General features: G+C 42.8%; 2 protein-coding genes across 3 annotated transcripts; one reads left to right on the top strand and one right to left on the bottom strand.

The window, feature by feature from the left end:
- The first annotated feature begins 18,935 nt into the window (after positions 1–18,935).
- Positions 18,936–46,184, top strand: SBSPON (somatomedin B and thrombospondin type 1 domain containing). The gene is made up of 5 exons (XM_062189546.1): positions 18,936–19,230; positions 33,045–33,239; positions 41,968–42,058; positions 44,304–44,480; positions 45,802–46,184. The coding sequence occupies exons 1-5, from the start codon at positions 19,017–19,019 to the stop codon at positions 45,917–45,919; spliced, it is 795 nt and encodes a 264-aa protein (XP_062045530.1). The 5' UTR covers positions 18,936–19,016; the 3' UTR covers positions 45,920–46,184.
- A 17,174-nt stretch (positions 46,185–63,358) lies between these two features.
- TERF1 (telomeric repeat binding factor 1) lies at positions 63,359–105,560 on the bottom strand. Of its 2 annotated transcripts, XM_062188363.1 has the most exons (10): positions 105,227–105,560; positions 101,345–101,440; positions 98,743–98,864; positions 96,774–96,860; positions 93,883–94,032; positions 92,333–92,445; positions 88,461–88,520; positions 86,491–86,579; positions 71,686–71,792; positions 63,359–65,807 (listed from the first exon to the last, which is right to left on the bottom strand). In XM_062188363.1, the coding sequence occupies exons 1-10, from the start codon at positions 105,534–105,536 to the stop codon at positions 65,631–65,633; spliced, it is 1,311 nt and encodes a 436-aa protein (XP_062044347.1). In that variant the 5' UTR covers positions 105,537–105,560; the 3' UTR covers positions 63,359–65,630. The 2 variants fall into 2 exon arrangements, with proteins under 2 accessions (XP_062044347.1, XP_062044348.1); XM_062188364.1 differs by lacking the exon at positions 88,461–88,520 and having other exon boundaries at positions 64,016–65,807.
- Between the last annotated feature and the right edge of the window lie 38,619 nt (positions 105,561–144,179).

A 144,179-nucleotide genomic window follows, 5' to 3' on the forward strand; every position in this document is an offset into this window, starting at 1 on the left:
GCTGATTGTCCAGCTTTTATTGAGCTGCTATAGCCCAAATACTCCGGTGCTGACTAAATCTTCTTTTCTTTATTATATGTCCAGCTCATGAAACCCAATTGCACTGAGTCTGGCTTTGATGCCAGTTGGCTGGCTTCTTTCCAGGTGTTAATTATTGAATAACTTGTCTTATTATTTGATAATAATTATTATGTGTGGGCATCAGTGGGAAAAAAGTGGTCCAAGAATGGAATGCAGCCTTAGAAACAGGTCCAAATCCTGAATATCCTGCCCACGGACAATGTGCACAGAGCTTGTTAGCCCCAGGAGAAATGAGGCAATGCTGGTGCTTGCCTTTAGAAGACTTAAGGCATTGATACATTATAAAGAAAAATGGGAAGAGCAAAAAGAGAAAGATTGAGGAGAGTGAATGGGTGGGAAGGACATAGGAAGGCAAAGGGGATAAAAAGGCAGCGAGTCTTGGAGCACCATACCTAAACACCGTTGGTGTTAATAAAGGCCAAGGATGGTGTCTTTTCTTGTATTTGCATGGTTAAGACATGGTCTTGGGAGTCACAGCAAAGTGGATCTTAGTTTAAGTTCTACAGTTACACAGGCTATCCTCAGGCAAGTTCTTTCCCTGCCTACAACCCTAGTTTTCTCCTCTGTAAAATGAGAGTGAAATTGACTATGGAATATCTTTGTCATTAGGAGAATCTTACTTTCACACCTTGCTTTTCACACCTGTCTCTTCCATTTCACGAAAGAAAGATACCACCCATCTCTAATCTTTCATACTGCATCAGCCTTAATGTATGTAAGGTTCTCCCCACATAGTAAGTACTCAGTAGCTGGTAAACATTACTGTAATTATTGTAGTAGCTGTTGTTTTTGGAGCTTTTACTTCGTCCTCACCTTTTCCTATCCCGCTCCCTCAACGAATACCATGGGGACTCTCAAACAGGAATCCCTACTGGAATCCCTTTCTACTGGAATACCGAGGGGCCTCTCCATATTGGATTCGGAGAAGCATGTGCAGTCCTCCCCTCCCCTTTCCTGGGAGCATGCAGACTGATGGGGGGCTACCGCGATTTACAGGCAGCCCACAGCAGTTCTCTTTAGCTCATGCACACCACTTAGCTGAAGTAATTGAAGAAGTTTGGTGATTTTGGAAGAAAGATGTTGTATGAGTGGTTTATTGAATGGTCAGAAGTAGTTGATCACAAACACAAAGCAGTTCAATGTTTTATCCACTCGTTGCCTTTAAAAGTATTCTGAACCTCCCCGTCGCCTCTGCCATCCCATGGTTTTCTGATCACTTGTAGTTTTACATAAAGTGTGTTCAGTGTAATCTAAAATGAAGTCTTCAATGAATATCCAGTTTGGTGATTTCCCTGTGTTAGGCCCTTCACAATCTCTATCTCCTATAACTTTATTTTGAAATGCACCATTTACTGTTCTTCTAACCCTCAGACGAGACCATACAGGTTGTCTAACTCACTGGTCATCAAAATATTTGTTGATGCTCTCCCTCACAGAATGTCAAAAAACTTGGTACCCCTCACACTTAAAAAAATTGCCATTAAGTTTTTTTTTTTAAAATGTTTGATGTCATCTGATGCAAAGGATGCAATTTCTATTGTGTTATAATCATTGGCACTTAATACTAATGTTATTGAGGTAGGCGTTTGACCTAGCTGAGATGCTGATTAAAATGCCTGCATCCCAAATCAGTGCTTAGGTTTGATATCCGCCTCTGGCTCCAGATTCCAGCTTCCTGCGAATGCAGATCTTGGAAGGAAGCACTGATGGCTCAAGTAGTTGGGATCCTGTCAAACACATGGGAGGACTGGATTGAGTTCCTGGCTCCCAGTTATGAGTTATGACTTCAGCTGGAGATTGAGAGCTAGCGCTCTCTCTCTCTCTCGCTCTCTCTCTCTCTCTCCCTCAAGTAAATAAGTAATTAAATAAAAACACTGCTATATTACCCTTTCAAGTGTATCCACAGAACCGTAATAGTGTACACGTTTTGTAACCATTGTCATCCACACATAGTCCATGGGAAAGCTCTTCTCTAAAGGTGGGAAAGTTTGCAATGCTGTTTTTCCTTCTTCGACTTGCATTTCCATTTCACTTGTCCCATGGATTTTATCCTTTTATCTTGATTGTCTTGAAAGTTTCTACCAACAATCTTATAATTTTCTACAATAAAAATATTCATGAAAATGTCTTGATTTCCTTTGTGTCTAAGTCTATAGCTATTAAAAATTATTCTGGAATGAGTTATCAAATGTTTTTAAGAGTTGATTAGTCAAAATGACATATGCATTAAAATTTCTAATGAATAATTATTCAACCTAAAAAAATGTATTGGAAATTTATTCCAGGAATCCTACATCTTCTCCCCCAGTGGCAGCCTAACCTTGGTGTGTGGTGGTAGGGCAGGGAGGCAAATTCCAGGCAAAGGACTTCTTTCTCTTTGGGACTGGAGCTGCCTTGTGGTGGGTATGGGAGAAAATCCCAGACTTGGACCAAACAGCTGCCTCTGTTCTTTCCCAGCTAACACCTTTTTCCACAGGCAACATGACTTCCCCCATCTCTGTTTCCCATACTTGCCCCGTTGCCTTCATGGAGTTCTAGAGAGGTTCACCTAAGATTATATAAAAATGCCCTGTACGCACTTGCTAATTACTGTTTTTAGTAGACAAAGGAAATGCCCTTTATGAAATTTGGCCTCTGAGGCCCAAAATTTAAATTGCAGCATGGTAATTATAATGCTACTTTAATCTGACCTGTTTGGTATCACTTCAGGCTTACCCACATCTAAAATATTAAAATAAATGAATTTTTCTTCTCAAGAAAAACATGAAGGCCCTTAGGGATCCTTGAAATAATCTTAAAAATAAAGCTAAAAGGATTCTTATTGAACCTAAATGATTCTGTGATCACTCTACTGAGAAGCTGGCTCTGGGTCTGCCCTTAGCCAGGGACCAGAACCCAAGAGACACCAAGTGTGCGACAACAATGAACGAGGGACTCAGCATCACAGCCCTGTGTCCTCACAGCCAGGCAGCTCCCGATTTTAGGAGCTTTGCATTCTAGGTTCTGGGAAAGAAGAGGGACAGGAAGGGAAGTGGGGGGGGAAGTGGGCTGGAGGATTTCTCTACAGGGTAAACAGATAGAAGAAACTAAACAAGGGATGGAAGAGGAGGAAAGAGAAAAGCAAAGGGCAGTGTTTGAAGTCTGCTCATCTTGAGTCCATCACTCACATCCCCTGGAGACCAGTGTGAGTTGGGCCTGTTTGTAGTCCTAGCCCTGGGTGGGTCCCAGTGAGGAGGTGGAGGTGGAGGTGTGGCAGGCTCTCCCCTGACAAAGCCTACATCCCAGCTTGGCTTTGAAGTTGACCTAAACGATGCTTTCATCGGGTTTGCAATATTGCTGTGACTATAATTGAAACTTGAAACGGAAACAAAGGGCTTGTACTGTTGAGTAAATCCTCTGGTAGAGGAGATTCTCTGTGTCCAGATGGTTTCCCTTTGTTCTTCTCTTCTTGGGGATGCTCCTGGCCTCCGCATCTCACACACAAAGCCTGGAAACCCATCATGCTCTACAGCAGGTTAGCAAAATGCGCACCAGGATGGACTGCGGGGTCTAAACCAACACAGCGCCATTCCCAAGTGTGTGCGTCTTCCTCCTCCCTCCCTCCCTCCCTGCCTTCTTCCTTCCTTCCTTTCTTTTTCTTTTGTCTTAGAAAAAAATTCTTACAATACTAATGTGATAGTATTGTGAATGTTCATTACAAAACATCCAGAAAAATGCAGATAAACAAAACTAAAATTAAAACAAAAACACGTGAATCTGTTCTTCCAAAGTTAATCTCAATTAACATTCTGGTGATACAAAATTTCAATCTACCTCTCTCTCTCTGTGCCTCCCATTCTTTCTCTCTCAGTTTGTATATTTGCACATCAATAATTTATCTACTAGCAATAAAGTTTATTTCTTTAAAAATCTGTTTGTTTGAAAGGCAGAGGATAGGGAGAGAAAGAAAGAGAGCATCCATCTGCTTCTTCACTCCCCAAATGTACACAACAGCTGGCGCTAGGCAAGGCCAATGCTGGGAACTCAATCCAGGTCTCCCACATGGGTGGCTAGAACTCCATTGCCTGACTCATCATTGCTCTCTGCTGGTCTGCATTTGCAGGAAGCTGGTGTCAGGAACCAAACCCAGGTGCTCTGATGTGAGATATGGGTCTCTTAACCATGTGTCCCACATGGGTGCAGGGACCCAAGGACTTGGGCCATCCTCTACCGCCTTCCCAGGCCACAGCAGAGAGCTGGAAAGCAATATTTCCTTCCTTCCTTCCTTCCTTCCTTCCTTCCTTCCTTCCTTCCTTCCTTCCTTCCTTCCTTTCTTGAAAGGCAGAGTTAGACAGTGAGAGAGAGACAGAGAGAAAGGTCTTCCTTCCGTTGGTTCACCAACCAAATGGTTCACCAACCAGATGGTGCCACTGCACCGATCTGAAGCCAAGAGCCAGGCACCTCCTCCTGGTCTCCCATGCGGGTGCAGGGCCCAAGCACTTGGGCCATCCTCCACTACCTTCCCGGGCCACAGCAGAGAGCTGGACTGGAAGAGGAGCAACCGGGACAGAATCTGGCACCCCAACCAGGACTAGAACCCTGGATGCCGGCGCCACAGGCGGAGGATTAGCCTAGTGAGCCGTGGCGCCGGCCTAGAAGCAATATTTTCTAATCACTCACTTGGAATGTAACTCCAAATGGTCCCATGTCTTAGTGTTATAACACCCCTGGTCCAGTACCCATCACAGCTGAGAATTCTTTCCAAACCACTTTAATTCAAATTTGCTAGAGCAGTGGTTCCCAAGACTGGCTTGTCATTGGAATCACTCCAGGCATTAAAAAAATAAAAGAATACAGATTCCTAGGGTTCAATCCTTGATCACTCATTCAGAGTAACTGAGGTGTCGGGGAGAGATCTTCCATCCACTGGTTCATGTCCCAAATGGCTGCTATGGCCAAGAATGGGCCAGGGCTCAGCCAGGCTGAAGCCAGGAGGAAGGAGCTTCTTCAGGTCTCCCACACAGATGCAGGGGCCCAAATAGTTGGGTCATCCTCTGCTGCTTTCCCAGGGAGCTGGATTGGAAGTGGAGAAGCCAGGACTCAAACCGGCATTGCAGGTGGAGGCTTAACATTCTGTGCCGCAGCACTGGCCCTCACCAGGGAGTTTTAAAATGCATATTTAAATCAGATCATAATTACTCCAACTTATAATCCTTCAGTTGATCCTCTCTCTTGTTAGATAGGGTTCAAAATCTTTGACATGACTCACATGGAGAGAGAAGTAAGGATGGGGACAGAGAAAAAAATAGGAATTTCTAGGGACCTGGGTTCTGGTTTGGATTCTGCATATTCTTATCAATTTGTAACTTCTCTGGCCTCAATCTCTTCACCATAAAAGTGCCTGCAGGGGGAGCTGGTTCCGTGGCTGACTTAGTTAATCCTCTGCCTGCGGTGCCAGCATCCCATATGGGCACCGGGTTCTGGTCCCTGTTGCTCCTCTTCCAGTCTAGCTTTCTACTGTGGCCCGAGAGGGCAGTGGAGGATGGCCCAAGTGCTTGGGCCCTGCACCCTCATGGGAGACCGGGAGGAGGCGCCTGGCTCCTGGCTTTGGATCGGTGCGGTGCTGGCCATGGCGGCCATTTTGGGGGGTGAACCAACGGAGGGAAGACCTTTCTCTCTGTCTCTCTCTCTATCTGTAACTCTGCCTGCCAACTAAATAATAAAAAAGAAAAAAGAAGTGCCTGCAGGGGATAACATGATCACAAATTCTCTCAGTTTTAACATTCTGACATTTCTTCATTCTGCACCAAAGCTTTGGGAGTAAAATCCATTCCAGGACAAGGAATAGGATTTGGCTGGAGCAGCCTAAGTCATGAACACATTCACCCGCTGTTAACTGATGAGAAATAAAAGTGAAAAATCAATGGTAACAGGATGTGAACCACGTCAGTGTGCAAGAGCTGAACAAATCTTGGTGTTATGGACAACACACAGACACACTCCTGGCTTTTGATGACACATTCAAATGGTTCAAGGGGAAATTGGGATGCTGAGAGCTTTTCTTGCAAAAGAACAATTTGGAAGTCTGCTGATGAATGCATCTAGGCTTCAGCTTGGTGAATATATGGAAAATGCTGAAATAATCCAGTCCCAAGTGCAAGCGGAAATGATGTGAAACTAACTACCAAGAGAAAATGAAAAGTTTCTGTGGATGACTGGCCATGGTGCAGCTCCTAATAATGGTCTGGAGCGTAGATGAAATAGTGTGTCAACAATTGCCTTGCTTGGGCGATTACAAGGACTCTTGTAAGTTGATAAGGAGCTTGAATTGCAGTTTTTAAAGCAGGTTCAGAAACGCTTCATTCATTTCCACCGAGCCATGTGCATGTCCCTGAGGTCACAGGTGGCATCCATCACTTTAACATACCAACGACTTCAACACATTTCAACTAATCCGCTGTAGTAGACAGAATGGTCGGAAGCAAGGCTGCTCAGAAGTCCTCTCATGCGGTGTTTCACTTGCAAGCCCCTTCTGCTTCCCAGCTCAACCTTAATGTGCTGGGACGCCCTTTCCTTCTGCAGGCCAGCCATTCTCTCTGATCAGTCAACTAAGAAATCTTACCTTTCCCAAGAAAGCCGGGCTCTGTCAGATGCATTGGGGTTGATAACTTCTGGTTCCTGAAGTTTAATTAATCACTCCATCTTCTGTGCTACCGTATCATCTCACAAGTATTACTCTGTTAAGATTAAGAGACTTAGATATCTCTATCCCGCTAGCTCTGAGTGCCTCTTTCTAGCAGACATCATGACTCCCTTACGTTTGTGTCTCCCATATTCACCGCAGTGTTCAGCACATAATTGGCCCCCAATAAATACTTACAGAAAGAATTGCAGTGATGACTATGAGGGTGGAAGGTGGAAGTGGGGGGAGGAGGGATAGTTACCATCTCACAAAGAGTTTTATTTCAATGTTTTATAACAGTTATACAAAAGCACACATTGGCAATGGGAGTGTAACAGAACACAGTACAATTTGAATCCTTGTGTTAAATGTTGACCTTGAACGATGGTGTTTGAAGAGAAGACAGCTGGTTGAAAGAGAGGAGAGTCAGGTGGGACATTCTGGAGGGACTCTCACCTCCTGAGTGCCTGCAGAGGTTGCTCCAGCCAGGTCCAGGTCAATCCTGGATATGACCATTCCTATATGTGCCCCTCCCCTGGGGGATAATTTCCAGGCTGATAAGTGAGGCCGAGGAGGAGTGAGAGAAGGAAGGAGAGTAAAAGGCTGCCTGGAGGGATGTGAGCACGCTGGAAGAAGGAGGAAGAAGGGGAGCTGGTATGGGCTGGATTTCGTGTTCCCTTCAAATTCATAGATGGAAGAACTGACTCCCAGGGTCTCAGAATGTGACTTTCTTTGGAAATCAGGTTGCAGATGTAATTAGTTAAATTAAAATGAATTCAGCTGGGAGGGTCCACCTCCAATCGGACTGTTGTCTTCATAAAAAGGGAAAATCTGGACACAGAGGCGCACACAGGAAGCATGCCATGTGAATACCAAGATGGCCATTGAGGAGCCATGGTGAGGAGCACAGGACAGACCCTGCCCTCACAGCCCTCAAGAGGAAGCATCTGGACTGCAGGCTCCCAGCCTCTAGAACCGTGAGGCACTGCACTCCTGGTCATACCACCCAGTCTGTGGTGTTTTGTCAGGGCAGCCCTAGCACACTAACCTGGGAATGAAAGAGAACCTGTGTGTATGTGTGCAAGAGAGAAGGACAGCTGTGAGGAAGAAGGAAGGTGAAAGGCGGTGGTTCAGTTCCTGGGCGGGGTGGGGGAAGCATTAGAACAGGGGTGGGTCTTTTCAGTGTGTCAGACACTTGTAAGTGGGGTAGCCATGGAGCCAGCGTGTGGTCACAGATTATCGCCATGCTGTGGGCCAGCAGCCCCTGCCGTTCTTGGGAGGCTGTGAAAGCCGGCACTTGTGGGAACTGTTTCTGGTGGTTCCAATCCAGGCGGGAGTGCACATGTACAGTATGGTACGTGGCATGGAACTTAACTTGTGCCACATCCAACTGCATTGCAAACTCTGAGGAGGTTTGTGATTGTGGCTGTTTTGCCCTCTTTGCATAGTATCTTACACAAAGTGAGAAAATGGTTTTTCTTTAGGATGATAATTTTATCCAAAAGCTTACCAAAAGAAGACATCCATTTTTTTAAAGAGTTATTTATTTGTTTGAAAGGCAGAGTTACGGAGAGGCAGAGGCAGAGAGAGAGAGAGAGAGAGAGAGAGAGGTCTTCCATCTGCTGGTTCGTTCCCTAGATGGCTGCAACGCTCGGAGTTGGACCGACCCGAAGGCAGAAGCCAGGAGCTTCTTCTGGGTCTCCCATGAGAGTGCAGAGGCCTAGAGACTTGGGCCATCTTCTACTGCTTTCCCAGGCCATAGCAGAGAGCTGGATTGGAAGTGGAGCAGCCAGGACTAGAACTGGTGCCCATATGGGATGCTGGCACTGCAGGCAGTGGCTTTACCTGCTGTGGCACAGCACTGGCCCCCAAAACATCCATTTGTTAAAATTACATTTGTAAGCCAATAGTATGTACCCAGTTTGCATTTATGTCTACTTAAATCTTTGAAGTATCCATCTGTTTACTTCTTAAATAGTAACATTTGATTAAAAAAAAGAATTTGATAAAAAAAAGAATCCAGTGGTGATCAAGAAATATAATTAAGTGCTTACAAGCACTTTCCTATAAACTGTTTTACTTGATACTTGCAATATATCTGAGGTATGTTCAAGGCAGATTTTACTGTCCCATTTTACAGATGAGGAAAATTGAGGTTCATAGAGCTTAAGCAATAACAAAAACAAAACTTGATTCTTTCAACCTCCAAATCACTATATCATTAATTTAAAAATCTGAGAAACTGTTACTAGAAAATAATACCATTTAATGTCTTCAATTTCTTTTAAAGATTTATTTATTTATTTGAAAGGCACAGTTACAGAGCGGCAGAGGCAGAGTGGGAGGGAGAGATCTTCCATCCGCTGGTTCACTCACCAAATGGCTGCAATGACTGGAGCTGAGCCAATCCAAAGCCAGGAGCCAGGAGCTTCTTCCTGCTTTCCCACATGGGTGTGGGGGCCCAAAGACTTGAGTCATCTTCTGGTGCTTTGCCAGGCCATGGCAGAGAGCTGGATTGGAAGTGGAGCAGCCGGGACTCAAACCAGCACCCATATGGGATGCCAGCACTGCAGGTGGTGGCTTTATCTGCTACGTCACAGCGCCAGCCCCTTCTATCCTCCATTTTTTAATAGCCTAACTACCCTATTTGTCTAGACATCAGTCACTAAAAGTTCAAAAAATTGTCATGGAAACCTAGTTGTTACTTAAATTTAGTCAGCCTCCCTATTGCCAGGTTCTGCATCCAAGAATTTGACCAACTATGGATAGAAAATATTTGGGAAGAGGCCGGCTTTGAGACATAGGGGGTTAAAGTGCTCCTTGTAATGCCAACCTCCTATTTTGGAGCAGTGCTTTGAAATTAGTCACTCTGCTTCATGCTGATGCATCTGGGAAGGCAGTGGATGGCAGCCTGGGTTCCTGCCACCCAAGTGGGAGATAAGGATGGAATTCTGTGCTCCTGACTTTGGCTTGGTCCAGCCTGGGCTGTTGTGGCCATTTGAGGAGTGAACCAGCAGATGGAAGATCTCTCCCTCTCTCTCTGTTGCTCTTTCAAATAAATAAATATTTTTTAAAAATAAAACTGGCAAAAAATTGCATATGGACTTACATGTACAGACATTTCCCCCTCTTTGTCATTATTCCTTAAGCAATACAGTGTAACAACTATTTATGTAGTATTAGGTAGGGTAAATAATCCAGAGATGATTTAAAGTATATGGGAGCCATGTGTAGGTTATAGATGTCATTTTCTCTAAGAGATTTGAGCGTCTGCAGATCTGGGTGTCCACAGTGGTGCTGGCATGGACACCGTCGGAGGACTGGAATTAGTTTTCTGAGTAGAAAAAAGTCTGGACTCCTGGAATTGTGCAAAACTGGTTTGAATGTCTCTTGCCTGGCCAAATTATTTAAGATCATCAAACATCAATTTACTGACCTGTGAACAATAAATAATAACACCTGCCTTCTAAGCGTCACTGAGATGAGATTTGTTTAAGTGTTTATTAAGGCCAAATAGCCCAATGAATAAGAGAGGATTAGCATGCAAAGAGCATATTTTCTCTCAAGCAAATGTCTAAGATCAAGGTCAAAGTCATAATATGCAGCCATGACTGCATTCACACCCACGCAGGGCTGCGGGCTGGTCAGGGAGTGCCCTCCCTTCCCACTTACTTGTCAGAACTAAATGGAGTAGGAACATTCCTCACCCTCGCCCTCGAAGGCGCACATTTCTCTCCGGCTTGTCGGGCGGCTTCTCTCAGGGCTTCGTGCCGTCACTGGCACAGTCAGAGCTTTCTGTGTAGGAAGAAAAAACAACTTGCTGTAAAGATCCCTGCTGTGGACCAGAGAAGGCTGGAGACTGTAAAAGGAGCTCAATGACGACTTATGTAATGTCATCCAGATGATTTTCTCGTTCCTATTTTTTAAGCTTAGCTTATAATTCCATGTTGCCTTGCAGCGTGAGATTGATCCTGGCACCGTTCACCACCTCAGAGAGCGTTTGCTGGGCTTGTTGGTTCTGGAGGTGCTTTTCTAATTTCAGAGTTCTCTTTTATATGAACCCCTCACATGCTCATGTGGATGAATGCTACGTGGTTTACAAAGTGTTTAAGGTATCGGATTAGTTCACAGAAGTTTAGACCATTGACTAGGGAGTCAGCGGACTTTCTGTAAAGGCCCAGGCAGTAAATATTTTATGCTTTGGGGGTCATTCTGTTTCAATGTACAGCAAATGCTCAAGTCTGCCCTGTGGCACGAAGCAGCCTTAGGTAATATGTCAGCAAATGGATGGAGTTGCATTCCTATATAACTATGGAACTCTTTATGGATGCTGAAATTTGATTTTAATTTAATTTTCACATGACATAAGGTAATAGTCTCCTTTTGATTTCTTTACCATTTAACAAATGTTAAAAAAAAAAGTGTTCTTAGCTCACCGACCAGGCAAAAATAAGCATACTTCACCTAGCTCTGAGCTAGAGGACTTTATGGGGATTTTCATAGAATCAGTGTTGGATTTGCCGGAGACTCTGAAGAGCTTTTCAAGGTCCTCCATTCTATAGTTGAGCTTCTGAGCACAAAGAAATTTCATATTTTTGGAGACAAAACTGTAACACTGAAATCAGAATTTCTAAAGCTATGCCATTGCTTCAATAAGCACCAAGGCTTACACACACCTGTGCCAGCATCGAAGAACAGCCTGCTCTCTGGACATAAACATCTGTCTCCAGATTAGATCTTCGACCTCCACCTGGAGAGCCTTAAGCTTTGCAAACTCACTTCTCAGCTGCGATTCTTATGGCTCACCATGAGGGAGAGAAGAAGGTATTTTGAGACCTCACACATATGCCTTATGTTGCTACTTAAATTGACTATTATTCATTTTGAGCTAAAAGGATCCTTAAGAGATTTTCTTGGTTTTACACCATGGAATGGGGGAGACAGAGGCGAAAGAGCCTAAACAAGCTTTGTAAGATCCCGCGCTGGCAGAATCAAAGTTGTGTCTTTGGACTCCCACTACAGGGCTCCTTCAATTGCACCATAGAGTCTGACACAATAGTTTATGGGAAAGAAATTACTCCTAATTAAAGCATACCTTTTGTGTCGAAGTCCAGGGCACAGATATAATAACTACTATTAATTACCAACTCATTGCTGCATAGCAGGAACCATACCAGACATGCATAAATTATGTAATTTGATCCTTATTTATCTCCATTTACAGGTGAGGAGACGGAGGCCCACAGTGGAGTCCCAGTTCAAATCTACTTTTCTCATTGAAACCTGAAATCTTTTCACTTCCATATCTTCTCTAGGGGGTCCATTTGCTTCAAGATGCTGAAATTGCAACTGAGACAGCATCTACCACAGGAAGGATTTATGGGGAAGGGATCTAAGAAGGGGCAGTGTGATTTCAAGGGTCCTTCAGTTGAACCCCGTGATGCCCTAGCTCTGTCTTCCCTGGGCTGTTGCTCAGATCTCAGGCTGGCTTCAAGGGACACCTGCATCCTCATTCACCCCAGTAAGGGCCAAGGTGAAACCAGGACATCAGTCAAACAAGCATCCCGATCCATCACTGAGGGATCCATGGACCAAGAATGAAATTAATCCTCAAAGTCCATCCCTAGAGCTGGCATGCTAAGAAGGGAGAAAAGGGTGCTTTCTTTGGGAAGGAAAATCTAACAGCTGTTAGGAAACAAAGGGAAGAATGTGGTTTATTCCTCCCTTTCAGACCAAAGGGAAAGAAAGTTTTAAAGTGAGAATATAATTTTCCTCATGGGCATTGTCTACCTTAGAAAAACTACTACAGAACATGCCTGTGACTATAGACTTGTAGTTCAGGCCACCGAAGATTAAAGATGGGACACGGGCACTCCCTTGACTTGCATCCTCTGGTCTGCTTTAACACAAACCAGGAGGAAAAGAAAGCTAGGCATCAGAAGCAATGGGTGGCAGGCCTATTAATGGCTGATCTGTGCAGTGATCTGCCCTCAAGGAGACCCAACAGGCCAGTCCACTGCAGTGGCTTTCAATGTGGTAAGTCTGGGCTTCAGCAGAAGTCAGCTTGTGAAGAGCCCTGGCAGCTCTGCCAAGAGTTGGATCACTGGAAATGGACCTGCCCTGGAATCGAAGGATGCCCAGGTCAGAGCCACAGATCTTATTGGCTCTAAGCTGAAAAGCCCTTCACTCAGCCCAACTTCCAAAGTGACCACTGCAGCTGAGGGGATGGTCAAGTAGGGTCAGCAACATTGCAGGCAGAACTGTAAATTTCTTGTTAGAGATGCCACCTGCCTTTACCTGGCCAGCTCTCCTCCCAGGCCAGCCAAGTAATGAAAGTCAACAGAGTGCCTTCCCCTAGGAGGTTCACACCTCCCTTAGGATATACCCCATGTGAAGAGATAGATAGGTCTGGACCTCTTAACTTACAAGGCCTAAAACCCACCAGATTATTATCAAGCCCCTTCTATCAGGTTCTATTTGCCTCTCAATCAGAAAACTTAATTGTAGCTTAGACAACACCTTTCTTAGCTCCTCTAATAATGACTCTGTCCTTTGTTCTAGACCCTGTCTAGTGCACTTGAGCCTCATTCCTTTGTAATCATAACCTCTACTCTACCACCAATGGCTCTACTCCCAACCTGTGTGTACTGATGGTCCTCTTCCCCACTTAATGCTGTATAATTGTTCAGACCTGGTAAATGCCACTCTTAGGATCATTGGTTACTATCCTCACCCTGTCTTTTATGACCTTGTCTAAATATGATCAGAGTCGGGGAACTTGGAAGGCTTCCATAGCCTTGGCAACTCATGACGACAGCCTAGGGTGGTTACTGGCGCCATAAACTAGAGTGTCAATTTGTTGGGTCAACAACAGGAGCCACTGTGCGCTTGCTCCTGATGTGGGATCTCTGTCCTTGATGTACTGTACATTTGGATTTAATGCTATAACTAGTACTCAAACAGTATGTTTTACTTTGTGTTTCTATGTGGGTGCAAACTGTTGAAGTATTTTATACTAAATTGATCTTCTGTATATAAATAGAATTGAAAATGAATCTTGATGTGAATGGAAGGGGAGAGGGAGCGGGAGAGGGGAGGGTTGCGGGTAGGAGGGAATTTATGGGAAGGGGAAGCCATTGTAATCTATAAGCTGTATACTGGAAATTTATATTCATTAAATAAAAGTCAAATTATCCAATAAAAAAAAAAAGGAGATGAAGCAAAAAAAAAATAAATAAAAAAAAAAAAAAAAAAAAGAATGTGGTTTATTCCCCCATCTACTTGAAAGGCAAAGTGATAGAGATCTTCCATCTGCTGGTTCACTCTCCAAGTGCCCAAAACAGCCAGGGCTGGACCAGGTCAAAGCCAGGAGCCAGGAACTCCATTTGGGTTTTCCATGTGGGAAGGAGGGTCCCAAACATGTGAACTATCACCTACTGCCTCCCAGGATACAGGAAGCTGGGCTGGAAGTGGAGAAGCAGGGACCCAAACCAGCACTCCAATATGGGATACAGGTATCCCAAGTGGTAGCTTAACCACTGTGCCATAGCACCCACGTTTTACACGTGACCAATGAACTGACTTTATCATCTGTATATCTACTTCATATTTACTTAATCAACATGATCAGAGAGAGAACTGGCAGCCTAACCTTGGTAGTGATATTCTTGCCCACCAGCTCTACCACGACAGGGGAAGAATCACTCAAGTGCAGCAGGCACACCCACCTGACACAAACATCTCTGGACACCTGTCTGCACGGTTTGGCATTATTAAGTGAGTAGGTACGAGCTTGTCAAGGCAGGACCTTCCCAAAAGTTATTGGAGCTTTTCTTGGTGTCTGAATCAGCGCTTTCCAGGGAGAAGCTAAAGGAGCGAGTACTAACCAAGTCCAGATCTTTATAACTTGTACTCAAAACTCCTCCTTGTCTGCCCAGCCTCAGGGTCAGTATCTCAACATGTTCTCGTACCTTTAGTCACTCGTCATTAACGTCTGGCTCCTGTGTTAGATCCTAGTCTCCTGAAGGGAGCATTTGTTTTACTATCTGACCTTCACTTGGTTTGACCTTCAGGCAGGAGCAGCATCTCACTTCAGGAGGACCGATGCCCGTGACCAAATGATCAGCACCAGCTCTGACAAGTGGGCAGGACTCGAGCCACAGGACACTGCCTGGATCCTTTTCTTCATCCTAATTTCCCCTTTGACAAAATGGACAGGTTAACAGTAAGTGCATACATAAAATACCGCAGTGGCACATTTTACAGTCAAAGGTGTCTGATATTCAGTGAAGTATGATACGGACAGCCATGTAGAATTCTCTGACAAATGCCCCCAAATCGTGGTGTCAACTGCTCAGTTTGTCAACCTCAAGAGATTTTGTTGTCCTCATAACCTCCAGGATCCCTTTAATAACTCACCATCTGTCTTACACAGACGAAAATATAAAACTAGGGGAGGACGTTTGGCCTGGTGGTTAGGACAGCCCTGTCCCATGTCGAAGTGCCTGGGTTCGATACCCAGCTCCACTCCTGACTCCAGCAGCCTCTGGGAAGCAATAGGTGATGGTTCAAGTAGTTCAGTCCCTATCGGCCATGCTGGGGATTTGAATTGAGTTCCAGAATCCTGGCATTTGGGATGTGAACCAAAAGTTGGGAATTCTTTATCTGTCTGTCTATCTCCTCTCTTTGCCTCTCAATAAATAAATACTTTTTAAAAATACAAAATGTGTGTTTTAAGTGTATTCCAAATCTTTGGAAGGAATTCTTTGTATTTTGATGGCCTGTTACACTTGTTACAGTATTGAATGCAATGCTTAATCTCATCTTTACTTCCCATTTCCATCTCCCCCTTCCTCCAGCTTTAAATGATGGGGAGAACATTGCAGCCTTTTGGAAAGAATACAGTAATTTCAGTTCTAGCCCCATTTTGTCAGTAATTAGTACATGCCTCGTGTCCCTGTCATGTGCTAATATTTCCCTCATAGTGATGTAGGGTCGGATGAAGTCGTGTGTGTATGCCCTTGAAAATGATGACATTCTGTAGTCTGATGAACAGGTAGGCCTCTGTTCCCCTCTGCAATTTTAACCAATCTTGGCCCATTTCCAAAGACAACACTTCAGAAGAAAGGGTGTCTTTTAAGGGGCATTTGATTACTTCCTAAATTCATCCACCGATGGCTGGGATGATTTCGGTTCTCCAGACATCTATAAGGCATGGAAAACAAGGCGACCCATTGTTACATTTGACTGCATCCGGCTTCCAGCAAGGAGGCGAGCTCCCTGGCTTTAGCCGACGGCTGGCTGTCAGCGTCCTCTAGGCGGCCCGGCTCTGCAGGAATGGCTGCCTTTGCTGTGGCCGCTGGGGCAGGCTTATCTGGATGTTTTCAAGGCCATACAAGCTTTAACTTGAGATTGTGAGTTTCTTACCATGCCACTGACCATAGGTATTAAAGTAGTGATCACTTATTTGTGGTTTTCTTCCTCTGTATTCTGTAAGGTTGTTCCTGCCTCTCTTTGTACATTAGGAGCTGTGCCTGTGTCTTTTGCTTGGTTTTAGGGGTAAATTATGGATTGGGAGTGGGTGGACAGTGAGACCCCAACAGGTCCTCAGTGCCCATGCGTGCTTGATTTGAGCAGTGTCTGGGGCCCTCAGGGAAGTTCTGGCTTTCCATGTGGGAGCTGGGGACACAGAGACGTTTGTCAGAGATCAGAGACTCAGAGCGGAACCCAGTTTCTGATGCCAGGATAGGAACCTCCTGAGCACAGATCCCCCCACTTTTGGTTTTTGAGTTTTGGCTCTGGTTCTCTAGTAAGGAAAAAAAGGGGTGGGACGAATGGTGCCTGAGCAGGCATTTGATGTTATGTCTTTAATTGGTTTAAGCCAGAGCTGTCTTCTCTTGTCAGTTACCACTTCATGGTGTTTTTTTTTTTTCTTTCCTGAAAGTGAACTTGTTAGTGGATTATTTTCCTTCACATCTTTCTGGCACAGTTCCAGATTCTTATGGCATTACAGAGCGTTTGCCTAAAGGCCTTCTAGGGAGCAGACAGCACATGAGAGGTGTGGGGGATAAATTACACGGAGGAGTTAGGACAATACTGGTCATGAAACCTGCAACACAGGGAAAAGGCAGGGCATATCATTTGCCCACTAAATTACTTGGGACCAATGACCAAAAACGAAAATTATATAGAAAACAAAGAAGTCTATATTATTTATTTAAACTGAAAAAGAAGAGAGACTGACCTAAAATGGAAAATAATTTTCCAACGCTGAGAATTATTTGTGTAAACTCACAGAGAAAGAATTTCTTTTTTACTTTAGCATGCATTTTTGTTGGAGAACAGAGTAATATTGGTCAACTTTTATTTGTGATTAGAGTTTATAAGATACAATTCTTATAATGTGTCCAACCTTTATAAAACATTTTTATTTGTTCTCATTTTATTTGAAAGGCAGACAGGCAAAGAGGGAGAGAGAAAGACAGCAGAGGGGGATGGGAAATGAATATCCCATCTGCTGGTTCACTCCCCAGATGCCCACAATAGTCAAGGCTGGGCCAGGCCCAGGAGACTGGAATTCAATCTGTGTCTGCCACTTGGGATCAGGGACCAGGGAGTTGAGCCCTCACCTGCTGTCTCCCAGGAAGCAGGATAGGAAGTGAGCCAATACATTAACTCAGGCACTAGGATATGGGATGCTGGTGGCCAATAGTTGTCTGAACCCCTGTTTTAAGTGCCCGCCCCATAATACATTAGATCTTTTTCATTTCGCAGCATGTTTTTGTGTGTGTGTGTATGTGTTTGATCACTTTATTATTTTACTATTTTTTTAGTAAGGCAGTATTTTTTGATTTTTTTCTTTTGTTACTTTTCTCTCTGATGAATAAGGGAAATTCCTCGAGAAGTCCTTGTAGGAGAAAACAAGAAAATTAGTCTCTGAAATGGATTTGATATGTTAAGTTTATAGATGCAGAAAACATATTCCTGGTTTCTCACTAAAACTATATTAGTTCAAATGATTTAAGGACATAAAAATAAATACTTGAAAATCCAGGATAAATTTCAGCAAACAAAAGGAACGAAGTGCAGGAAAATGGGATACATTTTGATAGAAAGGGGAAGGAGACATGTTTATACTTTAGGCAAGAGCCTCTTTCAAGTGGAAGTTATAGGACCAGCACTGTGGCTTAGTGGGTAAAACCTCCGCCTGCAGTGCCGGCATCCCATCTGAGCAGCAGTTCGAGTCTCAGCTCCTCCACTTCCCTTCCAGCTCTCTGCTATGGCCTGGAAAAGTACAAGATGGCCCAAGTGCTTGGACCCCTGCACCCACATGGGAGACCGGGAAGAAGCTCCTGGCTCCTGGCTTCGGATCAGTACAACTCCAGCCGTTGCAACCATCTGGGAAGTGAACCAGCGGATGGAAGACCTCTCTCTCTCTGCCTCTGCCTCTCTGTAACTCTGCCTTTCAAATACATAAATAAATAAAATAAAATATTTAAAAAAATAAAATGGAAGTTATTTCTAAAATATCGCTGAACAGGATTTCTTTTGGGGAATCGGCCTTAACAGAAAGCAGAGTCATTTGTATTTTATTTATCTTTTCCCCCAGTTCATTAATTGCCTGTTAAATGAAGTAAAGTAGCAATTTCCTGGGGGCAGAAAAGTCCCATTGCAGCATAAAGATAGCTCGAGTCTTTGGCCTTAACTGCTCGATTCTCTATGCCTAGGGGGCACTCCGAGGGCTGGGGAGCTGCTGCCCTGGAAAAGACACAGCCGCCGGGGCTCTCCCGGGCAACGCCCGGGAGTCCGGGAGTCCGCGCGCACGGTGCTGCTCATACCCCTTGGGCGTACACCAAGCGCTGGTTCACGGCATAGAGTCAAAACACCGGCTCGCTAGCGTGTCCCCAGACGTCAGGAAGCAGAGTTTGGGACCAGGAAATGTGGCCGCCTTGGCCAGGCTCCAGGATGGGCGCTCCCACCCCGGAGCACCTGCTTTGCTGCTCTTCCGGGGGCGATCTCCGGGCTGGGCCGGGGGCGCGGGCCGGCGCCCCAAGTGCGCGTCCTGGGCAGGGGCAGTCGCAGCCTCCCGCCCGGAGCCCCGACGGGCGCGCAGCCAGGGCTGGGGAGGGGCCGCGCGAGGGCGGGGGCCGGGCGCGGGGCAGGGCCGGGCTGCGCCTCGCTGGGCTCCCGGGCAGCTCCGGGGCCGCGGCTCTCCGAAGAGCAGACACTTGCCCCCGGGGGTCCGCGGTGTCGCAGGCGCCCAGCAGCCCTGGCCATGAGGACCCTGTGGATGGTGCTGTGCGCGTTGGCGCGGCTGTGGCCTGGGGCCCTGGGCGGCTGCGCCGAGGCCGGGCGTTGCTGCCCCGGCCGGGACCCTGCCTGCTTCGTCCGTGGCTGGAGGCTGGACAGGGTCTATGGGACCTGCTTCTGCGACCAAGCCTGCCGCCTCACCGGCGACTGCTGCTTCGACTACGCCAGGGCGTGCCCAGGTGGGTGGCTGGGCCCAGGGTGGGGCGCCAGCTGTTTGCCCTCAGCCAATCTGCGCAGGGTAGGGTGCTGCGCCAAGCACCCCCCCCCTTCCATCCCTGCGTGTCCAGCCCCTGCATCGCAGCCCGTTCCAACGCAGCCCTCCCACCACAGCTGGCTGGAAGGGCCTGCAGGGTCCTTCTCCCCCGGATCAGGGCAGGACTGCTGGCGGAGTGTGGGGCCACTCTTGGTTGAATTCTGGGACCCAGGAACCCCTGCTGGATAGGGCCTCCACCATCTGCAGGGCAGGTCTCAGGGGCATGCCCCTGGCCGGGCTCCACCTCTCACCTGTTGACTCTGAGGGGTCTATGGAGCTCAGCGACAGGTGAGGAGGGCAGGAAGGTGTCATTATCTCGCCTTGTGCCAAGAGTTTGCTTTGGGAGGCTCCTTTCTTCTGGACAGCAAGTTTTTGGAGGACTAGGGTTGTCCTCACCTCTGGACCCGCTGTACCACAAACGGCAGCCCCTACGGTCAGTCTTTTTCATCTTCAGAGTTTCCATAGTGTCTCACTGGTCCCTTGCTCTGGTGAAGGGTCAATAAAAGATGGCTTAATTGAATTAAAAGGTGAGGGAAGAAATGAAGAACACGGTGATGTGAGAGAAGCCAGGTCTGGAAACAAAAGTAGTCCTACTTTCTGTCAATCACATTGCCTCCAAAACCACATCTGGGTTAGGGTTCAAGGTCAAGGACCCATGTGTGGGCTTCTCAGCATCTTCCAGGGAGAGGAACCCAAGGGCTGTGTCATAGCCCTGGAATAGGGTGCCTCTTTGCTTTTTTTTTATTATTATTATTTTAAAGTTTTTATTTAATGAATACAATTTTCATAGGTACAACTTTAGGAATATAGTGGTTTTTCCCCTCATACCTACCCTCCCACCCCGACTCCCGTCCCACTTCCTACTTCCTTTCCCATCCCATTCTTCATTAAGAGTCATTTTAATTAACTTTATATACAGAAGACCAACTCTATACTAAGTAAAGATTTCAACAGTTTGCACACACACACACACACACAACGTAAAAAGTACTATTTGAGAACAAGTTTTGCAGTTAATTCTCTTGAAAGGGTCCCCAGCTCATGGCCAGTTTTGGACCAGGAGGGTGTTGCAAGCTAATGATTTACCTATGAGTAGCGATATATCTTTTTGATAAGCTGCTTGCCTCTGCCTGCTGCAAGGCCTGGGTATTTTACTATTAAAGTAAGGTGGAAGAGTCAGCTATGTAGGAAAGACAGGGCCTGCAAGCCAGGGGTCCCCAGCCCTTCCCCGGAGCATCCTGACCCTCCGTTTGCTCTGCTTACTTGGATAACTCAAGCAAAGCTTCCCTCACTATCTCTCATGAGGGGCTTGCCTGTATGTTTGAGGTAATTACAGAATTCACATAGTCCAGAGAGAGTACTGGATCTGTGGCAAGCACAGGATGGAGAGATGAGAAAGATGCATTTTCTGTGCCCCGGGGGTTCCTGGTTCAGCTGAGCAACCCAGGTACAACTGCATGCAATGTGCTCAGTACGGTCATCCTTCTCATCCCGGGGAGATGCATTCCAAGACCCCAGTGGATGCCTCAAAGTGTGAATGGTACGCACCCTATACAGACTATATGTTTTTCTAGATGCTCTGGAGCATGGTCACGTAGCACCAGATCAGTTCTTCCATGTGCTGCTTCCTGGTACCTCCTTTACCTCGTGACTGTTCTTGCATTTAGGGTCATTATTAAGTAAAATAAGGTTCATCTGAACACAAGCCCTGTGACAGTAAAGAGGTTGATCTGGTAACAGAGACAGCTTCTAGGTGACATTGACAATGTGGCTAGAATGGATAAAAGGATGGTTCATGTCCTGGAGTGGATGGAGCAAGAGTTGTGTATTTCTGGAATTTTCCATGTAATATTTTTGAGCCATGGTTGACTTTGGGAAGCTGAAACTGTGGAAAATAAATTCCTGGATAAAGAGGGACTAGTCTACTGAGATGGGAGACCCAAGAGGTGGTCTGGGAGCAGAAACTTTAAGTAGCTGAGGACTTCAAGGAAGACTTCCTGGAGGAAGTTGTGGGCCACCTAGTCCGGAAGAGTGAGCAAGGGTCTCCCGGAGAGGGGCAGGGGTGCCAGAGGAGGGAGGCAGTTACTGCGGGCATCAGCCTGTCTGTGCTGATGTGCTGGTCCCTAAAGCTCCAGTGGTACACGGGACAAATGGAGGACTCAGCTAGCTCTAGAGGGATTCCTGCACTTGGGAGAGGGGAAAGACCAGGTGAGAGTTGTGAGAAGAACTTGCTTTCAAAAGACCTCACAGCGCAGCAGGGAGCTGTGGCTTTTATTTGGTTAAAAAGAAATCGCTGATTTTCAGTCTAGGAGCAGAAAGGGTAAAACAAAGAGCCTATTTTGGGAGCAGGGGCTTATTGGGTAAGTGTGGAAGACATGAGATGGCTTTCCTTTCTTGGGAAGAAGGCAGAAGGAGACCACAGGGGGCACGTGCTGGGAGAAGGGCTGGAAGGGGCCGACAGGAAGTGGCGTCTGATGGCATTGCCAGAGGAGCATCTTCAGGAGCCCTGCCGGGATCGGGAGAGGACCTGGCAGGCCTCGGAAGCAGCATTCGTGGGTCCACAGAGCTCCTCGGTTGTCAGTTCTCTGCACCTGGAGTTTCTTGTGGGTGTAGGGGGGAAACCAGAGACAGGAAGAAGTGGCTTGTTGGCCAGACCCAGCCTGTGTGTGCTGTCAGGGCTGAGGATGGGAGGGGAGGGCGCAGTGCATTGAAAAGCTCTGTGTCCCCCACCCTGGACAAGTGACACAGCTGTGCTGACAGTGGGCACACAGCCCGGTGGCCCTGGCCCTGCCTCCCCTGCCCAGAGCTGACCAGGCAGCTCCTGGAATGCAGGCTTCCATTCGCACAGTCTGCCTCCCTGGTATTTACTTTTGACGTGTGATTTTTTTTCTTCCCAGAAGTAATCTGAATGTTTCCATGCTGCCCTTCAGATCAGAGGATGTCAGGTTCACCCTTTATGCCGCCAACCACTGGCTTTGCGGATTGTGTGTCAGCCTCTGGGGCCCAGAAGCACCAGGTGCAACTGGTGGAGGAGTGGAGGAAGGGAGATAATGCCTGGAAATCCAGGAGCTCAGGTCGGCACTTAGGTAGCAAATGTAGTTGGTTGGCTCTGGGGAATATTTTATGATTGAATATTTGCACAATGGTTTGTGATGATATATTACAGTGATTTCTCTGAGTTATTGTTAAGTCATAAATATCCTTTATTGGGGGCTGGCATTGTAGAGCAGTGGGTTAAGCCACCGCCTGCAATGCTGGCATTCCATATGAGCACCAGTTCAAGTCCCAGCTGCTCTGCTTCTGATCCATCTTCCTGCTAACGTGTCTGGGAAGGAACAAAGCAGAAGATGGTTCAAGTACTTGGGCCCCTGCCATCCATGTGGGAGACCCAGTGAAGTTCCAGGCTCCTGGCTTTGGCCTGGACCAGCCGTGGCTGTTGTGGCCATTTGGGAGGTGAACCAGCGGATGAAAAATCTCTCTCTCTGCCTCTTTCTCTCTTTCTCTCTGTCACTCTGCCATTCAAGTACATAAATAAATCTTTAAAAGAACTCTTTAAAAATTAAAACAAAAATGTTTTATTGAATTCCCATCATGTGCCAAGTACTTATACACTTCGTCTCGTTTAATTCTTCCAGCAATTCTGTAAGAAAGGCAGGTATGGACCACAATCGCTGATTGACAATCCAAAAATCCAAAAAGGGCTCAAATTCTGGAGGCAGAGGCTTGGCATAGTAGTTAAGATGCTGCTTGAGAAGCCTGTATCCCCCAGTGCAGTGCCTCTGTTTGAATCCCAGCTCTGTTCCCATGCCGTCTTCCTGCTAATGCATACCCTGGAGGGCTGCAGGTGAGGTCCTGAGCACTTGAGTCCCTGACATCCATGTGGGAGGATTGGGTGGAATTCCAGGCTCCTGGCTTCGGCTCTGGCTATTGCGGGCATTTAGGGAGTAAACCAGCAGATGGGAGATCTCTCTGTCCCCTCTCTCTGCTTTTCAAATAAATACCTTTTTAAAAAAATTGTAAAATTCTAAAGGGTCTTTTTTTTTTTTTTTTTTTTTTTTTTTTTTTTTGTGATTCATTTGGCAGCAAACATCCTACCTGGCCTGAATTGATGGAAGACTATTGATAGTCATTGTTTATTCCATTTTGTGTGAATATATCTGGCCTTGGAAATAAAAACATGTTCGGAAAGGGGCTGTCCCAGACACTGTAGGAAGAGGGCACACCCAACGTAAGATTCCCTTCTAGAACCCAGGTGGTCCTGAATTCTGGAAGTCACTTCCTCAAGGGTTTGGGAGATGGTGTTTGTGGCCCACATTAGCATTTTATGGATGCAGGAGCATCAGGCTTCTCATTGCTCAGGTTAACATAAATGAGCTGAAGAGCTGAGATCTTGAACCCACGACTTCCTGTCAGCCACACCTGTTTGTGCTAATTCAAATAGAGGTTTTTTCTTTTAAAGATTTATTTTATTAATTTGACAGAGTTACAGAAAGAAGTAGGCACACACACATACACACACGCAGAGAGAGAGAGAGAGGTCTTCCACTGGTTCACTCCCCAAATGGCCGCAGTGGCTGGAGCTGTGCTGATCCAAAGCCAGGAGCCAGGAGCCAGGAGCTTCTTCCGGGTCTCCCATGAGGGAGCAGGGGCCCAAGAACTTGGGCCATCTTCCACTGCCTTCCCAGGCCATAGCAGAGAGCTGGATCTGAAGTGGAGCAGCTGGGACTCAAACAGCTTGCCCATATGGGATGCCAGTGCTGCAGGCCAGGGTTTTAACCAGCTGTGCCACAGCACCGGCCCCAAATAAGTTTATTTTTATTTATTTTTCATGCCTAGATAAACCAAGGTCGAGCCCAGTGGTGCACCAGTTACTCTTCCTACATAGAACCATTCTGCTGCCTAGAATGAGTTCTCCTTACCCAATGTTATATGAGGCAGTTTCAGAAAGTTCATGGAAAAGTGGAATTGAAAGACAAGTTTAGGGGCTGTCACTTGGTACAGTGGTTAAGATGTCATTTAAGAAGGCCACATCCCATATCAAAGTGCCTGGGTTCAAGTTCCTGCTCTGATTCCTATCCAGCTTCCTGTTAATGCACACCTGGGAGACAGCAGTGATGGCTTAAGTACTTGGGTCCCCATCACTCTTGTTGGAGACTCAGACTGAGTTCTAGGTTCCTCTGGCAGTGGCCTGGCCCAGCACTGGCTCTTGCAGACATTTGAGGAGTGAGCCATTGGATAGATGAACTCTCTCTGTTTGCCTTTCAATTTTTTTTTAAAAGATTTATTTTGTTTATTTGAAAGACAGCGTTTACTCCCCAAATGGCCGCAATGGCTGGAGCTGAGCCGACCTGGAGCCAGGAGCTTCCTCTGTGTCTCCCATATGGGTGCAGGGGCCCAAGGACTTGGGCCGTCCTCTGCTGCTTTCCCAGACACATTAGCAGGGAGCTGGATTGGAAGCAGAGCAGCTGGGACATGAACTAGCACCCATATGGGATGCTGGTGCTGCAGGCCAGGATCTTAACCCACTGTGCCATAGGACTGGCCCCTTTTCAATTTTTTTCTTAAAGATACATGTATTTTGGTGCTAAAATTTTTTGGAAATCCATGCAGTCCTTTCTGTAACACACATTTCTGTGAACTTTGTGAAGCCCCTTGTGTTACCTATTGCTGCTAACCATTGCTACTACAGTCAATCTGAATGAAATATGGAACCGAGTCGGTATGGCTAAGCATGATCACTTGTATTCTTTCTGATATTTTTCACCTTGATAAATGCATGTTTTGAGTATGACTGAGAGATGAAGCACTGGCATTTCTTTTTCTGAGAAGACAGTTTTGACTTTACTTATGTAAAAATAAAAATGTTGATGTATGCCATTATTAAACAGACCAAGAAATCTATTCTGATTCAATTATCTCAGAAAAATCTCACTATGAGGCTGGATGTGTTTCAACACCAATAATATATCACAACTCCCCCTCACCCTCCCTCACAAAGGAATAGAAAATTCTCTATTAGCTGAGCCAGGCCAAAAATGGGGAGAGGTCGAGTTGGGGAACAGATCCAAGCCATCCCACCTTGGAAGAACTTCGAGGAAGCCTTGCTTTTCAGTCCTGTAACATCCTGATCTCTGGTTCATCAGCTGGCTTCTTAGGGTCTGCCTTCTATGGTCATAGAGACAGTAGGTTGCATTGCATTGACGGCAACTTAAGAAAGGCTAATAAGTAAGGCAAGTGGAGCAGGACAAAAATTGAGTAGCCTCCATGGACCAGTGTCTTTTAGATTTATGAGGAATTCAGGAAACAGACTGGCCCAAAACATGGCATCCTATCTAGAGGGAAAAGGAGCACTGTGCTTGAAAATGTTAGCTCCAAAACTCACCCAAAGGAAGGATGTGATGACTGAAGAAGCTGAGGCTTGACAGGAGCCAGCGCAGCGCGAGAGTCATCATACGGCTTCCCCTGCCTTTGCCTTGGTAGACAAAGTGAGCAGGGCCTGGAGCTAGTGTCCAGCATGGCTGGACTTAATAGGATTTGGCTTCAGCCAAATGTGCAGTGCGGGAGGGTGAAGTCATTAACACTCGTCCACCATATACTCTGTGCTCTGCACGCCCCTGAGCACTGCTCGCCTGTTCACTCACTTGGGCCTCAGAACCTGCTCAAGCTGTTTTCCTATTGTAGTTTCATTTTATGGAGAGAAATGGAGGCACAGAAAGGTTAGGTGATTTGCGCCAAGTCACATCACTAATAAACGGTAGTGCAAGATTCGAAACCTGGAAATCTGTGTTTTTCTGCCCAGAGACTTGGGCCTTTATGAAAAGCTGTGGGCCTGCAGGGCAGGCCCCAAATAAATCAACATGGTAGAGTAAGCAGCCATCTCTCTCATCTCTGTGTTCCGCAAGGGCAGAATGTGTCCTCTTTGTAATCCCCTAGTGGTCATCACAATGCCACTTAATAATGTTTGTTAAGGGGTTGTGTGGGGGTTAAGACACAGCTTGGGAAGCCCTCGTCCCATATCCAAGTGCTTGATCTGAGTCCCCCTCCCCTGCTTCCGATCCAGGTCTCTGCTGATGTGACTCTGGGAGGGGGCAGTGGTAGCTCACGTATGTGAGTCCCTGCCGTACACATGCTTGACCTGGACTGAGTTCCAAGTTCCTGGCTTCAACCTGCCTCAGCCCTGGCTGTTGCCCGCATTTTGGGTGTGAACTTTTGGATGGAAGATCTCTCTCCATCTGTCTCTCTGTTTCTCCTCCTTTCAAATAAAATGTAAATACATTTTTAAAAAATGGAAGTGATTGTTGAAAGAACATGAACAGTCATTCCACCCATGGGGCACTGTTCATGGCTTTGGAGGCCACTGCCACCTGGGTGTTTCCTTTTTAAAATAACATTTTCCTTCCTTGACTACAAAGTAAGTGGCTGGAGTAGATAATTTGGAAAACACAGAAAATGTTCACTCACACACAAACATACCACAGTTCACCTGGAAACCTGCTACCCAGAAATTAAAATACATCATTTAAAAAAAATTGTATATTTTTGGGGGGTTGACATGGTGTGTCAAATTCTATTTACCTAATGAGATAGCCCATTTCATTGTCTTCCTAGCTTTTCATGAACTAGTCCAGTTACTGTCACATAAGAGGAAAAACACCTCAGAGGGGCCCAGATAATTTGATTTCTGCAAGAGCAAAAAATAATCCTTGATCATTTTATTGGAACCTTTTGAAGGGTCAATAGGCACATGGGTCAGGTGAGTCACATTTGACTTTCCGAGGAGCTTTCATGGAAAATGATCTCTATACAGGACAGGAAAGGGCAGATGACAGACAGTTAACATCAGTCATCAAGGGGACAGGACTGTCTTCTTTTCCTTCCATAGAATGTCAAGAAACAATAGCTCAGGACTGGCACTGTGGTGTAGTGGGCTAATCCTCTGCCTGTGGTGCTGGCATCCCATGTGGGCACTGGTTCATGTCCCAGCAGTTTCTCTTCCTATCCAGCTCTCTGCTGTTGCCTGGGAAATCGGTGGAGGATGGCACAAGTGCTTGGGCCCCTGCACCTACGTGGAAGACCTGGAGGAAGCTTCTGGCTTCTGGCTTCCGACTGGCCTATCTCCAGCCACTGTGGCCACTTGGGGAGTGAACCAGCAGATGGAAGGCCTCTCTCTCTGTGTCTCTCTTTCTGTCTGTGGCTCTGCCTATCAAGTAAATAAATAAAATATTAAAAAGAAGAAGAAGAAGAAGAAACAATAGCTCAGCATAAATTGGTACTGCCATGGGCCAAGTGCAGAAAGAACATTTCCTTAGGAATGATTTGAACTTTTGGACTTAACACAACATGGAAACCGCTTGATCGTGGGTGGCCTTAAATTTGCAGGTGGCAAAGAGCCAAACAGGCAGGGCTAGATTACAAAGGAGAATGGGCAAGTCTCTGTGCTTAACCTAGGAGACCCTGCTCCATGAAAACAAGAACAGCCTCACCCCAAAGAAGAAATAGCACAAACAATATTTATAAAAGGAAGGGCTCTGGCTACCCACTTAATTTGTTGCTCTGGGTGTGTGGGCATTTGGCAGTATCGAGAAAAACTTTGGAAAACATTTTTAAATTACCTGTTATACCTAAAGGTTGAGAATAAGATGTCCGGGCTTGGTTGGCACAACTTGCCAAGCTGTGAGTGGCCCTAGAGAAAGCCCAGCAGTAACCCTGAGACAGGAGGTGCCAAAGTCCCAGTCATCAACGTGAGGAGCCTATGCTGGGAGAGAAAGGCTCTGAGTTGGGAGCCCAGTATTGAGTTCCAGGCTCCTGGCTTCGGCCTGACCCAGCCCTGGTTGTTGTAGGCATTTGGGGAGAAAATCAGTGGATAGGAGCTCTCTGCATCTTATCTGTTTCTCTGGATTTCAAGTAAATAGAATTAAACCTTAAGAAAAATTGAAAATTTAAAAAATAAAAATTAAAAATCAAAAAATATGAAAAATTAAAAAACCTCTAGTGATCTGTTTTTAAAGTAATTGTCCTTGGACATGACTGGCCATTCTTGTTAGGACAGGTGAAAATGTTCTCTGCTTTTGTGTGTGGGTTCCTTACTGACACGTGTGTCACTTACTTTTCCATTCTTGGCCACTGTCCTGGGCTGCGGGAGGGATATCTGACAACCGGAAAGCTCCTGAGAAGGGGGGGTGTAGGTAGTTGATAACTCAGGCCAGACTTGATACCTTACACTCTGATCCATTGTCTCAGTGAGCTGAGAGCCAGAGGTGCCAACTGGGCCAACAGTGGGAACTGAAATGTCCTTTCCATGTCTCTCTTCTCTTTGTGTTTTCTTCTCTATCTCTGTTATCCACTCCTTTATGTTGCTTCTTCGGTTCACCCCCAAATAAATTACTTATATTCAAATTCATGCCCATGGGTGGATTATGGGGAGACGCAACCTGAGTATTGGGTTGAGTTTAAACAAAGACAAGAAAGAGCTTGGCAAGCTTCCTGTCTCCCACTAAGTCTAGGTTTCCTTCCCCTGCAAGGGGTGGGCTGATGTCATCACCACCTCACTGTGAAGCCTTTGAGAAGCTGTGATGGGCTTGGCAGCAACGGTGATCATTCTGTTCACTACATGACGAGGTTTGGTGACAACCGGCTGGTGAGACTACGTGTGAAGACTGAGAAAGTCAGTTTTTAAGAAAAAATACTCCATTATCCTGTGTGCCAATGTGAATCAGATAAACTTTAGTGGGAAAAGGGACAAGGATACTAACAGAATATTCAAAAGGAAATTTGTGCCACGCAGCTGTAATATATGATTTATAATAAATCTGTTAGGAGTTCCTGTACTTCCCCTAACCTCTGTGACCAAAGATCTCATATGATCTATGATGGTTTGCAATCCAAAGAATCAAAAGTTCACCAGTGAGGCAAGAATAGACTCTTTGGGTGCAGAATAGGGATAAACACCTAATTCAATTTTCCTGCACTGAATATTTTGTGGAATGCCTTTTAATTCATATAATTCTATGAAAAACATTTTTTTTTATTTTATCTTGTAATTGAGGCTTTGAGCTGTTGACCTAAACCCTGGAACTTTCTGACTATCTGTATAGGCCTTTAAAAGTCATGGATTGGAAACAGGAAATAGCATTTTGCCAAGGACAAGTCTGAATCAATAGGAACAACAACTGATGTAATGATTTTGTGATTTTGAGGACTTTAACTGTGGGACCAACCCAAATAAAATTCAGACTGTGAACATGACACACAAATGTTGAGGAAATTCTGAGAAACTAAATCAGTTAGAAGAGTCTGCAATGTTGTCTTTTACCGTATGGATGGAGTCTAACATAAGGCCGTATTACTAAATTCTTAGTTAACACCATGGCAAAATTTTATTTTAGAATGGTATCCACATATTAACCTTTGAAACAAATACATGCTTTTTATTTAAAGATTTATTTATTTATTTGAAAGGCAGAGTTACAGAGAGGCAGAGACTGAGAGAGAGAGAGAGAGAGAGAGAGAGAGAGATCTTCCATCCACTGGTTCACTCCCCAGATGGCTGCAACAGCTAGAGCTGCACAGATCTGAAGCCAGGAGCCTGGAGCTTCTTTGGGTCTCCCATGCCGGTGCAGGGGCCCAAGGACTTGGGCCGTCTTCTACTGCTTTCCCAGGCCACAGCAGAGAGCTGGATGGGAAGCGGAGCAGCCAGGACTAGAACTGGTGCCCATATGGGATGCCGGCACTGCAGGTGGCAGCTTTACCCGCTACACCACAGTGCCGGCCCTGAAACAAATATATATTTTAAAAAGTGTATTATTAAGTGTTGTTCGAGTCCAATACACCAAGGGCAGGATGCTAGGCCAGGGGTGAAATGGTCTGGAAGAGGAAGAGAGAGATTCAGAGAGTGAGGCCAGGAGGTGTCCTTCTCAACCTGCTCCCAGCCCGGGGGTTTCTTTTGATGATTCTGGTTGGATGCACCAATGAAATCATGGGATTAGTACTAGCAAAAGGGAGGGGTGGGTCAACAAGAGGCGACAAGAGTGGGAAGTGACCTGGTAGACATTGGGAATGAGCGCTCATGTGGTTCATGCTTTAGGGAGTGGATTTGTGATGCCTCCGGGTTTTTAGAACATGGATGAGAATGTGTTTTAAAACAGTATTGCAACTTTCGAATTATTGACAAGTATTTATGTTGTGTGACCTTTTGCATGTTCAGAGTAGTTTACTGCCTAATATGTCCTCCAAAAACCCTAAACTGGAATGTACTGGCAAAACAAGTTTCTAGGTACAAACTGTCAAAAGTCCAAAGCAGGCTTACAAAGTAGTCAAAATGCTTTCTCAAAAAGAAAAACCAAGATTTCTTACTTATGCTATTTCTTTTAGAGGCAGGGAGACAGACAGAGCTCTCAACCACAGGTTTCCAAATGCCTGGAACGGCTGGAACTGGGCCCAAAACTGGGGGCTGGGAACTCAGTCCAGATCCAGATCTCCCAAGTGGGTAACAGCAGCCCAGTGAACATGAGCTGTCACTGCTGCCTCCCAGGGTCTGCACTGACAGGAAGCTGGAATCAGGAGTGGAACTGGAACTCAGATCCAGGCACTCCGATATGGGATGCAGATTCTGACTGGGGTCTTAACTGCTAGGCCAAGTGCCTGCCCCCAAAGTGCTTTCTTGTTGAAAACACACTGAAGTATGAGGGTAATAGGAAAAGTGGGTCCCACTTTGTGGGGAAAAACAAGTTTTGGTTTCTAGTTTGTAGGCCCCTGCTATCTTCTCGTTCTTTTCTGACATTTACTATCAAGTCCTGAAATAATTCAATTTAAGAACTCACTACTGGCTGGCACCGCGGCTCACTAGGCTAATCCTCTGCCTACGGCGCTGGCACCCAGGGTTCTAGTCCTGGTTGGGGCGCTGGATTCTGTCCTGGTTGCTCCTCTTCCAGTCCAGCTCTCTGCTGTGGCCCGGGAGGGCAGTGGAGGATGGCCCAAGTGCTTGGGTCCTGCACCCGCATGGGAGACCACGAGGAAGCACCTGGCTCCTGGCTTTGGATTGGCGCAGTGCGCTGTCCGTAGCGGTCATTTGTGGGGTGAACCAATGGAAGGAAGACCTTTCTGTCTGTCTCTCTCTCTCACTGTCTAACTCTGCCTGTCCAAAACAAACAAACAAACAAACAACAACAACAAAAAACAAACCTCACTACTGTCCTCTTAAGAGACTTATTAGAAATTTCAGTGGGAGGAGCCAGCACTGTGGCATAGTAGGTTAGGCATTTGCCTGTGGTGCTGGCATCCCATATGGGCACAGGTTTGAGTCTTGGCTGCTCCAGTTCTGATCCAGCTCTCCCTGCTGGATCCTGGGAAAGCAGTAGAAGATGGCCCAAGTGCTTGGGCCCCTGCATCCATGTGGGAGACCCGGAAGAAGCTCCTGGCTTCAGATAGGCCCAACTCCAGCCTTTGTGGTCTGGGGATTGAACCAGTGGATGGAAGACCTTTCTCTCTATCTCTCCTTCTCTCTGTTACTCTACCTCTCAAATAAATAAAATCTTAAAAAAAAAAAAAAAAAGAAAGAAAAATTTCAGTGGGAAAGTTAAATGTGAAACTACCCTGATTTTGAAGTCCTGGTGAGGAAGTTGAAGTCAGTATTCCATCCTGTGACTTGGTAAATGGACTTCATAATCAACAAGAGACTGGCTTGGCTGGTCTGTTAGGTGAATCCTTACTGGACTCCAGGGCGCACGGCTGGCAGCTGAGAGGCCAGCTGAGCTCCGAGGCATGAAATGCGTGCAGGAGAGCAGACTAACAGAAAGAACAAGACTCTGGAGTCTGACCACACCTTCCCACATGGCCACGGGGCCTCCTTACTTCTCTGGGACTCGGATGCACATGTCCGAGCATGCACCCTCACAGCTGGAGTCGGTGAGCCATGGAGGATGAGAACAGAGCAAACAGGGACAGCCTAAAGAATAGGGGCCCTCTCTGCATGTGGCCCTAAACCCCACCGACTAATAAAGACAGACCTGGGTAGGTGATGGAATTCTTGGTGGGTGAAATTCATCTTCTTTTATGCTTCTGTTTTTGTTTTACACTTCCTATAAAGAATGTGTGTTACTGTTATAATAAAAATGATATGAGGGGAGGGAAGAGGCTGGTGGGAGGATGGTTAACAGGTTCAGGTACAGTGTGCTAGGAGGAATAACTTCTAGTGTTCTGTAACGCGGTAGGATGAAAATGGTGGACAACAATTAATTGAATATCTCAAAATATCTAATAGAAAATTCTGAATGTTCCAACACCAAGAAATTATGTTTCAGGTGATTGGATGTGCCAGTTACCCTGAGATCTGATCATTACACATTGTATAGGTGCAGTGAAATGTCACACTGTACCTCAAAAATGCATGCCAGATAAAGTTACTGTTAAGGAACCAAGAAAGCGAAGGTCTGATCTAATCCTGGGAGTGTGAGAAGTACCCTGAAGCCACCCATCGCATGTAGTTGTGTGTGTGCCCCTAGCACAGACCCAGCTTCAGGACCCTGGTGATGTCTGCTAGCCTCTAAGGTGTCGTGACTCTCAGTTAATCATCACGGTGGGTGGAGCCAGTATCACCCGGGATGTGCTGAGGCTGTGTGTCACCCCTGATACAGGGCTCAGGTGAAGGTGACGTTTGCATGGGGCTACACCGTGCTGCTGGTGTTGGTGGGAACAGGCTGGCTGGGTTTCCTGCCGTGAGTGTCCTGTTGTGCTCTTTTGCAGCTCGTCCGTGCTCCGTGGGGGAGTGGAGCCCCTGGAGTGCCTGTGCAGACCAGTGCAAGCCAACGACCCGCGTGCGCACGCGCTCTGTGCAGCAGGAGCCTCAGAACGGCGGTGCTCCCTGCCCGCCCCTGGAAGAGAGAGCCGGCTGCCTGGAATACTCCACGCCACAGGGCCAGGACTGCGGGCACACTTTCGGTACTGGTGCTTTCATGGTTGCTGCCTGTTATCTTTCATGGCTTACTTGGCCACTTCATCCTGTGCAAGGCATTGTGCTAGGCACGGAAAGTTCCATGCGCTGCAGGGAGTGGGATGGGCCGCTCTGCCCAGAGTAGACAGGAAGCTCAGGAAATGCTTAAAAAGGAATTCACGGCCAGCTGCACAAACGCCTCCCCTCCCTGGCTAGGCTCAGTGGGCACAACCCAAAGGCCCGTTCTCATTGTGCCTGGGCTCAGTCATAAACGAACCACACACACGTGGTGTGCAGTTGAACTCAATCCAGCCAGTTAGTAGGGTGGTGCTGTTGCACCCTGGATAGCAGAGTCCAGTATGGACTGTGCTATTTCACCTTGCACTGTAATTCCTGTTCATCATGTACATTCACACACGTGGGGAAACAGGTGAATGGTTGATGAGGTGGTTTCCTCAAGACATTTCCCTCTGCTGGTGTAATCAGATCTGAGACTTAAAAAGATCTTTCTGGGTGAGAAGTGGCAGGCACAGGGGCCAGAAGTCAGCTCTTTAAAGAGCCAGGAGCCCTGTGAAGCTCAGAAAGAACTGAACGGAAAGGCCAACGTGTCGATCAGGATTGAATCCAATAGGGTGAAACGCTGACTTCTCAGGATAAGACAGACTGTATGCTTTTCGCTTTTCATAGGGATGTGGAAAATTCCATGTCAGCACCATCCTCATCAAGCCAATGTGCTCCTCTTCTTATTCCACATAAAAATATTTATTTACTGAGCATCTGCTTGATGCCAGGCATCTACTTGAAGCCTGGGTGCTGGGGTTGCCAGGGAGAAAAGCTGGAGGGGATGCACAGTCTAGTGGGAGGGGTGCAAGAATCAAATAACTCCGGCAATTTACAGCTTTGGGAACTGGTGTAACTGGCAGAAAATGGGTGAGAGATGAGCGGCTATGATCAAGGGAAGAGAGGGGAAAGGGGCTTCCCTTGGGATGGGACTGAGCCGTGGAGAGCTGCCCTGCCAGACTGCCCGTGGTTAGACTTGACGGTGGGTCAGAGTTTGAGGGATTGGAGCGCTGATCAAGGGAAGAGATGTGACCATGAGGGACAGTAACGTGGCAAGATTTATTAGGCATAATGTGGGCAGGGTGACCCAGAAAGGTGGTCCACGTAGCATGAGGCTGTCCACAGCCTCAGGATGGATGGCACTGGAGGGGTGGGTACCATTGGGAAGGGGAGGAGGGCGTGGGACTTTGCAGGGGCCGTGTGTCCTGTGTGTCTAGGAGGTGTCACCCAGCAGCACAGAATGGAGCCTCTGGGTCAGAGAACTCAGCAGAGCAGTGGCAGTCTGGGTCTTAGGACCATATGCCTCCGTCATATCAGTGGCGTGGAAACTGGGCAGCATTTCATGGGTAAGCAAAGCAGGCAGGCCCTGAGGTGCTAAAACTCTGCTTGTTTGGGTGTCCTTTATATATAGTCTTTTTGTTTTTTGACAGGCAGAGTAGATGGTGAGAGAGAGAGAGAGAGAGAGACAGAGACAGAGACAGAGAGAAAGGTCTTCCTTTTTCCGTTAGTTCACTCCCCAAGTGGCTGCTAAGGCCGACGCGCTGGGCCGATCCGAAGCCAGGAGCCAGGTGCTTCTCCTGGTCTCCCATGTGGGTGCAGGGCCCAAGGACCTGGGCCATCCTCCACTGCCTTCCCGGGCCATAGCAGAGAGCTGGCCTGGAAGAGGAACAACTGGGACAGAATCCGGCGCCCCAACCAGGACTAAAACCTGGTGTGCCGGTGCCACAGGTGGAGGATTAGCCTAGTGAGCCGCGCCACCGCCCTATATATTCTTTTTTTTTTAAAGATTTATTTATTTGTTTTGAAAGTCAGAGTTACACAGAGAGAGGAGAGGCAGAGAGAAAGAGAGGTCTTCCATCCACGGGTTCACTCCCCAATTGGCCAAAACGGCCGGAGCTGTGCCAATCTGAAGCCAGGAGCCAGGAGCTTCCTCTGGGTCTCCCACGTGGGTGCAGGGGCCCAAGGACTTGGGCCATCCTCTACTGCTTTCCCAGGCCATAGCAGAGAGCTGGATTGGAAGAGGAGCAGCCGGGTCTCGAACTGGCACCCATATGGGATGCTGGAGCTGCAGGCAGAGGATTAACCAAGTGAGCCATGGCGCCGGTCCGCCAGTAAGCTTTTAAGCTAATTGGTCTTAACCTGCAGTGAAGACATAACCCAGACACCATCTTTGGCTCATTTATGTCACACCAGCAAGGCCCAAGGTCTCTTTGAGAAGCCACAGGAAGGTTGGTGCAGGCACACTCTGTTTAGGATCCTGGTCTTTATCACTAGAGCCCTAGAAAACCATTGGGGTGTTTTCTGCCGGGGCCAACGTCATCAGATCTATGATCTGAAGATTGTTCTGGTGCTGGGGTGGCTATTAGCCAGGCCAGAGTGGAGCCTGTCATTGACATGGTGGCCATGCTAAAGTCACAGGGAAAGTAGGGCTTCAAAAGTGATTGCTCACAGAAGCAGGCATAGAATAAAATCACATGTAGCTCTGGCACTCTGCAGAAACACAGGCCTCAGGGGGAAGTGGCTGGGTGACATTATTGATTATTTTTTGCTTGTTTTTTGTTTTTTGATGGCTCTTAAAACCTAGAGCCCACCTATCAGGCGAAGTGAGTGCTCGTGTGTTTCCAGTGTTTGGCTACTGACCAGCATTTCCTCAGCACAGGAGACTCTTTAGTGCTGCATCAGGCTGTTGCACGTCTCCTCCAGGCCCCAGGGAAAGGCAGCGGGCAGGAGGCCCAGAGAGGTAATGGAACCCAGGCCTAGGACATCAGCGAGCGTGACTGCCATCAGCCAAAGGATAGTGTGGTCCTGGGGGAATTGTGTCCACATCTAGCCTCCATGGTGGTGGTGGTGATGGTGGGTCTCTTCTCTGGCTGGAGATGTCCACTCATCTGTCCTGCTGCATGGGCACCTGTGTACCTGTTACTAGCTCCCCTCACCCCCACCAGACTTGCCAGTCACACAGCACAGGGCTTTGTTGTATGACACAGGAATCCCTCACATTTTCATGGCAGAGAGATTTTGTAGGCATTATTGATTTAGTCTTCATAGTAATCTACAAGGGGTGTATTAGGACTGGCACTGTGGCGTAGCAGGTGAAGTCTCTGCCTGCAGTGCCAGCGTCCTACATGGGTGCCACTTGAGTCCTGGCTGTTCCACTTCTGATCCAACTCCCTGATATTACACCCGGGAAAAGCAGTAGAAGATGGCCCAAATCCTTAGGCCCCTGCACCCACGTGGGAGACTTGGAAGAAGCTCCTGGCTACTGGCTTCCGACCAGCCCAGCTCCGGCCATTGCAGATATTTGGAGAGTGGACCAGTGGATGGAAGATCTCTCTCTCTCTCTTTATCCCCACCCTCTCGGTAACTCTGCCTTTCAAATAAATAAATATTTAAAAAGGGGGGTATATTAGTTTTCTATGGCTTTTGTAACAGATAACTAAAAACTTGATGGCTTGAAATAACACAAATTTATTATCTTACAGTTCTGTGAGATAGATGTCCAACACAGGTCTTGTTAGGCTAAAATCAAGGTGTTAGCAAGGCTGTGTTCCTTTCTGAAGGCTCAAGGGTAAAATCCAATTTTTTGCCTTTCTATGAAGAACAGGGGAGCCTTGATATTAAGAGGCGGAAAGCTTCCTAGATTTGCCCGTAATTGTGTGGAGAGTAATTGTAAGCAATGAACTTGGATATTAAGCTGAAGACAAAAGTGTTGGAAATGCAGCCTGGTTTCTTCTTGCTCTTATAGTAAAACAAGAGGGGTAAGTGGTAGATTAAAGGAAGACCATTTAATCTTAATGCAATCAGGACTTGATGAATTGAGAAATTCTCAGCCTACCAAAATGGAAAATGACATTGAAATGAAGAGATGTACTTTCAGGTAAACATGTTCTAGACTGAGGTTGTGACCCTATAACCTTTGCTAATATCTCAGAAAGCTGGAGGAACAAAGCACAAGCTTACTAACCTAAACAACACAGATGTGCTGTGTTACAATTCTGTAGGTCAGCAGTCTGACATGGGTCTCAGTGGGCTACAATCAAGGTGTCCACAGGGTTCCATTCCTTTCTGCAGGCTCTAGAGAGAATCCGCTTCCTTGTATTTCCATCTCCCAGAGGCTGTCCACGTTGCCTTTCTCCCGGCCATCTTCCTGCACCTTCACCGCCAGCAACATCACACCTTTCTGTGCCTCTCCTCTGTGGGTGCCCCTCCCTCTGATTGACTCCTTTGAAGGACCTTGTGATTACGCTGGGTCCACTTGGATAATCCAGGGCAATCTCCCTTCTTTCCATCTGTACCCTTAATTCTTTGCCAAGTAACAGGACATATTTACAGGTTCTGGGAATTAGACCAAGGACATCCCTGGGGAGCCACTATTCTGCCTACCACAGAAAGGTATGACAAGATCGTCGTTCTTGGATTTCTGAGAGGTGGCAGCACTTGTGAAGGGAGTAAATATGGACTTCATGGCTCCAAACCTTGTGGGTTCTTCCCACTTGATAATGTTTTGCTTGTATTTCTTTTTTTTTTTAATTATCTATTTATTTGAAAGAGCGACTGATAGAATTCTCCTGTTTGCTGGTTCACTCCCCAAATGTCCATGCCAGCCAGGGCTGGGCCAGGCTGAAGCTGGGAGTCAGGATCTCAATCCAGGTCTTCCATGTGCATGACAGGGCCCAAGTACCTGACCCATAACCTGCCATCTCCCAGGGTATGTGTTAGCAGGACGCTGGAATCAGGAGCAGAGCTGAGACTTGAACCCAGACACTCTGCTGTGGGATTGGCATCCCAAACAGCATCTTAACAACTGCACCAAATGCCTGCCTCTACTTTGCTCTTTAGTGCCATCATTAGAGCTAACATTGTTATTACAGATTCTCGTAACTGAGTCAAAATGGAAATTCCCCATGAAACCAGTGAATAAAATATGATCACTGAAGCTCTCTTATTTATGATGGCATTACTACATTTTCCCTGTTTCATTTAATGCATATGATTACAGTTTCTCATAAAACATTCAAAAAGGTGAGCGATTTAACTGATTGTGCATTACTGATGTTTATATGCATTTTCTTCCCCCAAGGAGCTCTAGGCACTTTATAAACTGTAGGCTTTGGGTGGGTGTTATTTGTCAAATTTTCATTTATTCTCTTCTGTACTGTATCTCCAGACCATTGATTCTGAACCTGATTTTGTGGCCCTCCATTCTGTTGGAGGGTATTACAAAATTCTCAAAGCAAACTAAATTTACTTTCATGTTCAAAGTAAGCACGTGGGGTGCCGTGCTCTTAGAAGTGGAAGTTGTTGGAAAACAGTGGTAGGCTGATAGAATTCCAGACACGTTGGCAAATATGCTACACTTGAATTTTGTTGCCAGGAAGGGGCAAGGGAAAGGAGGTGACATTTGCTGAGAAACTTTGTCCCAGTCACTGGCTGTGTGCTTCCACACATAAGCGGAGGCAGGGCCAAAGGCAAACATAGTCTCTAAATTATGTGCCACTCCTAAGTAAGGGAAATTCAGTGCAGACTCAACGTGAGGGGCAGAGGGCCCCTCTAGAATGTGTCACCAACCGGGCAGGGCAGGAGGACACAAGGTCCCAGGTAACCGGCTGGCTTGCGCGACATGGGGGAGCCACAGAAGCTTGAAGCTCAGCATGGAGAGAAAAGTTTCACAAACAGAAGATCAGGGTGAGCATTTGGGGCAGCAGTTAAGCCACTGCTTCCGAGGCCCACATCCCATGTCAGAGTGCCTGCTTCAAGTCCCGGCTCCTCTGCTGTCAATCCAGCTTCCTGCTAATGTGCACCCTGGGAGGAGCAGGTGACGGCTCAGGCACCTCGAGCACTTGGATGTCTGCCTTCTACGTGGGAGACCTGGATGGAGCTCCCGGCTCCTGGTTCCCGCCTGTCCTAACCGTGGCTGTTGCAGGCATTCGGGGAGTGAACCGGCAGATGGAAGATGTCCTTCCATCTGTCCCTGTCTCTTCCTCTCTCTCTGCCTTTCAAATAAAATAAGAATTAAAAAAAAGTAAAAACCACTTCTTTAAAAAAGAAGTAAAATAAAAATTCAAGTGGCTATTGCACCACTGTAAATCTGTGCCCGCTGGGTTTCCTTCCCTCACTCCCGGCAGCTCTTGAGGCCTGAGAAGACTCGAAACACAATGAGCTAAAAGTCTCTCCTTCCCCTTCTTAAACCTTATTTAGCTGTCTAGTTTTAAATTTTTATTATTTGGAAAGCAGAGAGAGGGACCGAGTCAGAGATCTCCATCTGCTAATTACTCCCCAACAGCCAGGGCAGGGCCAGGCAGAGGCTGGGAGCCTAGAACTCTGTCTGAATCTCCCCCATGAGTGGCAGAGGCCCAAGCACGTTAACCACCACTGCTGCCTCCCAGGGTCACGTTAGTAGGAAGCTGGGCCTCGACCTCGGGCATTCCTATATAGGGTACGGGGTTTCCAATGAGCGACTTAACTGCTGTGCCAAATGCTGACATCACACAAAGCAAAGTGGTTAGGGGCAGGAAGGGAAAATCAAGCAGAACTTCAATAGGTCATGAGAAACGTGCGGCACAGTGGAAGTGTGTCACGTGCAATATCACAGAGGCAAGGCGTGTGGCCCTGAGGAGCAGGGCTTGGGAGATACTGCCTGGCTCTGCTGTAGACGTGAACCTTGCATGCATTTCTTCACCTCTCTGTGCCACAGTTTTCTCATCTATAAAATGGGGAAATAAGAGGATCTCTCTGGAAAGATGGATGTGAGAATTAAATGAGTTAATACATGAAAATGACTTAGCATTGAGCCTGGAAACTGAGAAGTGCCTGCTTGTTAGCTTTTCATTATAGCTTTTTTTTTTCCTAAGGCTTTTATATCAGCAATTACAGTCACATACTTTCCTTACACATCCTAACCTCACCTTTTCCCCCGAGTTATACATTAAGTGCCTCTGAATTTTGTAATAATATATGTACAAATTAGAAGATCACAGAAGTGCTTGGAGCTAAAGACACACACTCTAAAAATTACACAGTCTGACTTTGATGCTGGGTGCGTTTAGCAGTAAAGTTATTCTTCACGCAATGAAAGAACTTACCGTCTGTCAGAAGGACAGAAATGCAAGCAGCAAGTGGGAAAAGCAAAAGCCTTTACATGTTAGTGTCTCTGCAGTTCTGAAAGAAACAGAGAAGGAGCCTCAGGTACCTGCCTCCACTTGTCCTTTTTAATTCCGTCTGTGGATTTTAGGAATGCAAAAGCTGCCGTCGCATTTAGAGAGCGTGACATGCTGTCTTTGGAAAATAGTAAAACAAGTCAGGGCAGCAAGAGTGAGCCACACACGCTGGGATGTGAGGGTTTACGCCAGATGTGGAAAATGTTCACACTGGAGAGATCAGGAAGCAAGCCACGTGAGTGAGAACTCTACCTGCAGCTTTTGTCTTCTATTCCCTGGTGAGAGAAAGAGACAAACAACTCCTCCTTAGGAAAATCTAAAAAAGAATTAAGGGCTGCCATCCTGTGGCAGGAAGGAGCCAGGTCAAGATCAGCAGGCAGGCTTGAAACACCTATTTTGCAACCAGCACCCTCTTCCTGTGTTGCTCATGTTGATGATGACTCTGGCATTTCACAAGCCAACACAGCTTGTCTGTAATCTTTCTAGGATTGTCCAGTTTCTGCACTGAGCTGAGTGAGCTCAGTACAGGATGAGAAGGCCCCAGGGAAGTAGGGTCTGCATGTTTTGGTAGCAGCGCCAAGTCCTCTTTGATTCACTCATTGGCCCGTTTCGTTCACCGAGGGTGTATTGGGTGTCCTCAGTGTGTGTAGGAAACCCTGCCTTCCTCCAGCTGACAGCAGAGTGGAATCCAGAGTGACCTCCAGGTGCTGTGCATGTACAGATTCAGTGATGCAACAGGGAAGGAGACAAACACGGGCAGGAGGCTGCTATTCTTTTCTCTGACCCAGAGCCTCAGAATGGGGCTGGGGGAGGAGAAGAAAGCAGGAGAACCCTGTGAGATTTCCTGTCCAGGAGATCGCATAGGGACGATGGTGTGCTTGCTGGCACTCGGCAGCCTCTATGCAGGGCAAAGCTTCTAGACTGTGCTTTCCCGGAAGCGTGGGGACCAGGCTTCTGCTGGGGCATTCTTAGCAGGCTGGGGCCCACCCACATCTCCTGGCGCCTTTGTTTCTTGTGCTTTCTTTGCTTTCTGAGTTCTGTGCTCTGGCTGTGTTCTCTCCTTCCCTTTCCTTTTGTGTTCCTTCCCTCTCCTTTCTTTCCTATGTATTCACTCACCTTCTTCTCGTGTTTCCCTTTTCTTCTTTCTCTTGCATTCATTTTTAAAAATGTCCTTCCCTCTCTCTTCGTAATCTCTATTGCCTCACCTTTTCCTTGTTTTCCCCTGACCCTCATCTTTTTGTTTCTTCTTGGTTGTTCTTCCTGGCCTCTCTCCTTCCTTCCCCACAGTTTTATTACTTCTGGGAAGTGTGTTTGCGGGAGGCCTGTCGTAGCCCCCTTTACCCATCTGTATGCACACCAGTCTTTATTACATTTGTTTCTGGGGATGCTCTCATTTTGCCTTGGTTTACTTCTTTGGACTGGGAAATGGGGACCTTTAGACAGACACAAACCCAGGGTTGGGCAGGGTTGCTCTGAGCACCTGGGCTGCATGTATTCAACGTGATTCTCCCTTTTCTAGTCCCTGCCTTTATAACTACCTCTGCGTTCAACAAGGAGAGGACAAGACCAGCTGCATCTCCACAGTGGGCGACACGCACAGAGGATGCTGGGTAAATTTGGTGCTGGCTTATCTGTTGAATTTTGTTTTTCCAGTTGTACGGTGAAGTCTGCATGAAAGGTCAGCTTGGTCTGGCTGTTTTCTTCTGTTACTTGCTCACTGACTTTGCGTAAAACACGACTCTTCACTACATGAGTTGGGGAAGTTCTTGTCTCACTCTTTCTGTGGGGCTTTAAAGATCTCTGGTTCTCTAAGCTCCGATCCCCCAGTAGAAACAAGCTATGTAAAAACCAGAGGACAAGGCCAGTACCATGGCTCACTTGGCTAGTCCTCTGCCTGCGGGGCCAGCACCCTGGGTTCTAGTCCCGGTTGGGGCACCCGTTTTTAGTCCCGGTTGCTCCTCTTCCAGTCCAGCTCTCTGCTGTGGCCTGGGAGGGCAGCGGAGGATGGCCCAAGTGCTTGGGTCTCTGCACCCACATGGGAGACTGGGAGGAAGCTCCTCGCTTCGGATTGGTGCAGCGCCGGCCGTAGCAGGAGTGACCCAATGGAAGGAAGACCTTTCTCTTTGGTCTCTCCCTCACTGTCTATAACTCTGTCAAAAAAAAAAAAAAAAGAAAGAAAGAAAAAACCAGAGGACAATATTTTATCAGTCAACCTCAGGATGCTCCTCTTACTGTCTTTGTGGGACTATGGACTCCAGCACCACTTTAGCTCAGAGGATTTGTTATGGAAACCAGTGGCTCCCCTGAAGTCCACACTTTGGTTATCGCAGAAGGGAGACAAGATGGCTTCTTGTTTGCATACCTACACTGTCACTCACTAGCCACAGGCCTTGGAGAAGTTGTTCCACTGCAGCAATTTTCTTCTTCTTCTTTTTTAATATTTATTTTACTTATTTGAAAGGCAGATAGACACACACAGAGGGAGAGAGGACAGGAGAGAGAGGGAGGGAGGGAGGGAGGGAGGGAGGGAGAGAGAGACAGAATCTTCCACACACTGGTTCATTCCCCAAATAACTGCAATGGCAGGGGCTGGGCCAGGCCAAAGCCAGGAGCCTGGAACTGCACTCAAGTCTCTCATGTGCGTGGCAGGGGAACATGAACTTGGGCCATGTTCTGTTGCCTTCCCAGGCACATTAGCAAGAAGCTGGATCTGAATGAAGCAGGGCAGCTGGGACTCAAACAGGGGATGCTGGCATTGCTTAACCCACTGCACCACCCCGTCCTAAGCAAGTGTCTTCTAAAATAGGATTAATTTTAATATCTAGCACATGGACTTGGTATGAGCATTTAGTGGGGGAAAGAGCATTGCAGACATGTCAGGGTTATGCTGTCTTTTGGAAGTTGATCGAAGCTGAGTTGTAGGATTTCCTACCTCAATACTAAAGGTACCAGCGACCTTTAGTTGCTAAGTGCCTACTGTTAAAGATCGTTGCTCTTCAAACACTTTTCATTTAACTTATGACAAAGCATGGGTTAAGAAATTAGCCCACTGAGGTAAAGATGCAGTAAATTTCTTCTACAACACTCAGGGTTTTCTACTCTACTGTATCCCTGAAGAATGGGGAAATTGTATGGCCTTGAAGTACAAGACTTTAAAATATTCACCTATGTCCGGAGATGCCCTGGGGCCCTGAGTGTAGTCAAAGATGATGTTAGCTGTGTGACAGTGTAAGGTGATAAAAACCCCTGTCACAGAGAAAGATGACTCAGATCCCCATTTCTGCCTTCGTCTGTTATGCCTGATTAAAAAACTCTGATGCTGCCTTTAAATCAAAACTCATCCACACAGCCCCAGATCATGCAGGAGGGCTAAGTGGGGAGTGCAGGGAAGGCCCCCCAGGAGCTGCTGTGGGGCAGAATACGCAGGTGCTGGCCTGAGTGCCAAGGACAAGGCCTCCTGGACTCTTTCTTTCAAGGGAAATAGGTTTCTGTAAGTGCTTGTTTAATTTTTGTAACTCTTTAAAACTTCAGCAAAGTTATCAAGGATTATTATTCTAAAAAATATGTGTTTTTATATACAACTTAGTGGACTGATTATATTGTTGCAGGATATCGAAGTTCTGCTAATTGATGTGGCCCAGATGGTTCGGTCATAGATTGGAAAAGAACGGAGAGGTTTTCTGTGGTTGGTCGTTGTATGCTACCATAGTTCAGCATCTGAGTAATGTTAAGGGCACCTGTGACTTGTCACTTGTGAAGAGAAAGCCCTTGGAGATGGCAGATTTCCCAAGATCCTCTATGTGGTCTGGCTACCTCTAATTAGAACAGGTGAAACTGTCCCTTCCTTTGCTCTAGATACTGCATGGAGTTCAAGACCGAGTCTTTGACGCCTCACTGTGCTCTGGAAAACCGGCCCCTGACTCGATGGATGCAGTACCTCCGTGAGGGATACACGGTGTGTGTGGACTGCCAGCCTCCAGCCATGAACTCCGTGAGCCTGCGTTGTTCCGGGGATGGCCTGGACTCTGATGGGTAAGGGAAGGAAATGGATTGAAGGACTTTTCCTGTTTTCCAGAACAACTGACTCCTAAACCTCTCACCATCCTGCAAACCTGCCCTAGTCCTCTATGTATTTATCAGTTAAATCTGGTAACAATATTCATAACTAACAGAAGAGTCGGCTTTGTGCAAGGCAGCTCTTGGACAAAGTCCAGTTTAGGTCACATTGGGATTATGGCTTTAAGTATGTCAGGTGGAACTGGTAAAAACACAGATTAAAAAGATATGGACCTTTCCAGTTAATCATTATTCTTGCAGTATGTTTTAATATTTAATAATGTGAATTTATGTATATTAGCCACTTGTGCCTAGAGGCCTCCTGTCGATGCAACATATGAACAATAAAGTGGGTAAGGAATTCATATCAAATAGAAACTTAATATTTAGATTTAATATTTCTCTAACTACCTCATCTATATTTTGACATTAGATGAATTTATAATTTAATTTGGACTCATAAAGAAAGTATTTAAACCCTGGCTAAGGTACCAGTGTCTTTAAAAATCATAAATTCAAATAACCTGGCTTTACTCTTTCTAGTTCTCTGATTTTTTTCATTATGGAATCAAAGAATTGGAAAGGACCAAAAGAGATCATTTGGTTTGGACCCTCTGAACTTAAATATACATGGAGTAGTGAGCCATTTTTAAAATGCTGTACTTCTATTCAGATTGAGTGGGGGAAAGCAATGAAGGAGCTCCAAACTAATCTTCCAACATGAGGGTGCTCCCAAAGAAGGATTAACTGATAACTTGGCCTTGACAGACCTACAGAAGGGAATCTCCATTTGTGACCATGAAACATTTTTTTTGATTTGTAATACACTTCAAAATTCTGTGTGTGCACCAGCACCGTGGCTTAACAGGCTAATCCGCCACCTTGCGGCGCCAGCACACTGGGTTCTAGTCCCGGTCGGGGCGCCAGATTCTATCCTGGTTGCCCCTCTTCCAGGCCAGCTCTCTGCTGTGGCCCGGGAAGGCAGTGGAGGATGGCCCAAGTCCTTGGGCCCTGCACCCGCATGGGAGACCAGGAGAAGCACCTGGCTCCTGGCTTCGGATCAGCGAGATGCGCCGGCTGCAGCGGCCATTGGAGGGTGAACCAACGGCAAAAAGGAAGACCTTTCTCTCTGTCTCTCTCTCTCACTATCCACTCTGCCTGTCAAAAAAAAAAAAAAAAATCTGTATGTGATCAATCTTTTTTTTTTTTAAAAGAAACACTTCAATTTAATTCTGCAAGTTAGAATTCTCTGTGGTTTGCTTTCAGCATCACTAACATTTTCAAAATATTGTTTCAGAAATCAAACCCTCCACTGGCAAGCAATTGGCAATCCTCGATGTCAAGGAACTTGGAAAAAAGTTCGGCGAGTAGACCAGTGTTCTTGTCCAGCTGTCCACAGTTTTATTTTTATATAGATTGTGATGTAAATACTTCAAAATGTGTTTGGAAATATGCTAACTACTGTCAAGTCATGTTCAGTGCTTGATAAATCTTCAAAAACAGTTTGGCTAAATTCCCTGGAGTCATGACATTGCCATACTCTGCGGTAGAGAAAGAAAATTTAGGGACCAGTTTTCAAGGAACACAATGCCTTCGCTGTTATTTTCATTAAGTTGATGACCCACCCTAAAAGCTCCTGTGGTTATCTGTCCTTGACCTTCCACCCAGTGAGGAATACATGTTAGTTTGCACTAGAGGCTCTACAACATGGTCCAGGCAAGGAGATTGTCACGCAGAGGATTCCATGCTTTGAGTGTTGCCGTCTTCCTTTCTACTCCATAATCTCTTAACAGCTTCTCACTCTCACATAGATGCTCACATATACATTTCCTGTGTATTATTCCATAAATTTTGAAATAATACTTTTAATTTCAAGCACATTAGCGCAAATAATTGTCCACAAGGTATGTTTGAAATTTCAGTAAGCATTTGGTAAAGAAAAACCAACAGCTATGCAAAAAATATTTCTTGAAAATGAAGATTTTTTTCATTCAAAAGATCAAACACTCATTCTAGATCAAAAAAGTTCCTTCAAAGGTTATCATTTTCATGAAGAGAAATTCTGGCACCAATGCATGAAACAGTTACTTTAACTACAAAAATTCTATCCCCATTTGCATCTAAGGTGGTTTCCAAGGTGTAAAGCCTGGAGCTGAATAAAACAATTCCTGAGTCTAACTTTAAGTTTAGGTAAAGTATGCTTCCTACTTCTCATCGTTCTTTTAAATACATGGGGTGGGAAGCAGAGGTAGAGATGTGTGAGGTCATGGATTGCATGACAGATGTTATGATCTCTTACACTCAGCAACATTAGTCTGTTTATTTTATGGTAGGAAAATCCATGAACTAGAGAGGAAGTGGCCTATTTTAGGGAGCTGGGATGGCAAACTCTTCTGCAAGTCTGCCACAGAGCCTAATCCTGTCTCCTCATCCAGGACTCAGCTTTCTTGAAAAGCCTGACCATGCCAAAGACCGTGCTGTGAAAGCTAAGCCCGTTTCATTTTTGAAGCAAATTGTAAATTCCATATATTTTCTTTGGAGATTGAGCTTTGAGATTTGAAAAACATGAGATCCCTCCCATTTGTTTCAGTTGTATAACATAATATTCACTAACAGATAATTTACTAAAATACATATTTCTTGGTACTTATCATATAATGACAGAATGACAACAGTAAATTTAACAGGGATGGAAAAGAGTTCCACACTTAACACTGAGAGTAACATTATTTCACTTAATTAGTTGCCAAAACTGTTTTCGTAAAAAATTGAATCCTTCAGAAATTAATAAAACATTTGAATCTCATCAAGGCTAGCAACTTCAAGTTCAGTATTAAAATTTTAAAGACTATTTTTAGCACTTATAAAATGAGATTTTTGAAAAAAATGTTTGGGTAATTTCAGGTGTTAAAGTCTTCATACCAGTCAATAAACTTTCTATTCACAATTACTAAAGCTCTTTACCTTTTTGACTAGAAAATAACCCAAGTTTTTTGCATTGATCAGAGAACAAATACATTTTCACCAAAAACAAAGCAGAAAATCCTTCAGAATTAATAGGTATAGTTATAACGACTACTAACAGCAGTAAACCTATGATGTGTTTATGGTTCCAGTATGTGTTATAATATTTAATATAATTGAGTTGTATAAAAATCAGTTTTTCATGGGCACTAATTACTTTCACATTGAAGTTATATTTTTGTTATTTCTATTCTTGAGAAAATTTCATAGGCTAGCACATAACAATTAAATAATGATTTTGAAAAGCTTGCTATTAAATCTAGCAAAGCCAAGGAAAAAGTTCAGAGCTGAAACATGTAGTCCAAGTGATTAATGATAACCAAAAGTTTTTACTTTCAAAGTCAAGGATCAAAGTTTTTAAGACCTCTTGGCATTCTTTTTTAATGAGTACCTAGTGTTAAGGTCCTTTCCCCAGGCACTCTACAGTGATTTACGAACTCCAGAATCACTTATTTGACTGATTCTTTAAATGCATGTGGAAAGCAATTTGAACAAAAATAAATATACCCACCAGGAAAGAAAGCAAAAGGAATTAGGGATAATGATCATTTAGAAGAGAAATGTGGGAAAAAAGGGGAAAAGAGCAGAAAAAGGAGCGAGGTGAGATATAATCACACTACTTTTTTAGAGTCCTGGCTTTACTTATTCCTAGAGAGTGGTGTAATTAAGTGTAGATAGCATTCATTTAAATTGTTTGGCTTTCTTCTGGCATAAAAATTTTAATTAGCCATTTTCCCTAGGTATGCGAAAAATACTGTCAAAAAAATCTTGTTTCTGCCCTCTAAGAATATTCTAGTGAAAGTTCAAACAAACACACATAAGTTGACCTAAAAAGCAAAGACTTGGGCATTCTGAGATATAAGCAATCAGACAATGAGCAGCCTAGAATTTTAGGTCAAGGTGACAGATACACATGTCTACAGTCTCTCCTTCCTAAAATCTCATTGAGCTTATAGGACTCCCCCAAAGATTAAGTCCCGACATAGGTGAGAAGTGGGGCGGGGACAGAATTGGCCCAGATATTTTGAAGACATTTTTTGAAGATGGAAAGCAAATGAGATTCTACTGATGAGTAAAGTGCGAATGGTTGGGCGTGTTGAGAAGAATGTGGAATCAGACGTGAAAACCATTCTTCCTGGGATGGTAGGCCCTCTGAGCCTCAAACATGAGCAGTAAAAATAACCCCCATCTGTGGAGACAAAGCTGTGAAATTTACAGTCGACAATAGAAGAAAGACCCTACATTGATTTATCACACACCATAAATATATGTATTTGAAATAATAGGACCACAAAAATCTTTCAGGGAGAGAAAAATGGGTATCTGTAAAGAAAAGGGAGATTCCATGAGAAGATCACAGTGGTATTCTCATCATCAGTGGATACTTGAAATCTAACATTTAATAATAAAACCTACACACTCTGAGGGAAACTAAATTTGAAACTGGAATTCTCTACCAGTCACTTACTAATGAAGTGGGAAGGCAAAGTACAGACTTTCATGGGTACAAAAACTCAGAAACTTTGATTAAAAGATTCTACTTTTCCCCAGAAAGCAAATAAACAAAAAATTTAGAAAGACAGCAATTAGGAGGCAAAATATTAGAAAATTAAAGGATCAGTCAAAAAGATTCAACATCTGAATAATGAAGTTCTCCAAAGTGTCTGGCTCATTTTTTTTTTCTTAAAAGAGACTCAAATAAAGGCACATTACCACAAAATTCCAGATTATCAGATACATGGGAGAATCTAAAATCTTTGAGAGAGAAAAAGTAGGTCACATGCAAAGGATCAGTAATTAGAATCATATCAGACTACTGACCTAAAGCAACATTTGGGGGCCGGCACTGTAGCATAGCAGGTAAAGCTGCCGCCTGCAGTGCCGGCATCCCATATGGGTGCCAGTTCAAGTCCCAGCTGCTCTCTTCCGATCCAGCTCTCTGCTATGGCCTGGAAAAGGAGTGGAAGATGGCCTAGGTTCTTGGGCCCCTGCACCTGTGTCCAGGAAGAAGCTCCTGGCTCCTGGCTTCAGATCAGTGCAGCTCCGGCCGTTGCGGCTAATTGGGGAGTAAACCAGCATATGGAAGACCTCTCTCTCTCTCTCTCTCTCTCTCTCTCTCTCTCTTTCTCTCTGTCTGCCTCTCCTTCGATCTCTGTGTAACTTTGACTTTTTTTTTAAACTTTTATTTAGTAAATATAAATTTCCATAGTACAGTTTATGGATTACAATGGCTTTCCCCCCCATAACTTCCCTCCCACCTGCACCCCTCCCATCTCCTGCTCCCTATCCCATTCCACTCACATCAAGATTCATTTTCAATTATCTTTATATACAGAAGATCGATTTAGTATATATTAAGTAAAGATTTCATCAGCTTGCACCCATACAGAACATAAAGTGTAAAATACTGTTTCAGTACTAGTTATAGCATTAATTCACATTGAACAACACATTAAGGACAGAGATCCTACATGAGGAGTAAGTACACAGTGACCCCTGTTGTTGACTTAACAAATTGACACTCTTGTTTATGGCGTCAGTAATCTCCCTAGGCTCTAGTCATGAGTTGTCAAGGCTATGGAAGCCTCTTGAGTTCGCTGGCTTCGATCTTATTTAGACAAGGTCATAGCCAAAGTGGAAGTTCTCTCCTCCCTTCAGAGAAAGGTACCTCCTTCTTTGATGCCCCGTTCTTTCCACAGGGATCTCACTCACAGAGATCTTTCATTTAGGTCTTTTTTTTTTCCTTTTCCATGGTATCTTGGCTTTCCATGCCTACAATACTCTCATGGGCTTTTTAGCCAGATCCGAATGCCTTAAGGGCTGATTCTGAGGCCAGAGTGCTGTTTAGGACATCTGCCATTCTATGAGTCTGCTGTGTATCCCACTTCCCATGTTGGATCATTCTCTCCCTTTTTGATTCTATCAGTTAGTATTAGCAGACACTAGTCTTGTTTATGTGATCCCTTTGACTCTTAGACCTATCAGAGCCATCAGTTGTGAACTGAAACTGATCACTTGGACTAGTGAGATGGCATTGGTACATGCAATCTTGATGGGATTGTATTGGAATCCCCTGGCACATTTCTAACTCCACCATTTGGGGCAAGTCTGATTGAGCATGTCCCAAATTGTACATCTCCTCCCTCTCTTATTCCCACTCTTATATTTAACAGGGATCACTTTCCAGTTAAATTTAAACACCTAAGAATAAATGTGTGTTAATTACAGAGTTCAACCAATGGTATTAAGTAGAACAAAAAAAAATACTAAAAGGAATAAAGTATTAAATTGTACATCAACAGTCAGGACAAGGGCTGATCAAATCACTGTTTCTCATAGTGTCCATTTCACTTCAACAGGCTTTCAAATAAATAAATCTTAAAAAAAATTTGAAGCCAGAAAGCAGCAGAGCAATGCCTCTGAGTGTCAAAAAGAAAATGTTTTCCAAACTAAAATTCTACATTCAATGATATTAATCAAATGTGAGGATATGCAAGAAATATTTTCCATTCTATACACCTCTTCTAGAAAGGTACAGGAGTATGAGAAACAAGAGGGTCCAGAAAATAGGAAACACACACACACACACACAGAATGATAGAGAGAGAGAGAGAGAGATTCAGTTCTGGAAGCCAGCCAGACTGCCAGGGAACAGAGGGGGTGGACGGTACCAATGGAACAGTGCAATCAGTAGAATGGTTGACAAATCTCGGGTACTCAGAGATTTTCAATTTGGACAGAAACTCTGGAGATGAGGAAGTGATGAGTACACAGAAACAACAACACTCAGGTGTAAATCACAGTTATAGAGTTACACTAATATAACCACTGACTATGACTTAACCAAAACTTCACACAATACATTGGAAGAACTAGGAAGAGAAGAGCATGTATGCGCGAAATGTGTGTGTGTGTTTGTCTTAGGTGTGGTTTGGAGGCAGCACGGGGGTGGTGGGGGGAACTATGCAAGAGACGAAACACCTAATTCTACCTAGTGAGAGGTCATTAATACAAACCTCAAACTGAAAAATAACAAAGAGCAGTATTATAAGCTGTTTTATGTATGTGTATCAATTCCTAAGAAAAGAACTGAAAGAGTTGAGAATGGTCACTTTTAGGGATCACTGAAGGGTGGTGATAGGAGAATGTTTTCCATGTTGAGCTTTGTAGAACTATTTTAGTTTTAAAATTATGAACCTGTATGACTTTAATAAAAATGGCAATATAAGTTTTAGGAGGGGCTGGCATTGTGGCATAGAGGGTAAAGTCATCACCTTTGATGTTGGCATCCCATATGGGTGCCAGTTCATGTCCTGGCTGCCCCACTTCTGATCCAGCTCCCTGCTAATGGCCAGGGAAAAGCAGTGAAAGGTGGCCCAAGTACGTGGGTCACTGCCATTCAAGTGGGAGACCCAGAAGAAGCTCCTGGCTCCTAGCTTCGGCCTGGTGGAGCCCTGGTCATTGCAGCCACTTGGGGAGTGTACTAGCAAATCGAAGATCTCTCTCCTTCTTTGTCTCTCCTTCTCTCTGTAACTCTGACTTTCAAATAAATAAATCTTTTAAAAAAAGTTTCACAAAAGAAATTACAAAAACATCAAACAATGAAGCAAGCTAAAAGGTGGCATGATTTTGACCTACTTGGGTGGGATGGAAAGAAAGAACAAAAGAAATAGTTTGAGACAGAGAAGGAGAATATGCAATTTACCTTGACATTTCTTTGAGTTGTATGAATTTTGTGACACTGGATTATATTTTTTTGCAAGTCAAACACACTTCTAGGGTGTAGTGTAAGACATGTATTATATAAACATAATGTGTTTATGTATTATGATTTTTTTTTAGAATCAATGCACATATAAAGCACAAAATATTTAATTTTAATGAATGGACAGACTATGAATGGTAAAACTAAAACAAAATCAACCAGCCAGCCAATCAACAAACAACAAAACCCTTGACAATGTAAAAGCAATAGCTAACAGAAGAATGAATGGGAAGCTGGGAGGGCAGGGGCACAGGAGTGTGCCCTCATTGTACATAGCATAGCCAAGGAATTCTAGCTTGTTGACGCCGTAAGGGGAACTTCAGGAAAAGAAGGATTAAACTTACCAAGCTCAGGGGGATCATGGGGAGGGAGGAAGATCGACACATATCTTCAAGTCATGGAAGAAGTTTTCTGGTAGAGCTGAGTGACCAAGGAATGGACACACATGCACGTTATCTAGAATGGCTACGATGGGTGCAGGCATTTGGCCTGCTGGTGAAGATGCCTGAGTGCCACATCGGGTTCCCTGGGTTTAGATCCACCTCTGGCCCATGACTAGCACGTGATGGCTCGAGTAGTTAGGTTGCTGCCACTATGTGAGAGACCTGCATTGCATTCCAGACTCCCAGCTTCAACCTTGGCCAAGATCTGGCCATTGAGGTTATTTGGGGGAGTGAACCAGCAGATGAGAGCTCTCTGACTCCTAAAGAAATGGATTAATTTTTAAAAAGACAATGATGATGAGGACTACTCAAACACCTAAAACTAATAAATGTTGAATGTGATGTCATCTCTATAAAAGAGGTGCAGAAGTCCTCGCTTCATATAAGGTGATTCTGAATCCTTTAAAAAAAGCAAGGATACAGAGAATTATCTGGAAAGATAGGGCTCTTAAAAAGACAGTGGAGGAGCCAGCACTGTGGCATAATGGCTTAAGCATCCACCTGTGGCACCAACATCTCAAATGGGTACTGGTTTGAGTCTCAGCTGCTCAACTTCCCATCCAGCTCCCTGGATGGGCTGGGAAAGAGGTAGATGATGGCCCAAGTGCTTGGGCTTCTGCACCCACATGGGAGACCTAAAGAAGCTCCTGGCTCCTGACTTCGAATTGGGCCAGTTCCAGCCATTGCAGCCATTTGGGGAGTGAAACAGCAGATGGAAGACCTTTCTCTATGTCTTTCCCTCTGTCTGTAACTTCCTCTCAAGTAAATAACAGGAGCACACTTTGCCCATATAGCCCTGCTGGGTTTCTGAATATACAGCTCTTAATGTACCATATTGCATCATGATTTAGAGTGCCCTGGGATGTAATAAATATGAAACACAGATCTAGTTCTTGCTCAAAATTCCATTTACAAGTTAGAATATTTTTTCCCTGAAATTACTCATCAGAGAATCCCTTTGAATAACAGCTTATCAAAATTGCTGTAGTTATTTTATCCACTTGGTGTGGTAGGTACAAAGGCTTGGGATTAAAGAAATGTAAATCTGATTGTCACTGCTGATCGATGATGAGCACCTGGATAGAGGAAAAAAACATTTCTGAAATAATGAAAACAGGCTGCGCCACAGCTCACTAGGCTAATCCTCCACCTGAGGCGCCGGCATACCGGGTTCTAGTCCCGGTTGCCCCTCCTCCAGTCCAGCTCTCTGCTGTGGCCCAGGAAGGCAGTGGAGGATGGCCCAAGTCCTTGGGCCCTGCACCCACATGGGAGACCAGGAGAAGCACCTGGCTCCTGGCTTCGGATCAGTGTGGTGTGCCGGCTGCAGCACGCTGGCTGCAGTGGCCATTGGAGGGTGAACCAACGGAAAAGGAAGACCTTTCTCTCTGTCTCTCTCACTGTCCACTCTGCCTGTAAGAAAAAAAAAAAAAAAAAAAGGCCAGCGCCGCGGCTCACTAGGCTAATCCTCCGCCTTGCGGCGCCGGCACACCGGGTTCTAGTCCTGGTCGGGGCACCGGATTCTGTCTCGGTTGCCCCTCTTCCAGGCCAGCTCTCTGCTGTGGCCCGAGAAGGCAGTGGAGGATGGCCCAAGTCCTTGGGCCCTGCACCCACGTGGGAGACCAGGAGAAGCACCTGGCTCCTGCCATCGGATCAGCGTGGTGCGCCGGCCGCAGCACGCCAGCCGCGGCGGCCATTGGAGGGTGAACCAATGGCAAAGGAAGACCTTTCTGTCTGTCTCTCTCTCTCTCACTGTCCACTCTGCCTGTCAAAAAAAAAAAAAAAAAAAAAAAAAGAAAGAAAGAAAGAAAGAAAAGAAAAAAAGATAAAGAAAGAAAGAAATAATGAAAACATACCCTTTTGTGAAAAACACACCTCAGGGCTGACGTTGTGGTGCAGTAGGTTAATCCTCCGCCTGTAGCACGGGCATCCCATATGGGCGCCAGTTCTAGTCCTGGCTGGTCCTCTTCCAATCCAGCTCTCGGCTATGGCCTGGGAAAGCAGTAGAAGATGGCCCAAGTCCTTGGGCTCCTGCACCCACATGGGAGACCTGGAAGAAACACCTGGCTTCTGGCTTTGGATCAGCACAGCTCCGGCCGTTGTGGCCATTTGGGGAGTGAACCACCCGAAAGGAAGACCTTTTTCTCTGTCTCTCCCTCTCACTATCTGTAACTCTACCTCTCAAATAAATAAAGAAATATTTTTTTAATTAAACTTTTATTTAATGAATATAAATTTCCAAAGTACAGCTTATGGGTTACAATGGCTTCCCCCTCCCAAAAATCCCTCCCACCCACAACCCTCCCCTTTCCCGCTCCCTCTCCCCTTCCAATCACATCATGATTCATTTTCAATTCTCTTTATATACAGAAGATCAGTTTAGTATATATTAGGTAACGATTTCAACAGTTTGCCCCCATATAGCAACACAAAGTGAAAAAAAATACTGTTGGAGTACTAGTTATAGCATTAAATAAGAGTGTACAGCACATTAAAGACAGAGATCCTACATAATATTTTTTTAAAAAAATTAATTTTCTATGCCATTTCCAATTTAACACCAGGTTTTTTTTTTCATTTCCAATTATCTTTATATACAGAAGATTGATTCAGTATATAATTAGTAAAGATCTCATCAGTTTGTACCCACACAGAAACACAAAGTTTAAAAATACTGTTTCAGTACTAGTTATAGCATCACTGCACATTAGACAACACATTAAGGACAGATCCCACATGGGATGTAAGTACACAGTGACTTCTGTTGCTGACTTAACAATTTGACACTCCTGTTCATGGCATCAGTAATCTCCCTAGGCTCTAGTCATGAGTTGCCAGGGCTATGGAAGCCTTTAGAGTTCGCTGACTTTGATCTTATTCCGATAGGGTCAAGTCAAAGTGGAAGTTCTCTCCTCCCTTCAGAGAAAGGTACCTCCTTCTTTGATGGCCCTGTTCTTTCCACAGGGATCTCACTCACAGAGATCTTTCATTTAGGTCTTCTTCTTTTCTTTTTTTTTCCTTTTCCATGGTATCTTGGCTTTCCATGCCTACAATACTCTCATGGGCTTTTTAGCCAGATCCGAATGCCTTAAGGGCTGATTCTGAGGCCAGAGTGCTGTTTAGGACATCTGCCATTCTATGAGTCTGCTGTGTATCCCGCTTCCCATGTTGGATCTTTCTCTCCCTTTTTGATTCTATCAGTTAGTATTAGCAGACACTTGTCTTGTTTGTGTGATCCCTTTGACTCTTAGACCTATCAGAGCCATCAATTGTGAACTGAAATTGATCACTTTGACTAGTGAGATGGTATTGGTACATGCCACCTTGATGGGATTGTATTGGAATCCCCTGGCACATTTCTAACTCCATCATTTGGGGCAAGTTTGATTGAGCATGTCCCAAATTGTACATCTCCTCCTTCTCTTATACCCACTCTTATATTTAACAGGGATCACTTTTCAGTTAAAATTTAAACACCTAAGAATAATTGTGTGTTAATTACAGAGTTCAACCACTAGTACTAGAACAACAACAACAACAACAACAAATACTAAAAAGGATAAAGTATTACATTGTACATCTAGAGTCAGGACAAGAGCTGATCAGGTCATTGTTTCTTATAGTGTCCATTTCACTTCAACAGGTTTCCCCTTTGGTGCTCATTTGTCGCCGATCAGGGAAAACAAATGATATTTGTCTCTTTGGGACTGGCTTAATTCACTCAGCATGATGTTTTCCAGATTCCTCCATCTTGTTGCAAATGACGGGGTTTCATTGTTCCTTACTGCTGTATAGCATTCTATGGAGTACATGTCCCATAATTTCTTTATCCAGTCTACTGTTGATGGGCATTTGGGTTGGTTCCAGGTCTTAGCTATTGTGAATTGAGCTGCAATAAACATTAATGTGCAGATGGCTTTTTTATTAGCCAAATTAATTTCCTTTGGGTAAATTCCAAGGAGTGGGATGGCTGGGTTGTATGGTAGGGTTATGTTCAGGTTTCTGAGGAATCTCCAGACTGACTTCCATAGTGGCTTAATCAGTTTGCATTCCCACCAACAGTGGGTTAGTGTCCCCTTTTCCCCACATCCTCTCCAGCATCTATTGTTGGTAGATTTCTGAATGTGAGCCATTCTCACCGGGGTGAGGTGAAACCTCATTGTGGTTTTGATTTGCATTTCTCTGATTGCTAGTGATCTTGAACATTTTTTCATGTGTCTTTTGGCCATTGATGAGGTGATTTTGAGAGATTTCCATACGTTCTAGGGTCTAGTACAGCTGCAGAGTTCTCTGGGATCAAGATCCTGACCTGGCCTATGTAAAAATATTTATTTTGACTTTATTTGAAAGGAAGAGCGATGGAGAGAAATCTCCCATCTGCTGGTTCATTCCCCAAATGCATGCAACATCGAGGGCTGGGCCGAAGCCAGGAGCCTGGAACTCAATCTGGGTCTCCCTCATGGGCTGCAGAAACCCATCCCCTGCTGCCTCCTAGGGTGCACATTAGCAAAGAGCTGGATTGGAAGCAGAGGAGACAGGCCCTAACTAGGTATTCTGATATGGGTAGTGGGCATCTCAAGCAGTGTTTTAACTGTGGTGCCAAATGCCTGCTCCATGACCTGGCCTCTTTCTAATGAGGACTTCAATATGTATGGAATAAAGGGGAAGAGAATTTTGTCTGAACAATTTTGTTCGAAAAGTTTTCATTGGGAGTATCAGCAGTTTGGGCGAGTCAAAATAAGAAGCCTCATTCCTCTTATATGACATACTATTAATAAAACCATTCTGTCTATCCATCACAGTTTTCTAAGAGTTAAATGAGATAATCCAAGCAAAGCGCTACACAAATCTATAAAGGCTAATACATATGTTAGCACCTCAGTGACTCAAGTGGAAAGAAACCAACTATCTGTTTTAAATAACTGGAAAAACTGGAAAATTACTCTTTGAGTGCTTCAGATCATATAAACCATTTTTTTCCTTTTTTTAAAGAAGGCTTTTATTTAATAAATATAAATTTCATAGGTACAGCTTTTGGAATATAGCGGTTCTTCCCTGCATACCCCGCCCTCCCACCCACAAACTGTCCCACCTCCTACTCCCTCTCCCATCCCATTCTTCATTAGGATTCATTTTTCAATTATCTTTATATACAGAAGATCAACTCTATAAGTAAAGATTTTAACAGTTTGCACCCACACAGACACACAAAGTATAAAGTACTGTTTAAAGAAACATTTTACTGTTAATTCTCATAGCACAACTCATTAAGGCCAGAGGTCCTAGATGGGGAGCAAGTGCACAGTGGCTCCTGTTGTTGATTAAATAAACCATTTCTTTTTTTTTTTTCATATTTCACATCTTTATTTTTTTAAACTTTATTTAGTAAATATAAATTTCCAAAGTACAGTTTATGGATTACAATGGCATTTTTCCTCCCATAACTTCCCTCCCACTCGTATCCCTCCCATCTCCTGTTCCCTCTCCCATTCTATTCACATCAAGATTCATTTTCAATTATCTTTATATACAGATCAATTTAGTATATATTAAGTAAAGATTTCATCAGCTTGCACCCATACAGAACATAAAGTGTAAAATACTGTTTCAGTACTAGTTATAGCATTAATTCACATTGAACAACACATTAAGGACAGAGATCCTACATGAGGAGTAAGTACACAGTGACCCCTGTTGTTGACTTAACAAATTGACACTCTTGTTTATGGCGTCAGAAATCTCCCTAGGCTCTAGTCATGAGTTGCCAAGGTTATGGAAGCCTTTGAATTCGCCGACTTCGCTTTTTTTTTTTTTTTTTTTTTGACAGGCAGAGTGGATAGTGAGAGAGAGAAACAGAGAGAAAGGTCTTCCTTTTTGCTGTTGGTTCACCCTCCAATGGCTGCTGCGGCCAGCGCATCGTGCTGATCTGAAGCCAGGAGCCAGGTGCTTCTCCTGGTCTCCCATGCGGGTGCAGGGCCCAAGGACATGGGCCATCCTCCACTGCACTCCCGGGCCATAGCAGAGAGCTGGCCTGGAAGAGGGGCAACCGGGATAGAATCCGGTGTCCCAACCAGGACTAGAACCTGGTGTGCCGGCGCCGCAAGGTGGAGGATTAGCCTGTTAAGCCATGGCGCCGGCTGAATTCGCTGACTTCGATCTTATTTCGACAAGGCCATAGTCAAAGTGGAAGTTCTCTCCTCCCTTCAGAGAAAGGTACCTCCTTCTTTGATGGCCCATTCTTTCTACTGGGATCTCACTCACAGAGATCTTTCATTTAGGTTTTTTTTTTTTTTTTTTTTTTTTTTGCCAGAGTGTCTTGGCTTTCCATGCCTACAATATTCTCATGGGCACTTCAGCCAGATCCAAATGACTTAAGGGCTGATTCTGAGGCCAGAGTGCTGTTTAGGACATCTGCCATTCCATGAGTCTGCTGTGTATCCCACTTCCCATGTTGGATCATTCTCTCCCTTTTTGATTCTATCAGTTAGTATTAGCAGACACTAGTCTTGTTTATGTGATCCCTTTGACTCTTAGACCTATCAGAGCCATCAATTGTGAACTGAAACTGATCACTTGGACTAGTGAGATGGCATTGGTACATGCAATCTTGATGGGATTGTATTGGAATCCCCTGGCACTAAATAAACCATTTATAATGACAGAGTATCTTCTAGTTTTGCTCTTTCAACCCAGCATAGATTTAAATGAAGACTCATTTTGACACTGAAAGATTTTGACATATCAAAGTGTTATGTGTAGGGAGAAGGTAGGTCGGGAACATATAAGCATTTTATGTACCAGTTACGAATTTACCTGCTCTCAGCTCCAATCTATCCTCCTTTGCCCTACATTACGATAATTGGACACCACAGCTGGATCTAAACATCCCTTGACCAGGTAACATTAAGGCCTCATCAGTAGAGAGCTGGAGAGTGACTGTTAAGGGGAAGACTGTCCCCTTCCAGTTCTGGTCCTCCTCACCATTCTTGGGCATGGAGCTATGTGGATGAGGTCCAGTTGTGCCTTCAGGCTGGCTCCTATCCACCCCTACCCTCCAGCAATGACACTCAGCACCACCTGACACTCTGGCCATGGGTCCCCTTTTACAACAGCACTGTTCCTTCACTGTGCTCTCTTCCTCAGCAAGGGTGCAGATGTCAAAACCTACGACCAGACCGAGGTTGGGCAGATTAAAGGCAGACACCCAAAGACTTATTCCAGAGAAAGACTGAATTGGAAATTCAAGTCCCAAATCCTCCCTTCTGCTTGTGGTGTTGTGGGAGTGTTGGATTGGACCTAAGAGGTAATTGGCTGTCAGCTATGCTGTGGATTTGCAGACTAAATTCTTATCATCAGACTGGCTTTGGAAACCCAACCTGTTAGTTTAAAAAGAATTCTAATCTTGGTAATTTTCAAATCTGGAATAGAAAAAATACGAAAAGTGCAGATTCAGAACTTAACTGCCTGTCAGAACAAAGCCCAGTACATTGTGAAGAAAGCAAAATCCATAAGTCAACAGCAAGGGTCTAGTCTGTAAGTTCAATCTAGCCTGATATTTTTGAAAATTATGTTATTGGAACACAGTCACATCCACTTATTTATGTATTGTCTATGGCTAAAGCCAAATGAGCCTGTGGTCCACAAAAGCTAAAACATTTACCACCTGCACCTTTACTGAAAGTTGGCTGATCACGTGGCTTAGACAACTGACAATGTAATTATTGATGGGTTGATTTAGATGTACTATTTTACTTTTTCTGTTTATCCTAGTGGTTTTGTTTTTGCTTCATTCTTTTTTTTTTTTTTTTTAAGATTATTTATCTGAAAGGCAGAGTTACAGAGAGACAGAGGCAGAGAGAGGTCGGTCTTCCATCTGCTGGTTCACTCCCCAAATAGCCGCAATGACCGGAACTGTGCAGATCTGAAACCAGGAGCCTTCTCTGTGTCTCCCATGTGGGTGCAGGCGTCCAAGGACTTGGGCCATCTTCAACTGCCCTCCCAGGCCATAGTAGAGAGCTGGAACAGAAGTGGAGCTGCTGGTACTCAAACTGGTGCCCAAATGGGATGGCGGCACTGCAGGCGGTGTCTTTACTCATTGTGCCACAGTGCCAGCCCCTTCCATTTTGTTTTTGTCTCTCCTTTTAGTTCTTGAATTCTCTCAGTAATTCTTGGTGATCCATTTTAATCTACCTAGTGGCTATGTTTTATATATATTATTTTTAATAAAATGGTAGCTCTTAGAGATTACAATACTTATACTTAGCTTTTCATGGTTTACTTTTAAGAGTTTACAGTATTCCAATGTTATAGTTCATGTAAATTGTGATACCCTAGCATCCAGGAACTAGAAGCAACTCTGAGAGTCTGAATATATAAACAATGGCAGGACTGCTAGGACAACAGAAGTCCAGCCCACAAACCTCTGCAGTGCAGTGATCCGCTCAGAATGTCAGGACTTGTTCAATGAAGGCCAGCCTCTCAGTGTTTTGCTCCTACATTCAACTCAGGACCAATCAAAGCCCAATGCTCCCTCAACCATTTAAGATGTCTGTAGCTTATTGGTCGACCTACAGCTTTCTCATGTCAACACGCAGAGCATGCCTGAAGTTTCCCTACTTTTCCCCACCATAAAGCACTCTGCCTTTGACTCTCTTTAAAAATTACAACAAGGAATTCAGAGGGTTCAGACTGGAGAGGAGTGTTAGGATTACATATACAATATAGAATTTAAAATGTTTAGTTGTAATTTCCTTTTTATATATCCAAATGCTATATAAAAATCTTGTTTAATCTAAAATAGCTCTTTTAGGGGCCGGTGCTGTGGCACAGTGGGTTAAAGCCCTGGCCTGAAGCGCTAACATCCTATATGGGTGCTGGTTCTAGTCCCAGCTGCTCCTCTTCCGAGCCAGCTCTCTGCTATGGCCTGGGAAAGCAGTGGAAGATGGCCCAAGTTCTTGGGCCCCTGCACCCACGTGGGAGACCTGGAAGAGGCTCCTGGCTCCTGGCTTCGGATCAGTGCAGCTCCGTCCATTGTGGCCATCTAGTGAGTGAATCAGAGGATGGAAGTCCTCTCTCTCTCTCTACCTCTCTCTGTAACTCTTTCAAATAAATAAATCTTTAAAATAAATAGCTCTTTTAATAAGTAAAATTAAAAATTAAAAAAAATTTATTCACTTTTTTAAAGGCAGAGTTACATAAAGAGAGGGAGAGACAGAGAGGTCTCATCCAGTGGTTCACTTCCCAAATGGCCACAATGGCTGGAGCCAGGCTGGATGGAAACCAGGAGCCTCATCTGGGTCTCCCATGTGGGTGCAGGGGCCCAAAGATGTGGGCCATCTCCCACTGCTTTCCCAGGCACATTAGTAGAGAGCTGGACTGGAAGTAGAGCAGCCAGGAATTGAACCAGTGCCCACATGGGATGCTGGCATCACAGGTGGCAGCTCAACCCACTATACTATGGGCCCCAAGTGAAATAAAATTTTAAATAAGCACCATACTATAGTATAACTGACAGTGACTTTTCTCTTTCAGTGGTTTAAAAAATAACAATCTTATAATTAATGGCAAATTAATTTGATGATTTATGGGTTATGTTTGGAATGAGGAAGCTGACTTTAAAAAATCTTATTTTGGGGGCCAACATTGTGGTACAGTGGGTTAAGTCATGACCTGTAGTGCTGGCATCCCATACAAGTGCTGGTTCGAATCCCAGCTGCTCCACTTGATATCCAGCTCCCTGCTAATGTGCCTGGGAAAGCCATGGAGGATGGCACAGGTCTTTGGGGCCCTGCACCCATGTGGGAGACCAGAAACTCCTGGCTTTGGCCTGGCCCACCCCTGGTTGTTGCGGCCATTTGGAGTGGACTAGAAGATGGAAGATGTGTCCTTCTCTCTGTAATTCTGCCTTTCAAATAAATTTTAAAAAGAAAGTCCATTTTGACTCACGATGCTAGTTAGCTTTGGAATGAATTATCAAAATGTCCACAATAAACATAGGGACAGTAATTTGTGGTATAACAGGACAGAATCTGGAAGCATGTGGTAATTATCAATGCTTTTTTTTTTTTTTTTTCCAGATTTTATTTATTTGAAGGCAGAGCGACAGAGTGAGAGACAAAGATAGCTTCCATTTGCTGGTTCACTCTTCAAATGCCCAAAAGCCAGAGCTGGGCAAGGCCCAAGCCAGGAGCTAAGAACTCAATCTGGATCTTCCATGTAGGTGGCAGGGGTTCAAGCACTTGGGTCATTATCTGCTGTTTCCCACGTGCATTAGCTGGGAGCTGGATCAGAGACAGAGCCGCCAACACTTAGCACTCTTGATATGGGATGCCACCATCTCAAAAGGTGGCTTAACTTGCTGTACCACAAAGCAGTTCCCAATTATTCATGTGTCTGTTTAATATATATATATATATATACATATATATGTATATGTATATATAGGACAATATAAATTCAAGGAACAGTCTTAATGTAAACTTTATTATAAAACACTAACATCTGACTTTTATGCAAATGCTTCAATAGTTCAATATTTTTAGTCTCTTGATAAATCACATATATCTTACAATTCTAAATGTTAGTTTTTTATTAAATCTTCTAAGTAAATTATTGGTGAAAACTGAAAATTGATTAGTAAGATGCGCATAACCTTGTTTATTAATACAAAGGTACCTAAAAGACTTTGTGAAAGAATACAATCAGGGCCAGTGTTGTAGTGTAGTGGGTTAAGCTGCTACTTATGATGCATGCAGTCACAGAGCACCAGTTCCTGACTGCTCTGCTTTGATTCAAGCTTCCTGCTAATGTGCCTGGGAAGGCAGCAGATGATGGCCCAAGTGACTGGGCCTCTGTAACCCATTAGGAAATCAGGATGTTCTTGGTTCCTGGCTTCGACCTGGCCCAGCCTTAGCTGTTGTGGCCATTTAGAAAATGCACAAGTAGATGGAAGATTTCTCTCTCCCTCTGCTCCCCTCTTTCCAACACTATGCCTTTCAAGTAATTTTTAAAAATAAATTGAAAGGCTATTTTAGTGATAAAACTTGAAATCTATGTATAGTTTTTTTCTAATATGTACTTTCCATGAACTTTCTTAAGATTCCTCATGTTTATCATGGACATCATGATGATCATGGTTAATATGAATTTAAGCATTTACATAATACTCTCTAGGCACAATACTGGCATATCAAATCAAAGTTTCAGAGAACCTGATATTTATGACATCAGGTTATAAAGAAGCATTATTTTAAAACCACCGTAGTCAAAGTTTGTTTTTTTTTTTTTTAAGATTTATTTATTGGAGAGGCAGAGTCACAGAAAGAGGAGACAGAGATCTTGTATCCGCTGGTTCACTCCCCAAATGGCCAGAGCTGAGGCGATCCAAAGCCAGGAGCTTCTTTTGGGCCTCCACATGGGTGCAGGGGCCCAAGCACTCGGGCCATCTTCCACTGTTTTCCAAGGCATCAGCAGGGAGCTGGATCTGAAGTGGAGCAGCCAGCACTCAAACTGTAACCCTATAGGATGCTGGCACCACAGGTGAAGGCTTAGCCTACTATGCCACAGTGCTGGCTCCCCCTTAGTCAAAGTTTTAACACTGGCACAAAAGTCACATTTGTTGCTAAATGAGATACAAAGCTAATACTATAAATTTCAAAAGCTTTTAATTTTTATCCTTATTTGATAGAAAGAGGAAGACAGAGAGAAAGAGGAAGACACAGAGAGACTTAGGGCTCCCATCTGCTGGAACACTCTCCAAATGCATTTAATATCCAGGGCTGGGCCAAACTGAAACCAGCAGCCCAGAACTCAATCTAGATCTATTACATGTGTGGCAGGGACCCAAGTACTTAAGCCACCACTTGCTGCCTTCTTGTATGTGCATTAGCAGGAGGCTGGGATCAGATGTTAAGCCAGGACTTGCACCTAGGCTCCAGTATAGGAAGTGGGCATCCCAAGGGGTATCTTAACTGTTGCACCAAATTTTGGGCCCGAGTTTTGTTTTTTTTCTTTATATTAATCTGTTAAAAAGAAAACTTGGTTTGTTATTACTTATAGATCACTCTGTATGTTATAACTGCACTAACAAATGTCTTATTTAGTTATACATTAAGACCATAAATCAAGTCATTATCTCATGTCAAAACAGTATTATTAATGAATTAGAAAATTCATTTTTATATCTTACATGTCTTTTTTCTTATATTTCACCTATTTGAAAGGCAGAGAGTGAGAAAGTGCATGCACATGCATGTGTGTGTGTGTGTGTGAGAGAGAGAGAGAGAGGGAGAGAGAGAGCAAGACACACACACACAAACTCCATTAACTGGTTCATTCCCCAAACAATTGCAACAGCCAGACTGACCAAGAACCTAGAACTCAATCTGGGTTTCCATCATGAGTGACAGGGACCTAAAAACTTGAGTTATCACCTCCTGCCTCCCAGGGTACAGATTAACACGTAGGTATAATAGGGAGTGGAGGCAGGACTTGAACCCAGGCAATTAGTAGGTGACATAAGTGGAATCTTAGCTGCTGTGTCAAATGACACCCCAGAAAATTTATTTTTATGTTGTGTCTTACAGGGTTGAGATCAGGCAGACAGAGAATAGTTTAATATTTTTTCTCTTACCAGGCTTTAACTTTTTATTGGAACAGAATTTAGGGGTATGAATATTGAAAGTGGCAAGGGTCAACAAATTTACATCTTATTAAAATAAAAAGATTCTTAAAGAATACAATGATAGGATATAATTCCACTCTTATGGCACAAAACCTCCTATTAATTGAATCACAGAAAAATAATGCTTTAAACAAGAATTTTAAGACCAGCAAGTTTCAAAAAAATGTAGCGTTCAAAATACTTAATTGTCCTTTTATCAGCTTTCACAAACTCATTCAGTCTTCGCAGTCTGAGCAAATCATTTTTAGTTTCTTCATAGTTCTCCATCTGTCTTTCAGCATGACACTTGTTCGGTTGTTGAATTTATAATGCAACAGTATTTTAGACCAGCTTCCCTCTCCATATTTCCTCACGCCAGATCTCAAATTCTTGTCTTCTTCCCAAAGCCATGCCTTTTGATAAAATGTAGAATGGTTACTCAGAGACAGAATTCTTAAAAAAAGACATACCTACTATCAATGCAACAATTTTTTAAAATCAAAATGATGCTTACAATTTAAGAAACAGTTTAAGAATGATGTGAGAATTTATACATTTCTTATTTTTGCAATATTTTACTTATAATATTAAGGGTCATTACTATTATTGTTCATTTTATATAAGCTACAAAGCTTTAGCACGCTTCTTTTCATTAACTGATACAAAACCAAGAGATGTAAATTTTGTTTATCTGTGGTGATTTATTAAAAGTGCTTCAATAATGGATTATCTCTGGGGTCATAAATTTTTGAAAATGTTATGAAAGCTATGCATCCATTCCACAGAAAACTGTAAGTATCTAAAATTTTCCATAAAATTTTTGGGATCATCTCAACTCCCTTAAAAAGTTTATCAATTCCATGGTCTTCAAGTTAGAAATTATAGGTTAAAAAGCAGTCTTCATATAAATTTCATACATGTATATGGAAATATTTTATTTTTAATTAAGCTATAATTACTTTTAAGAGAATATATGATATCTTATAATCTATATCACTTCTCTCAAGAAATAACAAATTCTTTGCTCAAATCCTAAGTAGGTTATTGTTCAATCCTATGTGGGTTACTAGATGTAATTAAGTTTTAGTATTACTTTCTAGAGGATCACCTCCAACAGAGGTCAGCAATCTACTGCCCAAGGCTGTTTTACTATAGCCCAGAAGCTAATAATCATTGTTACAATTTTACAAGTCAAATTAAAAAAAAATGTCAAAGAAACTGTATATGTATCACAAATATTCAGTCTGGCCCTTTACAGATAAAGTGTACATGCCCTAATAACCCTTTCTTTTAAGAAAGCAGTAATTTTATTAATTTAACAACCACAGTGCTTATAATTCATTTTATCTTCTAATGAAAAAGATTTTAGCTTGATATATTGTTACTTCTTGGTTAATTATACTATGATTATTTTGTTTCATTTAAGTATGTTTAGTCTTTGCTTAATTTCATCCTGGCTTGAAAAACAAAATTATATGACAAAGAATCATATGACAAAGAACTAGCAATCGTATGACAAAGAAAACCATAATCTTTAAAAGTTCAAAGCTTAAAGAGGCATATTGGTCACTGGTACCAATTTCTACTTCTATAAATGAAATTGAGTGAACAGACCCAATTGGCCTATTAGTGGCATATCAAAAAGAAAACATTAGACAACAAAATCCCATTGTCTACTCTTGTGCTTAAAATTTTTCACTTCTTTGATAAAGTGGATTCCATTAACTATGACACATAGCTAAAAAGAGTTTAAGATGACACATTTCAGGAAAGAAAATGTATAAAACCCATGTCCTTTGATTATATTTTGTCTTTTGGTTAACCTGAAAAATAAAAAATAAAATCAAGGGGCAGCCATTGTCCTGCATCACATTAAACAGCCCCTTGGGATACCCACATCTCATTCTGAGTGTCTGGTTTGAGTCCTGGCTACTCTGCTTCCAATCCAACTTTATGTCTGGGAAGGAAGCAAGGTGAAGGCTCAAGTGTTTATAACCCTGCCACACAGGTGGGAGACTTGAATGGAGTTCTGGGCTCCTGGCCCTGACTGCTGCGGGCATTTGAGGAGTGAACCAGTAGATGGAAGATCTGTCACTTTCCCTTTCAAATAAATAAATAAATGAATAAACAAATCTTTAAAAAGATTGATAACATTTAAAGCAAAAGAAAATACTGTTACAGTACTTTCCATTACATAGTTTATGGGGGCAAATTTCTCATTGCTGAAAGGCATTCAGTTTTCTTCCTTAAGAGAATAAACTTACAAAAAGGAACACTAATCTTTAAATTGTGATGAGACAGGTAGGAACATGACTGTTTAACAAATGTAGTAAGGAGAAAACTGTCCAATTAGGCATGGAGTTCTATAATTAAAAAACTTAAAGAACCCCAAATTTCAATTCAAAATAAAATTAAGTCTGTCATTTATCTTTTTTTTTTTTTAGATTTTATTTATTTGAAAGGCAGAATTACACACACAGAGAGGGTCTTCTATCTGCTGGTTCACTCCCTAAATGGCCTCAATGGCTAGAGCTAAGCCAATCAGAAACCAGCTGCCAGGAGCTTCTTCCGGGTCTCCCATGTGGATGCAGAAACCCAAGCACTTGGGCCATCTTCCACTGTTTTCCCAGGCCATAAGCAGTAAGCTGGATTGGAATAGGGTGGTCATATGGGATGCCTGCACCACAGGCTGAGGCTTAGCCTAATATGCCATAGAACTAGCCCCGTCATCTATCTTCTGAAACAAGTGTCCCACCAAAAAGCCAAGAGTAGAAAGCCAAAAGAAAACAACAACAAAAAATAACCTAAACACCTATGACAGTCACAGCATTTTTTTCTGACATAGAAAAACTGTAATAGATATCACCTATATTCTATAGATTATGTGGTTGATATCCTATGTTTTGTTTTGAATTTAAAAGACAGAAACTGTTTTCTTAATACATATTTATAAGTAACACTTGAAGTCTCATTTGGACTATTACAAGGAAAGATCCATTATGTCTGAGGCAGAGATTCCTGGTTTTCAGTCTGACAAGTGAAGTGCTTGGAAATCATTACTCCTGTTTCCACAAGAAGAAAGTTGAGTAGGGGTGAGCATTGGCATTGTGGGTAAGGTGTTGCTTGAGATGTCTGCATCTTGTATCAGAGTGACTGGGTTTGAGTTCCAGCTCTGCTGGATTCCAGCTTTCTATTAATGTACAGACCATAGCTCAAACTCTTATGTCCCTGCCACCCCTATGGGAGACCTGGATTAAGATCCTAGCTCCTGGCTTCAGCTTGGCCCACCTCTGTATGTTGCAGGCATTTGGAGAGTGAATCAGCAGATGGAAGATCATTGTCTTTCTCTCTTTCAAATAAAAAACTTTTTTTTTTTAAATTAAAAGCTGAAAATCAGTGGCTTTTCTAAGATTCATTAGAGAATTAATGGCAGTGAAAGCTGCTGTCCTGAAAACTAGATAGTTGGATATACAGAATCACAGGAATTACTGGGAACAGGCCAGAACAGAAGCTCACAGCAGGTACCAATAGCGTACCTATTGTGTGATTGATGAACTGATAAAGCACAACGTGGATGAGCCCGAGAGTTAAAAACACCAGGGTCTAATGTTAGTGGGCTCACACATCATTTTGAGTTTCAACTACAGGAGCCCCACTAGATTTTTAGGGTGAAAATTAGACAAAAATCCTCTGCTGTTCTAACTAGAAGAGGACAAAAGCAGCAATTCTGAAATACTCTCCATTTTCAAATACACTCAGAGTATTCTCTTCTCCTTAACAAATGCATGTCCTCAAAAATAACTGATTTTGGAGCAGGTGTTTAGCTTAGCCTTTAAGACACCTGCATCTCACAAGAGAGTGCCTGAGTTTGATTCTCAGTTCTGGCTCCTTACTCCAGGTTTCTGCTAATGCAGATCCTGGGAGTCACCAATGATGTCTCAAGTAATTGCGTTTCCACCACCCACCTGGGAAGAGACCTGGGTTGCATTCCTGGCTCCTGGCCAGCCCTGGACATTGTGGGCATTTGGGTAGTGAACCAAATGGTTTTTTTTAGAGATTTATTTTATTTATTTGAAAGAGTTACAGAGAGAGGTAGAGACAGACAGAGAGAGGTCTTCTATCCACTGGTTCACTCCCTAGATGGCCGCAAAAACTGGAGCTGCGCCGATCTGAAGCCAGGAGCCAGGAGCTACTTCTGGGTCTCCCACACGGGTGCAGGGGCCCAAGGACTTGGACCTTCTTCTACTGCTTTCCCAGGCCATAGCAGAGAGCTGGATCAGAAGAGGAGCAGCTGGGACCAGAACCGGCACCCATATGGGACACCGGCGCTTCAGGCCAGGGCGTTAACCCGCTGCACCACAGCCCCGGCCCGCAAATGTCTTTCAAATAAAAATAAAACAAACTTAAAACTGACTTGTGCCAGTGTCTAACCAACCTGTGGAAATAGACAACTCAAGCCCATTCTAGTCTTCCTGTCTCACCCACAGGGTAGTTGTGGTGGCGGGGGGTGGACTGACAGCACTTAGGCAGGTCACAGCTCAGGTTCACAAAAAGAATGAGATCTATACACAGGACTACAGCATGCTTCCCATCCTCCCCCTGACAACCATATCAATCAAGGGATTACAGCAGAAAGAGCTGCTTCAGACTCTGAGAAGTTCCTAGGGAAACCCAAAGACAATAAGAGACAAAAACAAGGACAATAGAAGAATAGCCTCTGATATTTACAACTGCGACAAACACAGTGTAATTCATAAAGATAAACGTAAAATCTTATAATTTTTAAAGGCCCTTTTACCTCAGTTCCTTTCACCCACACATCATGTTCAGCTATAAACAAAAAATAACAAGCATGTTAAGCTGCTAAAAATACAGTCTAAAGATACAAAGTAAGCATTAGAACCACATTCATAGCAGATGACAGACATTTTGGAACTGCCAGACTTGGAATTTAAAATGACTATGATTATTATGCTAAGGGCTCTAATGCAAACAGTGGACAATGTGCAAGAAAATATGGGTTAAAAAAAAAAAAGAGGAAAACGCTGCAAATCACCAACACACTAATAATATGAACAATGCCTTTGAGGGATCATCAGTAGACTAGACCCAGTTGAGGAAGAATCAGTGAGCTTGAAGACGTTAAGAGACTTCCCACAGCAAAAAATAAAGAGAAAAAATGATGAAAAAAAGAAAAGAAGATATAAGAGCTGTGGAACAATTATAAAAGGCGTCGCATATGAGTGTAATGGGAATATCAGAAAAAAAGGAACAAAAGAAAGATCTGAAGTAATAATGGCTGAGAATTTTCTAGAATTAGTGACAGACAACCATAAATCTAGGAAGCTCTGAGAATATCAAGTAGGATAAATGCCAAAAAATGTACACCTACACATGTCATATTCAAACAGCAAAAAATTAAGCACAAAAAATACATAAGACTTGCTGCATATAGTGGCATAAGGTTGGTATTTTCCCTTTCTCCTTTGGGAATTCATCCACAAACAACATGAAAGGAAATAAAATCTCTAAACTCTTAAAAACACAGGAAAAATCTGAACCATAACACAGATTGAAGGGGTGTATTAATCAGTGCAAATTAAAAAAGAATATGTGAAGAAGCAGGGCACAGTCAGCTTGCCTAGAGTTCTCAGACAGCCTATTTCAAAGAATGGAACACACTCCTGGTCTCCAACAGCAGACGCTCCCCTCAACCTACTACGGCTTCAGAGATGACAGGACCAAAAGTGAAATCACACAGATGATCATCTTAATACAATTTTCTCATCAAATACTATTATCAAAGTATAGAAGAATCGTATTTAAATTAGATTCCTGGGGCTGGCGCTGTGGTGTAGTGGGCTAAAGCTTCCGCCTGTGGCACCAGCATCCTATAAGGGCACTGGTTTGAGTCCCAGTTGCTCTCTCCTGACCCAGCTCTCTAATATGGCCTGGGGAAGCAGAAGATGGCCTAAGTGCTTGGGCCTCTGCACCCACATGAGAGATCCAGAAGAAGCTCCTGGCTCCTGGCTTTGGATTGAGCCAGCTCTGGCCGCTGTGGCCATTAAGGGAGTGAAACAATGGATGAAAGACCACTCTGTCTCTCCCTCTGTCTGTAACTCTATCTATCCAAATAAATAAATAAAATATTAAAAATAATAAATTAGATTCCTTTTAGGAAGATTTGACCCCAAAAGCGTGTAATGTGGACTTAAGTTCCACTTTATATCGATGAAGTAACTTTATAACTTAAATGCCTACAAGCATTATTCACATAATAGAAACAAATACCTGTTTTTTCCTAGGTCGTCGTTTTTTGTAAGTTCCTGGTTGAGTCTCTGGACCATGTGTTCTCCTTGTTTCAGTGGTTCTTCTGTTTTCTGTTTTCTCTCTCTCACCTAAAAGTTGAAATACTGGCATCAGGAATTATTTCACATTAAAGGGAAATGAAGAATTATATTTTTAAAGCTCATCATGAAATTCCTTTTTATTTTTCGGCTAATCATAGGAAAAAAAGTCTTTAATTTTTTCTTTCAAATCTGGAAGCAGTATGGTACAAAGATCACAGCTGTTGAAGACCAGGAGGGATATTTTAAGTCTGATTCTTTTACGTGTCTTTTAAAAAGTCATCTTAACTCCCCAAGACTATCTTTTCATAAAAAAAGGGAAAATATTTCTTATAACATTTATGAGAACACAACACAACATAAATATAACCCTTTTCTTACTTCTTGAAATTTCATAGTAAATTTAGTAAGAAATAAAAGTATCTGTAATTGAAAAGGAATAAGAAATATAGCTGTTAAAAGACAGAAAGCTATAAAGAATCTACAAATAAAAGAGCTTAGCAAGATAGTTGGACATAAGATCAATACATGATACGCAACAGGATTTCTAGATATTAGCAGCAATTAAATAATTAAAACTGAAACATACTACATATAATAGCAACAAAAATATAACAATCTTAGGAATAACTCTGGTAAAGTTGGTACAAGTTGTATATGCAATAAATTATTAACTTTTAATACATTAATAAATGTTAAGGAAGATTTACTATATATACTTGTGTATAAATATGTATAAACACGTGAGAGAAATATATCTTGTATATGCATAAGATTTAATATAATTGTGTCAATTATGAAATGACCTAATACAATTTCAAATAAAAATTTCAGCAGAGTTCTTTGTATAATTTAAGATTCTAAAATTCCACATTAGGAGAGGTGCTCCACCTTGAACTCTGAGCACTCCTGAAGTTCTTGCTGAAAAATCAAGGCTTATTCATCATCTCTCGACTGCACATTTTTAGTGAGCTGATAAGCAACCAAGTAGGTCAGGGATATCACAACATGATCAACTGCTTTCTACTGGGGGAGGATATTTTCCTCCCTATTTACTCCTTCCTATTTACTACAATGTTTTATAATTCACTCAAAAAGTGCTAAAGCTGGCCCTTGGTTCTGAGTGTCTCAGCTGAAATACAAACAACCTACTTCCTGCATAGCATCTATTTGGACCCACTGTATTGCTCAGGGATTTTGGGGCAGGGGAAAACAACCACAACTGTGCTGATGCCATGCTCCTTGTTATAGTGCAATAAACTGTCTGACTTGGACTAACAAAGTCTACCTTTGGCACCTAGGGGTGGTGGGTTTACTGCTTACAATCTTCTAATGGCTGAGTCATTTTTCATGACAATATGGAAGCCCATCAGCAGAAGTCAGCTTGTGAAGAGCCCTGGCAGCTCTGCCAAGACTTGGATCACTGGAAATGGACCTGCCCTGGAGTCGAAGGATGCCCAGGTCAGAGCCACAGATCTTAGTGGCTCTAAGCTGAAAAGCCCTTCACTCAGCCCAACTTCCAAAGTGACCACTGCAGCTGAGGGGACGGCCAAGCAGGGTCAGCAACACTGAAGGCAGAACTGTAAATTTCTTGGTAGAGATGCCACCTGCCTTTACCTGGCCAGCTCTCCTCCCAGGCCAGCTAAGTAATGAAAGTCAACAGAGTGCCTTCCCCTAGGAGGTTCACACCTCCCTTAGGATGTATCCCATGTGAAGAGATAGATAGGTCTGGGCCTCTTAACTTACAAGGCCTAAAACCCACCAGATTATTACCAGGCCCCTTCTGTCAGGTTCTATTTGCCTCTCAATCAGAAAACTTAATTGTAGCTTAGACAGCACCTTTCTTAGCTCCTCTAATAATGACTCTGTCCTTTGTTCTAGACCCTGTCTAGCACACTTGGGCCTCATTCCTTTGTAATCATAACCTCTACTCTACCACCAATGGCTCTACTCCCAACCTGTGTGTACTGATGGTCCTCTTCCCCACTTAATGCTGTATAATTGTTCAGACCTGGTTAACGCCACTCTTAGGATCATTGGTTACTATCCTCACCCTGTCTTTTATGACCTTGTCTAAATATGATCAGAGTCGGCAAACTTGGAAGGCTTCCATAACCTTGGCAACTCATGACGAGAGCCTAAGGTGGTTACTGGTGCCATAAACTAGAGTGTCAATTTGTTGGGTCAACAACAGGAGTCACTGTGCACTTGCTCCTCATGTGGGATCTCTGTCCTTAATGTGCTGTCCATTTTGATTTAATGCTATAACTAGTACTCAAACAGTATGTTTCACTTTGTGTTTCTATGTGGGTGCAAACTGTTGAAATCTTTACTTAATATATTCTAGATTGATCTTCTGTATATAAAGAGAATTGAAAAGGAATCTTGATGTGAATGGAAGGGGAGAGGGAGCAGGAGAGGGGAGGGTTGAGGGTGGGAGGGAAGTTATGGGAGGGGGAAGCCATTGTAATCCATAACGTTGGAAATTTATATTCATTAAATAAAAGTTAAAAAAAATATGGAAGCCCAAAACACCAAGAATATTTAAGGTACCATTGAAAAACAGTGTGATTGCCCTACCACATACTGGATTATTACAAAACTACAGTAATTGAGACAATATGGTATTACTGCATGAAGAGACCGAGAGACCTAAACACTATGTGTGAACTTGGGTTTAAATATTTGTTGTGATCTAGTCAAGAAAAAGAAAATCATACTAGCTATGAATGGAAAGACTGTACATTTTGGGAGAACTGCTTAAATGGGTGCTGCAGGACTAAGAAAAAGGGAAATGATAAATTAACATATTAATAGGCAAATTCATAATTATAGTTGGAGATTTCAACTTTTGTCATAATAATTAACAAGTCAGAAAGAAATGAGCAAGGATACAGAACACTTGAATGGCATTAAAAAAAACCTGACCAAATTGAAATTTGATCAAATTGAAAACACTCCATTAAACAAAAGTAGAGGGGCTGGCACTACGGCACAGGGGGTTAAACTGTTGCTTGTGATGCCAGTGTCCCATACTGGAGTACCACTTCATGTCCTGGAAGCTGTTTCCAATCCAGCTCCCTACTAATGTGCCTGGAAGGCCCAAGCACTTGGGCCACTGCTACCCAAATGGGAGATCAGAGTGGAGATTCTGCCTATTGTAGCCATTTGTGGAGAAAAACCTGAAGATGGAAGATCTCTCTCTCTGTCGCTCTTTCAAAAAAATAAATACAACTAAAAAAAAAACCTCAAAATAATCAAATTCATTCTTCTCAACTGCATATCAACAAATACTAAAACAGACCATACCCTAAGTCATAAAATAAATGTTAGAAAGAAAAATTCTAGTAATCATATTCTAAGACTGGAACAGAACTAAACTGGAAATTATGTTAGATACCTGGAATATCCTTAAATATTTGGAAATTAAACAAGTCCAAAATAACCAACATAGTAGGGGATAAGTCTCAAAGGAAATGAAAAAAAAAAAAGCAAAAATCCAATATAAAATTCATGGAATACAACTAAAACAGTGATTAGAAAGGAATTTACAGTATTAAATGCAAATATTAGGCATTTCTGAAGAAAAAGCAACTCATATTAACAGGGACAAAAAGTCAAGTTGGGGCCAGTGAGGTGGTACAGCAGGTTAAAGTCACCACCTGCAGTGCCGGCATCCCATATGGGCGCAGTTTGGGTCCTGGCTGCTCCACTTACGATCCAGCTCTCTGCTATGGCCTGGGAAAGCAGTACAAGGTGACCCAAGTCCTTGGGCCGCTGCACCTATGTGGGAGATCAGAAGAATTTCCTGGCTCCTAGCTTCTGATCAGTGCAGCTCTGGCTCTTGAGGCCAATTGGAGAGTGAACCAGCGGATGGAAGACCTCTCTCTCTCTCTCTGCCTTTGCCTCTCTGTAACTCTTTCAAATAAATAAATCTTAGGAAAAAAAAAAGTTAAGGGGCCAAGGTTGTGGCTAAGCTGCCATCTGCAATGTCACCATCTCATATGGCCACCTCTCTACTTCCAACCCAGCTGCATGTTAATTCACCTGGGAAAGCAGTGGAAGATGGTCCATGTGCTTGAGTCCCTGTACCCCGTGTGGAAGACCTGGATGGAGTACCTAGATCCTGGCTTCAGCCTGGTCCAGCCCTAGCTGATGCAGTCATTTGGGGAGCAAAGAAGAAAATGGAATCTCTCTTGTCTTTTCCTCTCTCTTTCAAATAAATCTTTAAAAAAAAAATTGACAGTCAAAATCAGAAAATGAAGGAGTGCTTGCAAAACGGAGAAAAATGTATATTCTAAAAAATACTAAAGTTGTCAAATTTCTTTTTAATTCAAGAGAAATATACATTCTTGGGCATGCAATAATTTAGAAATTATAGTATCTATAAGACTTTTTTTGAAAAAAAAAAAAAATCTAGCCAAAACAATAAATAAATCAAAAGGGAGAGAAATGAGGGAACTACCAGAGGACTAGAGATAAATGCTTAAATCAATTTAAATAAAGATTAAGCTAGTATGGGAATTACGGCTAGAAAGTAATGCTCCTAATCTTTTAACATATTAAATATAACTGAGAAAAGTTGAGGATTGCCAAAAATCAATCAACAGTCTAATTTTATACTTACTGATGCAACCAAACCCAACCTCTCAAAGCACCTCATACTCTTTATTTTGGAAGAATCATTCCAGTTAATGATATATTTCTTGTGAAATATTTTCTAAAATTCATTGAATCCTACAGTTTTGCTTTTTAAAAAATTAAATATAGAGGGAAGGGGCAAGATGGCAGAATAGGAAAGGAGCACACTGATAGTCAGGGAAGAGACAGTTTAATAAAAGTGGAGATACTGCAGGTTCAAGGAATAGCTGGGGAAGAAACAACAGAGGAAACTCTTCCGGAACTAGTGATTCATGGTGGACCTGCATGGAGGGCATGGGAGCCCACAGCTTGGGACACCAGTGGCGGAATCTACCCACCAGCGCTGGAACCCGAGGTGAGCCAAACCTCAATAGCCCCAGACAACTGGCAGGAAAGCGGAAGGAGGAGCCTACAGGGAACGAGGCTTGAAACCCCATGGGGAACAGTTCACCAGGCTAAGTAGAGGAGAGAGGGAAAAAATAAAAGGGACCAGTACGGATGGGAGTTTCTCTCTCTCCGCTCCCCTCTCAAAGGCAAGACAAAGAGCAGACGCCATTTTGGACATACGTAATAGTGGCGTGATCTCAGGGCTGCGCCCACCCTCAGCCAAACAGAAAAACCTGACTCTGGGGGGGGGGGGGAGGGGTGAAATAACAGGAGATTAGGACCTAGTGAATGTGTGGAGCTAATGAACTGAGTCTGTGAAAAATGAAACAGTGGGTGAGAGAACTCACAGAGTTCACGTGAGTACTCTTCAGAGACACTACAATTAGGTAACCTTGGCAACCCAGTGGGAGACTACAGGAGAATTTGAGCCCACACTGAGGGCAGCACAGATTCCCTGTGTGGTCCTTGGAAAAGAGCAGGGGAATGGGGAATGGTATACCCACAGGAGCAAGCAGAAGCTGACTACATTCAATTCCGCTCAGCTGTGTGGAATTACGTCTCTTCTGAATTAAAAAAAAAAAAAAAAAAAAAAAAGTGCGAGATTTACCATGCCTAAACTGGGAGTGTCACCTTTGGCACACCCTCAACCCTGAGGAACCAAACAGAGCTCTCAGGCCACACCCATCTCAAGCCTCTAAGGCTCCATCAAAAGCAGACAGTCCACTTAATACAGTCATAGTATAACAAGAAAAAAACACCACAGTGAGGGATTAAGAATCCAAAGAATATCTCCATAATGCCAAGCAACAAATGCAGAGGCCAAGGAAAAAAGAACAAGGTAGACATTATGATGCCCCCAAATGAACAAGATACACCCATCTAAGATTATTAAGATGATGAGATGGAAGAAATGCAAGATACAGATTTCAAAAAATTTATGATAAAAACATTTAAAAGTTTTCAAAAACAAATGCTTGAGCTACAGAAATCCTTACTGGACAGGATAGAAAAAGTCTCTCAGGAAAATGAAATCTTAAGGAGGAATCAAAATGAAATGCAGAAACTAGTAGAACAGGAAAGTGTGATAGTGAAGAGAAATCAAAATGAAATAAAATACTCAATAGATCAAATGACAAACACATTAGAGAGCCTTAAAAACAGAATGGGTGAAGCAGAAGAGAGAATATCGGACTTAGAAGACAGAGAACAGGAAAGGAAACAGGCAAACCAAAGAAAAGAAGAGGAAATTAGAAATCTAAAAAATATTGTCGGGAATCTACAGGATACGATTAAAAAAACCACAACAACAAAACAAACAACCCACTTAAGAGATGGGCCAAGGACCTCAATAGACATTTTTCGAAAGAGGAAATCCAAATGGCCAACAGACACATGAAAAAATGTTCAAGATCACTAGCAATCAGAGAAATGCAAATCAAAACCACAATGAGGTTCCATCTCACCCCGGTGAGAATAGCTCACATTCAGAAATCTACCAACAACAGATGCTGGAGAGGATGTGGGGAAAAAGGGACACTAACCCACTGTTGGTGGGAATGCAAACTGGTTAAGCCACTATGGAAGTCTGTCTGGAGATTCCTCAGAAACCTGAACATAACCCTACCATACAACCCAGCCATCCCACTCCTTGGAATTTACCCAAAGGAAATTAATTTGGCAAATAAAAAAGCCATCTGCACATTAATGTTTATTGCAGCTCAATTCACAATAGCTAAGACCTGGAACCAACCCAAATGCCCATCAACAGTAGACTGGATAAAGAAATTATGGGACATGTACTCCATAGAATACTATACAGCAGTAAGAAACAATGAAACCCAGTCATTTGCAACAAGATGGAGCAATCTGGAAAACATCATGCTCAGTGAATTAAGCCAGTCCCAAAGAGAAAAATATCATTTGTTTTCCCTGATCGGTGACAACTGAGCGCCAAAGAGAAAACCTGTTAAGTGAAATGGACACTATAAGCAACAATGAACTGATCAGCTCCTGTCCTGACTTTAGATGTACAATGTAATACTCTATCCTTTTTAGTATTCGTTGTTGTTGTTGTTGTTCTAGTACTATTGGTTGGACTCAGTAATTAACACACAATTATTCTCAGGTGTTTAAATTTTAACTGAAAAGTGATCCCTGTTAAATCTAAGAGTGGAAAAAGAGAGGGAGGAGGTGAACAATTAGGAACATGCTCAATCGGACTGGCCGCAAATGGTGGAGTTAGAAATGTGCAGGGGATTCCAACACAATTCCATCAAGATGGCATGTACCAATGCCATCGCACTAGTCCAAGTGATCAATTTCAGTTCACAATTGATGGCTCTGATAGGTCTAAGAGTCAAAGAGATCACACAAACAAGATAAGTATCTGCTAATACTGATAGAATCAAAAAGGGAGGGAAAGATCCAACATGGGAAGTGGGATACACAGCAGACTCATAGGATGGCAGATGTCCTAAACAACACTCTGGCCTCAGAATCAGCCCTCAAGGCATTCAGATCTGGCTGAAGAGCCCATGAGAGTATAGCAGGCATGGAAAGCCAAGATACCATGGGAAAAAAAAAAAAAAAAAAGACCTAAGTGAATGATCTCTGTGAGTGAGATCCCAGTGGAAAGAACGGGGCCATCAAAGAAGGAGGTACCCTTCTCCGAAGGGAGGAGAGAACATCCACTTTGACTATGACCCTATCGGAATAAGATCAAAGTCAGCGAACCCTAAAGGCTTCCATAGCCCTTGCAACTCATGACTAGAGCCCAGGGAGATTACTGACGCCATGAACAGGAGTGTCAAATTGTTAAGTCAGCAACAGGAGTCACTGTGTACTTACACCCCATGCAGGATCTGTCCCCAATGTGTCGTCTAAAGCCAAGTGATGCTACGACTGGTACTGAAACAGTATTTTTATACTTTGCGTTTCTGTGTGGGCGCAGACTGATGAGGTCTTTGCTAATTATATACTGAAGTGATCTTCTGTATATAAAGAGAATTGGAAATGAAAAAAAAAAAAAACAACCTGGTGTTAAAATGGAAAAGGCATAGAAAATTAATTATTTTGAAAAAAAAAAATTATGTAGGATCTCTGTCTTTAATGTGCTGTACATTGCTATTTTATGCTATAATTAGTAATCCAATGGTAGTTTTTCCACTTGATGTTGCTATATGGGCAAAATGTTGAAATCTTTACCTAATATATACTAAACTGATCTTCTGTATACAAAAAGAATTGAAAATGAATCTTTACACGAATGGAAGGGGAAAGGGAGCGGGAGGGGGGAGGGTTGCGGGCGGGAGGGAAGTTATGGGAGGGGGGAAGCCATTGTAACCCATAAGCTATACTTTGGAAATTTATATTCATTAAATAAAAGTTTAAAAAAAAAAAAAAAAACCCAACATTTGGGTTCTAGGAGTTCCTGAAGGCAGGGAGAGAGAGAAAGGATTAGAAGGCCTTTTTAGTGAGATACAAGCAGAGAACTTCCCAGGTTTGGAGAAGGACAGAGACATCCTAGTACAGGAAGCTCATAGAACCCCTAATAAACATGACCAAAAGAGAGCCTCACCACGACAAGTTGTAATCAAACTCACCACAGTGAAACACAAAGAAAAGATCTTAAAATGTGCAAGAGAGAAACGTCAGATTACTCTCAGAGGATCTCCAATTAGACTCACAGCTGACTTCTCATCAGAAACCCTACAAGCTAGAAGGGAATGGCGAGATATAGCCCAGGTACTAAGAGAGAAAAACTGCCAGCCCAGAATATTATATCCTGCAAAGCTCTCATTTGTGAATGAAGGTGAAATAAAGACCTTTCATAGCAAACAGAAATTGAAAGAATTTGTCGCCACTCGTCCAGCCCTGCAAAAGATGCTTAAAGATGTGTTACACACAGAAACACAGAAACATGGTCATCAATATGAAAGAAGGTAAAGGAAGGAAACCTCACAGCAAAAGATAACAGGAAGTTGAAAGCATATATTAGAAAATATCTTTGGCAAATGGCAGGGCAAAGTTACTACTTATCAATAGGCACATTGAACGTTAATGGCCTCAACTCTCCAGTTAAAAGACACAGATTGGCTGATTGGGTTAAGGAACATAACCCATCTATTTGCTGCTTACAAGAAGCACATCTCTCCAACAAAGATGCATGCAGACTGAAAGTGAAAGGTTGGAAAAAGATATACCATGCCAACAGAAATGAAAAAAGAGCAGGTGTAGCCATCTTAATATCAGATAAAATAAACTTTAACACAAAAACTGTTAAGAGAGACAAAGAGGGGCACTATATAATGATTAAGGGATCAATTCAACAGGAAGATATAATGATTATCAATGTATATGTACTTAATTACAGGGCACTGGTTTATTTAAAAGATTTGTTAAAGGACTTAAAGGGAGACTTAAACTCCAATACAATAGTACTGGGGGACTTCAATACTCCACTCTCAGAAATAGACAGATCAACAGGACAGAAGATCAACAAGGAGACAGTAGATTTAAATGACACTATAGCCCAAATGGATCTAACAGATATCTACAGAACTTTTCATCCTACACATAAAGAATTTACATTCTTCTCAGCAGTACATGGAACCTACTGTAGGATTGACCACATACCAGGCCATAAAGCAAGTCTCAGCAAATTCAAAAGAATTAGAATCATACCATGCAGCTTCTCAGACCATAGGGGAATGAAGTTGGAAATTAGCAACTCAGGAATCCCTAGAGCATATGCAAACACATGGAGACTGAACAACATGCTCCTCAATGAACAATGGGTCACAGAAGAAATCAAAAGAGAAATCAAAAACTTCCTGGAAGTAAATGAGGATAACAGCACAACATACCAAAACTTATGGGATACAGCAAAAGCAGTGTTAAGAAGAAAGTTTATAGCAATAGACTGGATAAAGAAATTATGGGACATGTACTCTATAGAATACTATAAAGCAGTAAAAAAAACAATGAAATCCTGTCATTTGCAACAAAATGGAGGAATCTGGAAAACATGCTGAGTGAAATAGGGCAGTCCCAAAGGGACAAATATCATATGTTCTCCCTGATCGGTGACAACTAACCAAGCACAAAAAAAGGAAACCTGTGGAAGTGAAATGGACACTATGAGAAACAGTGATTTGATCAGCCCTTGTCCTGACTGATGTGCAATTTAATACTCTATCCCTTTTAGTATTTTTTTTTTTGTTCTAGTTAATACTATTGGTTGAACTCTGTAATTAACACACAATTATTCTTAGGTGTTAAAATTTAACTGAAAAGTGATCCCTGTTAAATATTAGGGTGGGTATAAGAGAAGGAGGAGATGTACAATTTGGGACATGCTCAATCGGACTTGCCCCAAATGGTGGAGTTAGAAACGTGCCAGGGGATTCCAATACAATCCGTTCAAGGTTGCAGGTACCAATGCCATCTCACTAGTCCAACTGATCAATTTCAGTTCACAATTGATCACACTGATAGGTCTAAGAGTCAAAGGGATCACATAAACAAGACTAGTGTCTGCTAATACTAACTGATAGAATCAAAAAGGGAGAGAACGATCTAACATGGGAAGTGGGATACACAGCAGACTCTTAGAATGGTAGATGTCCTAAACAGCACTCTGGCCTCAGAATCAGCCCTTGTCATTTGGATCTGGCTGAAGAGCTCATGAGAGTATTTTAAGCATGGAAAGCTAAGACACTCTGGCAAAAAAAAAAAAAAAAAAACCTAAATGAAAGATCTCTGCGAGTGAGATCCCAGTAGAAAGAATGGGCCATCAAAGAAGTTGGTACCTTTCTCTGAAGGGAGGAGAGAACTTCCACTTTGACTATGGCCTTGTCGAAATAAGATCAAAGTTGGCGAATTCAAAAGGCTTCCATAGCCTTGGCAACTCATGACTAGAGCCTAGGGAGATTTCTGACGCCATAAACAAGAGTGTCAATTTGTTAAGTCAACAACAGGAGTCACTGTGTACTTACTCCTCATGTAGGATCTCTGTCCTTAATGTGTTGTTCAATGTGAATTAATGCTATAACTAGTACTGAAACAGTATTTTACACTTTATGTTCTGTGTGGGTGCAAGCTGATGAAATCTTACTTAATATATACTAAATTGATCTTCTGTATATAAAGATAATTGAAAATGAATCTTGATGTGAATGGAATGGGAGAGGGAACAGGAGATGGGAGGGGTGCGGGTGGGAGGGAAGTTATGGGGGGGAAAAGCTATTGTAACCCATAAACTGTACTTTGGAAATTTATATTTGCTAAATAAAATTTTAAAAAAATTAAATATAGGGGGTAAGGTGACTGGCCTAGAGATTAAGATATCTGCATCTTACATTGGAGAGCCTGGGTTAAATTTCCAGCTCTGCTTTGGATTCTAGCTTCCTGCCAATGCGTACCCTAGGAGACAGCAGGTGATGGCTGAAGTGGTTGGGTCTCTGCCACCCATGTGGGAAAATCAGATAAAGTTCCTGGCTCCCAGCTTTGGCCCCCAGGCTCCTAGCTTCAGGTCTACTGGAGGTTGTTGAGGACATTTGGGGAATGACCTGGTGGACCAGAGTACATGCGCTATCTCTCTCATTCCCTCTATTTCTTTAATGCAAATAAGAGTTAAAAAAAAATTAAATGTAAATGTTTTTGAAAGTAACATGGTGACCTGGTCACATTTTTCTAAATTTTTATTTTGTTTTCAATCTATCCATTCTTCTATTGAGGCAGTCCATCTCAGCATTTAAAGAAATGGGCTCTGATTTTGAATTCTGGTTCTGATCTGTGTATATACTGCATGACTGAGGGCATTTTATTTATTAATTTTTTTTTCTCCGCTTCGTATCTAAAATACAGATTAAAAAGAATTACTGATCTCAGAAGGTTGTTTTGAGGATTTAACAAGTTTATATACAAAAACTTTTAGCTCAAATATTAATTTTATTGAATGTTGGTGAGTTTATCTGCATAGAAGGAATTAGGATGATTTGTGTTTTTGTAGTATTTCTGAATTACTGAATTTTTTCCTCCTAAACACATGTCAATTTTACACACAAAAAAGATTGGCTCTCTTCTAATTGTAATGAGAGGATTTCCGAGAGAACTTAAGAAAACTGGATTTTTCTTTAGACATATACATTATTGGCATCTAACAAAATGTCAAAACAGGTCTGTCACAACACCTTATAGTCTCCACAGTCACACACATTATCAAGTCACTCAGTAATGAGGTCATGATCTTCAGCAGTTTAATTACTGATGAACTGTATAGAGTATATACAAGACTATGTACCCTTTGCTTTGAATTTTGTACTATGACATTAAAATTCCAGGAACAGTCTCACAGTATTCTAGCTTAGAATTATAATTCCTAGTCATTTTGTAGCTACAGATAAAGAAAACCAATCTGGAACTCTACCAATGCTGGACAAATAATTTCATTGATAAAACTCAACTTTCTCATTTTTAAAATGGGAATGGCAATAATATTTGTGAATGTACATGTTTTAGAGATGCTTTTACAAATATGTTAGCTAACAGTAACATGATCAAACCATCAGTTATGAAAAAACTAGGGGTCTGGCATGAAAGTTGTACCTTCTAAGTAAGGAGAAATAAAGCCAATTTCACTATATATATTTTTAGTTTGATAAGTATTTAGAGTTGGATTTATAAGGTTTAAAAATCTCTCTGCATTAGTACAGTATCAAGGATATAAGGTAGGGTAAGTATTTGTTAAATAGCTAGGGACTGCCTTTAAGAATTTAATTTTTGGAAGATTTATTTATTTATTGGAAAGGCAGAGTGATGGGGTCGGGGGAGAATACCTCCATCTGTTGATTTTCCCCAAATGGCTGGACAGTTGGGTCAGGGTTACTTTAGTGTCAGAAATTCCATACTGGTCTCACACATGAGTGGTAAGACCCGAATATTGGGCTTTCTTCTGCTGCATCCCTAGGTGCAGGAAGCTGGACAGGAAGTAGAGCAGCCAAGAGTAAAATCAGCACTCTGATATCGGATGATAGTGCTGCAAGCAGGGGCTTAAACAGCTGCACTACAATGTGGTATCCTGTTTTTTTTAAACAGTACTTTTTTTTTTTTTTGAAAAGGCAAAGACACAAAGAATGATCATCCATCTGCTAGTTCACTCCCCAAATGCTCTAATACCCAGGACTAGGCCAAAGCCAGGAGCCCAGAACTCCATCTGAGTCTTTGTTCCACATGAGTAGAAGGGGCCCAAGTAATTGAGTCATCACTGATGCCTTCTAAAGGTGTGCAACAGCTAATGTTGGAATCAGAAGCAGAGCTGGGATTTGAACATAGGCAGTCCAATATGGGATGCAGGCATTCCAAGCAGTGTCTTACCTGCTACGTCAAACCCTGCTCCTGCAATGGCTTTTTGGATATTGCTTTTTAAACCTAGCAATATCTTAAAAAAAAAAAAAGATTTATTTATTTGAAAAGCAGAGTTACAGAGAGGCAGAAAGACATCTTCCATTGGCTGGTTCATTCCCTAAATGGCCAAATGGCTGGAGCTGGGCTGATCTGAAGCCAGGGGCTAGGAGCCTCTTCCAGGTCTTCCATGTAGGTGCAGGGGCCCAAGGGCTTCAGCCATCTTCCACTGCTTTCTCAGGCCATTGCAGAGAACTGGATCGGAAGTGGAGCAGCTGGGTCTCCAACCAGCACCCTTATGGGAAGCTGGCACTGCAAGTGGCAGCTTTACCTGCTATATAACAGCGCTGACCCCATCCAGCAATGTCTTTTATAAAACAAGTGCAACATAAATGCAATAAGGAGGGTATACAGACTACATATATAGTCATTCCTCATTATTCATAGATTTCACTTATTTGCAAATCCATCTATCTGCTAAAATTTGTCTAAATCCAAAATCAATACCCAGGGTACTTTTAGGGTCACTGGTGGACATGTGGCAACCAGTGAAAAATTCTGAGTTGCTGGATGTATATATCCCACAGCTAAGGTCAAACAAGTTGACATGTCTCATTTTAGCCCTCATACTACAAACAAGTATGTTTTTCAAGATTTACTTAGTGAATATTTTTTTTCATTTTTGTTGATTTCACTGATGAAAACAGCCCCCACCTGTTAGTACTAAAGTGCCATCTGTTTTTCAATGAAAGAAGGTTATGATGTGCCTTATGATAAACTTACATGTGTTACATGGGCTTGAATCAGGCCTGACATAGTTGTTAGTGATTCAATGGTAATGAGTCATCAATATATATTAAATAAATGTCTGTAAACACACATAAAATGAGGTCATTTATTGATCAGTTAACAAAAACGTTGTGCCAGCTTACAAGTACCTCACTCTTTATTTCTCCAAGTAGTAATAATTCAATATTTCCTACTTCAGAGTGAATTATAAATTAGCAAACTCTCTCAAAGGTTTTAATGAACACAACTACTATAAATATCAAGAATTAATTGTATTTGTTTCAGAAAACAATCTAAAGTTGCTGAATATAGTGAAGGTAAAAAAGCAATACTCTAAGCTAGGCAGTCAGAATAGCTAACTTTCTAAATTAAACACCACCCTTAACTAATTCTTCAAGCTAAGACTTAAACTCTTCATGCTTCAATTTTCTGAAGTGTGTATTTTTGTGTTATAGTGGTGAAGTCAACATTTGGTTCACTTTCAAGGACACACCAAATGCACGTCTAAAACTGGCGTACTGGTACTTACTTTGAAGAGTTTCCTCTCTTTCCTCTTCCTCATCAAAGTCTTCTCTCCAGCTTCTATATTTCAGCTTAGATAAGAGATTCTTGTGAGACCTAAATAAATCACGAAAGCTTAAGATAGGTTCCTGAAAGAGTAATAAAGTTATAGGAAAAAGGTAGACAATTTGTCTTATTCTGTTTTTAAATCTACTTTGGCCCACTTCATATGGTGCTCTCCTTGCTTAGTGCCCCATCTTAACCTTTGACCAAGATTTCTGTTGTCATACTTCTCTCTCTCCTACCTCTTATTTCCTTCATTTCATCCACTCAGAAATCAAAGACTCTTTTGGCCTTTCAACCAGATCAAGAGAAAAAAAAAAAGGAACCTCAAAATACAGAGTATTAAACTTTTATGGCTCTATTTCCCCAAAGAAAATTCCAAAATCCCTTTACATGATGGTAGATAGCCTTGTTGATACAAGATGTGGCATAATTGTCTGATCCCTTACAAAGCTCATATTTTATAAATGAGCAAACTAGGATTAAAAAAGCAGTTTGCCTAAGCTTAGGCAGCTCTAATATTGCTACTGAAAAGGTGCGCTGTTTTAGCTACATTTTTATTCCTATAGATCAGCGGTGGGGAATATCTGGCCCACCGGCCACCTAAGATCTACCAAATCATTTGGTCAGGCCCTGTCAAGGCAACTCAGGTAGGATTCAAAATTCAGTAACTCAACAGCAGGCTAATTTTTTAAATTCATAATTTTGTATGGCCATGATGTTACAAATATTCAAATGGTTTTGGCGGAAAAAAATGTTCTCTACCCCTTCATGGTACTCTATGTAACCAGTTAATCTCTGCTCTCCCTTCTAAAATTTTCTATTGTGCTCTCTGGAATACCATTCTCAACTTCCTTCACCAGCTCCTCTTTGCCTGGTATAAAATTTAATTCTCTTCTGATGACAATTCTTCTCTCTTTTATGGCTTTATCAAGTAGAGACTGGTTTAATCTTCCACCCTCCATAAAGTACCCTAGAGATGAATCTTTATAGTTTCCATTTCTAAATGAATGCAACTTTCAGAATCCTGCTTCCCTAGAAATCTTAGCCCTTTAGGATTCATGCATCTGAGGTCTATCACCTTTTATCATTCTTCATAGCCATTCTCTTTCCATCCAAGCACTTCCCATCATTCACAGATCTTTCTGTATACTTAAGTGATACCATTACCATTATTTCAGTATTCTCATAGACAACCCATATTATCCTGGCTTCTCAATTCCTCATCTCCAAAAATCTCCACACCAAGTCAGCCACCCTTTCCCACATTTCAATTTGGCATCCCAGCTGCTCTATTTCTGAAATCATTCATGCAGACTTTCTGTTCTCAGAACATGTTACATTGTCTGTTACACAGCATTTCTAGTAGATCACATACTGTGTTCCAGTAATTTCATAAGACTGAAATTTGGAACACTCTTCAGAAACGCAACTCCCATCCTCTCCCTGCCCCAGCAACTTGTCTTTGTTTCTCTGACAGAAAAAGAAATTACTAAACAATTGCTTTAAGTTAAAAAAGTTCCTATACGAGAACTTTCAGAAAGTTCATGGAAAAGGAATTATAAGTTTATTTTGGTGTAAAAAATTTTGAAATTCATGCATATGAGGTATATCCAAAAGATTCATGAAAATGTCCTATGAAAAAAATGTTAACTTTTTGCACCAAAATACTTACCTTTAATTCCATTTTGCCATGAACTTTTTGAAGTACCCTTATATGTATATTCCAACAATGGGCTTATAGAAACAATATGGAATAATTCAGGATTCAAGAAGCAAGTCTCTACATCTGGAATGTCAGGGTTGAGGTAAGTGAGTCCTTGAAATAATCTTTTAATCATACCAGTTAAATGGTAGTTACTATAATATATTTAAGTCTGCATGAATTGCTTCAAAGATTTTAAGACAGAAAAGAAAAATGTCAATTTACTTCACCTCAATAAGGATACTGTACCCTCTGAGGATTCAGTTACCGTAGACTGTTTGTCATTAACACTTTAAAAGAAGAAAAAATTTTTAAGAATATAAATAAAACTTTTCACAAGGGTAGTATTTTCCACATAGTCAAGTCATTTCAATTTATATAAAAAAAAAATCTTTGGAAAGAAACCCTGGTAATATTAGGACAAATACAGTCCATTACACATGGCTAATTTCTAGCCTTCTCAAATAATAGTTAATACTACTATCAAGCATTCGTAATTTTTTTTGAAACTCTTTGATGGTTCCTTAATTTCATGAATTGAAATGTTTTTCTTTAGAACAGCTTTATTGAGGTACAACTGATATATTAAAAGCTACAAACTTAATACCATTTGATGAGTTCAATTTTCTTATCCTCTCCATCAGCCTACAATTGAATTTTAAACTAAATTCCCCTTTGCTGTAGTTGAAATAGCTTTGACAAACACAACATGACCATTTATGCCTCTATGCTTTCATAGATACTATTCTTGTCTCCTTAAATGACATTTCTACTTCCAACCACCTGTAAAAAATCTTAACCATCCTTCAAGGCCCTGCTTAAGAACAATACTTTTGTGAAGCTGTCCATTTTAACTTCTTCAGTCTACCCATAGACTTGAGCAATGAATAATGTATTGTCTGCTACTACTTGCTTCAAGTCTGTAATCTTATTGACTCAAATAGATCATAAGCACAAAATATTTATTTCATGTAGTCTTGATAATATTTCAATTTTTTTAGTACTCTCAGACCTCACAATCATATTTCTGATTCTATATTTGCTTGCATGCTACTAATTACCATCCTGACACTGTTGATTTGATGTTTTATCCCTAATTCTGCTTCCAAGATAGTTTTGGTATTTGCCTGATTGTTAATCTTTATCCTGTCTCTAATTTTGTTTGTGCAAGTTCTAATGTTTGGTAGTTAGTAAGGCACCAAACATATCAAGTTAATTAAGATGCTTCAAAGCTAATTAAGAACCTTCAGAGTTCTCATTCTACTAGACAGGTAAACATAAATCACCTCATTTTATAGAAGTGTGACTTAGTGTTTTGAGTGCACAGAAGTAACAACTCTGTTCAGAGAGCTGGGCAAGACCTCACAAAGCAAGTAAGTTTGCCTTGGGAGAAATAATTTAGAAAAAAAGATATTCAAAACAGAATAAATCAGGCAAAGATAGAAAAAAACCTGTAATATTTTAAGATCTGTGGGAAGTTCTGTGTTGCTAGGAATCACCATGCATGTGAAGAAGAAGTGGCATTAATGCTAAGGGATGCGATGGTACCATTGTCTCCCTTATCTGTGCAGCATATTTTCAAAATCTTCAGTCAAAACAGTAGAAACTCCTCATTCATGGTTTTGTCTGAAAATATTAAATGGAAAATTCCAGGAATATTACCCAAGTTTTAAATTGCCTGCTCTTCTGAGTAGAATGATGAAATCTTGCACTGTTCACTTCTATCCTGCCTAGGACATGAATTATACCTTTATCCAGTGTATCTATTCTACATCTCCATCTATCCATTAGTTACTTGGTAGCCATCCTGATTACTTACAAGATCAACTGTCATAGTTTCTATTATTTTACTTAATAATGGCTTCAAAGTGCCAAGAGCTGTGATGCTGGCAATTTGGATATGCAAAATGTCATAAAATGCTTCCTTTAAATGATTTCAATAAGGAAAGAAAATCAATCAGATGTGGAGGTTACTAAGACCTATGGTAAGAATGCATCTTCTATGAAATTGTGAAGGAAAAGGAAACTCATGTTAGTTTTGCTGCTGCAACTCAAACTACAAAACTTACTGTCACCATATACCATGTTCATTTATAGAGCTCAGTTCTCTATGGTTTTGGCACCCACTGGAGGTCCTGGAAGAGGTCTCCCACAGATAAGGGGAGACCACTATATGGACAATGATTTCCAGTACAACAAGGTTCTGTAACTCAGAACATGTTTTCTGTTCATGTCTTCCAGAGAGTCTTAACTAAGCACTTAGCAGGCACCATGGCCATACCTTCTGCAGTTTGATTTTCTAAACAAAATATAATAATTGGTCAATACAAATTAAATCTTTACATCTCAAAATCTTAGGGAAAAAAAAAATCAATGAAGAATTAAGTCTTCACTACAGCTTTTGGAAAGATGAAATGATGAGTGGCAGGCCATGCTGATAAACAACAATAGGATGGGCCACTATAAGAAAACTGAGCCTCAGTCCTGAGGTGTGGGGTCTACTGTACATCCAGTTTTTATCCCTATCCCCACCTCTAGAGCATTAGTTAAGATAGGGCCCCAGGAGTGGGCATTGTGGCACAGCAATTGTCTCTTTTTTTTTTATTATTTTTTAATTTTTTAAATTTTTTTTTATTTTTGACAGGCAGAGTGGACAGTGAGAGAGAGACAGAGAGAAAGGTCTTCCTTTTTGCCGTTGGTTCACCCTCCAATGGCCGCCGCGGTAGCGCGCTGCGGCCGGCGCACCGCGCTGATCCGATGGCAGGAGCCAGGTGCTTCTCCTGGTCTCCCATGGGGTGCAGGGCCCAAGGACTTGGGCCATCCTCCACTGCACTCCCTGGCCACAGCAGAGAGCTGGCCTGGAAGAGGGGCTACCGGGACAGGATCGGTGCCCCGACCGGGACTAGAACCCGGTGTGCCGGTGCCGCAAGGCGGAGGATTAGCCTAGTGAGCCGCGGCGCCGGCCAGCAATTGTCTCTTGATCTAGCTCTCTGGTATGGCCTGGAAAAGCAGTAGAAATTGGTCCAAGTACTTGGGTCCCTGTACCTGCATGGGAGACCTTGCAGAAGCTCCTGACTCCTGGCCTAGCTCTGGCCATTGTGGCCATTTGGGAAGTGAACCAGTGGCTGGAAGACTTTTCTCTCTCCTTCTCTCTGCTAACTCTACTTCTCAAATAAATAAATTAATAAATAAAATCTAAAAAAAAAGGAAAAGAAAAAATCACCCTTGAAAATCCTAAAGAAAAAACAATTTTGGAGGCAAAACTAATGTCTCTCAATATGCAGGACTGACACCATCAATTTTTCTCCATCACTAGAGCAAATCACTATTTCTTTAGCTGACCACCAGATGAAGCCGTTAGCTCATGCTTAAAGATACATCAAGAGTTTTTTTTTTTTTTTTTTTTTTTTGGACAGGCAAATTTAGACAGTGAGAGAGAGAAAGAGAGACAAAGTTCTTCCTTTCCATTGGTTCACCCCCAAAATGGCCGCTACCACTGGTGCGGTGCAACCAGTGTACTGCACTGATCCAAAGCCAGGAGCCAGGTGCTTCCTCCTGGTCTCCCATGCGGGTGCAGGGCCCAAGCAATTGGGCCATCCTCCACTGCACTCCTGGGCCATAGCAGAGAGCTGGAATGGAAGAGGAGCAACCGGGACAGAATCCAGTGCCCCAACTGGAACTAGAACCCAGGGTGCCAGCGCCACAGGTGGAGGATTAGTCAAGTGAGCTGCGGCGCCAGCCAACACTATTTTAGAATACAGAATAACTTCTAGTAGAATGAAACATCATGAACCACTTGAGGACATGTGGTATCTAAGAGCTAGTAAGGAGCAGAGATGACTCGGGTTTCCAATCTCAACCCTAGTCCTAAACATACCCTCACTGAGAATCGCAAATAAAATAACATTATTCAAAACGGAATATTTTCTCACTCTATTTTGCTTAGCATATATAATTTGTATATGTCAGAAAATAACTGCAGTACTCCAATTTAATATACCCATTACACATTTTTAATAGTAATGGCTCACTAACTGCACTTTTACATAAAGATAGAACATTCGTATGACAAAAAATACATGTAATTGATCAGTTTACAAACCTTTTTCCTATATCCGAATTAGTTTCAGTTTCCTTTTCAACATCATTACCATTAAATTTATCTTGAGAAGTCATTGTTCTTGCTCTTTTACTTTCCACTACTTTTGCTGCTGCCTTAAAAAAGGATGTGTATGAAGGAGGAAAAGAAAGAATGTATTAAGGCATTTTAAAGAAACAGTATTAAATTAAATCTTTTAACTGTTTGATAGTTATAGCAACAAAGTAGTCACAGGGTAGTAAAAGGCAATGTTGTTAGTTTCCCCAGTAATATGACACCACTGGCAGCTACTTTAGCTATCTGGCTGGTTTATAGCATTATGGTCTTGTACCTACATTTCATAGATACTATGTTCTCCATACAATTTTAAGATAAAAGTCTACTTAAAAATAAATAAAAAGGGCCAGGTGTGTGGCACAGTGCTTTAAGTTGCCACTTGAGATAACTGTACCCCATATTAGTTTGACTTCCAGCTCTGTTTCTGACCCAGATTCCTGTTAACATATAAACTGGATGGCTCAGGTATCTGGGTCACTGTCACTCATGTGGGAAACCTGGATGGAATTCCAAATTCATGGCTTCAGCGTGGCTCAGCCATACATATTGTGGGCATTTGTGGAGTGAACCAAGAGAAGGAAGATCAATGTATCTCTTTATCTCTCTGCTCATCGCTTTTGCCTCCCCAGCCTTGGCTGTTGTGAGCATTTGGGGAGTGAACCAGCAGATGGAAGATCTTGATCTTTCAATCTGTCTCTCAAATAAAATGAAAGTAATTTAAAAAATAAAAATAAATTAAAATTTTGTATATCTCAAAACTAATTCAAATTAATCAAGATGTTCCACTTTAATAATATACTAACACTTTTGGAAGCTAAGAAAGAATACAACATTCTTCAGAAAAAACTTTAAAGGCTTTTCTTTAACCTAATATTACCCCTCCCCAAATGTGTTTTAAAATGTACTTAAGGGGCCGGCATTGTGTCATAGTGGGTAAAGCTGCTGCCTGTGACACTGGCATCCCATATGAGGGATGGTTCATGTTCCAGCTGCTCCACTGCCGATCCAGCTCCCTACTAATGCACACAGGAAAGCAGCAGCAGAAGTGAACTCCCAAATGCTTAGACCCCTGCCACCCACATGGGAGATCCGGATGAAGCTCCTGGCTCCTGCCTCAGCCCTAGCTGTGGAGGCCACTTTGGGAATGAACTAGCAAATGAAGATCTCTGTCTCCCTCTCTCTGTATAACTCTTTCAGATAAATAAATCTTTGTTAAAAAAAAAAAGTATTTAAATTAAAACTAAGTATGTTTCCACTTATTATTCTTAATTCATTCTGATATTTTCTGCTCAGCTTTTCCGAAACTTACAAAAAAGCTGAAGATAATCTATAAACCCAGTAATTACATTCACTAATAATAAACTGTTTTCATATTCTACAAAACCACCTTACAAAATTCTGACTAGTTTTCAAGTATTTCTATTTAAAGTATTCCTTCTTTAGTAGAACAATTTCTCTTAAGTCTATAGTGTGAATCTCTCCAACAATATGTATACCTTCATTAGAAAGGCTGATGATTTTTCATTTAGCACACAATTCACGTAACTCTTAATTTTCTCCATCATGTGGTTGTAGCTGAAGTGTTGAAAAAAGGAATGGAATGTGTCTTTCTGAGATATTATCATAAGCAACTTTCTTTCTAAAGACTAAAGAAAACAGAAAAAATGTAGTTACATAAATCACAAAATTACAGAAAATTTTATAACATAACATTTAAAAATTTTATGTTTGTGACAATTACTCATATACTTAATTTCACCACTGGTATAGTATTACATTGACAAAAAAATAATTTATTCATCTATTCTTCCAGCCTGTTGAAGGATTTAGATATGACTATTACTGTAATGCTCTTAAATATTTTTTTACATATCTTCCTGTTCATAGTACAAGTTTTTCCTCAGAAATAACTCTTTCAATGATGGCTGTAAACTTAAGAAATTCTCAGGCTCTATCCCAGGTCAATTGTTGTAATGAGACCTGGGATTTTTGCTTTTTTCTTAAAGCTTCCTGGCTTTTAAAATGTGCAGTGACAGTGAAAACAGCTATTCTAGGATATTTGCTGGAATGCATGCTTACAAATTTTGCTAAGATACTCTCCAAAGGAAGTTATGTAGGCAGGATCACTTCTCTACTGTTTGAGCCAACTGCTGGTACTGCTGCCAGGATGAAGGACAGCAAATGATATTTTAATGAATTGCTTGGTATTATCTTCATGACAAATACTAGTTTAAGAGATTAAGCACTGACTTTTAACCTTTAAAACTTACAGGCAGTAAGTTTTCCTCTGTTGTGAGATATAAGCAGAGTGGAGTTTTTAGTAGTCTAACAATGATAAGGAGAAAGCATAGGGAAAGGAAATACAAGACACACATCAGGCTATCAGCTGAAATTTCTGGAGGCTAGGAACATGGTCAATCAGGATACAATAAGCTTTAGCAAAACTGTAACCCACCCCCAATTAGACTTAGTCCCTCACTCATCAGAGAAACAGAAATTAAAACCCACTGTGATAATACTACTTATCTGTCAGAATGGCTAATAATCTCAGATAAGGTCTGTGGAGCAACAGGAACTCTCCTACACTTTAGAGGAATTGTCATAAGTTTGCAAAATAGTTTGGTGGTATTGGTTAAAACTGAGTATGCTTATATCCTATGATTCATCCATTCTATTCCTAAGTATATACTCAAAACAAATACATACATTAATCCTACAAAACATAAAAAGATACTGAAATAAAAATTGGAAATAACTCAAATGTCCACCAATTGTAGTATGCAAACTGGCCAGCGCCGTGGCTTTACAGGCTAATCCTCCGCCTTGCGGCGCCGGCACACCGGGTTCTAGTCCCAGTTGGGGCGCCGGATTCTATCCTGGTTGCCCCTCTTCCAGGCCAGCTCTCTGCTATGGCCCGGGAAGGCAGTGGAGGATGGCCCAAGTGCTTGAGCCCTGCACCTGCATGGGAGACCAGGAAAAGCACCTGGCTCCTGGCTTCGGATCAGCGAGATGCGCCAGCCGCAGCGGCCATTGGAAGGTGAACCAACGGCAAAAAGGAAGACCTTTCTCTCTGTCTCTCTCTCACTGTCCACTCTGCCTGTCAAAAAAAAAAAAAAAAAAATATATGCAAACTATCGGCACAAGCCACATGGTTATATGGTTTCTTTTTTCTTTTTTTGACAGGCAGAGTGGACAGTGAGAGAGAGAGACAGAGAGAAAGGTCTTCCTTTTGCCATTGGTTCACCCTCCAATGGCTGCCACCGCCAGCGCGCTGTGGCCGGCACACTGCGCTGATCCGAAGGCAGGAGCCAGGTACTTCTCCTGGTCTCCCATGGGGTGCAGGGCCCAAGCATTTGAGCCATCCTCCACTGCACTCCCTGGCCACAGCAAAGCTGGCCTGGAAGAGGGGCAACCGGGACAGAATCGAGTACCCTGACTGGGACTAGAACCCAGTGTGCCGGCGCCGCTAGGCGGAAGATTAGCCTGTTGAGCCACGGCGCCAGCCGTTATATGGTTTCAATCTTACAAATATAAACTTGCAATATGATTCCATTATACAAAGTTCAGAAAGAAGTGAAACTAATCTTCAGTGGTGAAGTCTGGACAGTGGTTATTCTTAGAAAGGTAAACACTTGAAGTAATTGGAAGGTACTGATGAGGTTCTATTAATTGATCTAGGGGTTTGGCACATAAGTACGTTCCTTTTGTGAAAAGATGTATGTGTACACACACAGACACACACAAAGACACATGTACTCTTCAAGAGGTATAATGTTCAATCAAAACTTCACTAAAACATGTACCATTTTTTATTTGAATGAAGTTAATTCACTTGTTACTTTTTAATATTAAAAAATTGAGGCCTACTTACCTCAACATTATACATAAATACACACATATATACACAAACACACAAAATCGATGATCAAATAAGAACCCTCTAGAAAAAAATAAGTTATACTGCCTTCTTTAGTTGTATTGTCTGAAAGGGTACATACTGGCCACATACAAGTAATGAACCCTTGAATGGGGTTAGTCTGAATATAGAACTTGTATATGTAAAATATATATTGGATTTTAAAGGCAGTACAAAAAAAGAGAACATGCAATATTTCAATATTTTTATTGATTTAAATATTAAAATAATGTTTTCTGATTTTCTAAGTTAAAATGTCACTAAAATTAGTTTCACCTTTTACTTATTTTAAACATGGCTGGCTAGAAAACTTGAAATTCCACACTTGTATGTTACTTGCATAGTTTCTACTGAACAATGTCATCCTATACTGTTTAAAAGATAAAGCATTTCTTTTCTCCTTCAATTTGCTGTCAGTTTTCTTAAATCTATACAATTTTAAAATACTATAATTTCAATTTAAGCAGTTACCGTATAAGAATTTGGATCACCAAATATTCTTTCAAAGACTTCCTCTGCTTCCTTAAAATTGCCATTTTCCATACAAACTGCTATAGCCTAAAAGACAGGAAATATACACCTTACACTGCTTTTCAAGAAACAGAACAGTTGTTTAAATAATTCAGTAAGTCCAAAACACTTCATTTAAGTGTTTTTACATAGTTTAATAATTTTCATTTTTTAAGTGATACAAAATACTTTTTCAAAGATGAAATGTGGCTTGAAAAGACATGAAAAATGTTCATTCCTATGCACATATACTAATAAATGCTCACCCTTTTATCTCTAATTTAGGTAAAATTAAAAGCAGTTACCAATAAATTAGAGGCTGTATCATGTATTTAGGACTCCCCCAATTGCTAATTTTGAGCCAAAGGGAAATGAGAGAGAAGTATATGTTATTTTTGATGTTTAGGATATTTAAAATGTGCCAGTTGAATTCCTGAAAAATCTGTAATAGGATCTTAGGAAGGTGGATGATTTTTTTTTTTTTTTCTTTTTAAAGATTTATTTACGGGGCTGGTGCTGTGGCATATGGGCGTCGAATCAAGTTCCAGCTACTCTACTTCTGATCCAGCTCCATTCTAATGCACCTCAGAAAGCAGCAAAAGATGGCCCAGGTGCTTGGGCCCCTGCACCCGCATGAGAGACCTAGAAGAAGCTCCTGGCTTTGGCCTGACCCAGCCCCAGCCATTGGGGAGTAAACCAGTGAATGGAAGATCTCTCTCTTTCTCTCTCTCTCTCCCTCATTCTCTCTCCCTCCTCCTCTATTGCTGTCTTTCAAACAAATAAATAAATCTTTAAAAAAATTTTATATTTATTTGAAAGGCAGAGTTATGGAGAGAAACACCTACATACATTTTCTGCTGATTCATTTCCCAAATGGTCACAACAGCAGGGGCTGGGCCAAGCTGAAGTCAGGAACCTAGAACTTCATCCAGGTCTCCCATGTAGGTGGCAGGGGCCCAAGTACTTGGACCATATTTTGTTGCCTGACTAGATGCATTAGCAAGAAGCTAGATAAGAAGTTCAATTGACAGTTCTTGAACTAGGCACTTCGATATGGGATGTAGGTATGTCAAGCTGAGGCTTAATCCACTGCATCACAATGTCCACTCCATCTACTCAATTTAATAGTAGTATGTTAACAAAAAGGCCAGCTTCCTTTAGAGCCTGAAAAGACTGAGGTAATATGACAAATCGCTTTTCCCTGAGTTGAATTCTCTTTTGCAGGGAGAGAGGGGACTAATTCTGCTTGATAGCCACAACAGTAATTTTTAGGAAGCTGAGGAAAACCACCTGGATTTTCTCTCCTATCTATGGTTATCAAATAAAATTTTTTGAGGGGCTGGTGTTGCAACTGGTTAAGCTACCACTTACACACAGTATTTTTTATACTAATAAATACTCTCCATCTCCCTCTAATTTAGACCAAATTAAAAGCAGGCACTAATAAAGTAAAAGCCATACCATGTACATGTAGTATTTGCTTTGGCAGCAAAATATATTTTTCCCTGCTATCACATCTTTGAATTACTTTTCTGGCTTCTTACTCGTAAATGGTCTACTACATGATTAAAATTCAATATATTCAATCACAAAAATCCTTAATTTATTGAATTAGAATTTTTGTATTTTTCATATTTATAATCTGTAAGCAAAAATTGGGAGAGTACAAATGCCATTTTTCAAGTTGCCTGGTGATCTTTAAATAGATGTGGTGCATTCTCTGCTACACAGGAGCAACACATACCTATAAGTTCCAACCTCTTTTGCTCACGCCAAGACTAAACACCAAAGGGCAAATTTCTAAAAATGAATTACATTAAAACTTGGGTTTACTGCCCTATTTCCATCAGGTTCCTCTTAATTTTTTTAGATATTAAATAGGCATTCATTTTCTAACAAAATAATCACTATAAGCACAGAGTAATCATACCTGAATTTTAATTAAATTCTGTATTTCTTCATGAAGTTTGTCATGTTCCTTTTCAATTGAAGCCCAAATCATAAGGGCTGATTCTAAGGGTGTAATTCGTTCATCATTTTCAAATTGTGCATCTTTTAAAAAACAACAGAAGTACGTAACTTAAAAGCTAAGTAGAATCTTACTTTGTCAGGTTTTTCTATAGTCCTTAGTGTGTATACTACTTTCAATACACCCTCCATAACAGTACACACTCTTATGCCAGACATGGCTCTCATAAATACAAGTTAAGGGAAGTGATCTGATTTTCCACATTCACTTATTAAGAACAATATAAAAAGAGAAAAACATGATGAAACTACAAAATATTTTAAACTTTTCTTTACTAAAATACTGATATTAAGGGTTAAAATAAACTTTTTTACATAAAGTGTCATAGTAACAGAATTTTTATAAATGGTTTATAGGTCTAACTGCATTAAACACAGGACAGGATTTATAAAATATTAATAAAGGGAACATTTATATTATTATTAAACTTTGCTAAAGAAGAATTTTGATCAGGTTATTCTGAATGAAGACATCAGCAACCAATCAGCAAATTATACAAAACTCAACCTGACATTCAAGAACCTTCACGCAAAGCAGGCAATATGGCACAGCAGGTCAAACTACCATTTGAGATGCATGCGCCCCCACATGAGAGGCTGGGTTGAGTCCCAGCTACTCCACATGCAATCAGGTGATATGGCTGGTGGGACGTAAAAGATGATGGCCTAACTTTTCATGTTCCTGCCACCTGCATGGGATACCAGAATTGACTTCCAGCATCCTTGCTTCAGCCTAGACCAGGTGACTGTTACAGGCATCTGAAGAAGTGAACCAGCAGATGGAAGTTATCTGTCTCCTCTGTCTCTCCCACACTCTCTATTTCTCTACCTTTCAAACAAATATATATATAAAAGAAACTTCACTATGTATGTCTTAAATATCTTGCATCTGTAACCTACAAATCATTCAATAAATACATATGGACTATCCATTATATATAAGTACTTGCATAAAAACAGAGTATCTCAAAGAATAAGACAAAGTCCTTAATCTAATGATGCTTGCATGCTACTGGGAGAGGTTAAGTAATAAGCAAATTAATAATACAATTCAGAGTAATAAGGGTTAGAAAAGGAGGGAGGCCAGCGCCATGGCTCAATAGGCTAATCCTCCGCCTTGCCTCACTGGCACACCGGGTTCTAGTCCCAGTTGGGGCGCCGAATTCTGTCCCGGTTGCCCCTCTTCCAGGCCAGCTCTCTGCTATGGCCCGGGAAGGCAGTGGAGGATGGCCCAAGTCCTTAGGCCCTGCACCCGCATGGGAGACCAGGAGAAGCACCTGGCTCCTGGCTTCGGATCAGCGAGATGCGCCGGCCGCAGCGGCCATTGGAGGGTGAACCAACAGCAAAAAGGAAGACCTTTCTCTCTGTCTCTCTCTCACTGTCCATTCTGCCTGTCAAAAAAAAAAAAAAAAAAAAAAAAAGGAGGGAGTACTGAGACTCAAGACTGGTAAGGGAAGGGAAAGCTCCTTCAGATAACATAAAGGCAAGGGCTTCTGAGGTAGTGAGAGAAATGAGACCAGCATAATGTGAAGCAGAAGAGTCATACAATGATCTAGAAGAAAAACATTCCAAAGAGGACAACAAATGCAAAGGTCCTTGGTGGGAATTTGGCATCCAAAGGGCAGGAAAAAGGTCAGTTTGCTAGAACTGTGGGAAAGCTGGATGCATGCCATCAGAAAAATGATATAAGAGACAAGTAGTTGTATGATTTGGAATTTGTTTTGAATATAGAACAAGGCTGGCTAAAACACTGGAATTGGAGTATGAGGAAAAATGGATTCTCAGGTTTTAAGAACTAGATAAGTGACACTGATTTTACTAACACAGCAAGTCTGGGTGAAGAGCTGATTGAGGAAGCTGAGCATGAAAATCAACTGATCCATTAACCAGATAAACTATAGGTTATTTTCAAAATAATGCTAATGTTTCTCTTTTGTCCAGAATCCCATTTTTGTATTCTTCTGACAAAACCTAGCAATCCTTCCAGTTATAATGCAAACTCTACTTCATTCTGGAATAGCTTCCATATGCCAGCTAAGAGACTAGGAAATTTCCTATCTCTAAATCTCATGTATTATTATTCTTACCCTTTCATGCCTTGTTGTATTTACCCACATAACTCAACAATGCATTAGCTTTCAGTAGTTTTATTTATTTTCATTTTATTCAAAAGGCAGAAGGACAGAGAGACAGAGTCAACTTCTATCTGCTGGATCACTCCCCAAATGGCCACAGCAGCCAGGATTGGGTCAGGTAGAAGCCAAGAGCCAGGAACTCCACCTGGGTCTCCCATGTGGGTGACAGAGGTCCAAATACTTGGGCCATCTTCCAATGCACATAAGCGGGCTTAGAAGTGAAACAGCCACAACACCGGCTCTAAGATTTTCTTGACTATCATGACCTAACCCCTCTCACTAGTCTACCTTTCTTCTTATAAATCTGATATTTTAAAGATTGCTATTATTAGATTTCAGCTTCAAAGTAAAATAAAAACACATATTTACCCAGGGATTTTCCCGCTGCAATTCTTGTCAAAAACTGACATATGTATATTGTTTTCAATTGATATGCTGTTAGATTGGATAGTCCATGAATAATAGCTGAAAAAGAAAAAGGTATATTTTATAAAATAAAATGAAACTTGATCCAGTGGTGCCACTGTGTGGTTTGTTAATAGGTTACAAAGATCTCACAGAAATTATCACAAGATTAGAGTTAAATATAACTGATACACATGTAGGATATCGAATATTTAAAATTACTTTCATAGGTAGCATTTTTAATAACGAAAAGGGAAATTCAGTTCAAAATTATACTATGTGTCAAGTCACTAGTTGGAAACATTTGATACTATGAACTTTACCTTATCGGAAATATATTACTTCTGTCAAGATTTCAATTGAGAGTCTGTTTAGTTTACAGGGTATATTTTAAAAATGCATTTATTAGTATTAATCTCACAAATATTTGAATACTCACCCAGATGTTATGCCAGCTGGTGAATACATATAATGGTAAGTAAACTATACTTCTGCACCTCAGCGATCTTATAACTATGCAGTAATGAGAGACAAATGATTAAACTACTAAAGTAAAAAATGGGTGAAAAACAGAAAAGTACAGAATGCCATGGAAGCACAAAAGAAAGGAAACTTGGAATATGCTTAAATATCTTGTCAGGGGAACAGCTGTTAGAGAAGGCTTTTCTGAAAAAATGTCTTAGCTAAGACCTGAAGATTTTACTAACAGCACTGTATCTCAACAAGGGCTTGGGTGGTATATATGAAAAGCTTAAATACCTAGCAAATAAAAAAGTCAGTAAGATGAGTATATTTGCCCTTAATTCTAAAATCTTAATTCTAAAATACCATAATCTTAAACTATAACAGAGAATATCTGGGTCAGATATAGTCATAATGGAATTAAGTGGGATTTAAAGAGATCACAAAACATATAAAATTTAAACACAAGGCATTCAGTATTTACTAAATACCTACTGCTGGCCAGTGTTAGGAACAAAGGACTCAAAGACAGCAGCGAGTCCTTGTCCCTCATGAAGGTTTTAGTCTAAGACTCAAATTAGAAAGTTAATGCAAGGGAATAAATTTTAATGAGCACCACAAAGGACAAGTATAGAAGGCCTTCTGAATCCACAGGGTTCCTGCTAGCTCAGACTTAAGATATTGGGGGAGCTTGGATTTGTGTCTGTACTTAATGTGTATAGACTTTGGGGGCGGGTCATAATTCCCTAAACAACGTAACAATTATCTACACTGCATTTACAATATATGAGGTATTATAAATAATCTAGAGAAGATTTAATGTGTACAGGAGAGCATGCATATGTTGAATGCAATACTAGGTCATTTTCTGTAAGGGACTGCAGCATGCAGATACTGTCATGTAAGGCAGGAGAGAACTCTCGGGGTACTAGGAATGTTTTGTTCTTTTTTTTTTTTTTTTTTTTTTTTTTTTACTATTTTTGACAGGCAGAGTGGACAGTAGAGAGAGAGACAGAGAGAAAGGTCTTCCTTTTTGCCGTTGGTTCACCCTCCAATGGCCGCCGCGGTAGGCGCGCTGCGGCCGGCGCACCGCGATGATCCGATGGCAGGAGCCAGGTGCTTCTCCTGGTCTCCCATGGGGTGCAGGGCCCAAGCACTTGGGCCATCCTCCACTGCACTCCCTGGCCACAGCAGAGAGCTGGCCTGGAAAAGGGGCAACCGGGACAGGATCGGTGCCCCGACCGGGACTAGAACCTGGTGTGCCGGCGCCGCAAGGCGGAGGATTAGCCTATTGAGCCGTGGCGCCGGCTGTTTTGTTCTTAATTTGGGTGTTGGTTATGAGTGTGCTCAGAGGACAAAATGCCATTTATCTTTATACTTTTGTGCATTTCTTGATATGTATACTATATTTCAATAAAATGTTAAAAAAAATACAGGAGAGGAAGGTCCACAAGGATACCAAAGAGCAAGGGACAACTTCATAGTATTGGAATATTTTGCAAAAGAAAGATCTAATCTATTCTAGGAAAGGAAGTCAGACCCTTTAAGTCTTCACTTCCTTACATGTTCCCAAAAGATGGGAAGACAGACAACAAGATGTTCAAAATTTGCATATTCACCAAGAATTAGCAGTAACTTGAAAAAAAGTTCTTAGTTTCCAAGTCCTTAGCATTACAATAGGGGTGGCCCAATTATTTCTCCTCAGGTCTAGAGCTAGAACCTTGAAAAAGTTTTATTTTTTGAAATATACTATCTTATTGACTAGTTTTTAATTGATACTGACTACTTTCCTAGGTGAGGTAGTGTTTGTAAGGATTCTCTACTATCAAATTACTCTTTGGAAAAGTCACCAGGTGCAATCCATTAGCATCGAGCGACTGTATAAAATTCTGCATGGAAGATTTGCCTCTTCCCTTATTTATTAAATCAACCACGCATTTACATCAATATGGATTCATTTATTCTTACTCTGGGTTATAAGCCAATACTTGTTTATTTTCTTACTCTTCTTTCAGCTTTGGCCATGGGGAACTCCTGCAGATAGTTCCTGTGTCCCTTTATACCCACACTGAGAATGTGGGTTTTTTCTTTTCCTTTCTTTTTGAGTACTTTTATTTTCTAGCACTACAGGATGAATCTTGTTACCTTGCAGATTTTCTGTCTCAGTCCCAGATTCTGTCATTTTTTGAAAAGCAGCCCATTTCTTTTTGTTGGAGAAAATGGTATTAGAAACCAAGATCTGATGTGTTCATTGCTACTAGAGCTGGTTGCTGCTTTGCCCTTTTATGTATAGAGCAAGAAAACTTGTGTATACTAATCTACGTCTGTACATCATATACAAATGTTGCTATACGCATCTCTACTTCTGTCAGCTAGTCAAGAGTTCATCCTGATGTCTCCAACTCTAATCCATTACCACACAGATAATTCGAACCCATTCGGCAAAGAGAACTATTTAACAATTCTAGCAATGGCAAACGTGCTTCATGACAAGACTGCATTTTCTAGTCACTGTTTATTATCCATGGCTCCAGGATTATCTGCGATACAGAGGAAAGGGCCTGGAATTGGAAGATACAGCATGGGCCTGGATCACCCCGCTTTAACTTACACTGCCTTAGGTTAGCTACCTCACTCCTCTACAAGTTAAAATCACTGGCCTAACTCATGAGATGATCACAAAGTTGCAGTTCTCCATGAACTCCCTTAAGGCTATAAATACAAGCGGTCAAAAAGCCGGTGGAAAAGCCTCACTGTCTGGTAATTCCACGGTTCCACGTGCTTTTTGATGTCCCGGTGTATTAACCCACACGGTTCAGTTCAGTGCTGACTCGGAACGAAGGACCACCCCAACTTTCTGTCATCTTCCACACGCCCACGCGGATCTGCCCTCTGGAGCCGTCTTTTATCCATCAATTACAGACAGCAGATTTCTGGAAGTTACTTTGACTCTGGGGCCAAATGAGGCTTACATAACTCATGGGTGAACCCAAAACACTCATGCCTGGGTTCCCCGTTGTCTACAGGGGCTGCTGAATAACTATCACCACAGGACTACCCGAATAGGAAGGACAGCCCAAAACAAGCGCCAAAGGAGACAAAAGGTACTGTCCACAGGGTTGCGTGCATTTTCATACATTTTAACTCGTTTAACCCTGCCTCAACCCTAAACGGGGGTCTTCTTTTTCACTTCACCAAGGAGAAAAACTGCGAAGCTGGCAAGAGACGGAACCGAGATTCGAACCCCGGCTCGCCCGAGTCCCAGTCCCACCGCCGAGCCGCCACAGCAGCCCCGGTCTCCTGACCTCGCAGAGGTTACAACAGGGGACACCAGGCCTCTGCCGCCCGCCACCGCCCCCCGGCAAGGACGCGCCCCGCACGCACCCTCGGCGCTGTCGCGGGTCCGGTGGAAGGCCTCGGAGCGGCCGTCACGGAAGGCCCGGCAGAGAGACAGGCATAGGAAATCGAGCATCCAGCCGGCAGCCACCGCCTCAGCCTCGGCCACCAGGCCCGCGTCCTCCTCCTCCTCCTCCGGGGTCTCCTCCTGCACTTGGCATTCGAGCAGTTCCTGGCACACGAACTGCTCCTGGTCGTCTCTCGGAGTTTCTGTCATCCGCTTCTCTGGGGAGTCGGCATCCCTCCCGTCAGCACGGCCCCGCGGGCTCGGAGCCCCCAAGGCGGCGTCCTCCGCCATGTTAAATCGCTCGCGCGGATTCGGTCCCGGCGGCAGCTGAGCAACGATTGGCTCGCGCAGGAGGGCAAGGGGCGCGGCTGGAGAGAGCCTCTTCCGCTGGTGGGAAGCCACCAATCACAGCGCCAGAATGGACTAGCGGCTGGAGCCTGACTTATGATTGGCTGAGACAGGCTCTCGTCTCAGGATACTGAATTGACCGCCTGGGAGGCTGCGGCTCGCAGTCCGTAGGTAAACCGAACAACTCCATACTGGGCGCGGACAGAGGCTGGGACCTCGCGGGGCTCCTGTGTCCTCCTTTTCAAATAGGAGACTTGGAACAGCAACATGGGTGTAATAGAAACGTATTTTGAGAAACTGAAGCGTAGCATCTTCAGAGCTTCACATTCATCCAACACACTGCAAGATCTTAAACCCAGACTGTCCTGATGGACCGATACTCCTGCTACTCCGGCCTTTCAGTGCCTCAGAATCAAGGCTGGGGGCTTGGTAAAACACGACCCCCAGCTTGCTGGCGCTGCTTGGAGTCCCGGCTGCCCCACTATCCGGCCAACTTCGTCTGATGGCCTGGGAAAGCAGGGAGGATGGCCCAAGTGCTTGGGGCCCTGCACCCTTGTGGGAGACCCAGGTGGAGCTCCAGGCTTTGGCCTGGCTCTGGCCTGGCGTTGCTTCCATTAGGGCAGTGAACCAGCGGACAGTCAATCTCTCTCTCTCTCTCTCTCTCTCTCTCTCTCCCTCTCCCTCTCCCCCTTTCCCTCCTTCTCTCTCTCCCTCTCCCTCCCCCTGTTCCTCTAACTCTGCCTTTCAAATAAATAAAATTTTTAAAAAGCAGGACTGCTGAACTCCACCCCCAGTTTGTTCTGCAGGTCTAGATTATGTACAAAGGACTCTGTGATGACACAGAGCCTGGGCTAGTGCCCTGCAGCATCTGCTCCTGAAAAACAAATGTTTGGTTTTATTTATTTATTTAAGAGGTAGTTACACACACACACACACACACGCACATCTTCCATCCACTGGCTCACTCTCCAGATGTCCTCAATGGCTGAGCTGGGCAGATCCAAAGCCAGGAGCCAGGAGCTTCCTCCATGGGTGCAGGGTCCCAAGCACTTGGGCCATCTTCCACTGCTTTCCCAGCCATAAGCAGAGCTGGATGGGAAGATGAAGCAGCCAAGGACACGCCCATAGGGGCGCTGCTGGTGGAGGCTGAACCTACTATGCCACAGCGCCGGCCCCATGAATGTTTCTTGTTTAAGTCACCCAGCCCATGGTGTGTTTGCTATAGCAGGTGAGCTGAGTCATCTAGGAAACTCCAGGTTTCCAGACCACTACTTTGGGGTGGGAGGGGGGTGGTGAGTGCGGGTGAGGGCGTCGTTCCAAACTTCTCATATGGGGCTTTCCTTTCTTTTTCTTTCAGGCCTGTCCTCCTCTTCCCAGCATGGTTTTCAGAAGTTATTCTTAGGTAAGTCAACCAATTCCAAGTCACAAAGTAAGCTTAGCACATTCCCCTGACATGGCAATTTACTTAGAGATTTAGGGAAGTAAACCTTTGTATATATTGAAAACAATGTATGATTAGGACGATATCATATTAAATTAATATAAAATATAAATAAAACCTCAATAAAATTTCAGTTTGGGGATTACATGCTGCATTCTGTGTCCTCTTCCTGTATTGAAGAGGAAATGAGGAAAAATTAAGACTCAGTGGCCTAGCAGGATCAGGAGGGAGCAAAAGTTATTTCAAAAATCTATCCCCACAGATTAGTCATCAATAACACACAGTTTTATCGAGTTGTGGGCCAGGACAGAGAGGGGTATCTCATAAAACTGAAATTAAAAAGTAATTCTTGGGGCCTGTGCTGTGGTATAGAAAGCTAAATCTCCCCTTGTGGCACCAGCATCCCATATTGGTGCCAGTTCGAGTCTCAGGTGTTGCTTTTCCAATCCAGCTCTCTGCTTATGGCCTGGGAAAGCAGTAGAAGATGGCCCAAATGCTTAGGCCCCTGCACCCATGTCGGAGACCCAGAAGAAGCTTCTGCCTCCTGGCTTCGGATTGGCGCAGCTCCGGCTGTTGTGGCCAACTGGGGAGCAAACCATCGGATGGAAGACCTCTCTCTCTCTGTCTCTCCCTCTCTGTCTGTAACTCTACCTCTCAAATACATAAATAAAATATTAAAAAATAAAAAAATATTAAAAACTGCCTGCCTGGATAGATGGCAGATTTATTCTTCTGAAATAATACTTCAACATGCCTATGACCAGAAAATTCAACTGTCATAAGTATAGAGCAATTACAGTAAAACTTAGAATACATAAAGTCCCAATGACATTGTGGTCTTACATGTTTTAATTTAAAGATACAGTAGATGAATCAAACACATGGCATTTCTAGAAGGCTTCTATATGATTAGTAAACATTATATAATGTGAAAAAAGTGTTTTGGCAAAAATTTATAATGTGTCTGTTATAGAATGAATGTTTGTATATCTTCAAAAATTATATATTGGGGTGGGTGTTTGGAGCAGAGGTTAAAATTGCTTGGGAGTCCCACATTCCATATTGAAATGCCTGGGTTCTTTTTTTTTTTTTAAGAATTATTTTATTTATTTGAAAGACAGAGTTACAGAAAGAGGTAGAGCCAGAGGGAGAGAGGTCTTCCATTCTGCTGGTTCACTCCCCAGATGACCGCAATGGCCAGAGCAGAGCTGATCCGAAGCCAGGATCCAGGAGCTTCTTCCAGGTCTCCCACATGGGTACAGGGGCCCAAGGATCCTCTATTGCTTTCCCAGGTGACTAGCAGAGAGCTGAATTGGAAGAGGAGCAGCCAGGACTCGAACCGGCGCCCATATGGCACTGCAGGCTGGGGCTTTAACACACTGCACCACAGTGCTGGCCCCTTCCTGGGTTCTAAGTCCCAGTTCAGCTCCCTATTCCAGTATTTTGCTAATGCACACACTGGGAGGCAGCAGGTAATGGCTCAAGTGGTGGGGTCCAGATAGAGTTCCCAGCTCCCAGCTTTGGGCCTGGCCCAACCCCAGCTGTTGTGGGCATTTGGAAATTGAGCCAATGGATGGTAGCTCTCTGTCTATCTTTCTCTCCTTCTGTCTCTCTGTCTTTCAAATAAGCACAATAAATAAACATTTTTAAGAGGAATTACAGTCCTGTTGGGAAGTGATAGAAGCAAAAGTCCTTTTCTGAGCCTTGGAGATCTATGGACAGGAAGAAGATTGCCACACGTACTTCATTTTTTTTTTTTTTTAAAGATCTCTTTATTTGAGAGGTAGAGTGACAGACAGTGAGAGGGAGAGACAGAGAGAGAGAGAAAGGTCTTCCATCTACTGGTTCAATCCCCAAATGGCTGCAATGGCTGGAGCTGAGCCAATCCAAAGTCAGGAGCCAGGATCTTCTTCTGGGTCTCCGACATGGGTGCAGGGGCTCAAGTGCTTTGGCCATGCTTTCCCAAGCCATAGCAGAGACCTGCATTGAAAGAGGAGCAGCCATGACTAGAACTGGTGCCCATATGGGATGTCGGCATCACAGACAGAGGATTAACCTACTGCACCATGGTGCCAGTCCCCCCTCCCCCCACTTCAACTTGGGAGCAAGAAGGAACACATTTTCCATGATCTAGCAATATGTTGCAAGTTTGAAAAATACCAGTTTGCTCACCTGGACATTCCAGTGGATTACAAAATTTATGACCACCCTGGTCACAGAACTTGCCTCAAACCTGCTTATCTCCCCCCAAGAATGCTAAGCTGCTCCTAACTTAACTTCTCTTTGTTGTAAAAGCCCCGAAGTCCCTTCCTTAGGTGGAGTACTCCATCAGTCTCTAGCTAACCTGTGATTTGTAATTTGTAATTTATATCACCAGAGTAAAACTGTCTTTGCTTCATTTTAACCTTGTTTATAATTTCTTGGTATATAGGAGACAGGAAACGCACACACACACACACAAACATTGATATAAATATTGGGCTAATAAGGAGCAATGCTAACAGTAACTTTAAGGGCATTTTGGTGGAGGGAGTCTACACCAGGGAGGTTTCAGTGAGGTTTAAGCAAAGAGACCTATGTGGGAACTGACTTGTAAAAAAGTTTTATAGTTGTTGTGGGGATGGGGGTCACCAAATTATGTCATGGAGATGGAGAGCCTAGGCTGGGCTTGGAGAGGCCCCCAGCTAGACTTAGTCCAGGTTCTTGTCGTTCAGTGTATAAAAATATGACAGAGCTATAGGTAGAGGTGAACAGAAGAGCAGAATTTATTAAAAGGCAGAAAGACGTGATGTGGGCAACCTCCAGGCATTCCAATTGCCCCCACCCAGGCTGGGGTCATTCTTTTGTAAGGTAGCGGTGGTACTCACCCAGGTCAGACCCTGACTGAAGATCCAAAGCAGACAGGATGTAAGGGGGAGCTGCGGGGCACGTGATCAGCTCCAGCAAGGTGTCATGGTGTCTGGAGTGCGAGGGAGAGAGGCTTAGCTGCATGATGAAGGGTGGGTGTGCTGTCTTCAGCCATGCTGAATCGACATGGAAGAGGATGGGATTTGGGTGGTGTATATGCTCTGGGTATTGGCAGTTCTTAGCTCCTTGTCCCTTCCTGGCTCCCTGCCCTGCCCACATCATTAGGGCTTAAAACATAAGTTTTTCTGTCCTCCCAAACAGTTCTCAACCTTGGCTATGCATCAGATTTTCTCAGCTGGTTGAGGTAAACTTCATATTCACAAAATTCAGATTTCTGTGTGGCAAGACCTGAAAAAAACCTCTCGGGGACTGGCATTGTGGTACAGTGGCCTAGATGCCTGCAACTTTGGCATCCCATATGGATGTAGGTTCAAGTCCTGTCTGCTCCACTTCTGATCCAGCTCCCTACTAATGTGCCTGGGAAAGCCGCAGAAGATGCTTGGGCCCCTGCACCAATGTCAGAAACCAGGAAGAAGCTTCTGGCTCCTGGCTTCAGCTTGGCTCAACCCTGGCCATTGCAGACATTTGGGAAGTAAAGCAGCAGATAGAATATCTCTGCCTCTCCCCCATCCCTCTCTCTCTGTAACTCTGATTTTCAAATAAATAAAATAAATAACTCTTTTTTTTTAAGAGACAGAGAGAAAGGTCTTCCATCTGTTGGTTCACTCCCTAAATGGCCGCAATGGCTGGAGTTGGGCCAGTCCGAAGCCAGGTACCAGGAGCCACTTCCAGGTCTCCCAGGCGGGTGCAGGCCCAAACACTTGGGCCATCTTCCACTGCTTTCTCAGACCATTAGCAGAGACCTGCATTGGAAGTAGAGCAGCCGGGACATGAATCGGTGCCCATAAGGGATGCCGGCACCACAGGCAGAGACTTAACCTACTATGCTCCAGCTCCAGCCCCAGTACATCTTTTTATTTTATTTTTTTTCAGATCTTCTCTATGTGATTTCAATACAGAACCACAATTATTGGCTACCAAATCACTCATATGAAACACACCATCCCACTTTGAGATGTGGACTGTGATGTTGTGACATACAGTGTATTATTTTGATTTTGTCCCAGTGTTCCCCATTTGAAGCTCCTATGACCAATGACTAGACCAATAAGAATATTTTTAATTAAAATATGGTTGGCCTTGGTTTTTGTTTCTCTAAGCAGCTCTGGAATAGTAAAAGTAAATACAGTCTTTTGTTATTTATAACAAGCTCCTTTCAAGCACATTTGAGTTAAGCATTTATGAGGGGACACTTAGAAAGTCCTCAGATTATCACAGGGTGGAGCTCTGGTAGCCAAGGGAACCAACCCAGTGCTCTGAGGGTGGGAAATCACATCTCCTTGCCTGTCTTCAGGGAGAAGAGGGGGCTGAAGGGTGAGTCGCTCATTGATGGTCTAATCAATGATGCCTACTTAATGGAGCCTCCTAAAAACCTAAAAGGCCTGAGTTTGGGGAGTTCCCAGGAAAATGAATGCGAACCTCCCATTTTCAGGGAAGGTGGCACACATACCCCATCTCCATGAAGTGAAGCCTCTTCCCAATGCCTTTTTTTTTTTTAATATTTATTTATTTATTTGAAAGGTCAAGTCACAGAGAGGCAGAGGCAGAGAGAGAGAGAAGTCTTCTGTCTGTTGGTTCAGTCCTCAAATGGCCAGAATGGCCAGAGCTGCGCCGACCTGAAGTCAGGAGCCAGGAGTCTCCTCTAAGTCTCCCACATGGGTGCAGGGGCCCAAGAACCTGGGCCATCCTCTATTGCTTTCCCAGACCACAGCAGAGAGCTGGATAGGAAGTGGAGCAGCCAGGACACAAACCAGTGTCCATATGGGATGCTGGCACTGCAGGCGGTGGCTTCATCTGCTATGCCTCAGTGCTGGTCTCCCCAATGCCCTTAATGTTGATTTTATTAGACCCCAATACCTCTCCCTCAATTTGCAGTTCCTTTGTAAAGAGTAACACATTAAAGTAAGGGAGTAATACAAGGGTAAAGCCATAGCCAAGACCCTGAGTCACAAACACTCAGATTGCCACTATAGATAACATCTCAATGCTGGCTTCTATTCTGATAGCTTTGCAGGAACTTACAAGTGCTGATCAAGCAAATGCCCAATTTACTTTGATCCAGTTAGACCAGAGTCCACCTTTGCCATCTCAAAATAAATGTACTGACTCCTAACACTGACTAATCAGAGAACGGCCACATACGCTGTGGACCAACCAGAGGCCCACATACAAGCCCAGCATGCACTGCTCAACTCCTACTTTAACAGTAAGTTTCACTGCCTGTCTCCTTGCTCAGAGAATTTCAAATAAATCCCTGCTTACTGCCACCACCCTTTCTGTCAAGAGCTAGCTTGCTGCAGTCAGCTAAGCAGACCCAGTTTTAGGGGTTCTATACGAATTGTTCCAACAGTTTTGGGGAATGTTCTACAACCCTTCCAGATCTTCCCACATGTACCTGTTCACCTGGCTGTTCATGTGTATCCTTTAAAAATCCTTTCCAATAAACCAGTAAATGTATTTTCCCTGAGTTCTGTGAACTATTTTATTAATTTGTGAGGAAAGAGTCCTGGGAACCCTGATTTACAGCCAGGTGGTCAGAAGCATAGGTAAAACAAAAAATAACCTGGTGTTTATGATTGGCATTAGAACAGGAAGCAATTTTCTGAGGCTGAAACCTCAATCTGTGGGATATGATGCTATCTCCAGACAGATAGTGACAGAACTGAACTAGAGGACGCCAGATGTCTTTGGTGGCTTTAGCATTGGGGGCTTGGTGTGTAGGGGAAAACCTTGTATAGCTTTGGTCATAGAAGCTGTGCTGCATTGTGAGATCATGGTAGGAAGAACTGTTTTACTTAAGGACACAATATATACTGGTAAAGAAATACAAAGATATGAATATTTAATCCCTTTTCAGAATCAATAAACTAACATTGTTATAGAATCTAACAAAAACAAAACCCTGGGTCTAAGGGCCAGCACTGTGGCACAACCGATTATGCTGTTGCTTGCGATGCTTGTATCTCGTATTGGAGGTCAGGTTCAAGTCCTGGTTGCTCTGCTTCTGATACAGCTCCCTGCTAATATGCCTGGGAAACGCTTGGGCCCCTGCCACACAGGTCGGGTACTAGGATGGAGTTCCTAGCTCCTGGCTTCTGACTGGCCCAGTCTTGGCTTTTGCTACCATTTGGGGAGTGAACCAGCAGATGAGAGCCTGCGCGTTCTCTCTTTCTCTGCCTTTTGAATAAATAACTAAATCTCTATTTTAAAAAAAAGCCAAAAAACTTGACACGCAGCAAGTGAATCACTGACATTGGAGTGGTATAGGAAAGCAGGAGTTTATGTTGCAATGCACAGAGCAAGGAACTGGGCAGCTGAAGGCAGCTATTGCTCAATTCCCAGGCTCCCCAAGGGATCAGGATGATGACTCCTACAGATTAAATTCAGGATACAGCAGTGTGGGATCAGCTTGTGTGAGAGTTTCTGGTTGGTCCACTGTACTCATGACCAGCCTTTGAATGATCAGTGATAAGAGGCAGGTGAGTTTCTCTGAAAATGCTGTGATGGCCAAGTAGATTCTGGTCTGTCTGGCCTCTACGGGTAGGTTGGTTATGTCTTTGATCATCACTTGGAGTTCTTGAGAAGCCTCTAAAAATAGAGTCTAGCATTAGAATGTTAACTACAGAGATGATCATTGAATTCTGTGTCTTTGTAATTCAGGATCTTGCCAGTCGATCCTTGTACCAATCCTTTAATTTAGTGAGTTAAATTTTAGTAAGGAGTTGACTTGCAAACATCAAAGTAGAATAGAGGAACTGCAAGCTGAGGGAGACTGAGGCCTGATAAAGTCCAAATCAAAGGCATTAGGGCTGAAGACTTACTTTTGATACCAGGACTAGAGGAATGTTTTGAATTAAAATGAGGCAGATTTCAGGATGGAAAACATTATATTAGACAATGTAAACTTTTATATCTTTTAAACTATTTAAAAGAAAATTTTTGTGGGTCTTTGCATTTTTATAGTTTTTTAAAAAGATTTATTTATTTGAAAGAAGAGTTACAGAAAGAGAGAGAGAGAGAGAGAGAAGGGGGGGCAGGGAGATTTCATCTGCTGGTTCTTTCCTCAAATGGCTGCAATGGCCAGACCTGGGCTAGGCTGAAGTGAAGCCAGCAACCTGGAATCCATCTGGGTCTCCTGTGTGGATGGTAGGGTCCCAAACACTTGGGCCATAGTCTGCTGCTTTCCCAGGATCATTAGCAGAGAGCTGGATTAGAAGTGGAGCAGCTGGGTCTCAAAACAGCCCTCATATGGGATGCCGGCATTGCAGGCAGTTGCTTAACTTGCTGCAACACAATGCTGACCCTGTCCCTTGAGATTTTTTAAGGCAATGTTGCCCAATGAGCGTGTAACATGGCTCTCACAGATTACAGGCACTATTCTGGTTCTCTCTGGAAGGAAATGCAGTTACAGTCATGCATTGCTTAATGACAGGGACAGGCTCTGAGAAATTTGTCTTGAGGCAATTTCATCATTCTTTGTATATCATGCAGTATACTTACCCAAACCTAGAGGGTGTAAATCAATCACTTGGCATGGTTTCTTGATATAATCAATAGACATAGTAGGGTGGACCTTTTCACGGTGGCTTGGACACCCGGGCTCCTGCATTGTATGTCAGAGAGCATGTATTGAATCCTGGCTGTTTCTGATCCGGCTTCCCACTAAGGCTTACTCTGTGAGGCAACAGATGATGGCTCAAATACTTGGGTCCCTGTCACCCTCGTGGAGTCCCAGATGGAGTTCTGTGCTTCTGGCTTCAGCCTGACCCAGTCCTGGCTATTTTGGCCATTTGGGAAGTAAATCAGCAGATGGAATATCTCCCTCTGTCTGTCTCTCTACCCTTCAAATAAGAGAAAATAAATAAATAAAAATTTAACAAAATGAGAGGCTCAATAAACAGGATGTATGAGGCTGCTGCCAGTGTAATAGTTTCACAGTAATTCTTTAATAAGTAGAAGGAGTATACTCTAAAATAATAGTAAAAAGCATAGCATACTAAATACATCAGTCAGCATATTATCATATATAGCAGCTTATTATCACTATCAAGTATTATCTACTCTACCTAAATGTATGTGCTGCTCTTTCAGACTACTGGAAGCATAGTAGGTCTGTTTACATCAGCATCACCACAAACACATGAGCCACAATGTCACCGGAGGTTGGGAATTTTTTGGTTCCATTATAATTTTATGAGAACACTGTTCTGTGGTTCATCATTGACCAGAATGTCCTTACACAGTGCATGACTGCAGTTGAGCAGTTGAAAGCTGGAGTCCGGTACTGACTCCATGAATATTTTATTTTACTGTTTTATTTAAGAAAAATACCTTCTGGTGTATGCCGTTAATAAGTCACTGATTAGTCAATATTTTTAATAAAATGCATCTGCCAAAAGTAAAAATGAAGCATTGTGTGGGAGTTTAAGAAGATGATGGCAAACAGCTGGGGAGCTGGGGGAAGAATCTTGTCTCCCTATCTTTCACCCCCTGGAAGTATACTAACCTCAGATGAAGCAGTGCATCCTGGTGATGTATTTACCCTCATACAGAAAAATCAGGGACCTTGACTAAAATAGCACTAATAAATAAAACTATGGACAGCCTCCACTTAACAAAGCAGTACATGAACCACATAAGCAATTTTGAATTTTCTAGAAGGTATATTTTATTTTTTTAAAGTTTTTTTTGACAGGCAGAGTTAGACAGTGAGAGAGAGAGAGACAGAGAGAAAGGTCTTCCTTTTTCCGTTGGTTCACCCCCAAAATGGCCGCTGTGGCTGGCACGCTGCGGCCGGCGCGCTGCCCTGATCCAAAGCCAGGAGCCAGGTGCTTCCTCCTGGTCTCCCACGCGGGTGCAGGGCCCAAGCACTTGGGCCATCCTCCACTGCCTTCCCGGGCCACAGCAGAGAGCTAGACTGGAAGAGAAGCAACCAGGACAGAATCCAGCGCCCCAACCCGAGTTGCTGGCGCCACAGGCAGAAGATTAGCCTAGTGAGCTGCGGCGCCGGCTTAGAAGGTATATTTTTAAAAAGAAATGGGTGAAATTTATTCCACTTTCTTAGTTTATTTCATCCAATATATCTAAAATATTATTATTTAAATATGTAATCAATATAAAAAATTAGTGAGGGGATGGGCACCTGGCACAGCAGACAAGCTGCATCCAGTTTCAGAGAGCCTGGTTTTGAATCCTGACTGAGCACTCTGTTCCAGCTTCCTGCAGGTGATGGTTCAAACACCTGGGTCCCTGCCACCCACATGGGAGATCTGGATGGAGTTCCAGGCTCCTGGTTTTAGCCTGGCCCAGTCCTGGATACTGTGGGCATTTGGGAGAGTGAACCAGTGGATGGGAGCTCCCCATCTCCCCATTCCAGTCCCTCTGCCTTTCAAAAAAATAAATTTCAGCCATCCGTGTGGAGGACCCTGACGTCGGCCTGGCCTGTTGTCAGCATCTGAGCAGTGAACCAGTGGATGGAAGATCTCTCTCTCTTTCCCTCTCTCTCTCTCATTCTGCCTTTTGAATAAGTAAATAAATTAAAAAACTCTTTAAAAAGGATGAATTTATTTTGGTGTAAGAAAATTTTGAAATCCTTACATAGTTTTATAATAATACACATTTTCCACAAACTTTTTGGGGACCTTTCATTTGTGGAAATTCTCTGCACACTCTCAACAGCCATTTTCCAAACTAGAGACATGAGAGATGACATATTCGTGATCTTGAAAATGATTGGGGGCCAGTGGTTAAGAAACCACTTAGGATGCATGCATCCCATACTTGAACACCTGAGTTCAAGTCCTAGTTCTGCTTCCAATCCAGTTTCCTGCTAATATGCCCCTGGAAGCAGCAGACCACTCAAGTACTTGGGTCCCTGATATCCACATTGGGGACACGGATTGAATTTCCGGTTCTTGGCTTTGGCTTTGCCCAGCTTCTAGCTGTTGCAGCCATTTGGGGAATGAACCGACAGATAGAGGAACTAACTGTGTCTCTCTCTCTCTTTCTCACTCTGCCTTTCAAATAAATAAATAAATAAATAAATACATCTTAAAAAAAGATTTGATGTAAATATTACAGAATGTTATGATTTAAGCAGATTTGGTGGCAGACTTGTGTGTATAATATTGTTCACTTCATAATTTCAGAATGTTTCACTTAACTGCTTTAAAAATAAAAATATTCAGAGTACAATTGGGCCTTACCAATTCTTTTTTTTTTTTTTAGATTTCATTTATTTATTTGAGAGGTAGAGTTACAGACAGTGAGAGGGAGAGACAGAGAGAAAGGTCTACCTTCTGTTGGTTCACTCCCCAGTTGGCTGCAACAGATCGGAGCTGTGAAGATCTGAAGCCAGGAGCCAGGTTCTTCTTCCCAGTCTCCCATGTGGGTGCAGGGTCCAAGGACTTAGGCCATCTACTGCTGCTTTCTCAGGCCATAGCAGAGAGCTGGATTGGAAGAGGAGCAGCTGGGACTAGAACTGGCACCCATACGGGATGCTGGTGCCTCAGGCAGAGGATTAACCTACTGCGCCATGGCGCCGGCCCTGGGCCTTACCAATTCCAAATAGCATATTTGGCCAGCATTTTCTTTCCATATGGCTGTGCCACAGTGCCGGCCCTAGGCCTTACCAATTCTAAATAACAGATTTGGCTAGCGTTTTCTTTCCATATGCATGGATTCTTTGAACAGTCAAAATTGGCTTAATTTGGTCAGCCATGGTAATACATTAATTCTGCCAGTAGATGTCACCATGAAATGAAATATTAGGTTAAATGATAGTCTACGTGGTCCTTAATTCCCACTCTGCAAAACATTTTAGCCTCCTTTTTTCTTATGAAATTCTTTCTGATCGGATCACCCATAAGCCTAATACGCAAAAGGGCATAAGGTGGAGTAGGGGACAGAGATCCTAGAAGTTGGTTTGAAAAACAGGACACAACACAAGCCACATGTATGAATGGACCTGTAATGCTTGCTCTTTGGGCCCTAAGAATTTCATCTGATTTCAGAATCTGAAATCTGATTTCAAATTCTCCCTGTTCTCTAGAGCACTGGTATAGAACCTTTTGGGGGAAGACCATGAGAGCCAAAGAACTCAGGAATATGCACCATCCAATCAAAGGGTACTTCCAGAAGATGAAAAAGGCCAAGGGAACTCACTGGCATCCTCACGTGTCAGTCCAGTGGGATCCTTTGCATGCAGATTTTGCACCAGGATAGCTCTCCTCCACCACCACCCCTGCTGCCCCACAACAATTCTTTTCTATCATAGTTTACCTTTCTCGTCAGTTGTTTAGCTTGCTTGCAAATAAAGCTTGGTTGCAAATAATGGGAAAAAAACCCCACTAAGAATAGCTTGAATTATAGGGAGAATATATTATGCAGCATAACAAGAAAGTTGGATGTGGGTCACCCTTAGGCAGATCAATCACAAGGTCAACAACATCATCAAGGACCCTGGTTCTTCTCTTCACTCTACCCTGCTCAGTGCACCCTCTTGTTTTTGACAATGGCTCCCTTCAAGATTGCAAGAAGGTTCCTACAGACAATATTGACCAGCCTCTGGCAGAAGGCAGAATTGGTGCTCCATTAGATACTCTTGGAGTCTTCTTTATCACTTGTGTGCCTGTTCCTGCTTCTAACACTTTCCTCCCTTCAGCTTTTCTTGAGAGAACTGCCTTGGGCTCATTGAGGGACTTTGCTAGCAAGAGTAGAGTGTAAGTGCTTGGGCAAGCTCCCTCCTGAAGACTGTTGCCCAATGGCTGGTGGTGCAAGAGTGCCAAGTCCAGCTCCTTTGCCTTCAACCACTCTGTGGTGAAGTCTGCGGTTCAGAGCCCTGCAGGCTCAGGCACAGGAGTACTGGCTTGGCTCCTCCCGTCTTTCACTTCCTCTCTGGCTACCCCAGGAGCCACTTCCATGATAAATCATTCACACACAAGTTCCCAACTCAGTGCTAAACCTTACCCAAGACCCACATCTTTCGTTACAAAAGAATCTCTAGCCGCCGCGGCTCACTAGGCTAATCCTCTGCCTTGCGGCGCTGGCACACCAGGTTCTAGTCCCGGTCGGGGCACCGATCCTGTCCCGGTCGCCCCTCTTCCAGGCCAGCTCTCTGCTGTGGCCAGGGAGTGCAGTGGAGGATGGCCCAAGTGCTTGGGCCCTGCACCCCATGGGAGACCAGGAGAAGCACCTGGCTCCTGCCATCGGATCATCGCGGTGTGCCGGCCGCAGCGCGCCTACCGCGGCGGCCATTGGAGGGTGAACCAACGGCAAAGGAAGACCTTTCTCTCTGTCTCTCTGTCTCACTGTCCACTCTGCCTGTCAAAAAAAAAAAAAAAAAAAAAAAAAAAAAAAGAATCTCTGACTACAGACCCCAGCAAACGTCCCCTGCTTCTCACTGCCCAGGAGAGGATCACATGCTTACTTTAGCTAACTCTGCCTCCAGGAGAATGAGATGACCCAGACTGACTTACAGAGCAATAAGGATTTCCCTCTGCAGCTGGGGAGGAGTTCAGAGTTCCCTAAAACACGTGGCTGTGGACATCTAGGGGAGCAGGAGTATTGGGCCTGTAAGAGCACTGAAGAAGAAGAAGTCAATTAGCAATGCCTTTTCCTCCTGGGATGCTTCACATCTGGAAAAGCTTGCATTATCTAAGGGCATCTCAAAGCTCATGGGAAAATGGAATGAAAAGATAAACTCATTTTGGTGCAAAAAATTTGAAATCCATGCATATACAGGATCTTCAAAAATTTCATGGAGACTACATATATGAAAAAAATGTATGTGGATTTCACTGTTTTTGCACCAAAATAAATTTATTATTGTTTTAAAACATTTCTATTTATTTATTTTCATTTGGTTTGAAAGAAACAGTTCATTCCTCAAATGCACACAATTGCCAGGACAGGACCAAGTAGAAGCCAGGAGCCAGGAACTCAGTCCAGATCACCTATATGAGTGGCAGGGATTCAAGTACTTAAGTAATCATCTGCTGCCTTCCAGGAGTGCACATTAGCAGGAGACTGGATTGGAAGCAGAGGAGTCAGGATGCAGGTAAATTAGCAGCTACTTAACTGCTGTTACAAATGCCAATCCCCAACTTATCTTTTTTTTTTTTTAACTTTTATTTAATGAATATAAATTTCCAGTGTACAGCTTATGGATTACAATGGCTTCCCCCTCCCATAACTTCCCTCCCACCCACAACCCTCCCCTCTCCCGCTCCCTCTCCCCTTCCATGCACATCAAGATTCATTTTCAATTCTCTTTATATACAGAAGATCAATTTAGTATAAAGATTTCAACAGTTTGCACCCACATAGAAACACAAAGTGAAACATACTGTTTGAGTACTAGTTATAGCATTAAATCAAAATGTACAGCACATTAAGGACAGAGATCCCACATGAGGAGCAAGTACACAGTGGCTCCTGTTGTTGACCCAACAAATTGACACTCTATGGCGCCAGTAACCACCCTAGGCTGTCGTCATGAGTTGCCAAGGCTATGGAAGCATTCCAAGTTTGCCGACTCTGATCATATTTAGACAAGGTCATAAAAGACAGAGTGAGGATAGTAACCAATGATCCTAAGAGTGGCATTTACCAGGTTTGAACAATTATACAGCATTAAGTGGGGAAGAGGACCATCAGTACACACAGGTTGGGAGTAGAGCCATTGGTGGTAGAGTAGAGGTTATGATTACAAAGGAATGAGGCCCAAGTGTGCTAGACAGGGTCTAGAACAAAGGACAGAGTCATTATTAGAGGAGCTAAGAAAGGTGCTGTCTAAGCTACAATTAAGTTTTCTGATTGAGAGGCAAATAGAACCTGATAGAAGGGGCTTGATAATAATCTGTTGGGCTTTAGGCCTTGTAAGTTAAGAGGCCCAGACCTATCTATCTCTTCACATGGGGTATATCCTAAGGGAGGTGTGAACCTCCTAGGGGAAGGCACTCTGTTGACTTTCATTACTTGGCTGGCCTGGGAGGAGAGCTGGCCAGGTAAAGGCAGGGGGCATCTCTAACAAGCAGTTTACAGTTCTGCCTGCAATGTTGCTGACCCTACTTGACCATCCCCTCAGCTGCAGTGGTCACTTTGGAAGTTGGGCTGAGTGAAGGGCTTTTCAGCTTAGAGCCAATAAGATCTGTGGCTCTGACCTGGGCATCCTTTGACTCCAGGGCAGGTCCATTTCCAGTGATCCAACTCTTGGCAGAGCTGCCAGGGCTCTTCACAAGCTGACTTCTGCTGAAGCCCAGGCTTACCACTTTGAAAGCCACTGCAGTGGACTGGCCTGTTGGGTCTCCTTGAGGGCAGATCACTGTACAGATCAGCCATTAATAGGCCTGCCACCCATTGCTTCTGATGCCTAGCTTTCTTTTCCTCCTGGTTTCCCAACTTATCTTTTAACTTAATTTTCCATCAACTTTTTGAAGTATCCTCACATGTGTGAGAGATAATTATTCTTGCTTAAAAATGCAATAATCCTCCCTTCCCCTTGAAATGATGGTTGGAGTACAGAATACAGTTGGAAATTGATAGGAGATATCGCTCCATTGTCGTGTAGCTTCCTACAACACTGTAGAGAAGTCTGATGCAATTACGCTTTTTAATCCCTTTTTGGAAGCTAAGGTTTTTTTTTTTTTTTTCTTGTCTGGAAGCTTTTCTCTTTATCTCTTTAAATAAATAAAGTTTATTTATTTTTATAAATTTTCTTTTAATCTCTAGTCATCTGAAATTTCGTGGTACTGTTCTCTGATGTAGTTCTATTTTTATTTACTGTACTGGACCCTTGGTGATTATTTTTAATCTAGAAAGTCATTTTCTTCAGACCTATCTCATATGTCCGATGAATTGTATTATTTCTGATCATTTGTTCTTCTCCCTCCCACTCCCCAAACTTTGAGTTCTATATTTCTGGAACTCCTAATCATTTCAGTTTTAAAGGGGTAGATGTTTGGTATAGTGATTAAATTACTGCTTGGTACACCTGAGTCTTATATCAGAGTAACTGCTTCTAGTCCTGGTTACTCTACTTTTTTTAAAATATTTATTTGAAAGAGTTACAGCCGGCGCCGCGGCTCACTAGGCTAATCCTCCGCCTTGCAGCGCCGGCACACCGGGTCCTAGTCCCGGTCGGGGTGCCAGATTCTGTCCCGGTCGCCCCTCTTCCAGGCCAGCTCTCTGCTGTGGCTCGGGAGTGCAGTGGAGGATGGCCCAAGTGCTTGGGCCCTGCACCCCATGGGAGACCAGGAGAAGCACCTGGCTCCTGCCATCGGATCATCGCGGTGCGCCGGCCGCAGCGCGCCTACCGTGGTGGCCATTGGAGGGTGAACCAACGGCAAGGGAAGACCTTTCTCTCTGTCTCTCTCTCTCTCACTGTCCACTCTGCCTGTGAAAAAGTAAAAAAAAAAAAAGAAAGAGTTACAGAGAGAGAGAGGAAGAAGAAGAGAGAGAGGGGGAGAGAGGGGGAGAGGGGGAGAGGGAGAGAGGGAAAGAAGGAGAGAGGGAGAGAAGGAGAGAATCTTCCATCCACTGGTTCACTCCCCAGATGGCCACAACAGCTGAAGCTGGGCCAGGCTGAAGCCAAGAGCCAGGAGTTTCTTCCAGGTTTCCCATTAGGTGCATAGGCCCATCCTCTGCTGCTTTCTCAGGCCACCAGCAAGGAGCTAGATCGGAAGGGGAGCAACTGGGACATGAACCAGAGCCCATATGGAATGAATGGGGTGTCCAAGGTGGCAGCTTTATCCACTATGCTACAACCACAACGCTGGCCCCTGGATACTCTGCTTTTGATAGAGTTTCCTGCTAATGGGTAGCTTTAGAGGCAGCAGGTGATGGCTCAAGTATTTGAGTTCTTGCCTTCTACACGGGAGACCTGGACTGAGTTCCAGGCAACTGGCTTCAGCTTGGCCCCATCCTGACTGTTGCAGGCATTTGGAAAATGCACCAGTGGGTTGGAAGAGCTTTCTGTCTCTTTGCCTCTCTGTCTCTCTGCCTTTCAAAGAAAATGAAAATAAGTAAATGAAAACAAATCCTTTTTCTCCATAAAATAGTCTCTATCTTTTAGTTTCAGTTTCTTGGATATTGTCAATATTTAATGTTTTTCAAAGTTCTTGTTTCTATTAATTTCTTTTTTAGTATTCAAAAGCTCTTTATTTTCCTCTGAATATTTTTTAAAGAGCATGAGGATGTTGACTAGAAATATCATCATGAATTCCAAGACACCAATTAATGTTAAAAACGTTTCTATTACCATGATTATTTTATTAGTATGTGAATGGTCTGGTGAAAATTTCTTGGTAAATTTTTAAGATGTGGTAATATAGAAATTCTGAGTAGAAATAAAATACATTATCTAAATTTCTTCCACTGATTTTACCCTGAGGCAATTTTCTACTGAAATTTTTTTCCTATAGAGCACTATAGCAGCATAATATATGTATTGATTCTTTAAAAATAATATTCTCATCCTGCTGAATCATCTGAACCTTATATTTATTTCAGAAGTGTTATAAAAGAATCAATAATGATGCTCTTTTATGTTCTTGATATATACTCTTAAAATTCTAATTTATTTTTATTGTTCTATTTCTACTGACTCAAGAATTGCAGATGCACTTCCTGGCAGCTTCATCAGTGTCTCCATAGGTGACTTTATTAGTCAAATCTTTGTCTCTACAATGAAATATCTGAGAAAACTAACTATATAAAGAGAGAAGGTTTATTTAGCTCACAGATCTGGAGGTTCAAGTCCAAGATTGGGCAGCCTTGTTGAATTGGTGTCTCTGATGAGCATGTGTGGAAAAAAGAACACATGGTAAGCCTAGAAACAGAGAGAGTGGCTGGGCCCCACTCATGCTTGATAACCTACTCTCTTATGAGAACAGCCTTCCAAGATCATTTCTCCAGTGACCTAAGGACCTCCCACTAGACCCACCTCCTATACACTATAATTGGATCAAATTTCCACCCTCTTAGTATGATTAACTTATGACTTTGATGTTTACATATCTGTATCAGTTCAGGAGCCAAATCATTTCAAACCATAGCAATGATCAGGGGTCTCCTGGAGGATCATATTGGTGCCCAAAGATCTCCAATATACCCTCTTAACTGGATAATATTTATTCTTTGGAAATAAACTATAGAAATATTTTATCAACAACATAATGTGCTAATCACTATACGTCATGAAATCGAATGGGTGGATGGAAGGATGATGAGTGGGTGGATAGATGGCAGTTTTCTACTGCTGTGTAAGAAACCACTTCCAGACTCAGTGAATTAAAAAACAATAATTCTGTATTTTCTTATGGATTTGTGATTTGAACAGGGCTCATAAGGTGTGACTCATCCCAGATCCACACATCAACTGGGGCAGCTAGACTGATGGCTGGAGGAGCTGACTATAAGATGGCACTCTGACATGGCTGGCTAAGTTGGTACTGGTACTGCTCGCATCTCAGCAGGGGCTGAGAGCCTAGGCTTTGATTCCCTTGCATGAGAATCTCTGCATGTGACTTTGGGGTTTTCATTGTGTGGTGGCTGAGTTCCAAAGTGAAATAACCTCTAAGAGAACATTGCAGGCAGAAATTGTATTGTCCTTCATGACCTAGCCTAGAGAGTCACAAAGAATCACTTCTGCCACACTTTGTAACAGGGTTGCTCCACATTAACACTATTGCTACTGTACATTACAGGATATTGAGTAGCAACACACCCTTCCTCCTTGTTGTGACAACCTCAAATAAATGTCTCCAGCTACTGCCAAATGTTCCCTGGGGGACGAAATACTCCTAGATGAAAATTAGCTGTATTATTTGATATAGTCGCAAAGGCTTTATCAAGTTCAAGGGGAAGAGACATAACTTCCATGTATTTATAGGATAATGGCAAGGCTCTAGCAGAGTACATGGGATGGGACATATTGTGGTGATCATTCTGGAAGAGTACAATATGCCCCAGTTCCCCCTTTAATGCTATGGACTGAATGTTTACATTCCCCAGTAATTCATATATTGAAACTCTAATCCCCAGTGTGATGGTATTTGGAGATGGAGCCTTTGAAAGGTAATGAGGTCTTAAGGGTGGAAGCCTCAGGATGAACTCAATGATCATATGAGAAGAGTGCTTTCTCCCTTCTTCCTCACTGCACTGTGAGGACCATCAAAGTATCCGTGTACAAATCAGCAGGAGGGTCCACACCAGGAACTGAATCTGCTGCATCTTGCTGTTGGCCTTCCCAGACTCCAGAATGTAAAAAATAAATTTCTGTTGGTTAAGCTACCCAGGCTGTGGTATCTTGGGATAGCAGTCTGAATGGAGTAAAGCCATTAGAGGGTGTACATTTCTTTTCTGAGCTTTTTAATGTGTTGATTATTAACAATATTCCAGAAAAGTGGCATTGTCTCTGCCTATAGAGATTTCTCATCTTACTTCTTATTAGAGAGAATGCTTCACTCTGAATCCACCATCTTGACAATTTTGTTGACATCAATTTTATGAACCAATAATTGAGGTAAGAGACCCTAACCAATTGAAATAAATTATTTTCATTATAAGCCAAGCATTTGGACCATTTACCTCTATTCTGACCATTACTTCCAGTGTGTAGATTCATGAAGCATGGACTTAATATCCTTTCATCAAATTTTCAATCATCAGTGATCATTTTCAGATTTCCCTTTCAATGATCAAAGGAGCTGCTTAATTCTCTTTTCATGCTTCACTGTCATATCCCCTCAACCAATCCTCCACTCTCCCCACCAGTACCATTTATTTTTTTCTGTATTGTAGCTTATCTATGTTTCTGTTGTGAAATATCAGTGTAAAATATTTATATGGCTATCTTCATTTTGAAAGTCTGAAATTTTAAGAATTCTAGCTTTTTACAAATGATGTATTTGAAAGGCAGAATGAAAGACAAAAAGAGAGAGAAAGAGAGAGAGAGAGAATGAATGAATGAATAAATGTCTTCCACTTGCTGATCCATTCCCCAAATGCCAGCAACAGGGCTAAGCCAGGTTGAAGCCAGGAACAGAAACTCCATCCAGGTCTCCCATGTAGGTACCAGGAACCCAAGTACTTGGTTCATCTGCTGCCTCCAACACAATGTTGGAAGAAGCTGGATAGATAGTGGAGGTGGCACATGATTACAGGTATTTCATTTTTTTTTAAAGCCATCCAGAAGGGTGAGATAGATAACTGGCTTTCTTTTCTTTTCTTTTTTCTTTTCTTTTTTTTTTTTTTTTTGGACAGGCAGAGTGGAGAGTGAGAGAGAGACAGAGAGAAAGGTCTTCCTTTGCCGTCGGTTCACCCTCCAATGGCCGCCGCGGCTGGCGCACCGCGCTGATCCAAAGCCAGGAGCCAGGTGCTTCTCCTGGTCTCCCATGCGGGTGCAGGGCCCAAGCACTTGGGCCATCCTCCACTGCACTCCTGGTCCACAGCAGAGAGCTGGCCTGGAAGAGGGGCAACCAGGACAGAATCCGGCGCCCTGACTGGGACTAGAACCCCGTGTGCCGGCGCTGCAGGCGGAGGATTAGCCTATTGAGCCACGGCTCCGGCCTAATTCCAGGTATTTCAATACCCAATGTGGGTGTACCAAGCTGCAGTTTTATCTGCTGTGCCACAGAACCCACCCCCAAGAATTCTAGTTAAAGAAATAATTAAGAGTAGTAAATTTTATTTATTTATTTTCATTTTGTGTGAAAGGCAGAGAGAGAGAGAGACAGAGGAAGACAGAGAGAGACAGAGAGAGAGAGAGAGAAGTGCAACAGAGATTCTCTACCTTCTAGTTCACTTCTGAATGCCTGCAATAGCAAGGGCTGGGTCAGGCTGAAGCCAGGAACATGGAACTCAATCCAGGTCTCCAAAAGTATTTGAGCCACATTATGTTTTCTCCCAGAGTGTGCATTAGCAGGAAGCTGGAATTGGAAGCAAAGCTAGGATTTAAACCTAGGCACTCTGATATGGGAAGCGGGCATCCCAAGTTGCATCTTAACTGCTGTGCCAAATGCCTACCCCACAATTTTCTTTTGTAAAGCAGAGCTTCAAGCTTTGCCCAAAAATATTTAAAATTATCATTTAGAAGTATTGCCTCCTACAGATATATCCCATAAAAAATGCCCTATATCTTTCCCTCTATAATCCTTCCAGTACTACCATGACAACCCCCAAGGAAGGATTGGAGGGCTATGGAATGTGGGCTTTTTGTTTTCAGTTTCATTTTATAAAAAGATATTTAAAGGATATGACTTCATTTAAAAACTTGGTAGGGCTTTCCACAAGACCTATCTCATGTCTTTGATACATAAGGTTGTCTAACATTTGCTGACTATATACTTTGTACATTATCCCTTTGATTGCTCAGAACAACCCAGGGGGGCATTTGCTATTCTTATCCCTATTTTGCAAACAGGAAAGCTTGTGTTAGTTTATTTTGTCAGTGGTGGAGCTGTTTATTAACTCCAGGCAGTGCAACTCTAGAGCCTGTGAACCTGATCATTGCTCTGTACTTCCAACAGTCAAATGGAGCTACATGTCATCTATACTATAGGGTTATATTGTGTGCATGGACTTGTGGTTAGTATAAGGAAGACTGAGGGAGTCAGATCAGCTGAACCAGTCTGGATCAGGTAGTGAGTATTTTTCCCATTATGCTTTGCTGCAGAGGATGTTATCCCATTATACAGTGGGCTAAGCCAACACAAGTCATTTCCCATGATCCCATGGGTTAGCAGTCTGGGTAATCTGGCCTGGGTGTATCATGTGTTTACAGTCATCTGCTGGTAGAGGCATCAAGATGGCCTCATCCACATTTCTGACAGATGGAATTGGTGGTCAGCTAGGGCACGTTGGCTTTCCTCCACCAAGCCTCTCAACTACCACAATTGGATTCCTTGAAGCCTGGTGGTCTTCAGTTTCCACAGGTGTTAGAGCTGAAAACCACAGGCCTAGGCTCTGGAACTGGCAACAAATTTATTCTGCCACATCATTTTGGTGAAAAGAAGTCACAGGTCTCCACCTCTTGATGGAAGATGCAGCAATATCACATTGTAAAGGGCATAGACATAGGGTTGCCTGATTCTTTGGGGGGGCATTATTACCATGGTCTATCAAGTATTACTGTCAATTACATGAGTACTTCAAAAAGTTTATGGAAAATGGAATTGAAACAAGTTTAGTTTGATACAAAAATTCGTTGAAATTCATACATACTTTTTCATAATACACATTGCTCATGAACTTTTTGAGGACCTTTTGTATAACTACTCTCAGACTTAGGGGTTCCCAGTAATTGTTTTATTGCACACGGATCTATAGGTCATGAACTCAAACATGTCTTAATGGGAATAGTTTTCTCTGCTCCCCATGTGCTTGCTAGGGAAGCCAGTTGTGACCAGAAGGCCCAGATGACCTTGATCACACATCTGGCCCGTAGCAGGGATGACTTAAGAGGCTGAGCTGGCTGGGTTGGCTGGGCCTCTCTTCTCATGGTGTTGGCCGGGCTCATGCATATGTTGGAGTCCTGGATTTTCTTTTTATACCTCTCTTTCCACACAGTGTCTCTTTGGAACCTGTCTGCTTGGCCTCTCTTTTAAGCAGGATAGACAAGACTTCCTTTCATAGCATCCAGCACCAAAATAGCCAAAGAAGACTCTCAGGCCTCTTGAAGTCCCAGACTCTGAGCAGTACAGTGGCACTTTCTCCTTGCCCTTCTTGACCAAGCCAACCATAACCCCATTCTCAGTTTCAGGGGTAGACAAGCAGACTTTGCCTCTGAATACTCCTATGTAGTAGAGTTAGAGGAATTGTTGAAGACCATGTTCACAATGAACCAGAAAGTTGGACCACATGTGAAAAAAAAAATGGGAAGCTGGAGTCAAAGAATAAGTCTAGGCTGGTAGTTACTCAGAGTTGTAGATAATAGCCAGAATGACTCAATGTGAGTTAAAGTAGAAATACATGCAGAACATATAAAGCTTCCTTTCAAATGGCAAGTCAAGTAAGAGACAACAAAAGGACAGTAGGGGAGAAAGTCAGGAGAATATTCTCTGTGTGCAATGTCTTCATGATAGCTGGCTGGGAGATGGTCGCATAGGAACATCTGGACTCTGCAGCCAGGGGGAAATGTTCAGCTGTTACATAGGAAGTATCATGAGGGTCCATGTGTCTTCTACAAAGCCGTTTTGTCCTGATCAGACTAATGTGGGCTTTATCCTCCCACTAAATGCATGAGATCATAAAATACCCCTTCTATCAGCACAACTTGGGCAGAACCCAGAGCAGATGGCCAGACAATATGGAGGCTCTAATTCAGGAGAGAAAGCTGCAGGGCCACCAAAATAGAAGGAGACATCTTCCCTTGGTGGTTACTGAGCAGTTGTAGGCAATTTTCAGAGTGTTTTGGAGGAAAATAAGGCTTATTTTTGTGCCAGCCTGCTGTACAAGATCCAGGTGATATTCTGCTGTGCCCAGTGCCTTGTATTGTTTTAACGATCCATTCCTCATAGAAGTATTTTTTAATTTAGATTTGTAAAGGCTTTGTACAACTTCTGATATTCATAACCCTGGCAGAACTGAAGGAGATGAATGTTTTTCATTTTATGCATTTAATATGGTGGGGCCCATACAGATTTTTTGTAATCCCAAGGACTGGGATAATAAGGGCCACAACAACAACAATAGCAAACAACTGAGGTTTAAAAGAAATGTTTATCTTTTTCATAGCACATTCACATTTATGATTTATTTTTATCTTATTCTGTCTCACTGGTGAGTCCGCATTTCCTATGGCTCACAGAATTCTGGTTAGTCCATGAAGAATCAGAAACCATAAATTATAAAATGGTGCTGTCCTTGCAACATCTTTGCTTTAATTGGGCATTTTACCATTTCCTCTACTTTAAAAGTTTTCTATTTTTAATGAAAAGCAAAAACATCATATCTGGAAGCCAAATTTTAATTAGGCCCCACAAATGCTAATTTTGCTCTTGCTCTAATGAGAATCATTACTTGTGGTAGTTCCTGTGTGTGTCCCCATTAACACACAAAATGGGAAGGACTGGTGTTACCAGTTTAATTGGGCTTAACATTTCAACTTGCGTGTTCAAAGATGATTAAGGTTCGTTAAGAGCCAGTGGGCACAGCGTGCCTCAGGAGGCTCTTCTATGGGGCAACCCAGGAGAAAGGATGGGCTCTTCAGTTTTCTAGTCCACCGCCTCTGGGTGGGCGTGTGGCTGTGAAGATGCCCAGCAGCCCCCAGATCAGAGACTGTTCTGGTACATGAAAGAGGCCCAGAGCATGTCCACGTTTTGTGGGGTCTGAGACTATTGCTCCTTCACAAACGTGGAGGAGGCTCTGCAGTATGACACCCTGCAGCTAATACAGCACTAATTTCACAGAAAGTGAATCTTCCTTGGGCCGCAGGGCTGGGTCCTGCAGAGAAGAGAGAGGGAAACGGAATCCAGACTGCAGAGAGTGAAAGCTGCTTTATTTTCAAGGTTGGCTTTGATTTTAGTTTTCCAATTTTTAGTTACAGCACATATTAGACATTGAGAAAACAGCAACAACAAGCTTGTGATGCACTTCATGTCTGGACACAAAACTTGAAAAAGAAAGCAAAAAATCTGAGTATTTCTTTCTTTCTTTGGCCAGTCAGAGTTAGACAGTGAGAGAGAGACAGAGAGAGAGTTATAGACAGTGAGAGAGAGACAGAGAGAGAGGTCTTTCTTCTGTTGGTTCTCTCCCCTAATGGCCACTACAGCTAGTGCTGCGCCGATCCGAAGCCAGGAGCAGGGTACTTCCTCCTGGTCTCTCATGTGGGTGCAGGGACCCAAGCACTTGGGGCATCCTCCACTGCACTCCCGGGCCACAGCAGAGAGCTGGACTGGAAGAGGAGTGAGTGGGACTAATACCCGGTGCCCCAACCGGGACTAGAACCTGGGGTGCCAGCACCGCAGGCAGAGGATTAGCCAAGTGAGCCACGGCGCCAGCCTGAGTCTTTTTTTTTTAAGTCTTTTTGATACTTGAATTTTTCTGCCTATAATTGTATTATTTTGTAAAAGAAATATAAATCACAGTAGAACACTATAAATGAAATTCAAGTGATCCTGGACACTTATTATAGTCTCAATCTTATTTATTTTTTGGCTCAAAAATTCATTTATTAACTGTATTTATTTGAATGGCAGAGATACACCCATGCACACACGTGCGCACACACACATAGAGAGTGAGAGAGAGAGAGAGAGAAACTCTGCTGGTTAACCCCCCAAAGGCTTATAATAGCTAGGATTTTGCTAGGTCAAAGTCAGGAGCCTGGAATTTAATCTGGGTGTCCCCCATGAGTAGCAAAGACCCAAGTACTTGAGCCAGCATCTGCTGCCTCTCAGGGTTTGCATTAGTGGAAAGCTGGACTTGGAAGTGGAGCTAGGACTTAAGCTCAGACACTCTGTGTGGCATGCAGGTGCTCCAAATCACCTCTTAACCACTGTGCCAAAAGTCTGTCATAGGCTCAAATTTAAAGTGAAGGAAACAATGAACTCTAGAGAATGCCAAATAATAAATTATGAGCAGAGCTCAGCTTGATTGCTTTTTCCCAATCTGAACCAGCAGAGGAATTTCAGAACTCTACCTTGAAAATGCGTCCTGAGGTAAGGGGGCAGGGAATGGCCTTTAGCTTAGCAGTTAAGGGTACTCAGTCCCATATTTGAGTACCTGGGCTCTGGGCTCTGGCTCCTGATTCTAGCTTCCTGCTAATGCATACCTTGGGAGGCAGCAGGTGATGACTCAAGTTACTGCCACCCACATGGGACAACCAGATTGTGTTTCCAGCCTCTTGCTCCAGTTTTGGCCTAGTCCCAGCCATTGTGGGCACTTGGGGAATATATCAGTAGATAGGACCTCCCTGTCTATCTTACTCTGTCTCTCAAATAAATACATAGAAATCGGAAAAAAAAAAAAAAGCAAACTTTATGAAAGAGGCCTCCTGGGGGCAAGTGATTGGCTATCCAGGAAATTATGACTTCCTCAGGCCGCCATGTTGTATATACTGGTATGATGGTGACTGGAAGCAACAGCATTAGTGGTGATAAAAAGACCTTCATTAGTTTCCACTTACTCTCTAAGCCCTAGCCCAAATATCACTTCCTCAAAAGACCTTTTGTCACTTATGGCTGGGCCAGGTTGAAGCCAGAAGCCTGGAATTCAATTGGAGCTTCCCACATGGGTGGCAGGGAGCTAAGTACTCGAACCATTAGCTGTTGCTTCTCAGGGTGCACATCAGCAGGAAGCTGGATTGGAAGTGAAGCAGCTGGGACTTGAGCCAGGCACTCTGATATGGGGGTGGGTATTCCAGGTGGTGACTGAACCACTGCACCACATATCTGCTCCTTAGCTACACAAATTTTGATCAGTTATTAGTTAATCATTCAGTCAACCCTTTCTAATACCTTTGATTTTTATAAGATCTTGATAAACTTCAGAATTTAAGAATCTAACGGATTATTTCTTTTTGACATAGTCCTTAACATACATTGCTATATTAGAAACAGCCTCAATGTTTTTATTCTGATAACTCCTATCTTTCACAGTCTGTAAAGACAGTAGATTGGTCCTACGATTTATAGGTTTATTTCTTTGACCCTGATGTGTTGAACTTCTAAGTGATGTGACAGCATTACCATTTTCCATGGATCCAACCATTTCTGAAACCATATCAGAATGGGTGCATCAAGTTTAAGTTTGGTAACTTGGAGAGCTGCCTGAATGGAGGGGGCTGATTCTTTTGCTACTTTGAATAAGCCTGGGGTGAGGAGTCTTCATTTAAAATAGTTACTTAATTAAAGTTTCAAATACATATTCAACAAAGTCAAGGAAAAGATAAATAATATCCTTATGTTTGGAAGGATGGAGATCTTTTTATGAAAAGATGGAATTTTTAAGTAAAAAACTTCAGCCTCTTGTTGTAATGTTGCTTGCTTAGTAATGGCTAACACTTTTACTGACATCACAGTGCCAGGGGTTTTCATGTCATAAGTTCTCTTTTACATTTTTTTATTTTTTATTTTTTGACTGGGCAGAGTTAGACAGTGAGAGAGAGACAGAAAAGTCTTCCTTTTTCTGTTGGTTCATCCCCCAAGTGGCTGCTATGGCTGGTGCGCCACGGCCGGCACGCTGTGCTGATCCGAAGCCAGGAACCAGGTGCTTCCTCCTGGTCTCCCATGTGGGTGCAGGGCCCAAGCACTTGGGCCATCCTCCACTGCTCTCCGGGGCCACAGCAGAGAGCTGGACTGGAAGAGGAGCAACGGGGACAGAATCTGGCCGCCCAACCGGGACTAGAACCCTAGGGTGCCGGCACCACAGGCGGAGGATTAACCTAGTAAGCCACGGCACCGGCCTATAAGTTCTTTTTTATAAAAATGTTTTGATTGATTTGAAAGTCAGGATGAGAGAGGGAGAGAGGGAGAAATATCTTCCATTCTTTCATTTGCTGATTCACTATCTAAATGCCCACAACAGCTGGGGCTGGGCCAAGTCAAAGCCAGGAGTCTACAACTTCATCCAGGTTTCCCATATGGGTGGCAGGGACCCAAGTACTTGAGCCATCATCTGCTGCCTTCTTGGGCACTTCCTTCCCAAGAAGCTGGATCGGAAGTGTAGTAGCCAAGCCCTCTGATATGGGAAGCAGGTATCCCAGGCTGCAGCTTAATCTGCTATACCACAACAGCTGCTCCTTCAGTTCTTTAATGTTAGGTAAGTTTTGTTACTTAAACCCAGAGAAGTAAGTTTTGTTACTACCTTTGGCTTTTATACAAAGAAACCAATTTTCAGAGAAACTACACAACTTACCAGAAGTCAAATGGCTGTGATAACAGAAAAGGGCATGGACCGACCACTTTGGATCCTGTGTCTACCTTCTAACTCAATACACTGCATTATCTGTTGCTTAGAATTGAGACCTAAAGCACCAGCTCCCTTGAAAGGAAGACTTTTCTAAGATGCATGGAACTGATGGTAGGAAGTACAATTTCTCTTGAGTCTTTGCTCTTGTTCTTAGAAATCACAGATGTTTACAAGAGTCTTTTTTTTTTCCTTCTTATTTGAAAGAGAGTGTTATAGAAAGAGAGGGAGGGAGAGACACAGAGAGAGAGAGAGAGAGATCATCCATCTTCTGGTTCACTCCCCAAATGGCCACAATGGCCAGATCTGAGCCAGGCCAAAGCCAGGAGTCTGGAGCTTTTTCCAGGTCTCCTATTAAGGTGGAAGGTGAACTTGGGGCATCTTCCACTGCTTTCCTAGGTACAAAGGGAGTATGGAGCAGCTGGGACATGAACTGATGTCCCTATCAGATTCTGGCACTGCAGAGCATGGCTTAACCTGCTGTGCTACAGCATTGGCCACTACAAGGGCCTTAAAAGATCCTCCCAGCCAACTCCCTCATTTTTAGAGGCCATGTAACCAAGATCCAGAAACCCAAGAACTGTAGAGTAAACAATGTTGTAAGAATAAATTTTCTTTTTGAAAATCACTGTAGAGTCTTAACAAAAATGAATTTTAACAGATTTATGGAATTTTGAATCCTGCCTTTAATTGCCTTGGCAAGGCCTGGCCAATTGATTTAGGCCCAGACTGGACCTTCCTTACTCCCATCTTAAAGATTCAAATTTAGGCCAAATAAGAAATTTCTTGACATTCAGAAATGACTAAAGAATACTATTATGATGGCTCTTCGATTTCCCTGACAACTGAAGGGGCCTGTGGTCAAAATAGAAGTTACCAACCTGGGACAGGTGGCCATCTGTTGTTTTCCCTGGCCAGCTTTCATTCATCCTTCTCTTAGGAATGCGAAAGGGCAACATCACAAGGAATGTAGCTAAATGCCCTAATTGGTTTTTATTTGTGACTCATAAATGGGGCAGCATCTCCTGTAAGATTTTAAAAAATGTGTCCAGAAGAGCTGAGCAGAGGAGCTTAGTATTATAGGCAGACATGTGCCAAACAACACAAGGGGTTGTTAGCATCTGGTTGCTTGGCTCCTACAGGTTAAAGCAGAGGAGATTCTTTATCCTGCAGTCCAAAAGCAGCCTCTTTGGGGATTTGGTTATTATCTCCCTCTTTCATGATTTCTCAGCAGATCTTAGTTCCACTTTGGCAATGGAGAACTTTAGCATGAATGACTTCATCTTAGCTTGATCTATTGCACCCAGTGTGGGAGCCCAGTCTAAGTCAATAGTCTCCCATCCATTTTATTGAACAGGAATGACATTCTGACTTTCTCAGAGAAACATTGCCCTTTTGCTCACCCTGTCTTCTCTGTACTTGGGTACAGCTGATCTCACCAGACCTGGCCAGTCAGATCTTTGTATTACCTGGGGCACAGTGATTGGTTCAGAGCTCAAATCTGATAATATTGAAACTGAGCTGCTATGCAATGTCTTTGATGCAGTTGCAAGAAACCATCAGGTTTTTGTCTCCCAGCCTCCCTCCCTTATAGCTTATAGCTCCCTTTCCTTGCTTTTATTATTGCAAATTAACCTCTGAATTGAGGGCTTGATACCGTTGGCTCTATAGGGTTCCTGATTATGACTCATGGGGTCATTATTCTCCCCTATAGATAACATCTTGATGTTTGGTCTTGTCTTCTTTCCAGGAAGCCTGGCCCTGGGTAATATATCACTGGAGCCCTCTTTGTCATCATCAAAATTCCAAAAAAGACTTACTGATATCACTCACCAAAGAGGACCACGAGCACTGCAAGCCAGTAAGGGACTTGGATACAAGTAGGGCTGGCTCAATAGGCTAATCCTCCGCCTGCGGCGCCGGCACACCAGGTTCTAGTCCCAGTCGGGGCGCCAGATTCTGTCTCCGTTGCCCCTCTTCCAGTCCAGCTCTCTGCTGTGGCCTGGGAGTGCAGTGGAGGATGGCCCAAGTGCTTGGGCCCTGCACCCGCATGGAAGACCAGGAGAAGCACCTGGCTCCTGCCTTTGGATCAGCGTGGTGCGCCGGCTGTAGCGCGATGGCCACGGTGGCCATTGGAGGGTGAACCAATGGCAAAGGAAGACCTTTCTCTCTGTCTCTCTCTATCATTGTCCACTCTACCTGTCAAAAAAAAAAAAAAAAACCAAGTAGAACACGTACCTCACAGCCCTGATGTCATTCTATATATCCCTGATCTCTCTAGGAACTCAAGAATTAAGTGATAGCAGCTCCTCGTTCTGTGCTTTGCAATAAATATCTACTTTCTTCCACCACCCTGGTATCAGTAATCTCTGTGCATTGGGAGAGTAGACTCAGTTTTAGGACTTCTATAGCAATTTCTCTAACCAGTTTTAGAGGGGTTCCATAACTTATTAAAGAGTAATGCTAGGGCCGGCATTGTGGTGTGGTGGGTGAAGCTGCCACCTGCAGTGCCAGCATCCCATATGTGCACTGGTTTGAGACCCAGCTGCTTCACTTCCCATCCAGCTCTCTGCTATGGCCTGGGAGAGCAGTGGAGGATGGCCCAAGTTCTTGGGCCTCTGCACCCATGTGGGAGACCTAGAGGAAGCTCTTGGCTCCTGGCTTCGGATTTGTGCAGCTCTGGCCATTGCGGCCACCTGGGGAGTGAACCAGCAGATGGAGGATCTCTGTCTGCCTGTGTCTCTTTGTAGCTGTGACTTTCAAAACAAATGAATCAATATTTGGGGGGGGGGTAAAAAAAGAAGTAATGCTATTTCATTCAGACTTCTGAGAGAACATCCCTGTTGTGTCAACCTGCCAGAGAGTGGATCCAGTACAGAGAGAGCAGAGGAGACAAAAGAGCATTATTTGAGCCTCTGGAAGCAGCCTTCTCTAACATAAAATATCTCACTTTTCAATGCTTGATTTTGAATGGTGATACGTATAGATAGCTGTTATGGTTTGGATGTAGTTTGTCCTCCAAAGATTCATGTGCTAGAAGCTTAGATGCTCACTTGGTAGTCATGATAAATCTTTAAGAAGTGGAGCTTGGTGGAAGGTCCTTGTCATTAAGTCATTGGGAAGTGAGCCCTTGGAAGATATCTGAGACCTCTGTCTTTCTCTAGTTTCCTCTCTGATGATGAGATCGTTTGCTCCCACTCACATCCCTCCCATCCAATGAGTTAAATAACCTCTTTTTTATGTTAGTCTGTCACAGGTATTTCATTGTAGTAATGAACAAATGGATAATACAGTAGATTTATTAACCACTATATAAATGTGAGACACTGCTGAAAGCATTACATGGGGGTCACTTCATTTGGGTCTCACAACAACCCTCTTAAGTTGTTATTATTTGTATTTATAGAGAATAAAATTCATGCACAAAAAGATTAAGTTGGTTGTCTACAGTATAATAGGTAAATGGGAATTTGACCTTCCAGCTCTTGAACTTCAATTTTTAATGTTTATTCATTTATTTTTTCTATGTATGTGTATCTATTTTTTTTACTTGTTTTATTCATTTGAAAGATAGAGTGACAGAGAGAGAGAGATCGTCCATCTTCTGATTCACTCCCTAAGCGACAGCAACAGCTAGGGCTGGGCTATGTAGAAGCCAGGATCCAGGAACTCCAGCTGGGTCTCCCACACTGGTGGCAGGAGCCCAAGGCCTTGGGCCGTCTTCACTGCATTCTTAGGTGCATTAGCAGGGAGCTGGGAGTGGAGGAGCTGTGATTTGAAACAGCAATCCAGTACGGGATGCCAGCATTCCTGGTGGCAGCTTAACCCCTTGTGCCACAATCCAGGTACCTTATTTATTTAATTTTCTGAAGATGTGGAAGACAAATAAAACTGTACATATTTATGGCATATAACATGATACTTTCATATATGCATATATGTATACATTGGGAAATGATTACATCAAGCTAAAGGTTTATTTCTTTGAAAGAGTGGCACAGAGACAGAGGTAGAGACAGAGAGAGTGAGAGAGATCTTTCATTTGGTGGTTCACTCCCCAAATGGCAGTAACTACTAGGACTGTTCCGGACAAAAGCCAGGAGCCCAGAACTCCATCTGGGTCTCCCATGTGGGTGGCAGGGTCCCAAATACTTGGCTATCTTTAGTTGCCTCCCCAGGCACATTAGCAGGGAGTTGAATCTGAAGCAGAGCAGCTAGGACTTGAATTGGTGTTATAATGGATGCTGTCTATACAGGCCGTGGCTTAATCTGCTCCTCAATGCTAGCCCCACATATTTTCTATTGTGAGAACTTTTGATATCTGCCTTGGTCATCATTATGTCATAGAGCAGGTCTCTTGATTGGATTTGAATTAACCATCTACATTTATTAGATTCTAAAAGACATGTCAGGCTCAAAAAGATTAAATACCATTGCTATCTTTTTTGATTGTGACTAGATAAATGTTCTGGATCTCTTCAATGATAACTTTATAATTCTATATTGCATTGTTTTTACCTTTTGTAAAAATGGCAGCCACCTTAATTAACCCTTTGCATCTTGATTCATCTGGACAATGTGTGTGCTTTAATCTAGTTTAAGTGATATTTTCCTTAATTTGGCCTAGTATTACTGAGAATGGTTAAGTTCTTCAAAATACTTTTGGTCTAAACTGCTTCACTTGTCTTTAAAGCTGCAGTCTTTGCATCCTCTGGTCTGCTTTAACAAAAACCAGGAGGAAAAGAAAGCTAGGCATCAGAAGCAATGGGTGGCAGGGCTATTAATGGCTGATCTGTACAGTGATCTGCTCTCAAGGAGACCCAACAGGCCAGTCCACTGCAGTGGCTTTCAATGTGGTAAGCCTGGGCTTCAGCAGAAGTCAGCTTGTGAAGAGCCCTGGCAGCTCTGCCAAGAGTTGGATCACTGGAAATGGACCTGCCCTGGAGTCGAAGGATGCCCAGGTCAGAGCCACAGATCTTACTGGCTCTAAGCTGAAAAGCCCTTCACTCAGCCCAACTTCCAAAGTGACCACCGCAGCTGAGGGGACGGCCAAGCAGGTTCAGCAACATTGAAGGCAGAACTGTAAATTTCTTGTTAGAGATGCCACCTGCCTTTACCTGGCCAGCTCTCCTCCCAGGCCAGCTAAGTAATGAAAGTCAACAGAGTGCCTTCCCCTAGGAGGTTCACACCTCCCTTAGGATATATCCCATGTGAAGAGATAGATAGGTCTGGGCCTCTTAACTTACAAGGCCTAAAGCCCACCAGATTATTATCAAGCCCCTTCTGTCAGGTTCTATTTGCCTTTCAATCAGAAAACTTAATTGTAGCTTAGACAGCACCTTTCTTAGCTCCTCTAATAATGACTCTGTCCTTTGTTCTAGACCCTGTCTAGCGTACTTGGGCCTCATTCCTTCGTAAACATAACCTCTACTCTACCACCAATGGCTCTACTCCAAACCTGTGTGTACTGATGGTCCTCTTCCCCACTTATTGCTGTATCATTGTTCAGACCTGGTAAATACCACTCTTAGGATCATTGGTTACTATCCTCACCCTGTCTTTTATGACCTTGTCTAAATATGATCAGAGTCGGCGAACTTGGAAGGCTTCCATAGCCTTGGCAACTCATGTCGAGAGCCTAGGGTGGTTACTGGCGCCATAAACTAGAGTGTCAATTTGTTGGGTCAACAACAGGAGCCACTGTGCACTTGCTCCTCATGTGGGATCTCTGTCCTTAATGTGCTGTACATTTTGATTTAATGCTATAACTAGTACTCAAACAGTATGTTCCACTTTGTGTTTCTATGTGGGTGCAAACTGTTGAAATCTTTACTTAATATATACTGAATTGATCTTCTATATATAAAGAGAATTGAAAATGAATCTTGATGTGAATGGAAGGGGAGAGGGAGCGGGAGAGGGGAGGGTTGAGGGTGGGAGGGAAGTTATGGGAGGGAGAAGCCATTGTAATCCATAAGCTGTACATTGGAAACTTATATTCATTAAATAAAAGTTAAAAAAAAAATAAATAAATTTTAAAAAAAGGAAAAAAAAGCTGCAGTCTAACAGGCAATGTAGGCAATTTCTCAGAGCTGAGTTGTCTCAGATCTGCCAGGACCTGAATTTCCTGGTTTGCCGCTTCGTCTTTAATGGTGGAGTGGCCCTGCTGATGGCAGCTCATTTATTAAACAGCCACATTTACGAAGACTCTGAAATGGGCTTTGGTGCTCACAAAGAGGAAATGGCTCCTTGGAGCATAATGGTTGATTACTTGTTCACTGAGAGTGAAGTTTTCCATTTCCACAAAGAAGAATTTTCAGGCTATTTATGAAATTTCTTTTAGTGTGCCCATATCTGGGAACTTTCTAGGGTAATTTCAAGAAAGTTTAAGATAAAGTTCAAAGTCCTCAAAGATGCTCACAGGAGGTGCTTTTGGAGGCAGAAAATCCTCAGCAGGCAGGTCCATGGGAAGGGGGAAGCAGTTGCTTGGGTTCTGCAAAGCCAATTCAGGGTCCGCAACAGCACGGCACAGGGGCCATGGCCTTATGTTCCCCTGCTCATCTTCTCATTTTTTTAAAAAAAGATTTATTTATTTATTTGAAAGTCAGAGTTACACAGAGAGAGGAGAGGCAGAGAGAGAGAGAGAGAGAGAGAGAGAGAGAGAGAGAGAGAGGTCTTCCATCCACTGGTTCACTCCCCAATTGACTGCAATGGCCAGAGCTGTGCTGATCCGAAGCAAGGATCCAGAAGCTTCTTCTGGGTCTCCCACATGGGTGCAGGGGCTGAAGGACTTGGGCCATCTTCTACTGCTTTCCCAGGCCATAGCAGAGAGCTGGATCACAAGTGGAGCAGCTAGGACTAGAACCGGCGCCCATATGGGATGCCGGTGCTTCAGGCCAGGGTGTTAACCTGCTGCGCCACAGTGCCAGCTGCTCATCTTCTCACTCTAATTGGAAAATGTGCCCCCTGAGCCTTATTGCTCAGACCAGAAGCAGGGATAAGTAGCAGGGTGTGCTGTGATCAGCACTAATGGAAAGGAAGATGAATGAAAACTCTCTCCCCATTCCCATCCCGCCTCTATTCCTTGCATTTCTTGAGTATAAATGATCCCTTAATCCCTTGTACTCCAGCTATAACCTCTTCCACTTTATGATCAATTTTTCTTGTCCAAATAGTACAAAAAATTTACAGTAAGAACTGTAGGTTGCCTCCCCAACCAATCCTCAATCCCCTGGCCTCCTTCCCGGAGGCAGCCAAAGTTACCACTTTCTTTTCCTGGTTCAGAACATTCATGGAGATAATGAAGATAATGATGTACTTTATTATAATAATTATTAATCAGCTTCATGGAATTCCATTTCCTGTCCTGTGATTAGTGTACCCACTCTGTTCATGGAGGCTTAGGATTCTTCAGGGTTGTTCTTTTAATAGGCTATGGAAAACAGCCTTGCACATATCTCTTTTTGCTCACGTGGGAACATTTGTACATGATAAATCCCTGCAAGATGAATATCCAGGGCAAATCAAACTTTGAATTTTTAATAAATATTGTTATATTTTACTCCAGGGCATTATACCCATAGACTGCCTCAGTATGTATAAGAATTTGTTTTGTACATAATAGACAATACTTTGTATTGCTACTCACAACAAGTCTTCATTATTTTCTATCTTTTAATTTATTTTAATTATTTGAAAGGCAGAGTTACAGAGCGAGGGAGGGAGAGAGGGAGAGAGAGAGAGAGAGAGAGAAGGAGAGACAGAGGGAGAGATCTTCTATTTGCTGATTCACTCCCCAAATGGCCACTGTGGCCAGGGCTGGGCCCTGCTGAAGGAGCTTCTTCCAGGTTTCCCACATGGATGCAGGGGCCCAAGCACTTGGGCCATCTTCTGGTGCTTTCCCAGGCACATTAGCAAAGAGCTGGATCAAAAGTGGAGTAGCTGATATGGGATGCTGCACTGCACGTGGGTGGTTTAACCCACTACTCCACAACACCTGCCCCTGCTTTTCTCATAGGAGAAAACTGGTGTTGCATTGCTGAAGTGAAGTGTTTTCTAGTTGTTTAAAAACCCTTTGCATTTCTGAAAGACCTCTCTGTATTTCTGTTAGATTCTTTCTTTCCTTAGTGATTTGGAAGAGCTCTTTATAAACTGAACAAATTAGCCCTTTGATAATCAAATATATTGCAAATATATTTCCTCAGTTCTCTTTTTTTAATTTATTGATGGTATCTTTGCAATTTTAAACCTTCTCAGTTTTTTTTTATAAAGATTTATTTATTTACTTGGAAGTCAGAATCACACAGAGAGTGAAGGAGAGGCAGAGAGAGAGGTCTTCCATTCGCTAGTTCACTCCCCAGTTGGCTGCAATGGCCAGAGCTGTGCTGATCCAAAGCCAGGAGCCAGGAGCTTCCTCCGGGTCTCTCGCATGGAAGCAGGGACCCAAGGACTTGGGCCATCTTCCACTGCCTTCCCAGACCATTAGCAGAGAGCTGGATAGGAAGTGGAGCAGCCAGGACCCAAACCAGCACCCGTATGGGATGCAGGCAGCAGTTTTACCCGCAATGCCACAGCACTGGCCCCAACATTGTCAGTTTTATCAACCTTTTCTTTTATATACTCTAGGTCTTGTGGTCTGAAACATATTTTTAAGAAATGCTTACTTACTCATTTTCATCTACAGAGAGAGAGAGAGAGAGAGAGAGAGAGAGAGAGAGAGAGGACTTTTCTATCTGCTGATTCACTCCTCAGATGTCTGCAACAGCCAAGGTTTGGCCAGGCCTAAGCCAGCAGCCTGGAACTCCATCTGGATGTGGAAGGCAGGGCCCCAAACATTTTATTTAAATTTTTATTTAGTAAATATAAATTTCCAAAGTACAGTTTATGGATTACAATGGCTTCCCCCCACCCCCATAATTTCCCTCCCACTCGTGCCCCTCCCATCTCCTGCTTCTTCTCCCATTCCATTCACATCAAGATTCATTTTCAATTATCTTTATATACAGAAGATCGATTTAGTGTATATTAAGTAAAGATTGCATCAGTTTGCACCGACACAGAAACACAAAGTGTAAAATACTGTTTCATTACTAGTTATAGCATTACTTCACATTGGACAACACATTAAGAACAATCCCACCTGAGAAGTAAGTACACAGTGACTCCTGCTGTTGACTTAACAATTTGATACTCTTGTTTATGGCGTCAGTAATCTCCCTAGGTTCTAGTCATGAGTTGCCAAGGCTATGGAAGCCTTTTGAGTTCGCCGACTTCGATCTTATTCCAACAGGGTCATAGTCAAAGTGGAAGTTCTCTCCTCCCTTCAGAGAAAGGTACCAACTTCTTTGATGGCCCCGTTCTTTCCACTGGGATCTCACTCGCAGAGACCTTTCATTTAGTTTTTTTTTTTTTTTTTTTTTTGCCAGAGTGTCTTGGCTTTCCATGCCTAAAATACTCTCATGGGCTCTTCAGCCAGATCCGAATGCCTTAAGGGCTGATTCTGAGGCCAGAGTGCTGTTTAGGACATCTGCCATTCTATGAGTCTGCTGTGTATCCCACTTCCCATGTTGGATCATTCTCTCCCTTTTTGATTCTATCAGTTAGTATTAGCAGACACTAGTCTTGTTTGTGTGATCCCTTTGACTCTTAGACCTATCAGTGTGATCAATTGTGAACTGAGATTGATCACTTGGACTAGTGAGATGGCATTGTTACGTGCCATCTTGATGGGATTGAATTGGAATCCCCTGGCATGTTTCTAACTCCACCATTTGGAGCAAGTCCAATTGAGCATGTCCCAAATTGTACATCTCCTCCCTCTCTTATTCTCACTCTTATATTTCACAGGGATCACTTTTCAGTTAAAATTTAAACACCTAAGAATAATTGTGTGTTAATTACAGAGTTCAACCAATAGAACTAGAACAAAACAAAACAAAAATACTAAAATGGATAAAGTATTACATTGTACATCAACATTCAGGACAAGAGCTGATCAAGTCACTGTTTCTCATAGTGTCCATTTCACTTCAACAAGTTTCCCCTTTGGTGCTCAGTTAGTTGTTGCCGATCAGGAAGAACATACGATATTTGTCCCTTTGGGACTGGCTTAATTCACTCAGCATAACCAAACATTTTTGAGCCACCATCTTCTGCCTCCCAGGATGCATTACTAGAAAGCTGGATCACAAGTGGAGGTGCCCAGATTTGAA

The sequence above is a fragment of the Lepus europaeus genome, chromosome 4 (assembly GCF_033115175.1).
Source record: "Lepus europaeus isolate LE1 chromosome 4, mLepTim1.pri, whole genome shotgun sequence".
Taxonomy (NCBI): domain Eukaryota; kingdom Metazoa; phylum Chordata; class Mammalia; order Lagomorpha; family Leporidae; genus Lepus; species Lepus europaeus.

Bases quoted from the DNA above. Each gene is read 5' to 3' on its own strand.
- SBSPON (XM_062189546.1), top strand. From the start codon at position 19,017: ATGAGGACCCTGTGGATGGTGCTGTGCGCGTTGGCGCGGCTGTGGCCT. The intron at 33,240-41,967 runs GTACTGGTGCTT...TCCCTTTTCTAG, and splicing joins GGACTGCGGGCACACTTTCG to TCCCTGCCTTTATAACTACC. The intron at 44,481-45,801 runs GTAAGGGAAGGA...ATATTGTTTCAG, and splicing joins GATGGCCTGGACTCTGATGG to AAATCAAACCCTCCACTGGC.
- TERF1 (XM_062188363.1), bottom strand. From the start codon at position 105,536: ATGGCGGAGGACGCCGCCTTGGGGGCTCCGAGCCCGCGGGGCCGTGCT. The intron at 98,865-101,344 runs GTAAATATGTGT...GTTTTTTAAAAG, and splicing joins TGCAGCGGGAAAATCCCTGG to ATGCACAATTTGAAAATGAT. The intron at 96,861-98,742 runs GTATGATTACTC...CCTGTCTTTTAG, and splicing joins AGAATTTAATTAAAATTCAG to GCTATAGCAGTTTGTATGGA.